This window comes from Typopeltis vanoorti, chromosome 3, assembly GCF_054136105.1.
Source record: "Typopeltis vanoorti isolate ZY-2024b chromosome 3, IOZ_Tvanoo_1.0, whole genome shotgun sequence".
Taxonomy (NCBI): Eukaryota; Metazoa; Arthropoda; class Arachnida; order Uropygi; family Thelyphonidae; genus Typopeltis; species Typopeltis vanoorti.
Window position 1 is genome coordinate 3,574,886 of NC_143551.1, and position 141,942 is coordinate 3,716,827.

General features: G+C 36.9%; 2 protein-coding genes across 2 annotated transcripts in view; one reads left to right on the forward strand and one right to left on the reverse strand.

The window, feature by feature from the left end:
- LOC150107868 (actin 403-like) overlaps nt 1–549 on the reverse strand; it is a 14,850-nt gene extending 14,301 nt beyond the window's left edge. The window contains exon 1 of the mRNA XM_090390526.1: nt 394–549. The gene's annotated coding sequence lies outside the window, so the exon portion shown is untranslated. The remainder of the gene's footprint in view (nt 1–393) is intronic.
- A 51,661-nt stretch (nt 550–52,210) lies between these two features.
- LOC150107869 (uncharacterized) lies at nt 52,211–121,655 on the forward strand. The gene is made up of 4 exons (XM_090415399.1): nt 52,211–52,425; nt 98,079–98,159; nt 99,766–99,811; nt 118,716–121,655. Exons 1-4 carry the CDS (start codon nt 52,388–52,390, stop codon nt 118,986–118,988), a joined length of 438 nt encoding a protein of 145 aa, XP_090271525.1. The 5' UTR covers nt 52,211–52,387; the 3' UTR covers nt 118,989–121,655.
- Nucleotides 121,656–141,942: the final 20,287 nt, after the last annotated feature.

Below are 141,942 nucleotides of genomic sequence, written 5' to 3' on the forward strand. Positions count from 1 at the left end.
TAAGAGAGGTCAGCAACACCATCGGAGACCAAAGCAGAAACACCCTCTTCATTTGTGCCAGGGAAAAAAAAAATTTCGCTTCGTACCGCGTTTTTTTTTTCTTTCTTTGTTTTTTCCCTCACTTTGTCAAGAATGCCGCTTTCGCTGTTATAACAGCGGAATGGCTTCGGCATTTCTCTGCTTTCCTTCCATCAACAACTCGAAATCCGTTTCAACGTTTCGGATGTTCTCGATTCGGCTTTCTCCTCCTGGGCTGCATCTCCTCCGGGGGAACAAACTCGGAAATAAGGAAGGGTTTTCGCCCCGCATCACTTTCCGAAGCGGCGACATTTCAAAGGAAACTCGCTTTACGAACTAAAAGGAATAAAAGTAAGAATAAGGAAATGCGTTTACCGTGCGGTCAGAAATATCCCGTTCTTGCACAAGCGGCTGCGTTGGCCCTGTCTGGAGTGGGGGATGCACCCTCCGAGAAGCGGTTTTCTAGCGAGAATCGGTGACGTCACAGATGCTTGCGCACGAGCTGCGAACACTTCGCTTCGTGCAAGGCCCAAGTCCACGCGCGCGATCTGTGTCCGACCATATACGGGCAGGTGCAGCACGTGCATTGTGACCGTCTAGAGAGCCGCTATTTCGAGCCGCGATTACGCTTCGAACCAAATATGAAAAGACCGCTTCGAGCAGCGGCAGGCCCAAGATAGCGTTTCAGCTCGACGCTAACCCCTCGCTTTTTTTTTAATTCTTTTCCGTTCCTCTCGCTCCCCTAAAGAAGGGGCCCGTGGCGTTTAATTTAGTTGGGCCGAACTATTTTTATTCGTTCCGATCTTCTTATGCCCCGGTATGGAAAGTGGCTAGCCAGCCGCCGAGATGGCCACGCATTCGTCGCCTCCTCGCGAAGAAAGTTCAAGAAACGGTGGAAATCCGAGCGTCCTCCGTTCGCTTCAATCGAGTGTGACCATTAATGTGGAAGTGGTTCTCGGCGGTATAAATAGCCCGCTCGCTCTTTCCACGTTCCTGCCAGCAAAGCGAATTTCTGAATTAATTTTGAAACGCCGACGGGCCTTATTCAGCGGCCCATTTTCATCAGGGAAACACAAAAGGGGCTTTCATTCGGAATTCTGTGTCTCGATCGCCTTTCGCACTCTTACAAACAAATCGACGTCTGCGCTGTTACAATCAGACTTTTTACATTTTAGCGTTGGTTTCGGTCGTGTTATTTCGGCTTGGGTTGGTTCCGTTTGTGCTCTTAAATCGTCGTCGAACCCAACCGGCTTAATTTGCGTGGAATTTCCGTAAAATTTTCAGCTTTTACTAAATCAACGTAGACTTTAAAACGAAGGACTGGCTTTTTAAAGGGACCGGTCCAGACAAAGTTTAAGGCTTTTCAAAATTTTAAAGAACTCAAATCACTTTTCTGGTTAAAAGTGGTTCATCGTGTTTGTCGAATTATAAATTTCCGGAATCCTGCGAAACGTGAACCGAATACATGAAAAGAGAAATCACGGACGACACCGGTGATCAGCATCCAAAATCAATAAAGGAAATGTCGTCTTCTTCCTTGCTTTATTTTCGTCTTTTCGGAACGTTTTGCAAGATTCACCACCAGTCTCACGGGATATTATTTGCGAATTGAGAACGAATGACGATTATTTATTTATAATGATGAGTTTATGGTGCGAGATATAATTGAGCGACAACGTAGTGACTCGATTGTGTAAGTAAACGTACAAAAACTCCCGGCGACAGCAAACGAGGGCCTCGTCTAGCATCACCTTGACATCGCGCCAAGAAACAGCACTAAAGATTCCTCGCAAACATTTTTCAATTTTAGCTCGAACAGCTGATTACACTTTGGTGAAAAAGAAAATAATTAGGAAACAATTTTCCTGCTTTTTGTTCAAAACCACTTCTAAAATTGTAAGGAAATTGGGAAAACACTAAAATGGAAACGGTGTGTTGAGGTCAGAGGTCAAACTTCACAAGAAATTCGGCTCTTGTTTATTCTTTCATTCGAGTGAAAGCGGACAAAGTTTGTGCCCGAATTCTCTTCACGACTGCACTGCTTGCGTGTAAAGGCTGTCGATGTCACTTCGATTGCCTCTGCATCCCATAATGCAAAGCGCACGTTGAGAAAAAGGGTCTTCCCGGCCAAAGGGAACCGTCACTGCCGACCAAACTCTCTCCGAAAGATCCCGTGTACAGTTAACTCTCGTATAACGCGGATGTTAGGTTCCATAGAAATGCCGCGTTATATAAATCGCGTTATGCGAGACTCAGATCACATAGAAAAAGTAGGGTTAGTTTCCGAAATCGTTTTTTTTTAAGATTATATAAACAATGACATATCCAACAAAAAATGTTTTTATTTAATTCAGGTAATTCGTGTAAGTTAAGAAAACAAATAAACTATGAAACAAATGAATTAGTGTGAACTTATAAAATTACAAATTGTTCGTAAACTTCATTGCACATAATAAAGTGCATATTTTAATCGTCATCACTGTCTTCAAAACGAACATTTCGTAGATGGGCTTTATTTACGAGTGGCCGGAAGTCGTCATCATTTGAAATCTCTTGGACGTCTTTAGTATAATTCTCATTGCATACTTCGGCTGGTTTAGTTATCAAGAAGTCAGTAATAAGACCTTGCTTACCACTATGCTGCAATATTTTTCATTAAGTTCATAATATGGCGCTAAACAAATATCCAATTGTCTCGTGAATTTTCCCGAGAGCTCCATCGAGGGATCACTATCCGTAAAATAACTTCCTAACTTTCTTGCCAAGTCCAGTCCTGCTGCTAATTTCTTTAAATTGAATTTTTTAACGGATTCATCACAATCAGAATCTTCTGCAGAACTTTCCCCGCCATTTGGTTCGACGTCATCTATTAATTGTACCAGTTTCTCCTCATTTAAATCTGTTTCTCCATCAATCAATTCACTAATTTCGTTTTCAACCATATCGCAAAAGCCCTTATGTGGCCATTACTATAAAAATGATTTTTTTACATAAGAAAAGCATTACATGTTGTAACTCACCACAGAATAAAGTGCTCAGCACACTTAGGATTTTTCATGCGCTTTCCTGTCAGAAAACGAAGACAACTTTCAACACTTTACACGGTAAACATGCGTTCATGCGTGCTAAAGGGTATTTCCCCTAACATAAATTCGCTACTTATAACCAAATGCGCGATACGGGCAGATGCAAATTTAAGGAAGATAAAATTTGATTTTTAAGTCGCGCGGGGAAAAACATACGAAAAGATAAAGGTTACTGCAATTTGTAGGCCGCGTTAGAGCGAAACTTGGTTGTATAAGTACCGCGTTCAACAAGGGTTTCTACAATTTGTAGACTAGACCGCGTTGTAGAAGGACCGCGTTATACGAGGGTTACCTGCACTTCATTTTTCTTATTTTATTTTCGAGGTGAACCACGTCGCGAAACTTGTGGATGACCTAACGGGGAGACGACTGGGTTCCCCCGTTCCCCAATTAAACACTAAATAGATTTCAGAACGCTACGGGGCTGCGACAAGCGGGACGGTGGTCTCACACCTAGCGATGATACTCATCTCCCGCTCCAGACGGGAGTCGAACCCGTTGGCTACGCTAACCGCTGCGGCCAGAACGGCCCCAAATAGGTTTCCGTGGACGAATGCACGAATAAATGAAGGTCGCATTTGCTGAAAATGTTTCTTCAAAAACAAAAACGCGAACGAATGCCGGAAAGGAACGCTTTCCGAGGTCAAAGACAGTTTTTGGACTCGAGAGCTTTTGTTTTCTTTGGGCACGTGCGAATTTGTCATTCAACTCCTACGCACGCGCCCTTGACCCACACTCCTACACGTCACCGGGAAAACCCCGCCAACGAACGGATGCATGCCAGAAACATCTCCGACTACTTGGCGGAGTTTCAGGTAAATACGGCTCTTTACATAATGTTACGTTCGCTCGCGGGTGGAAAAAAATGTTTCGGAGGGATCTTTGGACGAGCTCCACGACGGGCAGCCGACTTCGCGTTGCACGGCAACGGAACGAATGCGGGTGGAAAATATTTCGGAGTGAGAAAATCGGGGGCAACAAAGCGGGAGATTGGGCCGGGGGGGGGGGATGCGTAGGATAGGCCAAGGAGATTTACTTATCCCATCTCTTCGTTACTGTTTTTCTTCTTGTTTCGTCGTTCCTAGATGTCACCGACCCCTCGTAAACGCGTCGGAGGATTTCACCTCCGCGTTGCTTGAAAAAGAGCGCTGGCCACGTCCGAACACATAGAGACCCGAATGATGGAGCGAACGGCTATGACCCTTTGCGATCGAGGCAATATCGAACCGCATCCGCTGGGCTTGTGACGAGACGTGGGTCACCCAGGACACCGCAGCAAATGTTTTGATGGCAACAATCGAGTTTCGCGACGAGGTGCGATCGAATTCGTCAGTGCGCTCGCAGTCGAGCCGAAAGATTCCCTGGCCAGTCTGGGAATGAACTTTTTGTCGATGCTGTTTCCGTACCACGCAGTGTTTTCCCCAACATCGACTTCGCTGTACTTGCACGTGGACATGTCAGCTGATGAAAGTACATTCTGAAGTATGAATAATGCGAGGGAGGATGCAGAAAGAAGTTTTCCGGGATGCTTTAACTAGGATGTGAAGAGCTTTATCGGCGAATTGAAGGTGAGCGATGAGCTCCTCTCCGACCCTTGCTAACTTCTATTTAAAAGCGGAAGAAAAACTTCAGTTTAATCCAAACCTTCCTTACGGTTTCGCTATACCGATGGTATTTTTAAGTAAATCACGGCAACAGCTGGACGTCTTCAGTAACCTTCATCGCAGGATCAAATGGATCTTACCTGAAGGTCCTTATAAAAAAGAGAATTCTTTATCTGTTTTTAGCAATCCTTCCTTCTGAGGTGGGTTCATCCATCACACTTCTGCTCACCATCCTTCACTAGTAGGCATTCAATAGTAGCAAGTGTGCTACTATTGAATGCCTTCTTTCAAGAGCCCCTGTGATCTGTTCCTCGTCCGAACTACTTCAGAAAGAATTTCTGCAACCAAAGGAATCTTAACCGCAAAATAACAGAGAAAATTATCAACTGTTTTTTTTTTTTTTTTTTCATCCTCTGTTAGAAGAGTGACTCGCACAGAACCCATCTCACATATTAAGGGCATTTAAATGTACGAATATCTGGACTACACTCGAGCCTATTAATTCAATCATCTCAATAATGCCAAAGAGAAATTCCACTTCGACTGCTCCCTGGAGCGTATTCGGTCCCATCACCTGCCTACTCTAGACGAACAGGTCATCTGTTGATAAACATTTCAACTGAACATCAGTCCTACATCGAATCCTTTGAAATGACACCAAATTACGACATCCCCATATGTTCCCGCAAATATGAGCGTCTCTTTAGAGAAAGTCCTTCTGCCTCTTCCAAATTTTAACCTGAACGACGGACTCTCCGTTCCAACGCGGGGGAATTATTATCCGCACAGCACGTCTAATGCACATACCGACCACCGAATTATTTATGCAGATGTGCGTAAACGTCACTTACACGGCGCATATGCAAATTACTTGGCCACGTGCGTCACCACGTGTTCTAGGCAACTGTTTAAGAATGCTGCCGTCGGTAATCGTCAACAGTGTTGATCGCAATGGGAATAACAAACGATCTTTCGGAATTCAGTTCGATAAAAAGGGCTTTCTGTGGGTGCCCGTCTGACCGGAGTTCCGATTTTGAAAACAGCACAGCTGACCAGTTTCTTGACAGGTGAGATATCCTGGTGTTTAATCATTGGAAAAATAACCCACACTGTTCGTCTAAGAGGAGCAACTAAGAATCTGTAAGGAACGAGATCGCCTTGAAAACGGACAAACAGACTTCCCGTGTGCAGCAATTGACCGAAGAGTTAATGAAGCCTGTTCCCTCACCGAACGATGCACAGAAAATTGAAGAGCATCGCTATTAGATTCTAATCTCCACACCCCTTCGCCGTTGCTTAATTTTTAATTTCCACGTAATTAAACACAGAAGATAGTTCACGAGGCTTGAATTCAAACATCTGCAGTTTAATCATTCTTAATTAAGTAATGTTATCACTCTAATAACCGGGGTTTTCAAAATAATCTCTGCAAGAGTGGTCAAAAGGTAATAACCACATCAAGAGATAAGAGGACATTGAAGAATACCCGCTTCCGAAGTGTCTTCACAGGAGATGCAGTGAACGAAATGCGAATGTGTCTAAATCTATGATGTTGAGGCGACTTCACAAATTGGGTTTTAAATCACGCGTGCGTAAGACGAAGCTGCTTATGACTTCCAAGCAAAAGGCAGCTCGAGTGCGATGGTGTAAGCAAAGACTGTTGTGGGGTCAAGGGGACCGATTTTTAGCGATGAAAGTTAGTTTTGTGTGTCTCATGGTCATCAAAGGATACGTGTTTGGCTTCTCAAGCAAGAAGCATTTGACGAAGGATGCATGGAGGGTTCGGCGAAATTCGCAACCTCTCTCATGGTATGTGCTTATATGACCGCAGAGGGTCCTCGCAGGTTGTGTACGAAAGAGTCAATTCCAAAGTGTACCAAGAAATTCTTGAGCACTTTATGTTACCGGCATCGGAAGATTTCTGTGATGGTGATTTCTTTTTCAGAAAGATTCAGCTTCTTGTCACACTTCCAAGACCAGTACTAGATGGCTCACGAGATTTAAACCCCACTGAGAATTCGCGGGGAATTATGAAGAAACGTCTTCAAGAAGTTGCCCCAAGACACAAAAATAAACTCGTTTCTAGTCTGCAGACCAAATGGGCATGTTTTGATTAAAAAAAAAAAAAAAAACAGACTTGCACCGCTAGTAAATAATATTCCCAACCGCTTACGAATGATCACAAAAGATAAGGGGGATGCAGTACTAATCATCATGTTATTTTCCCTTTGACTGTAAGTTTTGTGCATTTATTTCTGCATTCTTGTAATATTTTGAACCACATTAAAATTATTCTAATTTTGTGAAGATTTTCAAATAACAGTTTTCTTATAATTTATATTATTTTTTTTGTGTTTACCTCGTTATATAATCTTTGGAGCCGCAGTAGCGCAATTGGAAGAATAGCGGAACTTCGATTGGAAAAGACCTGGGTTCGATTCTCGTCGTGTGACGAGGGGGAATCCTTACATGGGCTTTTTCAGCTGAAGGTGAGTTAGCCGATCTCATACGTTGGTAGCAGGGTTTTTTCTCCTGGAAACTCTGGTTTTTCATCCCACGTACAGACAAATCGGCCTTCAGACACACGCAATTTACAGATAAAAACTGCTGTCAGCGATAATGGACGATAGATGGCGTTGATGGTAGTAGTGTCGTAGTTGGAGAATTAAGTAATAATGGAGTGGACGAGATGTATTTTGCGAAGTAGAGTAGTGTGCCCTCCCACGATGAGTCCTTGGACTCCCTGGAGATGTCGCGTAATAATAATAATAATAAACTACAAAACACGAGGATGATGCTAATTCATATTCTATGCAATAAATTAGAATTTATTGCATAGAATATGAAATGTGTTGAATTGCAAATCATTCAACACATTTTCTTTGATTATTCTAATTTTTTGATTCGGAGGTGTGCATGTTAAAAAACATTATGGTGGCATGAAAGTCTGCACTGCATAATTCAGGTGGCCTCGTCCGAAGTTCCAATTCCAGATGATCGCAGAAGAGCTGTCTCATAGTTCCCATCTATAAAAAGGGAAATAAAACTGAATGCGAAAATTACAGAGGTATTTCCCTGCTGAGTGTTCCTGGCACGATTTATGCAAGTACACTCGAGAAAAATTATGGAAGGAAGACTGGAGAAGAACAACCTGGATTCAGGCCAAATGAGGTTCTCAAGATCAGATTTTACTTTATGACAAAATGTTTAGAAATCGTGAGAATTCTCGTGGAAATGTGATTTCTCACTCCGTGAATTCTAAGCCTGTGCTTTATTATTATTATTATTATTATTATTAGTAGTAGTAGTAGTAGTAGTAGTATTTTGGTTGCCAGAGTGAAACAAAAGACTCCAACTTAGTTCAATAAGAGATTGCAACACAGCAAAAACGAAGGTGAACCATCAGATAGATGTAATTACACCAGAATACATTAGTAATTGTACTTTCGAATCGCTTGATGCATGGAAACGACATACAGTACAAAATTGAGAGAGGTCTCTCAATCTTGCATATTAACATCAGAAGCATCCGAAAACATTGGTTATTGTTACAGGCTTATCTGAGGAATTACACTAATATTATTGATATATTAATTCTTACAGAAGTATCCATAACTAATGACGAAGCGACTGCTTTCCAAATTCCAGGCTTCCAACAACATAGATCATGCCGCCAAACAAAAAGAGGGGGGGGGTGGAATATTAATATTTATCAAACAAAAATTAATAGCAAAAGAAACGGCCTATCAGTTTGAGCATGCTGAAACGCTTTGCCTCGAAATCACTAATAAGACAGCATCCCATAATACTAAATGCTATTTACAGGCCACCAAACCTAAACATGATAAAATTGTTGCACGAACTCAGTTGCTGGCTTTCAAGCCAAGAAATATGCTCAACTGAATACCTAATGATAATTGGCGACATAAACATAAATATTGCAAACGAAAACCAGAACAACACTGTACAATACCTAGACACATTATCCATGCATAATCTAATACCAACAATAACATCATGTACTAGAGAAGAAATATTCGGAAATACTATCACTGCTTCCTGTCTAAATCATATAAACGTCCAAGCACCACTAAACAGTTACACTGCATCAGTCATAAAGTGCAAAGTAGCAGACCATTACTTCACCGCTCTAAACCTGCACACCAAGACAATACCCATGCTATGTCCCACAGAAGAAAAACGACAGAAAACAATAATAGACGAAGAAATAGTCAACCACGAAATAAGAAAAACAGACTGGGAACACCTGGCATCAGATTCAGCAGATATCTTATACAACAACATTAAACCCACACTGGAGGAAATATATAAGAAAGCTACAAAGAAAGTCAGAATTCGTTCAAAAACTACACAAAATCCTTGGATAACACAAAACTTAATCCTAGAAATACACAGAAAGGACGCTTTATGAAAAGAATTAAAGCGATATCCAAATAACACAGCTTTAAAAACTGAATATAAGATAACAAGGAATCGCCTTACAACACAAATCAGAAATGCAAAAAGAAGCTACTACAGAGACAAACCCTCTGCACAAAACAACATGAAACAAACCTGGCATCTTATCAATGAGATGCTAGATTGTGTTCCCAACACCACTGCCTCCGAAACCATAAAACACAGCTTCATGAAAGACGCAAAACCTATCCTGCAACTAGAAATGACTTTAACCAATATTTTGCAGACTCGATCCAAGAACTGCACAGAAATATTCCCCCAATCACAAAACGTGACCCTCCACTTGGACCACAATCAAAGCAGACATTATGGTTCCCAACCATAAAAGAAGTAGAACCTCTCTCTGCAACACATCAAATCAAACCAAACAAAAGCCCAGGAATTGATGGTATCAGACCTAAAGATATAAAGCAACATGCAACTAGTTTAAGTCCTATCCTACTAAAATTAATAAACAAAATGTTTAAAACAGGACAGATACCAATTATGCTAAAGACTGCCATCATCACACCCATATACAAACATGGAAAAAGAAATTTCATCAGCAATTACAGACCCATAGCAACATTGCCAATTATCAATCAAATTATGGAGCGGATCATACTTCGAGAAAGTCAGAAACTCATCGAGGGAGGCCACATACTACACCCACCAGCTATCATACTTATTCTTGAATTCATTCACACTGCGTGCACTCACAACATCCAATCGCAATCCATTCCAATCACCCATCACTTTCTGGGAGAAAAATCTAGCCCTCACACCCTTCTTGGCGGCCTTCATTCTCATCTTCGAAGGATGCCCACTCGTTCTTTCCACACCCTCCATAAAATGCAAAATTCCATCAATTCAAATCCACTATGACCTTTTCAGAAGTTTGTAAGTCTCAATCATATCACCCCTATTTCTCCTGTTTGTTAGTGTCTGCAATCTAAAAATTCTCAATCTGTCGTCATAATCAGTATTCCACAATCCTGATATCATTTTTAACACTCACTATTGTACTCTGTCCAATATATCAGAATCACAATGGAAACCAAGAGACCAGACCTGCGCCCAATAGTCCAAGTAAGGACTTATCAAGGCCTTGTAAAGAGGCAAAATAACATCCTTATCTTTACATGAACGTTCGTTTCAGCATTGCAATTATCTTTTCAGTTGTATTTTCAATCTTTGCCAATGGCCCCTAAACTTCAACTTCCTAGCCTCATCAGTTTCTTCTAGCCTAATCCCACCAATATAATACAACATTGGATATCTAATCATGCCGAAGTGAATGACTTTACATTTACTGACATTGAATTGACACCCATTTTCCCATGCCCACACTTCCAGCGTATTCAAATCATTCTGCAAGTACTGCATGTCAGCAGCATTCCTGATTACCCTACCTATCTTTGCATCACCAGCAAATATCTGTATGTCGCCTGCCAGATCCTTCCCAATATCCTTAATGTACAGATTGAATAACAGTGGACCAAGCACTGATCCTTGTGGTACACCACTGTTTTTTTTTTTTTTTTAAATCTTTGTACTGATTATGGGCAGTACTACCCTTACATCACGTCCAGACTTGATATAGGCTTAAGCCTTTACAAGTGTTTCGCCCTATGCCTGTTCGAGTTATCATTGTAGTCATTCTCTGGTGGCAACGCCATATTCACCAGTGTGCCCTGTAGGGCCGTCAAGGAAAGAACTTTTATATCCTTCTGTGTAAGCCCAAGCTGTTTTAAGTCCTTATAACTATCTGCACTCCATACGCCATGTAAAGAGATGGTGGCGCTGGTAAACCTCGGAGTTACCCCATGTTCCTCCCGTATCTTACTAACTAGATCTTGGTTATTCTTGTAATAGTTTACTTTATTATTATGACTATAGCCTAGAAGGCGCCCTGTTCCCACCACCTGGACATCAACTACCCAAACGTCACCACCTCTTTTAATCACTAAGTCTGACTTATGCAAAATCGCGGAGGTCCTATAATGTGGTTCCATCGCAATCTCCCAACCTTTGTTCTTAAAGCGGTTGTTCACAATGGAGACCATGGCGTCATGCCTCCGGACGCGGACCCCATGGTGCGGAGCAACACTGGGCTATATGAGACAATGTCTCACTGTACTGGCAGCCAGCCCTACTCAATCGAGCTGTGCGGGCAGGGCATTGATTGCCGTCCTGATAAGTCAATATACTCGAACCCAGGGAGGAGTCTGGTGCCATCCCATACCAGATCATGCTGGGGAGGCACCAGTTATGACCCTTTTAAAGGATCACCATCTACAGAACAGTACAACAGAGATGCCCATCACTTGTGTCCTGTGGGTGCTGACTCGATTAAGGTACCTTGATAATGGGACCCGCCTAAAGCCTTCCTGTATTAATGGGCTATAGAAAGCCTCTCTGCAGATGGGAGAACAAGATAGTTCTAACTGCGCGATTCTTGACACGTAGGAGTGGGATCAGCCATCTAATTGATGGAACCCCAAGCCCACCATCCTTCACCCTCCCATGGAAATATGCAGTAGGAGTGTCAGGCGGCAGTCGGAGCTATGAGTTCAAGGCTGAACGCATAGCCCTGTCCATTCGGGACAACTGAGATATGTGTCCTACCAATATGTCCTACCAATGTCGTCATATAGTTCTATTGCATTTACGTCTTTATTCGCCGTCCATCAAGAGAATCTCTAAATCGTCACAATTTTTTCGTAAGTCTTCGTTATTAATGTGTAGTAATCTATACAAGAAATTGAAATTATCATAATATGTTTTTAGTTGTTCAAAACGTTCTATTAACGAACACATTGCAACGTCTATAAGTGTATAAAACACATTCACTCTAAATTTATCTTCTGGCGATCGTGGAGTTTCGTCATGATGCTCGTAGTCAAATTGTCGCGTCTTCTTTCGTCGTCGAACTTCTGCACCAGTTTTAAATTCCTGTTCTCGATCCACCTCTTCACTCAGTTCTTTTGCCTTTTTTAAACTTCTTTAAAATGTGTATCTGATCGATACTCTTGTAAGAATATTTTTAAGTTTTCGATAGATTCTGAAGCAAGTGTAATGTTCATATTTTTGTCTTGAAGCATTTTACTCACAGGGTTTATTCTGTTAAGTAAATCATGCCAAGTTATAAGAGAGCAAATAATTTGTAGTCCTTTATTTTAGCACTTAATGTGTGTGCTTCATGCTGAGTTTCTTTATTAAAATTTTCATTATTTAAAATTTCAAAAAGTGCATCGTAAATTTCTCCTAACTGATATCGTAGAGGGCGGATTGCATTAATTTTACTTTCCAATCGCGTTTCTGAGCTGTTTCAATGTTAATTTTTTTACGAACTTTAAAAGGATTGCCCAACGTTTGTAAGAGAATGAAAAGAAATTTTATATTTCTTGAATAATTGCAAAGAAACTAATTGTATCTGCATTCACTTTGGCTGCATCGTTAATGATTAAATTTAGAGTATGAGCAGCACACGCACGTAAAAAGCTCGAGGATTTTTGTTCAAAAGCAAATTTTGGAGTCCATATTTTTTCCCTTTCATATTTGTCCCATTGTCATCATACCCTTGACCTCGCATGTCTTCAATGGGAATGTTCCATTTTTCCAGTTGTTCCATTATTGTTGCACATAAACCATGTCCTGTAGAATCTGATATATCCACAAAACCTAAAAAGTTTTCCCTGATCTTGACAATTCCATTGTCACAGGAAACAAAGTGAATAATAATGGTCATTTGTTCTGTTTTACTTGCATACGGTGTGCAGTCTAAAATTATGGAATAATATTTAGATTTTCGAATTGATAATAAAATTGTATCCCTGATTGCGTTACTTAAAGTTTCCAATATTTCATTTTGACTGTCTTTACTCAAATAGTGTATTCCATTGTTTTCCTTATAGGGCCCTTTCAACATGAGTTTCCATAACGGGATCAAACATAACAAACAGTTTGACTAATTTTAAAAAAATTGCCGTTATTCCTTTTATATAATTTATCAGATGATCCGCGAAAAGCTAAATTTTGGCTACCAAGGAATTTTGTAATTTCAATCAAGCGTTCTAAAACACTCGTCCAATGTTTCTTTTCCATTTCATACATGCTTTGAGTCTGGAAATCAATAGTAGTTTTGTTTGTTTTTTAATTTTTATCAAGTTCCTTCCATTTTAAGAAATTTTTCATGTGAGTTAAACTAGTCCCATGTCTATGGAAAGTTGTACTTACATTTCTCCGATCGTTATAACCTTCTACAAGACTACTTGATTCAGTAGGTCCGAAAAGTTTGCAACAAAAGCAAAAAACAGAATTTAAAGTTTCTGAATAAATGAGCCATGTTCTTGGCACGAGCTCCCCGTTTTCCATTTTTCTAATATAATACGTGGCGCCAAATTTACGACCATATGTATCTCTGGGATATATTATTTTTTTATTTTGAACAGGCCCCATTTCAATTAAAACAACTCGTAATTTTTCATTAATATTTCCCCATTCACCTGGATCTTCTAAATTTACAGAGACTAACAATGCGTTAGTTTCGTGGTCACCTTCAACTAAATCTTCTCCTAACTGTTTTTCACTTAAATCATGTTCAATTATCTTGTTCAATAGTTCCAATAGTACTTTCGTGAAAACTGGATGATGTGCACGGTTTTTCAACTCTGATTTCTGATCTATTGAGTTGGTTACAATCTGCATCAGAATATTTTTTAATATTTTAACAAATTTATTAAGAGCCGCAGTTTGTTTCTTAATATCTGCTTCTTTCGCAGCTGACGCTTACGATTTTGTGCACCGAATAATTTTTTTAAATTTTCGATTCCATTTCTATTTTATACCCACAAGAAATTATTACACAACACGACACAGAGACGAAATAATAGTCGGTACTGCGCTGCTGTCAGTAGCCTACTGAGATGCGTACCATATGACTGGTTAACTAGCAACAAATGTTTTGTACGAAAATTCGTTTCTGAGTATAAAAACCGTTCACCGTTTCATTTTAGATAGATTGCAGTAGACACAACATTCTGCAGGCAAGCATTTAGCCTGTGCTCGCTGCAAAATTGTAAACAGCCGGCTGATCAAAGAGGCAGCAATATACTTTTTTTTTTTTAATTTTTATTCGGTGTATCCGGCCTTATTTATTTTAATATGATCATTCTAAGAATATTTTGTTTTTATGATAAAAATTTTGTTTCTTAAAAATGAACTTATGAACCGTACCTCGGCGGCGGCGCCCCCTTCGTAGCGGCGCTCGCATGCTCCGTATGCTCTGCATTCGCGCTTCTGCCGGCCCTGTGTTTATTAGTAAATTAATTTTTAGAATTTCTTCGTCGAATATAACCCGAAGAGTAAAATTAATTTCTGGATCGCGTGCAAGGAGGGCCTTTGCTACGTTTTGTGATTCGAGGAGAACTTTCCGTTTGAAATTTACTCGAAATCATTTCACGATGTTAGAAAACAATTTTCGTTGCAAAAATCCACTCGTGAGACGAAAATTCCTCGAATGAGCATCAAAACGTGTCACAGCTCGTCGAAACGATTTCGTCCATTTTTGTTTGCCGCTTAGTCACGTTTCTTCAATAAACTTCGGGTGTTGTTTAATCTGAGGGTGCTATTTTTATGGACTACTCATGGGGGACAGAGCACCGTTTTCTTTCGTGCCGCCTTGTACAGTTACGGGAAGGAGTTCACAAACCGCGAAAGTAGCTCGATGCTTCGGTAATTGGACGTCGTTTGTTCCACGTAAGCAACACTAGATGCCGCTCTGCGGCTAGCGTAGGCCGTCCCGAAAACCTCCTTTTACAGTTCCATCAGACAGAATCGTGACTCACGTGACTCTCGAAAGGATGCCGAGAACGACACGCATAGCGGGGATTGCGAAGAGGTACCAGCCTTTCTCGGCAACGTCTGCAAATATCGGCGCAGCGCGTGAAAGAAGAAAACAAACAGTCCTCGTTCTAACTGCGAAACGGTTTTCTTGTTTGTCTTCCGCCCGCCGTCTTATTTATATAAACGTCATTTGCTAACCGGAAGCGAGGTGAGAAGAAAGTTTTTTTCTATTTTTCCGTGTTTGCATTTCCTTCGATTCCCCTGGTGTCGGACCGCTGGTCGTGGTGGCCTCGCAAGCCAATAATAATCCTACCGTCTCGTGCTCTGCAATTGGAAAAAGGTCTTCCCTGCTTGTTGCGAGGAGCCTTCGCTTTTCCAGCGGAGTGTCATCCCCGTGGGGACATTTTTTTTCCTGCGCGAAAGTCAGATTTTCATCCCGCTGAGCTGAACCAACCCAGCAAGAAGAATCCCGTGGGTTTTTGTTAATCGGCAGGGCAACGATTGCCAGCATCTCCACCCAGCAGACTCTGAAGAAGCCGTCAGATTGAATTCTGTCACATTCGCCACTTTTTCTTTTTTTCCCGGAAGATCGTTGTGAATCCATTTTGAACACAACATAATAAGCCATTCTGTTCGGTGCGTATCCGACATATTGGATTCTCTCTCTGAGTAAGGCTAAAGAAGTTTTGTAATAAATCAGTTTTGCTTTTTTGGGGATGATAGAACGCTGTCTGCATCTTTTCAGGAAAGTAAGATGGTTAAGCAATTTCGCCTTTAACTTTTTCTAAACAACGTACCTTGTGTTTTTTTTATCAAAACGAACAGTCTATAAGAAACAGAAGAAGATACGTTGTTTAGAAAAAGTTAAAGGCGAAATTGCTTAACCATCTTACTTTCCTGAAAAGATGCAGACAGCGTTCTATCATCCCCAAGTTCTCAACCGTTAAAGAGCAAATAAAATAAAAAACTCCAAAACGGATTTATGACAACACTTCTTTAGCCTTACTCAGAGAGAGAATCCAATATGTCGGATACACACTGATCAAAATTGACCTTCAATGCCTCTTTGATGATATTTGTAATAAGCTGTTATTATCTTCCACTGGAATTAATAATTCCCCCCCCCCACACACACACACCCTGCTACATGGAAAACGATTCATTACAGAAACCATGTGAAGGGAACGAGGAGGTCGCCGACACTTCCATCTCCACCGCTTTCGATCATCGAAGTTAAAATAAGTAAATAAAAATAAAACGGAATTTTTAAGACAAAACTTCAGACCTTCACACAAAATCTCCTTTTATTTATTTCTTTTTTGATTGCGACACGGGGAGACGTGGTGGGCTCTGAAATTACGCCTTGTTGCGATGCGTGATTTGCAGTTTGGGCCACGAAGAGGAAGGCGATCGAGAAACCGACCTTTGAAAAAGAAAACGAAAGGAAACAAATTAGATTTAATCCAGTGGCGGCGGTGAAATTTTTAAGTGGGGTGCTGCATATACAAAATAAAAAATAAAAAAATTCTTTTTTTCCTAATCAGTAACGAATTTATTAATAAATAAATTTACATATTAAAAAATTGCTTTATTAAAAATATTTCACCCTCACCACGAACACGCACCGATAATAAAAATTTCGTATCTCACAGAAATAACGCGCGCATGCATACAATTTATCTGTAAGCCCAAACGAGCAGTGTCGGAATCACTAGTAACGTGCAATGACAAGTGCAAACGAATATCGGCGAGTCGACCTGCAATTGGCGCGACCATTCTCACACTGCGTTAGATCGCAGTGCATTTGTTTCGTGTAACGATAATTGAAAAAATATAATTCTTTTCATATTTTCAGCAGTGACCCTCGTCATAATTCAGCCTTCTATCTATAATAAATATGTTATTTTAACAAAATAAAATAAGATTTACAAAAAATAGTTCACCACGAACACGCACCGATAATAAAAGTTTCGTATCTCACAGAAATAACGCGCTCAAGCATACGATACACTTCCCAATCGAGCGGTGTCGGAATCACTTGCAATCACGTGCAATCACAAACGCAAACGAATATCGGCGAATCTAGCTGCAATTGGCCGAACGTGATAATTCCGACACTGCGTTAGATCGCAGTGCACTTGTTTCGTAATCTAAAGCGTTAATCGAACAATTCCAATCATTAACTATTCAATCACTGTAGAAACATAAGCTGTAACCTTTAACATGTTGTACTGCATTTATATAATGTTGAAAGCATTGTTATTATTTATAAACACAAACAAAATTTAATTTTTTTTGTTTTTTCCTTGGGAGTGCTGCAATGTCGCAGTGCTTATGTACGAGCCGCCACCGATTTAATCCTAACAGAACACGCACAAGACCGAAAATCAGAGTTTCTTGATAGAGAATTGCGATCGCAAATACAAAAACCGTTTTCTTTCGGCACATCCTACCGTGTTAGCGAACTGACCTTCGCCGTGTAAAAGTGGGAGGGGGTAGCTGGCGCACGCGACACTGGAGATCGTCTCGAGTTATTCTCGACAGTTGGGGAAGTGTGAGGTCGACCTCACAACCGCTTCGATACTCTACCGCCCATTTCAACTGCAAATCAAACGACTTCTGCGGAATCTGCTTGTTCTTCTCTCGCTTCCTTCTTAGATGCTCAGTCTTTTTTTTTTTTTTTACTTGAAAAGCATTGGAAACCCAACCCCACATGATCCACAGAATTCGCAGCTCGAATAAATACTAAGCAAATTTTAGTTTCTTAAACGTAGACTGGCCGAGCACCAGTCTGGTACTGCACGATGAGATCCTCGAGCGCCAAGTCAAAAAAAATAAAATATTCCAATCCGTTTCATCCCCCAAGGGGAACTTCTGACTTTTATGGAAACGAGCGCACTCGAGAAATGACGCTCAGTCATTCCTGGACGCGAAGAGAACATCGCAGCCCATTTCTCCCATCTCTTCTTCCTGAATGTCACGTGTATTTATTTCAAAACTTGTCAAGATTTTTAAAGAAAGTTTGATCTGAAGCGAGGCTTTCAGAATGCCTAATTTTTCTTTTTACTTTATATTAAGGTATAAATCCGCTTGGAATGTTATTTATCGCCAGGGGGTGCTTACTTGAGGCAGTCCCTCGAAAAATAAAAAAAAGAGAGAAGCCTCGTGATAGTCATATAGATTATAACATTCTTTTGACAAGAGGTCGTATCTTCGTTTAATCCTTTACGAAGGTGAAAGCAACGTTTGGCGTGTCAGGCATCTTCACGAATACCCTGCTGGTCTCTGCAGACTTCCTGCCAGTTGCCTTAGAGTAGTCCTGTTAATACAAAGCGCACTTCCCTTCCGACGTGCATTTGCCATCCGTCGATTTCGTTACTCTTCTGCATTTTGGCACTTTTTTCCCCTCAACAATTTACGAGTTCCGTGACGCGTGGCCACTGCATCACGTGCCTGCTAATTGTTGTTCTTCCGTCCTGTCGATCCGTCTCTGGCAGATTAAACTCGACTGCGTTACGAGGGCATGCGAGCGAAATAGACAATAGACGTCATAGAAACCAAAACAGACGAAATAGAAACATCGTGTTCACGATGCGCACAATAGAACGCGATAAATAAATAAATAAAATAAAAAGAGACGGGATGTTGGTCGATCGGTAAAGCCTCTGCTACTAATGGCTCATGCAAAAAGTTAAGCAAGTTTGAGCGCGGTTAGTAGTTGGAACTACAAAAGTTGGAAAAACATCATTCGTTCGAGGCTGTTGGCACACTCCCCCTCGATGAGTCATCCATGGGGGTGTCGCATAATAATAATATTGAGTTTTGATCGGACCAACAAGAACAAATCACTGAGATCAAGAGCCGACATGCTTCACTTTCTGCGAAGTAAATTTTTTCGAATTAAATGGATATCGAATCCACCATTATTTCTTAGCCGAATAAGAAACTCGAAGATAGAAAATCTATCTAAGAGATTCGTGCCGAATATAGAAAACTATAAAAGTTCGGCGAGTTCAAGTAATTTATTAGTTCACCTTTTGGCGACTCGTACACTAAAGAAATAAGCTTCGTATTACTGCGACCTCAGTATTTACATCTAGGTCTCACTGACGAGACCTCTCAAAAAGGTCGAAACCGGTCTAGGTAGCAACCTCCTCCCATAATGTATAACAGCATGCATCTCCCAGGAGATGTGTTTGGCATTACGGGAAAATACTAAGGACAGTGATGGGAGCTTACTCCACCTTTACCACGGGTTTTCCCAGCAGCGTGAGTGTGATATTTTTGTCAACCTTCAGAATGAAGGAAATAGGGATATGACAAGAAACGGCAAGGTTGTACATGAAAATTGTGAGAGTGTGAATGTAGAAAGTGTGAATGATAGTATAAATGGTTTCTCAGAGAACAAAAAAGATGAGATAGATGCATTGAGTGAGATCGCGTTGTTGAATAGTGCGATAGAAAGAGCAAAACAGCAGCTAGAGTGCATGAACAAAAGTAGACTGAATGAACCAACCAATAATAAAAGGTATGACAGGAAAAATAGACGTATGAATGTGAACATGAACAAAATGAAGGATAGAGTGCTGTATGGAGACTCGTTAGTACGAGGTGTGTTAGTAGAGGATTTGACAAAATCGTACCAACCTGGTGCGACCATAAAGGACGTAACTGCGTCTATTAGAGAGCAAAAGGAAAGGGTGAAAGAAATGATTGTTGTGGCAGGTACGAATGATTTGAAAGGAGATAAAATGGAAATGATAGAAGACCTGAATGAATTGTTTGAGGTAGCAAAAGAAAAGAGTGAGAGAGTTAGAATGATTAGTCTTTTGCCACGGTATGACAGTGAAATGTTTAAAAGGAGGGCTATAATTGCAAATGACTTTATGCGTGGGTTATGTATGACGAGTGGTGTGGAATTTGTGGATGTGTGGAGTGAGTTTGATGGGCGAAAGGATCTATGTAAGATGGATGGCTTGCATTTGAATGGTTACGGTGTAAGAAGACTTGAGAAAGTGTTGCTGAATGTAGTGGATGTGCAAATTCAGGAAAACTAGATTTGTTAGGGGGGGGGTAGAGATACAGTCCTTATGGAGGCAGTTGAATGTAAGAATGAATATAATATGCCAGAGCAAATAAGGACAACAAATCTGAGTGGGATAGTTAATATAAGGCATCAAGGTAGGGTTGGGACTAATGGGGGTCTTAAATTCATGTACACTAACACTAGGAGTATTAGGAACAAGAAGGAAGAGTTTTTGGCCATGGTTGGCACTTCCAGACCACAAGTTATAGGTATTAATGAAACATGGCTGACTGTAGATGATATAACTAGTGGGATTGAATGTGATGGGTATAGTGTGTTCAGGAATGACAGAGAGAATAAAATGGGGGGAAGAGTATTGTTGATGATAGCTGATGAGCTCCAGCCAAGGAGAATAGAAGTTGAATTGCAGGATAGAGAAAAGAGCACATTTGAGGCCATTTGGTGTGAGATTGTGGCTAGCAGAACTAAATATACAATTGGGTGCTGCTATAGACCAGGTGATGGAAAAGATGGTGGTGACAGTATGCACAAGCAAATAGAAGAAATGGGTGGAAGGAGGGTGATTATTATGGGAGATTTCAACTATGGTCGCATTGATTGAAGTGAGGAGAGGACACACGGGAGAAAGGAACTGGATTTTATGCGGTTATTAAGGAATAACTATCTGCGACAGCATGTAATGGAAAATACTAGGGGTCAGAGAGTGCTTGACCTAGTAATTACATCTGAGGATTTGGCTGTAACAAATATGACCACATTGCCACCAATCGGTGAGAGTGATTATAGGGTCTTAACTTGGGAGGTGGCTAAAGGTGTAGAATTTTCAATTAAGACAGGGTACATGTGGAATTATCGGGCGGGAAAGTATGACAAGCTTAGGAGTTTGATTGGTTCAGTGCCATGGCATGTACAACTGCAAGGACTAGAAGTTGATAGTGCATGGGAGGTAGTTAAGAAGTGCTTGCATGAAGCAATGGCTGACTGTATACCTAGATTCCGAATAATAAATCAAGTAGGGGTTAAATGGATGAATAACACCATTAAGCTTGAGTTGCAAAAAAAGAAACAACTATGGAGGGAATTTAAGGAGAAAGGGGACCGGCAGGCACATGAACGGTATAAAGCACAGGCCAGAAGGGTAACGAGTGTGGTAAGAAAAGCAAAAAAGGATTACGAAAGAACATTGGCCATGCAGGCTAAAGAGAATCCTAAACAGTTTTTTAGATATGTAGCAAGTAAAAGGAAAAATGTACATGGCAGATTGATTTTAAAGAATGCCAATGGTAGGGAGGTAACTGAATCAGTTGAGATAGTTGAGTTACTGAGTGAGCACTTTGCAAAAGTATATCATCCAGGTGGTGACATTGCAGAAACGAATAAACCAGTAGATTATACGGGAATTGTGGTTAATGAAGTGGAGGTGAGTAGTCTATTGCATAACCTCAATGTCAATACATCTGTGGGATTGGATGGTATACCAGCTCGTGTTGTACGAGAAGCAGCTAAAGAATTGTCAGTACCCTTGACCATTTTGTTTAATTTGAGTCTCGGGTCTGGGTTATTCCCGAGGGGGTGGAAAGAGGGGAAAATAGTTTCACTGCATAAAGGTGGTTCCAAGACTGCTGTTGTAAATTACCGACCGATTAGCATATCAGGAATCATTGTCAAGGTCTTAGAGAAATTAGTCAAGAAAAGAATACAGGATTGGATTGATGAAAATGGGATATTGTATGGGGGATAACATGGTTTTGTGAAAGGTAGATCATGCCTCAGTAACTTGCTCACGTTTTATAACACAGTGACGGCTGAACTGGATAGGGGTAATGGGTTTACAGTGATACTACTGGACCTTGCCAAGGCCTTTGATAGGATACCACATGGAACCCTAATCAGTAAACTGGAGCAGATGGGTATTGATATAGGGTTGGTGAGATGGATAAGAGGGTGGTTGAAGGAGAGATATCAAAGAGTGGTTTATTCAGGAGTGGAGTCTAAAAGACGTCTTGTGACTAGTGGAGTGCCACAGGGCTCTGTTCTTGGACCACTGCTTTTCAATTTGTTCATCAATGATATTGGAAAGGATCTGAGAGGAAGTGTTCACTTGTTTGCTGATGATGCAAAGTTGGGTAGAGCAATTATGAGTGCACAGGATGTCAAAATTTTACAGGATGATTTGGATAGTTTGGAGGACTGGGCTAGGAAAAACGGATGTCAATTTAATGTGGCAAAGTGTAAGGTTATGCACTTTGGGGTGAAAAGAATAGCAGCAGTATATCGCATTGGTGGAATCATACTCCAGGAGATTGATGAGGCCAGGGATTTGGGAGTGTTGGTGGATAGGGAGTTGAAGTTTAGGGGGCACATTGCAAAAGTAACTAAAACAGCTCACCAAATCACTTGGCTTCTGAAAAATACTTTACCATGCAGAGACGAACAAGTTGTTGTTCCTCTGTATCGAGCCTTGATAAGACCCCATCTGGACTTCTGTGCCCAGCTATGGGCACCAGGGTTTCTTCGTGATGGGGAGGAAGTGGAGAGGGTCCAGAGACGAGTGACCAAGATGATAGCAGGTCTGTGGAATGAACCTTATGAGAATAGGTTGCAGATTTGTGGGTTGCAGAAATTGGACGATAGGCGAAGGAGGGGTGATATGATTGAGACATTCAAATTACTGAAGGGTTTTTATAAGATTGATCCAGAAGATATTTTTGAAAATATGACTGGTGGTGGGAGGACTAGGGGTCCATGCATGGAAGCTGGGCAAGAGCGTGGTTGACAAGGGTGTTAGAGCTAGGTTCTTTACTTGGAGAGTGGTAAATGAGTGGAATAAGCTTCCAGAGTCTGTTGTGGGTGCTACGACCGTGAATGAGTTCAAGGCAAGGTATGATAGATACTGTGTGAATGTTGAATAGTTGTTCTTGACATGATGTTAGGGCCTCCCTCGATGAGTCTGTCGACTCCTTGGAGTTTCCCGGAACAATAATAATAATAATAATAATAATAATAATAATAATAATAATAATAATAAAAATAATGTACCAGCAGGTCCGACCATATCGGGGTTGCAGTGGGTGCAATGCACCCGGGCCTCACGATCGAGTGGGCACAGTCGGCACACATTTGCGGAAACTTTTTTTTTCTTCATTTTTTCTTCTAATTTTGCTTATAACTAAAGGGATTTCATCGACAAGATTTTAGGGCTCCCGGTAATAGTAATATCTCTGTGTTTCTCCATTATATTAGGGTTTTTGCTTAACCCTTTTCATGCGTGTACATAAAAATGAACAAGCATGATTCCGTTTTTTCCCTGAAATATGCTAAAATGCCTGATTCATCATTAGTTTCTTTCTAATCTGTTACACATTTATATCATTTGGCTCGTTATCGAAACCGTCGAAAACATATTTATTATATTCTTCATGTATGATTAGTCTAGAGCAGGGGTTGGCAACCCTTGGCATGCGTGCCAAACGTGGAACGCCAACGACTTTTTTCCGGCACGCAACCCAGGGCTCATCTTAAAAAATAATTAAATAAAAAAATACATTTCAAACATCTCCGCTGACTTGTATATTTTAAATTAATAGAATACAATTTTATTAAGTACAGCGATACCAAATAAAAATGCAATAATTAATTAAACTCATATTATTATGAAATTAAACTTATTATTATGAAACCAACTGTTTCATAATAATAAGTAATAAGAAAATTCGAAACAAACATCCTATTTCCAAGCCATCGATATATCTCCGCGATATACTGATGGACGAGTCTTGTCCGTTTCAGTTGTTGCATTGAATAATGCAACAACTGAGTCAGGCATCCAGACTGAGTCAGGCATCCAGACGTGGCGTGACTCCTTGACCATCATTTGATATATCTTTTCGTGTTTCGTAAAGAACGTTTTCTAAAGTGTATTTCTATTTGGATTTTATTAAATCGTAAGTCATTAAAATACGGATTGGGAGTATTTATTGTCAATTATTATGTTTAACTTATTAGATATAAAAGCAAATTTCCTTTACATTGATTTTCGGAAACTAAAGTTTTCCGTTTTTTTCGTAAAATCCCCGCATATATTGCTATTTCCTGCGTAGAAAGCAGTTTTTTCCTTGCGTGCATCCCACCCAAATAGCACCATCTGCTTATTTCAAGCAAAAATTAGCAGTAATTTACAAGACTTGAGATACTTAATGAAGAATCCTTCACGAGTGACTAATGAACAGACAGCCATGGTACTAGGCCAGTAAAGATACGTGCATATGATCGGTGCGGTGTTAACTAGAGATCGCGCGAGTCAAAGATAAAAGTCAGCGGACAATTTTTGAATTGAAATGCGAATTCTCTTCAACCAAATTCAATGTCTGAAAGTGCCATAACAATATTCACTCTATATTTCCTAGCTTTAACACGTTTACGAATTTTAACACTTTCCGTTTATATTTATTGCCGCCTTGCATTTGAGCTGGGGGGGGGGGGACAGCCTCCCACACATCTAGTTTTTAGTGTTTGCCAGTGCAGCATAGGGCTAAATAGCATAGTTTTTGGGGAAGGGACATCCGATTCATTAGTTAGTGCCATTTTTATCCCAGCTGTCTCTAATTGTACTATTTGTTGAGAAATATATTACACAAAGTAGAAATGTTTGTACCTTATTCAGTGATGCAACAAAACGACCTGCTTTTACTTGCGTCTGCAGACATATTGACTAGTATGGAGGGCGCGTGGTTTGCCACGGGAAGCGAGTCACTATTGCCATGAGGTGAACGTGATTAAACTTTTTTTTCTGTGCAAGGTTACGCGAAACTTTTCAATTTTTTTTCGCAAAGTAAAATCAGAGGTGCGAGTTACACGCGAGGACCAGTTATATTCCAGTAAATACGGTTATTTTTAAGGCTATGTGAAATGTATTATCGATATTCAGGATTATGAAGTGTTGTCTGCACGTGATTAGATCTCAACTACGTTAATTCCTACTCAGTTAATAGTGCTAGATAAGGGTGAAACTGATGTACTGAAGTAAACAAACGAAAAAAATGAACACATTCCTTGAGTGTTTCTAAAATTTTGTAATATTGTAAAAAGTATGTACATATTTAACTTTTTGTTAATTCATGGGATAAAAATATTTAATATTATTTACTTATTCGACAGGCAAAGCTTAATCCATAATGTCCGTGCCAAGAAAGTCTCCCTCTGGGTGTCAAAAAAGGAAATCAGCTGAAAAGAAAAAAGAAGAAAAACAAAATCTCAAAAAGTCACAAGTAGATTTGTTTTCATGGCTACAAAATAAATCTGACAACGAAATTGCTACGACTTCAGCAGTTGCGATTCAAACTCCAAACTAGCTACACAACTTTTCAACGAAAATGTAGAAACTGTGGGATTCGTCGAAAAAGACGCGTCTGATTATAAAAACGTTTTGGATACAGCAAATAACGAAGAAAACAATAATAACGATGGTGATCAAGCGAATATAAATGATCCAGGTTTGTGGCCAAATATGATAACTGATAAATTTAGATTATTCTGTGTTAAAACCGGACCTAAACAACATCATCAAGACGCATTCGTTAAGAATGTTGAAGGAAGATCATTTTCTACATCGTACTATTTAAAAAAAAATGCCAAATGGTGAAACTCAGCTTCGCAGCTCGTTAGTTTACTCAAAAGCTCGAGACTCAGTATTTTGCTTTTGTTGTGTATTATTTTCCAAAAGAAGAGGAAAAGATCAATCAACACGATTTATATATGGTTTTAGTAAATGGAGAAAACTGTCATCTGTAATTCGATATCATGAGCTTTCTGTTAGTCACTTCATTCTAAAATTACTATTCCAAAGAACTGTAGATGCAATTCTATTTTTAGCAAGTAATAATCTGTCACTTCGAGGATCCCATGAAACAATAGGAACGCCGAATCGAAATTTTTTAAGTTTAATAGAATTATTAAGTAAATATGATCCTGTGCTAGTGGATCATGTAAACAGAATTAAAAATACGAAAAAAAGAATTGTGCATCATTTGGCGCATAGATTTCGAGAGGAAATTATTGCTGCATTAGGTAATGAAGTCCTTAATAAAATTAAAGACGATATAAAAGCATTCATAAAAAAAAAAAAATCAGCTAACGCCTTTTTATTCCCGTATACGGGAGTAGGCGAGGCCATTTAGCCCTATCTAACTTTTGGAGACTGAGTAGGCAGTTCAATCTCCACTGGTACCCAATCAGAGACAGATGGCCCAAGGCTATCACTAATTAAGCGGTACGCAGTGAAGAGAGACGGCTCAAATGTGCCGCCATCTCGTGGTCCCTAACCCTAACACAATATATTTTAATGTCTGAAATAATGTGGGTTCTACGGTCGATTTTCTTGAGTTTACAGGACGAAAAACCCGAGTTTCCGGGAGGAAAAACCTGCTTGCCCGTACCAGAGATCGACTAACTCGGGAACCGGTCGAAAAAAGGCTTAGAAAAATTTCCTCTAGTCGCCGACTAGACTCGAAACCAAGTCTTCCTTCGTGCGGCCAAGCGCGGTGATGTGCAAAGTGGTGAACAAGCATGATTCCGTTCATATATTTCATAATCATATATTACAATATCCAAATGGTCTGTACTCCTGATATTACTCACAAGGAACAAACTTCAATAATTATTAGATATGTAAATTTTGTAGACAAAAAAATTAATTATAAATGAGTCATTTATAGGATTTATTGAAGTAACTGATGTGACTGGTGAAGGACTAGCAAATTCGCTTTTAAAAAGAATAGGTGAGCTTGATTTAGATATTATGAATTGTAGAGGGCAAGCATAGGATAACGGTAGCAATATGAAGGGAACATATAAAGGCGTACAATCTAGAATAATTAGTTTAAACCCGCATGCAATTTATGTAACTTGCTTATCAGATTCTTTTATTTTGATAATTTGTGATGCTGCTTCCAGAAGTATATATTGTAAAAGATTTTTCGGAATATTGCAACGTTTATACTGCGTATTTTCTGCATCTACAAAAAGGTGGGAAATTATACAAAAGCATTTAAATATTACGCTTAAACCATTATGTGATACTCGATGGGAAGCCAAAATAGACGCAGTCAAAGCAGTGTATACACAGTTTGAACAAACTTATAATGCCTTAGAAGAATTTATTGGTGCAATTAACGATAACACAGCAGTATCCGAAGCTAAAAGTCTACTAGATTCATTACAAGAAATGCCATTCATTTTAAGCTTATCGGCGTGGTTTACAATATTGTCAAAAATTAATAGTATCAATCCAGTTGATACTATTAATTTTTGACAATATTGTAAACTGCTTTTAATTTAGTGAATAAAATTAAAAATGAAATCCAAAATTTAACACATTTTTAGACGACGCAAAAATGATAGCACGAAACTTGAATATTTCCGAAGACTTCCTGAAAAAGAATTCAAAAAAGAAAAAGATTATTTTCCGAACTAGCAGAAGATGAAGTTTTACTAAACCCGATAGAGGAATTTAGATGTCACTTTTTCAACGATTGTTTGATTTTTGTGATTGATATTGTACAAAGAGATGAGAGATTAAAAATATACCCAATGTTATTTCTTATTCTAAATTAATCACTGATATAAAAACATTAGAAAAAAAAAAATGAACTAGAAAACCGCTCAAGGGATTTTGTAAAATATTATAGTGAAGATGTAAATAAAGACTTAATCCAGGAAATTGGTTTGTTACGAGAATTGATCTTGGACCAAAAAAATGTAAATAACGCGCAGGACATATTGCAATATATATTAAATAATAGTTATAGTGAACTATTTCCAAATGTACTAACTGTATTGAAAATTTTCTTTACGTTACCAGTTACTATTGCAAGTGCAGAGCGTTCTTTTAGCAAATTAAAATTGATAAAGAATTATCTTCGGTCAATTATGTGCGAAGAACGCTTAAATGCACTTGCTATATTAAGCATCGAAACGGAAATTGCAAAAAAATTGCAATTTTTCGGCAATGATTAATGACATAGCAAAAAAAGAAAAAAAATCGCATATTTAAATAAATACATATTAAGCAATATACGTGTTAGTAAAACTAGGCCCCTAAATAGTAAACCTATTTAGTTTTTTATGTGCTTAAATTAATTTTTTTATTACTTTAAACAATAATTTATTGTAAATAGTTTTTGTGCGCTAGTTGGTGAGCCAGGTTACTTTTGTTTGTGTTAAATATTTATTTATTTTAATTATTTATTACAGGTAACCGTCGTATAACGCGGATGTTGGGTTCCATAGAAATGCCGCGTTATATAAATCGCGATATGCGAGTCTCAGATCACATAGAAAAAGTAGGGTTAGGTTACGAAATGTTTTTTTTTTTTTAAATTATATAAACAACAATGACATCCAACAAAAACAATATTTTTATTTAATTCAGGTAATTCATGTAAGTTAAGAAAACATAAACTATGAGACAAATACGTAGTATAAAATTATAAAAATTACAAATTGTACATAAATTTCATTGCACATAATGAATAAACGTTTTAGACACAATAAAATAAAGCGCATATTTTATTCGTCATCATTTTCTTCAGAAATATTTCGTAGATGTTCTTTAAGTGGCCGGAGATCGTCATCATTTGAAATCTCTTGGACATCATTTGTATAATTCTCATTGCATACTTCGGCTGGTTTAGTTATCAAGAAGTCAGTAATAAGACCTTGCTTACCACTATGCTGCAATATTTTTCATTAAGTTCATAATATGGCGCTAAACAAATATCCAATTGTCTCGTGAATTTTCCCGAGAGCTCCATCGAGGGATCACTATCCGTAAAATAACTTCCTAACTTTCTTGCCAAGTCCAGTCCTGCTGCTAATTTCTTTAAATTGAATTTTTTTACGGATTCATCACAATCAGAATCTTCTGCAGAACTTTCCCTGCCATTTGGTTCGACCTCATCTATTAATTGTACCAGTTCATCTTCATTTAAATCTGTTTCTCCATCAATCAATTCACTAATTTCGTTTTCAACCCTATCGCAAAAGCCCCTCCACCACAGATGTGTGCGACGTTTATTATACGACGTAGCTCGGCATCCACTGGAGGTACGAAATTTTGTTCCAGAACAGCTTCAGGCCACATTTTTTTCCAACAAGCATTCAGCGTAGAGGGTTGTGATTCCTTAATGGACAGAGGAATAATTTTCACACAGTATTCCTATTGAAAACTCTTTCCGCGCTTGAGGCAGTGTCATTTGGATTAGATTGCATTTTTTTTCAAAATTAATTGGAATGCTCGCCGAATACAATATGACTTAAATGTTGATATTCTTCCTCGGTCGAATGGATGAATAAGTGAAGTCGTATTAGGCGGCAAAAAAGTTATTTTAATATTCGGAGGTCTTCAATTTGTTGGGTGGCCTGGTGCGATATCTAAAATTAGTTGAATTTTGAAGTCCATATTCTTTTTCTTTGTGTAACTTTCTACATCGAGTACAAAACACTTGAAAAACCAATTTTCAAACATGCCAGCTGTAACCCATGCCTTTTTGTTGGCCCGCCAATAAACAGGTAGGATGGACTTGACGAGCCCTTTCATCGCACGAGGATTTGCGAATAGGTTGATAAACATTGGTTTTGTCATGTAATCACCCGATGCATTACTACAAAACAGTAGAGTAATTCTAACTTTGGAAACTTTGAATCCAGGAGCTGATCTTTCCTTTTTCGAAATATAGATGCGCTTTAGCATTTTTTCCCAATATAACCCGGATTCATCCGCATTGAACACCTGGTCTGCACTGTAACCACCTTCTTCAATGATTTCTAAAAGTTCTGCTGGGTATTTCCGGGCAGCTTCAACGTCTGCTGATGCTGATTCTCCCTGGATTTTAAGATTATACAAAGAAAACCGCTTTTTAAAGTTTTCGGAACAACCCTTACTGGTACAAAATCCATGCTGAGAGATTTCTTCTGAAGAATCTTGATCAAGTTCTTTTAAATGTTTATAAACTTTGAGAGCTTTTTGTTTAATAGATTTCCATCCATTGGAATTTTCTTTCGAGTTGCAATCTTCTATCGAAATCATTAGAGATTTCTCCATTTTTCCATTAGAATATCGCGTGCACGAGCAACGCGCTTTGCACTTATCGTTGACCCAGCAATGAACACTTTCTCGGATTTTCTGTTCATTTTGTTTGATTGTTCGAATTGTTGATTCATTTAAATTCAAATTCCCTGCAAAAACTCCTGGTTTTTCTCCATTTTTCAACCAATCCAAGATTTTGAATATTTTTCGTCGAGAGAAATTAATTTTGTTTTCAATGTTGGTTTTCCCTTTCGTTGCAGTTTGTGGCCATTACTAGAAAAATAATTTTTTACCAAAAAAGCAAGCATTTCATATTGTATGTAACTCACCAGATAATAAACTGCTCAGCTTGAAAATAACACACTTATGATTTTTAATTCGCTTTCCTTGCAGAAAATGAAGACAATTTTCAACAATAAACACTTTATATAGCAAACCCTAGATAACGAACCTATGGCACTTGTGCCAGAGGTAGCACGTCTGAGAATTTTGCTGGCATGCCAACAATTTACAGGTGATATCCTTTTATACTTATAAATTACTCAACTTTTTTTTAATTATTACAATACGTACAAGTTGAATTTTGTTTTACACAAGAGAGCGGCTATAAAGACGTGCAAATAAACTTTTACATAAAAAAAAAGCATTACATATGTATGTAACTCACCCGAAAATAAACTGCTCAGCTTGAGAATAACAGTTGTTATTCTCAGAATAACAAGTGTTGAGTTGAAATGCTAATTCTCTTCAACTGAATTCCATTACATCTGAAACTGTCATAACAACATTCAGTATTAGTTTCAAAACATGCATGACGGGGTGTCATTTATCGTTCCTACGGAACTTCTCATTACCGACTGGCTCAACCCACACAAAAGTTTGGACCCTTGTTTGAATTTTATAGCTGCTTGTTTGCGTTTGAGGTGACAGGCGAACTCACACACCCATTATATGGCATGCTTCAATTCGTGGTAGAATTTTATTTGAAGTTAGCCTTTGTGATCTGTCATAATGACATCGAAAATTTCAAATGCAATAAAACAAACACTTATTTCATGTAATCGAAAAATTGGACAATAGTTTTTAGTTAGATACCGTGTTTTGGTACAACATATGATTTTGCTTGAGTCTATACAGCATAGTTTCTGTGAGAGGGGACATGTGATTTATTAGTTAGCGCCGTTTTTATTCCAGCTGTCTCTAATTGAGAATTACACAGTGTAAAAGCCTCTGTACACTACCTTATTCAGGGATGCAATAAAACTAAATTCCATACTTATAACTACTTGTTCGATACGGGCAGACACAAATTTAATGAAGATAAATATTTGGTTTTTATGTCCCGCTGTGAAAAATATATGGAAAAAAAAATAAAGGGTTACTACAATTTGTAGACCGCGTTTTATCGAAACCGCGTTGTATAAGTATCGCGTTATACGGGGTTTACCTGTACTTTTGTTTTGTGTTCAGTAAACGTTATGTTAACCTGTTATATTTCGAATGTGTTTTTTTTTTTTTTTTTTTTTTTTTCCCCTGTGTCAAAATCATTTGCAGGTAAGAGGTTTTACAATACGTTTATTTCGAATCCTTTAATTTTTACCTTTGAAAAATATTTTAGGGCCCAAAAGGTTTCTTGCACCTGGGTTCCTTTCTACAGAAGGCCGGCCCTGTGTACCAGGTGGTAGTCGCCGAGTTGGACTCGCCGAACTTTTATAGTTTTCTATATTCGGCATGAATCTCTTAGATAGATTTTCTACCTTTGAGTTTCTTATTCGGTTTCTTATTTGAAATTAGATCAGAAATAAATATTGTACGTCAAGTATCGTACAATATTTCGCCTTTTGTTATGATTCAAGCATTCTTGCTGTCGGGAATGTCAAAAGAGCTGATCCCTCACGCAAAAAGAAACTCTTTTGCGTGAGGGATCTGAATAAATAGGTTTCGAATTTCTACTTTTTTAGAATACCAAGAGGACATCAAATTTATAGAAAAAAAAAAAAAGGGAAGGTATGCTCCTGTTTGGAAGTGGGAAGGAGAGCAGTGATTCAACAGCGTGCAATTCTTCGTCCGGGCAGGAGTACATTTCCAGGTTTAGGAACTTCGGTGTCGCTATGGAAGGAATTCGTTAAATGCATTCGGCTTCAGTTGGCCTAATGATGATCGAGTGATTTTCTTTTCATTTGCAGGGGAAGTAAAGCGAAGTAAATGACGATTGTAATTCTTTATTTCGATTTTGTTTTCGTTTTACATTCTGTGAAACTGTAAACATGAAATTTTCCTTAACTAACTATAGTTTATTCTGACATCGCCAATGTTATAATAATGAAATAAATTATAATGTAATATATATAAAATATTATATGATATAATATAATAAAATAATGATATAAATTATAAATTATATATTATGTTATAATAATGATAAAAATTATACTTTGTACTTCCAGATGGCAGCACCATACACAAACATTTCAGAGGAAGTGGTAATATTCTTTTCGAGAACTATCAGTCACGAACGAATCACTATTCGTGGATTTACTAGTCTTTCTGATAAAGTTCAATGGAAGACTATCATTTAGAAGGACGATCATACTCACTATTGACTTTTCATAATGTCTATTTCATTTAGATCCATCCACGGAACTAGCACTACCGGTTCATAATTCGCGAGCCTTTCTTAAAAGGGACCGGAAGAGAGAAGCTTCCATTGTTGTTGTTGTTAAACGAAAAACATTTGAGGTGTCAAAATAATAATAATAATAATAATAATAATAATAATAATAATAATAATAATAATAATAATTTACTATAACTGCAAAAGCTCGATCCTAGTTGAAATAATAATAATAATAATAATAATAATAATAATAATAATAATAATAATAATAATAATAATAATAATAATAATAATAATCCTGATTCTATCAAATTCCTTTGCAATCTCTCGCAATGCGAGCAACTATTTTAAACTTCTTGACTTCCTTTCTTTCCTGTTGATTCTACTTTGCGAACAGTGGAATGGTGTTCTTGGTTATTTTGATGCTCACAACAGGAACCTGCTTTCTTTTTCCTACTGCGCTGATCAAGAAGATAAAAATGCTGTCATCAATGATCTTACACAAATTTTTCACATGCCTAAAAGAACCAGATAGCCGTAACCAATCTCCGAACTCTCTAGCGAATCTTCTAAGCATACTGTGGATGGCGTCTGTCCTCTAGACAATTCAAACACAAACGTGGTTTGATTTGCCTACAGAATTATATTTTCTAGCCTTCTGAACACGCCCTGAACATCACCAAAATAATTGTTATTTCTCTGGAAACATTTGCTTCCCATGCACAAATCACCACAAACCCAACACACACCCAGCTTTGCTACCCTAAATTCCGATTTTCAAGCCATTCATCAATCGTGGTTTACATAACTTGGTCAATTCAACAACAACCATAACAACAACAAAAAAAACTGTCTTATTTCTCACCAAAAAAAAGAACTCTATTCCTTTGAAACTTGTCCTTTGACAGCATCCAAGTTTCCAGATGATATTCTTTTCTGGAATTACATTGACATAAAATCGCTCTTGCATACACATATGACAATTAATGCCTCTTCAGCTTCCAAAAAATTATATCTCTTTCGCTCAAGGCGTTATTTCACCAAAACAACCTTTAATAACCAGTAACACTCTTCCCCCTTACCTCCCCAAAGGGAGTGAGCAGAGCGTTAGCCCTAACTATTGAAAATCAGGCATCCAGTTTCCATCCTTCAAGTATACTGACAGTCAGCCTAAACTATGAATAAATCACCGTTTTTCAGGAAAGAGAGAGAGAGGGAGGGAGGGTATGGCAGATAACTGTCTTCATCTCCTGGCACTAAATCATGACACTCGTTAGGATTTCGGATCACGAGGTTGCGCATAAAGCGAGGCGGGGAAGAAATTCCGTTTCCAGGAAAGGATATTTGCCCTTGCGGAACTCGAGTTGGTTCCACCAAAGCGCAACTAACTCGGGAACAGGTCGAAGAAAGGATTAAAAAATGTACTAGTTGGCGAATAGAATCGAACTTGGAATGTGATTTCTTCAACCAGCCTAGCGACATGGATGCAAGCGTCTTTTCCACAGGACTAGACAGTCACCCGAATGGGTTAAAACCACCAGTTTTTGACCTTATCCTCTCGCTCTTTCATTCCACTCACTTTCATACAGGCATTCAGTTTCTGCTGCTTGCATCTTCTGCAAATACTTCCATCACAACTGTACTTCTGAATTGGCATCAACAATTTCTCTACCCACCATTGAAACGAATGCAGCCGCTATTCAACGTTCCTTCACACCCCACGAATGCAATGTGAACAAGTCCCTTTTAGCTTGAACACGGTATTAACGTACTATAGGCTTACCAACTTCTCGTGTTTGGGATTGAAAAATTAAAAAAAAAAAAAAGAACCAAGTTAGCACCAAGACAGTGAAAACGAAGTCTCAATTCAAGATGAAGTCACCCAATATGTACCATTTTTGAATGCGCTTTTCCCCGTTAATAAATATAATAATTATGCATTATACATAAAGTAACTGTATATCGTCTTGTAGCACTCATTATGCTACAGCGTCAGGAAAGAAATGTGGGTTCAACCCTAGAGAAATGGTCTAGTCCCTTTTAGAGACTGTCAGGTTTTTAGCACATGTAAATCTTTTTCTTGCTTCCAGAAGACAATCATTTTTTTAACTCACAGTTCAGAAAGCTCAACTGCAGAACACGCGTGATATATATAAATGATAACAGCTAGGATTAGGAACACGAGACACAGGAGATATGTGGTACGCAATATTTGGGAAATCAATCCTCCAGCATAATGACTAATTCGCATGTCCATTCCAAGTGCTCGTGCGAATGATCTTGTGTCTTAATAGGTTAAGAAACTTCTTCATTAACAAGGAAGTTATTCGATGCAGATTGTAACACTGACTGAACGTGAAGTGAAACCATTTGCAAAGACTGCGGCTGCAATTTTCTTTTGCTGCTTCGAATTTTTCTTTCCAGTCGAGGTTAATATGCATCACCTTATTGTTTTCATTATTATTATTGCATTCTGCGTTTCAAGTGAAGCGCTCATAATTTCGAACCAGATCCCCTTAATCGGTCCTCCTACAATCAGAATCACGCACGCTTCTTCCTGACAAATGCATTGATCACGAGAGTGGAGTTGCCTGAACAAGAAAAGATGCGTTTGCCTTGTGTTTCTTGTTACGACACCTGCAGACGTTGATTCCCCACGAGATGTCTTACGAAAATCAAGCAAATCATTGGCAGTGTGGTGGTATCAAAGGACGCTGTAAAGACTGAAAGTGATTGCTGAATGAAGGGATGCATCAGTGGTGGCAGATTTTCACTCTCCCAGTATCCCTAGCCATCTACACTATCAGGAGAACTGGCTAGGGATACTGGGAGAGTGAAAATTATCAGACACACATTATCTGGCGAACGTATGGACAATTTGTGAAAGACTGTTGCTGACGACACGTATTTATGCATATCTTCCAGTGCGATCTGCGGATCTGGAGAAGGAGTACCAGTCTCTTGTGAACGTTGAGGTCCCGAAGAAGACGATCAGTGTTGAGGTATTTGTACGGTAGATGATCAAGCTCCATAGACATATAATGGTAAGGTCAAGGTGGTTATTTGAATTTGTTGAGAAGAGAGACGAGAAATGAGTGTGTAACTGAATGGAACAAGAAATTTAGAGCGAGAGCAGATCAAAAAGAGGGGATTCCACAGTCACCATTTTCTAATGTAATATGTCATATTTAACGAGTGGCTGAGGAGTCAGTTGAAGCCCTGTTGACGAAAATTGGCTGAGTTTAGCTGCCTGTAACTAGTAGCGCACATCGTTTATGATTACATCTGTGTAGTGTGTTCTAATTAGGTAATTTGGGTAACCATAAAATCCATTGCAATAAAGTTTGGTTGATCACACTCGTACACGATTACATATATAAAGGGAAGTGGAGGAGGTATCAATGACATTTTTCCGTGGATGTACATTATAAAAGTTGAAAACGATCACCTTCCATTCAAATAGATCTGTACTGGTACATTTTCATGAATATGAAATGCAATCTACACATATAGTAGACACTTCATAAACATGACTTTCATGTCATTGAACTTAATATCTGAGGGAAAAATTGAAGATTCTCAGAGTTTTTAACGAAACGCTGGACGCAAAGCTTGTATGTGTTTGAGAAGGGATTCGTGTAAGTAAACTCGTTTTCCAAAGTGAAAAATTCCTAACGAAAGATATTAATTTAAAATAATATATAGTTAACATGCCAAATTGCGGTTCCCAAACAGTATTTTCTTAACAGCAAAGTGATAAAAATGTTGTCGAGTTTTGCACTACCCCACCGACGCTTGGCATTGCACTCGCTGGGGTTAGGCTTGACTGTTGCTGGGATGGGAAGCAACAACCAATAGAATGGAACGACTTCTTCAAAACTCTCATCAAATCGTTCCTGCAAAGATCTCGATTTGTGGATTGAGGTATCTCGTGCTAATAAAGGGCCTTCAGTGAATTGTTGCTGTAAACACGGAGTTGTCTGGTGATGGTGGTTTTCCCCTTTCAGTCATTTCCGACCGTAGGTGACTTTGTACGCATTATCCACGAAGTGTTCTTGGTGAGATTTTTACAGGATAGTTTGCCATTGCTTCCCTCCCTACCCCCAAAAATTTTATCCGGGATCAGGATCCTGATCGGGACGACATATGGCTGGGACGTATTCATGATTGCAATCTATGTGTTCAGGGGATCGGTTTGCTGTTCTGGGGAACGAAAAATCCGAATTTCACAGTGAAAAACCTCCTACCTCCGTATGAGACCGGTTAACTCACCTTTCGTCGAAAGAGACCAGATAAAGGTACCTCACATCACCGACGGGAATTGAACCCAGGTCTTTCCGACCAAATGAACTACGGAGGCTCTACAGAATTATCTAGAATGTCATTTTAGGCCGCACTTTAAAACTCCCTGTGACTGGAACTAGGCGGCTTAGCCGGAATGATGAAAACATCCCCAGAGGCATTTTGGATCTTGGCAACGAGTGTTTCAAAGGACAGACAATTTTTTCGCGTCACTGGCTTCAGTGCTTGACGAACCAGCTCTATGATTTTATGTGGCCTACCAGGTTGCGATTGAGCTGCTGTTGATCCTATAAGTTTCCACTTAACAATAGCAGCACTTGTAGTTGATCAGGTCAGCTGCAGCCAGGCAGAAATTTCCCGAAATGAGTTTGCAAAGCTGGCATCCTTTGAAAGTGTCACGGGGAAAGTCACTGAGCTCTACAGTATGTAGAGCTCAGTCTACTGCTTCATTTATGATTACATGTCTACGAGGACTACACTATTAACTGTTCTGGCAAGATGCACTAATAGCACCAGCGCCAGCCCTAGCAAATTTTTGAGTGTGGGCAAAATTTTTTTTCAGCCCTTCGGTCGAAATTGTATATGTATATATAAAAATTATATATATATATATATATATATATGTTACGGGCAAAGTGTGAAAATCAGGCATTCTATAGAATGCGTGGCGTTTTTAGGCAAAGTATGAAATGTCTGTTTTCATTTTATTTTTTTACATACTTTCCCCAGGCATTGTATAGAATACCTAGGCATTATATAGAATGACAAATGCTGTTTCGGCAAAGTATGAAAAAGGCTTTTATTGAAAAGAATTACAAAATTACAGATAAAGGCTTTTATTGAAAAGATGCATTTTATTGAAAAAAGGTAACAATTACAGATTTTGAACAATTACAAATTACAAAAATCAGAAAAAGACCAGTGCTGAACTACTTGTGGCTACAAGGTAGACTGGAATGACATTTTGAATCGCACTTAACTGCCTTTTTCATACAAAAGCACTTCAATTTTTGCAAGTACACCTCACGAACCCTTGGCCGCTACCCGTGGACTGAGCGGAAGCGGCTGACCGGACAGCTATGGTCAGGCACGTCTCCAACTCTCAGTAAGTCCTTGGGACATAAAGTGAATTGTGATCTGACAAAGAGTTGGTTTGAAATTCCTTCAGCAGTTCCAAGTCGGTCACACTCATAACACCCGCCAGCAGATTGCACGAGTCTCCCAGTCCCTTGTCGACGTTTGGGATAGGAACTCGCACAGAGGCCCCCAAAGCTGCAGGAGGAATTTTTTTGTCGGAATCCATTTTCATTTTTTCAGCCTGTATTTCCATATTCAATTCAGATCGAATTTTACCTTCGACAGCATTCTCGATATTGAAGCAAAGAGTACACAAAATATTAACATCATCACCTTCTATTTTCTCACTTGCATCGTCTTTACTCTCATGTCCACAGGTGGCATGAACGTTTCGGTGACAGTTTTTGCAAGTATGGGCACCACTGGTTACCTTCAAACAAACGCAGCAGGTAGCAGAACCGGAAGCCCCTCTTCAATAAGCATGTATTCATCACCACTTTCCTTTCTACCATCTTGGACTACAGTCTCGTCTGTGTTTTGTGCAATAGACTCTTTCTCTTGGATAGGGTGATCTGTTTCTTCTTGTATTTTTTGGATGTTTTCCGTCATTTTTTCCAGTTGCTCCTCAGTCTGTATGTCTTGTAAAACATCTTGGGGTAAGGAAGACGTTGTGAGATCCACTTTAGCTTTGCAGCAAAGAGAGCTTCATATGGTGTTCTCTTAATCCCAGAATGAAATGCTCTATTCTTCATAAGTTGCAAGAAACATAGTTCCTCACTCCATCGGTCAGTTTTTTCATCTTGCATCCATGTACACAGCATATTTTCAATGTCCTGATTAACTCTTTCGACACTTCCTTGGCTTTGTGAGTGGCGAGACTTGCCATGGACAATCTTCAAAGTCGGCCAGTACTCATTTAGGCTTCTCACCACATTATTAGCAAATTCTCTACCATTGTCGGATTGTAGAATCGATGGTGCTCCAAGCAACGTAAATATGTCCACGATGTTATCTGCTACCTCTTCCGCTGTCTTTGATGTCAGAGCCTTGAGAATCACAAACTTAATGAGATGATATTGGTATACCATTATAAACTTGTATTCCCTGTCAGGATGTAACTGAAAATCGATGACATCGACCTGAAAACGGGAATTGAACTCGGAAAAAATCATAGGCTTCACTACAACACCCTTTTAAACACTTTTTTGTTTTTTCTGACACGGCTCACAAAGGTGAATGTACAATTCAATATCATGACGAGTAATGTTCTTGTACTTTAGAGATTCAGCAGTCAAAAGTCACGTGGTATCTTCTTAGAAGCCAGCTTAGCATTTTTCACATCGTTCACTAACTTTTGGTAGGTAGTATCGGTTAAAAAAACGCAGTTTTTAGCAGCATTGGCTCGAACTTTAGATAGTTCTTCGTAGACTCGTAGTTCCATGTTAATATGACATTATTCCTGCCCAGAAAATGTAGCTTGCTCGGCCATTATTTGTGCAGTTCTGACTCTGTTTGAGGCGAGCGTAGATAGTCACGTGACTCACCTTTTGACATTCATACTTGGGAGGTCGTATATGTTTTGACATGTACATGCTAATTGCTACCATGAATATTCTTTTAGGTTGAAGGTCATGAGTAGCTGCGCGTGCGTATGTTACGAGTGTATTACGAGTATGTATTAGTGAAATAGAGATAAAAAATATTTTATACTGTGCCGATTTGCCTCTTGGCATTCTATAGAATGCCTAGGAAATGCGTGAAATTCGTTTCATACTTTGACGTCCCTCTTTCGGCATGCTATAGAATGCTTAGGTATTCTATCCAATGCCTAATTTAACACTTTGACGGTAACATATTACAAATTTATAAATATTACATAAATCACATTAAACATGACAAAACAAATAAAAAAAAATCTAAATTAAGAACTGATAATTTTTTAATTATTTAAAAAGAAAACCCTTTCTAGCCTTAATTTCGGCAAAAGACTTTACTAGTTCTAGATCAAATGTATCGGCTATGTCACTTTCAAAAGATAAAGTGGCTAAGCCATTTAATCTTTCTTGGGACATTGTGGACCTCAAATAATTTTTACTGTCTTAATTTAGAAAAACGGCGCTCTGCACTTGCAACTGTAGTTCATCACTATCATCATCATCAAATTCCTGCCATGTACCCTCAAGGGATGTACAGGATATGACAGTACTACATGAAAAAATTACATCATTACTAACTTCCTATCTACAATTTTCCTACAAATCAGTCTGTTACTTGTCAAGACTCCAACATTATCAGATCTTATATTTCTATCGTCTAAGGCACTTTGTACCGTATCAATCCACCTATATCTTGGTCTTCCTCTGGGTCGTTTTCCTGCCAACCTGGCAGAGAACCTTGTTTTACTAATCTTTCCACTCCCATTCTATTTAAGTGACCATACCACTTGAGATTAGCTCTGCTAATGCATTCCTGGATGCTGACAGTGTCAAGTTCTTTCCTAATATCCTCATTTTTAATATGATATTGCCATTGATGCCATCTGTTCACGCCGCTAATCTTTCTCAGGACTCTCATATCTGCGGTCTCCAGTCTTTGGTCAAGTGTTTTACTTCTGACCCAGCTCTCAGATCCATAAGTTAAAACTGGTTTGAACACTGTCTTGTATACAGCTAATTTAGTGTTCTGACTAATTTCTCTCTTATTCCATGTGAATTTATTCAATTGACTTCCCACCATACCAGCTTTGCTGATTCTGTTGTCTATTTCTATATTTAATTTACCATCTTCAGTAAAAATCGTGCCTAAGTAGCTGAAATGTTTTACTTGTTCCACAGGTTCTCCATTCACAACACAGCTGACATTTTCAATTATTCTGCCTATTTTCATTGTCTTTGTCTTTTTATTGCTGACCTTCATACCATATCTATTACAACAGCTATTCAATTTAGTCAGAGAATCTTGCAGACTTGTAGCGAATTTATTTAGATGTATAACATCATCCGCATTAAGCAAAGGGCTGACATTAACATCTCCAATTTTGATATCAGGTTTAATGCCACTTTCCTTCATAATGTGATCCATATAGATAATGAATAACAGAGGGGATAATGGACATCCTTGTCTCACACCAGATTTAACATTAAACCATCTTCCTGTACTTCCTTCAATTCTAACTTCTGACTTACAACTCAAATAAAGACTAAGTATTGCTTGATATATTGCCCCATTGACACGATATAACTGCAGCGTATTGAATAGCTTCTCTCTTGGCACCTTGTCATCGACAAAACTTAAAAAACAGATCTTTGTTATATTGCCATGCTTTCTCGACTATTTGTCGTAAAGTGAAGATCTGATCCTGACAGCCTCTATTTGGCCTGAATCCAGCCTGTTCTTCACCAAAGCTTTTTTTCCACAATTCTTCTCAACTGTTTCTCAAGTATACGTGCATAGATCTTGCCAGGAACACTCAGTAGGGAAATACCTCTGTAATTCTCACATTCAGTTTTATTTCCCTTTTTATATATGGGTACTATGAGAGCTCTACTCCAATCATCGGGAATTCGTCCCTCTGTCCAGGCTTTCTGAACTATGCAGTGCAGCCACTGTAAGACTTTCATCCCACCATACTTCAGCATTTCTGGTCGAATATCATCTACTCCTGCTGCCTTTCCACATTTCAAGCCTTTGATGGCTTTTTCTACTTTAAGTATGGATATGTATTCCTGACTGCATGCCTGGTCAGTGTTTTTTATCACTCTGCGGTCATCACTGCTTGTTTCATTTAGCAGTTTTTTCAAAGTAATTACTCCATACTTCAAGGATATCTTTTTCTCCTATTTTCATGTCACCTTTATCATCTCTAACTCCTTTTACAGCACTCTTTCTTCCATTCCTAAGTTTCTTCAACAACCTCCAGAATATTTTGCCACCTTCTTGATATTTATTTTCTATATTCTTGCCAAAGTCCTCCGATGACTTTTGTTTTACACACTCTTTACCTTTCTTACATTTGTCTCTGTATTCTCTAAGAGTAAAAGCTGACTTATTTGCCAGGAAATTTTGATATGCTTTCTTCTTTTCCTTCACTGCCTCTTTAACTTCTGTGTCCACCAGGGAATTCTGATTTTTTTATCCTTGCACACAACCTCACCACATGCCTCTCTGGCAGAATCAATCAATGTTTTCTTCAGAGTTTGCCACTGAATCTCCAAGGTTTGATTCCTGTTCTCAAACTCTCTCATTTTCTTTTCAATAATCTTTCTGTATTTTAGTCTACAGTTCACATCTGAGAGCTGCTCAACTTTTATTTGCTTTAAAACTTTCTTACATGTTATTCTTTTCAATATGAAATTCAATTTTATCCTGCTGAGTACTAAAAAGTGATCACTTCCGATTTCAAATCTTCTATACAAAATGGTGTCCTGGACTAGGAAGAAAACATCACTATCAACAATAACATAGTGAATGAGACTTTTCTTATTCCTTGCCTCTTCTCTCCATGTGAATTTGTTCACATTTTTATGTTGGAACATGGTGTTAGTAATAACCAGTCCATGTCCTGACAGAAATCCAACAGATATTTGCCATTATTATTAGCTTTTCCTTTTTCTCCAAATTTTCCCAAAACATTTTTGTATGTCTGTCAATCTCTTCCTACTCTGCTATTTAGATCCCCAACAAGGACCAACTTTTCCTTTTTCATTGTGTCAGTAGCTTTCTCTAGAGCCTCAAAAAAATTCCTCCACTTCTAGCTTAGTAGAACCTTCTGTGGGACCATAGGCAGAAATAAGTCTCATTGTCCAGTTTGCCATTCTGATATTTGCCCACATCACTCTACTTGAGACCACCTGCCATTCAAGAAGATTAGCCTCGTATTTAGTATTGAATACTATGGCTACTCCTTCTTTTCCTTGATTGTCATTGCCTGAATATAACATTTTGTATTTATTGCTCAAAAAGGTCTTGCCAGTTTTTGTCTTTTTTATTTCAGTTATCCCTATTATGTCAATCTGGTACTTATCTAATTCCTCAGCTAGCTCCATTTCTTTGCCATTCAGACTTCTTGTGTTGATAGTTCCGATCTTCAACTCTGGTGATGTTGAGTTGGGTTGTGTTTTCAGATTGGTTCCAGTAGGTGACTTTTCGCTGTTCGCCCTGGTTCTCTGGCGAAAACAACGGGGCCTTGTTTAACCGGGTGAGGCCTCAGCCGGCATGAAATTTTGTCATGTTGTACCATCATTTTATGTTTTGGTTTAAGCCAATAAGGATACCATTTGGTCAGCTAAATCCCAAATTGCCAGCCCATCCTCATTCATTCAGTATCTAGGTAGATACCCAACAGGGTGCACCACGAGAAGGTGAGGATTGGGCATTAGGTCAGAAGCCCTGGTCGGTTCTCCGCATTCCTTTAAAGGCTATGTGGAGGTCTCCTCTCAGTTATACAGCTTTGACCCTTAAGCACCCTAACCTCAAGCAACTTAAGCAACTGTAGTTGGGATTGCTAAAAGAATTCGTAGTGATGGGTACACATTAGGAAAGAGACCTATGCAGTTATTTGCAAAAATATAATTTAATACTTCTTTGGGAGAATAATTATTTGATATCCTCCGAGATAATATTTTTAGTTCATCTAATAAATCTATTGCAGAAATATCTTTTTGATCACCATCAGACAGAACAATTTCTAAGTCGAAACAAGCTTTTTTACTCCATCATTATCAAATTTTAAGTTACCAATGTTAAAAAGAAACCCAAAAATTGATTCATATTTATTTAGCTGTTCAAATCTCTTATTAATTGATGTTATTGCTGAATCAAAAATTACATTAAAAAATTAATTTGAAAATGTCCCTCAAAATTAGTAATAGATTCGCGACGACATTCATAATCGAATTGGGGTTTTACACGTCGAGTTCGTGTGCTGTCGTTAGTTGGGAAATCAGCATTTAATCCAATATTTAGAGCAAAGTTATTGGCTTGGTGTTTAACTTTAAAAAAATTATTTTGGCTTCTGTATGTCTCAAGAATTTTCTTTGTGACATCTAATGATTTCAAGGCTTTCATAATATTGCAAGAGATATTTTGCAATTGTTTGCTAGTTGCATTGACTTCACTTAGAATGTCATGCCAAACATAAACTTGAAAGAATTATTATTTTTTTTTTGCTAACGAACTATCTTCCAATTTTGTTTTAATGCCTTGCCCAATTAAGCTGTCATCTTCTGTGATGAAAATTAAAACTTCATGCATTTCTTTTACTTGATTTCGTATTGCTTTCACAGCATCAGCGCGACTTTCCCATCTCGTCGTGCATAAAGGTTTTAAAGTAAAATTTTGGACGTGGTTTAGAACTTCCCATCGATGACTCGATGCGAAGTTCTAAATCACAATGAAGAAAATAAATTATTTTCTATGAAGAAAATAAATTATAGATTGACTGAATAATGTCAAAAAATAAAACCGTATTTACACTGCAGCTTGTTGCATCGCTCAATACTAAGTTCAAGGAATGCGTACAACACGGAACAAAAAATGCTCTGGGATTTTTGTTCCTTAAAACTGCTTGTATCCCTGCATTCTTCCCCTTCATATTTGACCATTTGTCATATCCCTGACCACGGATATTTTGAATATTTATGTTTTTTATTCTAATGATTTTAAAATTACTTCAGCCATACCACTTCCTGTTGTATTATTAATTTTAATAAAATCTAGAAATCTTTCCTCTATTAGAATAATATCTTTGGTTTCTTCATTTTTTTTCTTTCATAGAAACATATCTTACAATTAAGGACATTTGCTCCTGCCGCGAAATATCAGTGGCGCAATCAACAATTATTGAAAAATACTTAGCATTCATTATTTTAGATACAATTTTTTTAAAAAATTTCATTACTCAATATATTAATTATTTCTTTTTGTATACATTTCCCTAAATAATAAACGTGAATTTCATTGTTTTTTATGCGTTCTACATGTTTTTAGAAGTATCTGAATTTCCTCTGAATGCTATGTTTTCTTTTGCAAGAAATTTAATAACCGATATTATGCGTTTTAAAACATGTATCTAGTGTTCTTGTTCTTCTTTGAGTAATTTTAGCTGATATTGATCAATTGTAGTTTCATTTTTTAAATATTTTTCCAAATCAATCCATTTTTCAAAATTATTAAAATGTTCGCGGCGCTGAAGAACTTGGGACGTATATTTCCAATCCAAGATCTTTTAATGATTTCTCAGTTACTCAAAATCTATTATAATGCGGTACATGAAAACTTATTATGTTCATCGCTTAGAAAAAAAAAAGTATCTTTTGATTCAGCAGGTGGACCTCGTTTTACTAATATATCAATTATTGAATTGGACAAGTTTGGCCATAAATCTGGATCGTCAAAAAGCTCGTAATTTAGTGCTGAAGTATTTGTATTTGAAGTCGAAGCTATTGGATGTTCCTCAAGAGCCTGATTTTCATCTAAACACAAATTCGAATTTTCAGACTCATTGTCTGAAAATTCGAATTTGTGTAGAGTTCCCCACTCAGTGAGGAACTCTACAGGAACGTCGCTTTCACTGACTCTTGTTTCTGATAATTTTAAAAATTTCCGCGATTGATTTTCTTGTTGAGCTTGAATAACTTCTCGTTCTGCTCGTCTTTTTCTGTATTGATGACCAGAAAGGATTTTCTTTTTCTTTTTTTTTTTTTCTCTCTGGTCTGCCATTTTTGTCTGTTTCTGAAATAATAAAAATGAAAGTTTATTTGTCATAAAGTATGGATCCAAAACAACGTAAAAATTTTAGAATTGAATCGTCATTTGCCAAGTCTCGCCCCTTTATACAATCATCTTTTATCTGATTTTACTGCATTAAGAAAACCAATAAATTATCTAGTAAAATTAAAAATTACCTTGTTTAATATTAGCGTAAAACTCCGTATAGTAAGTAGTCAATGAGCACAATTTCAAATATATATGCAAGAGTTCGTTAAAAAAATAATAATAAATAAGTTAAAACAAACCACGGCTATAGCTACAAAGAAAATGAAATTAATAATTTATTTAAAAAATCATTACTAAGATAAATCACATATTTAACTACAAGCTTACCTTCATAAATACGAGGTAACAAAATTCATTCATCAAGCTAATAATATCATCATCATCATCATGAATCATGGGCTCACTGCCCGCTGATGTCTGATGCTTGTTTCACTATCTTCTTCCACTTTTCTTTGTCCAGTGCACAGTGTCGCAGTTTTTGTACACCCATTCCACACCAGTCTTTTATATCGTCTATCCATTCTCTGTATGGTCTACCTCTTCTGTTTAAACCATCCAAAATACCAAACATAAATGTCTTTATCTTCCGGTCCTCACTCATTCTACAGATGTGTTCAAATAATTGCAGCTTCCGTTTTATAATCTCCTGCATTAGATTCTCTTTCGGTTGTATCTTCCGATAGAGCTCTTCATTGGTGATTTTCTGTATCCATCCTATTCTTAGAATCTTCCTGTAACAAGTTCTTTCAAATGACAAAATTCTTTTTCTTGATTCCTTATTTATTACCCACGTTTCAGATCCGTACAGTACACCGCTGAAGATGCATGTTTCCAGTACTCTGAGTTTTGTTTGCAGACTGATCACTTTACTTTTCCAGATGTTATCCATGGCCTTCAGATTTGTTCTTCCCTTTGCAATCCTGATCTTTATTTCTTTTTTACAGTCCAAGTCATATGCCAGTTTACTTCCCAAATATGTGAATTGTTTTACATTTTCTATATCAGTTCCATCCACTTGTATCTTTTGTTTCATGTTCTTCTCACCAAATACCATTGTCTTTGTTTTTTCCAAGTTCATAACAAGTCCAAATCTCTTCCCTTCCCTTCCTCATTTAACAGTTTCAGTGTGTTTTGTAGTTCTCTGTCGTCGTCTTCAATAATAACAATGTCATCTGCAAATCTCAGATTGTTAATTCTCATTCCGTGTACAGATATTCCTTTGGCATCTTCTTTCATTTTATCCATTGCTCTTTCTAAATGTGCGATGAAAATGCTTGGTGATATTGGGTCTCCCTGTCTAGTACCTCTGCTTGTTTTAAACCATTTCCCCCAAATCATCACCTATTCTAACTGCTCCAACTGCATTCTGGTAAACATCTTTTAATATAGCTATTAGTTTTTTTTTTTTATCAAGCTAATAATATAATACACACTAATACAGGGATAGCGAACTAGCATATAAGAAAATTTTGTGGATATGTGAACGATTTATAATTATATATAATAACATCTTATACGACTATAATATAGTTTAAAAAAATTGTATTTTTTTCAAAAAGTTTCATATTTATATTATTTATTAATATATCAAATTTTTTATATTAAAATATTAAATTACTAAATAAAAATTTCCTATTATTTTGTTTCTTAAATAAAATATATTCTATTTATAAGAGGATCAAATTTTCTCAATGAAATTTGATCTAAATGTTTTTGTCCCGGGGATTATCAAAATAAAAATAATTATTTGGAGCTTATATAATTAGAATAAAATATAATTATCTTTATAAATATGTATATATAAATTTAATATTTTTTAAAATATATGATATATCCAATTTAATTATTTATTTTTAATTTTTATTTTTTTCTGCCTCCAGTATAATAAACTCTTTGTGACTTTTCGCTTTTTTACTTTTCCGCCTGCGGCAATCGCCCATTCCGTCCCTGCCTCGGGTCGGGCCTGGATAGCACTTGTGGTCCTTTATGCCATTGCTGGATTTGCAGCGAAATTTTTGGATTAATGAATATTATTGAACATTTGGTTCGACATTGTGGGCTATTGACTACCAGTGAGTCTCCCCCCCCCCCCCTCCTGTTTTTTTTTATAAAAACGGGAGAAGAACTATTTGTTCGGAACAGTTTTTTGAGATTTTTCTGCGATATTTGTTCTAGTCTACAATTAGGTGGTAAACGGCAACAAACTTAAAATGTAACGCAGCCTTTAGCTCGACCATTTTGGCTTCTGGCAGTGGTTTAAAAAAATTACCTGTTCAGTATGGTTTGGAGACGTTTGTGTTTTGCAGGGTCATGCTCACTATAGTTTTGATCTCAGGGATGCCGGCTTCTCGGTGAAGCCGGCATCCCTGGATTGTCTGTAGTATGCTGACGTTTGAATCCGCTGTGTGACTCCACGTGGGTAAACCATACATCAAGACTGGCCTAATCAGTATCTCGTACAGCAGCAGTTTAAGTTCTGTGCTTAGACGATTCAGTAACGGGTATGGCTGCCTCACTGCCCTGTTTGCTTTGGAGCAGATGTGATCGATATGAGTTGTAAAGCAAAGCTCTTTATCTAGCTTTTCTCCTAAGTATTTGGCTACTGGTTGCCATGGAAATAGATGCCAAACAGGACAACTTCGCCCTCCGGGGATTCATCATCTTGTGAATAGCACTGCACTGATCTTGTCTGCATTAACACCAATTCGCCATTTGTTGAACTATTGTTCTGGTACCGAGGCTGGTTTTGCACTTTTTCGGTTGCCAATCTAGGTTGCAAGGAGCAGACCATTATTGCAGTATCATCTGCATATTGGGACATGTGGTAATGGAAACTGTGCTTGGGACATCTGCTACATACATAACAACGAGAAGAAATGATAGTAGGAAGAGTCGGGGACGCCGGCAGTGATGTTGAATTCTGTGAGATTACAGGACAGTGTGCATCCTTCTATATACCTATATGAGCCATAGTTGTTATGTATATACAGTCATATCCACTACTACTAAGAGGGTACTTGGATATTTTTAATCAGATAATGTAGATACTATCACAGGTGGGAGGTATATGTGAACATACAGAAATATTTTCTACATCGTTTTAAGTTAAACTGAAAATATGCATTCTGTATTATTAGAAAGAACTATTACTAATCAAATTCAATACCTACTTTGGTCATACAGTTTTTAACCAGAAAATCCACGTTGGTTGTTTAGGATATCAGTATTATATCGAGTTTCTGTTAAAGCAAAAGGTGATATTATCATTTTTGGCAAAGATTGAACTGACTTCTTCAAGCTTGGTGCTGGTCGCAAATTTTGATAATAAACTGACAACTTCCGAGAGTTAAATCATTTCGTGACGAAGGAGTACGATCTCCCAGTAGTTAGAGTACTTCGTCGTGATGTTCAGACCCAATGGTTTCTTATTTTCTAAACAGCTTATAATACTTTCTCTCATTACTGGTTAGACAGCTGTCAGACTGTAGACAAAAACCGGCTTTGTATCTTATTACGACGGCTTGTGTTTGTTCCTTTTGTAGACTTAGAGAAACCACAATAAAGAGTTCTTGGACTAGACCTTAGTTTTGCATTCCACACATAATGAAGAATGAATAACAGATATTCCTAAAGGATTGTACTATTTTCTAAGACCAAGATATCACAATCAAATCAAGTAGATCAAGTAAACAGCTGTACTGCAGACATATTACTATTATTATTACGTGACACCTCCAAGGACTCATCATGGTAGGGAGCTCTGCGCTACTCCACTACTCAATTTTCCAGCTACAGACAACGACACTACTACCATCATCAACACAACGCAATCTACCGCCCACCATCGCAACCACCACTGTAAATTGCAAGTGTTCTCACTGCTGATTTGCATGCATGAAAAAACCAGTTTACAGGGAAAAAAAAATCCTGCTACCTCCATATGAGATCAGTTAACTCACCTTCAATTAATAAAGCTCATATATAAAGATTGCTTTCATCACGACAAGAATGAAACTCAAGCCTTTCCCATTCAAAAGGCACAATGTCCCGCTGTTTTTCAATTGCGGTACAAAGGCGCTTAAATTTAGAAACTATAAGGAAAACAAAATAAAGGAGGCTTTTGTTCAGATGTAAAAGACAGTGAATGACACTCACACACAAAGGTAGGTAAGCTGTTCTCAGATAACAGTTTTTTCGACTTGCAGAGCAGACAGACTTGTCGGAGAACAACATAAACATAATCACATTATCAGCTTTTGCAAAAAATATATTCCGTTACGGCCAGTTGTAGAGGGAGAGATTCTCAGACCGCAAACTTAGCGAAATATCTGTCAAACATGATATCACCACGCATAGGAACAATAGAATCTAGAATCATTTCTAAAGAATAGTTTGTATTTCATTGAAATGATAAAATATATAAATATAGAACCTTCAGATATCTTTCGGCAAGTTTCGATATAGCCAGTCTTTTCATTAACGTACCCAGAAATGACACACTGGATCTACTTATAAATCTTTTCCCACCAAACACTGTGGGACTATTCAAACACTGCATGGAAAGCACTTGTTTCATATTTCAAGAGAAATATTGGGAACAAAAAGAATGACTTGTCATGAGTTCCTCCTTTCTCCAGCCTTAGCCAACCTGTTTATGGAAAATTTCGAAACTAATGCATAAACCTACCAGAAAAAACAAAAAAATTTGCTACGTGATGTCGATAATATTTTCGTCACTTGGTCGGGAACGGTGAATGAGGTGATTGCTTTCAAAGATTATTTGAACAACTTGCATCCAATATAAAATTCACTATTGTACTAGACAGTACAAAAACTTACCTTTCCTTGATATCCTTGTTGAAGTAAACGAAGAGTTAAAAAGGTTATCCTTTTCTGTATACAGAAATCCTACCACAACGGGAAGATTTTTAAATGCCACTTCACACCACCCACCATCCATTGCAAAAGATGGGCATAATTAAAACTTTTCGAGACAGGGCATACAATATATCAAGCATACCAACTGAAAGGAACTAACTGCACTACCCGAAACAGAACCGCACACTTAATGGTTTTAAACCCAAGACGATCAGAAAAATTCTTAATACATTTCCTGCAACTCCCTTACTTAAACTAGATTTCAAGAATGCAGTCGCACTGCCTTACATAAAAAAATGTCCGTGACATTTTTGATGTAAGGCAGTGCGATGTTGTACTTGGGTTGCTCCGCCAGTACAACATAAAAGTGGCTTTTTTTACCTTTACAAAAAATGTCAAGATTCATACATCCACCAAAACCTCCACATCACCCCATAAAAAAACCAAGTGCTATGAGATTCATTGCTCTTGTGGCATTTGTTATGTAATAGAAATCAAGGCTTAATTTTACATCAAGTATGGTCTGCTTTCATCAAAAATTTACCTGCCACAGACTTATTATTATTACAGATTTATTATTACATGACACCTCCAGGGAGTCCAAAGACTCATCGAGGGAGGGCATCTACTCTACAACTCTTCGTCTCATTACTCCACCAACCTTCATTATCTAACACCAACGCCATCTACCGCCGACTACCACCACTGGTACTTTCACAGACAATCATAACATCCATGCCCACGGCGGGATTCGAACCCGCAGCCTTTTGGCGGGAGAGCGGATACGCAAACCACTCGGCCAACCAGGCTGACTTAGGGTATAGCACGCGTGATTCCACAGAACGGGATAGCAACAACTAACAATGTTCCAACAAGAATACAGTAACGAATGTATCATTTGTATTCTGGTTTATCAATTATATAGCAGTTGTGAAATTATCCAAAACATCTAATATGTGTTAATGAGCTTTTATTGTGTAAAACTTTTATGTACCATTACTGCTGATGATGTAAGTCTTACGAAGCACGAAAGTTGTCGGGTTTTAATTGTATTTTTAATAAATTGCTTATATTACAACTTATAATACCGAAAACTGCCTAGAGAAAATTTGGTCATCATTAAAATAGTTGTGAATCATGACTTTTCCAACATGTATAATTCAAATATTTCGTAACATTGCAATGTTTGAAGAAAATCAGTTTCCAATAATAATGACATTTAGCTAATTACTTCCATTTTTTTTTTTTTTTTCAGTCTGGTCAGTCATACATTCAGCTGATTATAATACGATAAACTGTAACATGTAATTTCACTGTCTTATTATATGTTTTGTTTTCTTTTTTAAAGGATCAGACTTCCTCCACGTTCGAAGAGTGCTAATGATTTAAAATACTGTATGTGGTCTGCAACCAGTAGGTGGGGCTTACATATGAGGAGAATGAATAATTCTATTTTGTGTGCGGTGATTTCCTTTGCTTTTTCGAATGTAGTTTTACAAAATTAAACCAAGTATATGTTGGATCACAAGTGACAAACTTCTACGAGACTAGGACGACTAAAAATGGTTGTATTTTAAGTGAATCCAAATTGGTATGTTTGTGGACTGTAAGATGACTTTGACACAGTTGAGGTGAGGTTTGGTATAGATTTGGGAAATTGTGGTTTTCAACAAAAAAATAAATAAATAAAAATAAAAAAATAAAATAAATAATAATAATATAGTAGTTTCGGTTCATGTTGTGTTAATCAGATTTACTTTTATTTACCAAAATTATAAGCAATTGGCGATAAGAAATGGGTACCCTACGGAAGTTATGTGTGGAAAATTTTTTTTCTTATGTATATTCATTGGCGTAACAATCACTACAACTGCGTGCCTACTAATGTGCTGTTTATTTATTGTTATTATTATATTATTTGAGGATAGCACTGGTTGTAAAATTTTCAAGAACTCACCAGCCCTAAGATTATGTCATGCTTTTATTTGAATTGTAAAACTCCCAACATCTCGATTATTTGAAATAATCTCATATCAGATTATAGGGTTGTATGTTGATCTTATTTACAGTATAAAATTTTTCAGATGGTAATTCGTACATAGCGTACCTTTTAAAAGATCACCATTGATAGCATTGGTAAATGTATGCTTTAAAAGTGAGCATCATCCCACTTTTAGCTATTCTGCTTACATGTTATTGTAATAGGTAGCAGCCACCATCTATTACAATAATATGTAATGTGTGTAAAGCAGCCAGCCCATACTCCAATATTGGCTAGTTGCTTTAATATTTAAGAAGATGAAGTACTGGCATTTCACCTTGGTGAAATAAAAGTAATCAAGTTTAAAATGTTTTGCACTCATTTGTCATTGTCAGTTCACTCTAGAGGCTGACCATATGACTTGCTATGGCATGCTCATATGATAGAACATATTAGCATTCTCTTGTTTTGTATTACACACCATAATTAACCTAACCATAGGATTATAGATCTACCAAGAAGATTATATTATTGTGTAAAACCACTATGAATTGAGCACAGTATCAAAAAAGAATTTAGTTAAAATCCATTATGATCTTTTCTGTTTATATGTACTTTTTTTTTGCTTAAAATTCATTTATAAACTACTTTGATAAACTGCCCCTTATTTCTTATTTATTTATTTTTATTTATTTATTGTGTGTGTGTGTGTGTTTTATGTCTTATTACAGGTTCACCAGGGCATACTTCACAAGGCCTCCCTGCCTCCCATAAACTTTTTCACACACTCAGTGGATTTCATGTTGAAGAGGATTAGATGCGATCTGAGAAAGGAAGCAAGCCTGTTTACTAAAAATGAATGCCACCTTATTTTGTTTGTGTTTCAGGATTGAAGCAGTTTTATCTCTGACATTCATAATGTATAAGAAATGTTTCTATTTCTGTATAATCTTCAGAATGTTCTGAAGATTATACAAAATACTGCAGATTACATAGAAAAGAGACGTTCCGTAGAACTTCTCTTTTCTGTTGCAGTCTACTACAGCTGTTTACAGTTAATTTCCATGTAAGTTTGTTGTTCTTCACTTTGTTTCTTACAGTTGTGATTATACGTTTTTGCTCTTGATATGGCACACGAGTTTTCTTTTTGTATGCAGTATCTGTTGCCCATTATTTTCATCCAGGAGAGTAGTTTTTCAGTTACAGTATAATTCTGGGGGTGATTGTTTTTGAGATGCTGTTGCCATTAGACATAGAAGATTGCTGTTGTAGTTGTGGAGGATGATTCAGTTAATTAGTAGCTCTTCTCCCTCTCACACACTTGCTGTTGCCATCTTATGGTGTATTCTTTCCAATTGTGCCATATTATCTGGCTACTCTTATATGAAAATATGACTTCTGCATTACTTTGAACCTTAGTATCACCTCTAGATCTGGCTTCCACTGATGAGACCTCAGTAAAGGTTGAAACCAGTCTGGGTAGTGACCCTTCCCCATAATGCATAGCATTATGCATGTCCGCAAGGATATGTGCTTTGCATTATGGGATAACAAGGCAAGTGATATGAAGTCATTAGCTTCTATATACGAGTTACCCCAGTCCTGAAAATACTTCGGGTGCAAACTTTGTTTGCTTACACTTGGATAAAGGATTAAACCAAGTATATTAATTTCTTGGTATTTTTAATTTATTGTGGCATATTATCTGTTTATATTCCTTCATTATTATATTCAGTGGGTGCTTAACTCGCTCACATCATTCGTCTACTTTCTCTCAAGCTCATAAACATACAAGCAGCTGCTAGTAAAACATCCATTGCGACTCCAAACATGATGAACCAACTACTCATTTACCTCTTTCATTTTTTCTACCTTTATGCTGTAGAACAGTCTTCCACACACAGTTTTTCCTAATCATTGGCACTTCCATTTATTCCAAAAATATATGAACAAGGTCCTTCTTTCCTCTTGTCCACTAGCCCACATATGTAATACTAATGTGCTATAGCTTTACTGACCTCTCTGCAATCTTTTTTTTTTTTTTTTTTTAGTCTTGATGCTAGTCATTTGGAATGCTGAAAATTTATTTGGGAATTCAAAAAAGAGCAAAAATAGACAAAAAAAAAAAAAAAAAAGACGAAGAAAAAATTACAGCCCTAATAGATGAAAGGATGCACATAGTTTGTAAAGAGTAGGTCTTGTCTTAGTAACTTATTCACATTTTATAATAAATTGATAGCAGAATTGGGTAAAGATAATGGCTACACCATAATATAGTTAGTCCACAGATTAGACACCCTTCGACACTTCTGCGCATGTCACAAAAAGGAGAATCCATTCCGATAATAGGGTAATCAATCCGTGTTGCAGGATGAGTTGTTTATTATTACACGTCTGAAAATCAACTTCTGTTTTTATGATCATTGTAGTTAACTATGTTGCTTGTATAACAGTTGGAAAAATTTACCTATAAAGCATGTGATTTCACGTGTTGGTGACCAATTCATACGTCCTTCATTTCTTTCTTCCCCTTCAGCATGAATCGACTCTTCTTGACAAGTTTCCAAGTGGAGATCTCAAAAGTGTGGGCATACTATACTGCTCGACTTCCAAGGCATTTGATAAAATACCACATGGAATACTATTACAAAAGCTGGAACAAATGGGAATGAATATTAGGCTAGTAGCATGGATAGGGGTTGCTGACAGATGGACACTAGAGAGTACATAGTGGAGTGGAATCTAGGAGAATGATGGTGACTAGTGGATTATCTCAGGGTTCAGTACTAGGGCCACTACTACTCTTTAATTTGTATATCAAAGACAGAGAGAAAGATTCAAGAGAGGATTTTCAGTTGTTTGCTGATAATGCAAAGCTGGGGAGAGTAATAGCTGATAAAGGTGATGTAGATATCCTGCAGGATGATTTAAATAAATCTGCATTGTGGGCAAAGGATAATGTTTATCAATTTAATATTACAAAATATAAGGTGCTGCACTTCAGGGTGAAAAGGTTGCATATGGTGTATCATATTGATGGTATTGGATTGCAGGAAATTGATGAGGCTAGGGACTTGGAGATAATGGTGGATAAAGAGTTAAAGTGCAGAGGGCATATTGCAAAAGTAGGTAAAATAGCTGAAAGGGTTACTTGGATGTTGAACAACATGCTAACAAGTAAAGATAAGGAAGTTATTATTCCCTTTTATAAGGCTATGATTCAGTCACTTTCAACTACTGTGCAAAGATTTAGTCACCTGGGTTTCTTGGAGACTAGGAGGTGGTAGAGAGGATTCAGAGATGAGTGACCAAGATGGTGATAGGTCTGTGGAATACTCCCTACAAGGATGGGTTGAAGGTTTGTGGGTTGCAAAGTTTAGTTGATAGGCTGAAAGAGGAGACATGATAGAAAATTTAAGATATTAAAGGGGTTTCATAGAATTGATGCAAGTGAAAATTTTCAATAAATGACAATAGTCAGGGAACTAAGGGCTATCTGTGGAAGTTTGGTAAGAGTGTGGTTAGTAGGGGTGTGCAGACCAGATTTTCTGCATGGAGAGTGGTTAGTGGAATGGAACGGATTGCCAGAATTGGTTGCAAGTTCCCTGATGGCGAATGGAATTCAAGGAGAAGTACGATTCGATTTTTGTGTGTAATGGTTAATTTGGGTCTCCCGTAATGTCTCCAGACTCGATGGAGATGCCGTTAAAAAAAAAATAATAATAAAATAAAATAATAATAATAATAATAATGTTTGTGACAGGGGTAAAAGATGAAAATGGAATATTAGCCACAATAACCATTATAATTAAAGTTTAGCTAAATTGGCCAGTGAATATACTATCAAAGATGATGTAAAATGTGCACTTACAAAAATGGAAAAGAATCTGGACTTTATGGAATACTGTTAGGGATGTGGAAACTTAAGGGAATCTCTTGCATATAAAACTAGTAGGATTTACTGAGTATTTAATAACAGGAAGAACCTCTAAAAATTGGAATACTAGAAAAAACATTCTTTTTTTGATGAAAGGTGATGAAACTGACATAAAAAATTATAGACCTATAACTCTTCTCCCAGTACTTGATAAGTTTTTTTACAAAAATTGTAGATGGCAGAATAAGCACTATATTAAATTTCCATCGGTACAAAAGTACAGGCAGGATATGTGCTTTGGTTTCAGAGCATCCTTAACTTTAGATCATTTATAAGCCTTAACTCAAGTAATTGAAAAAACAAAAGAATATAATATACCAATTTCATTAGCTTTCATAGATTATGCAAAAACCTTCGATTCAGTAGACTTACGTGAAATGCTAGAAGTTTTAAAACATATAGGAATAGATGATATTAATCATCTATTCCTATGTTAGTATTATACTATACTATAACTTACTATAACTCATATATATCAGATTCAGCAGTACTAAATTTAAATGGAAAAGAAAGAGAAAGAAATAAAAAGAAAAATCATACAGGGAGACTATCACCAAAATTATTTGCTAAAGCTCTTGAATATGCTATGAAAAAACTGAACTGGGAGAAAAGAGAAATGAATATTTAAAAAACTTTCACGACTTGCACACGTAACAAAACATCCAATTCCTGACATATACTCTCAGGTGTGTACAGGGTCTTATGATAGTTGTACATGAAAAGTACATCATTATTAACTTCCTATCAACAATTTTTCATCAGATTAGCCTGTTATATCACCATTCCAGACTTATATTAGACACTAATGTGGGAACAGAGGTGGATGAACTGGAGGTTCTTAGGATATTGCAGAATCTCAATGTAAATACAGCTGTGGGATTAGATGGGATATCAGCTAGAGTTTTGCAAGAATGTGCAAGAGAAGTGCCAATCCCTTTGATTAAGCTGTTTAATTTAAGTCTCATCTCTGGTAGAGTTCCAAGGAAGTGGAAAGAGGACAAAATTGTTCCTTTGCATAAGGGAGATTCTAAGACTACAAATTATAGGTCAATCAGTACCTCAGGCATTGTGGTAAAAGTACTACAAAAATTGGTGAAAAAAAGAAAATTCAAGAATGAATAGATAAAAATATGATACTATATGAAGGTCATGTTCACAAAGTCAACATGGCTTTGTGAAGGATCGGTCATGCCTTTTAGTAATTTACTCATTTTTTATAATAGAGCAACAGCTGAGTTGGATAAAGAAAATGGCTACACAATAATTTTGCTGGATTTTGCAAAGGCATTTGACAGAATACCACATGAAACACTGTTATGCAAATTAAAACAAATGGAGATGGATATGACACTGGTTAAATGGATGAGAGGGTGGCTGCTGAATAGATATCAAAAAGTAGTATGGAGGGGCAGAATCAAGGCAAAAATAGGTGACTAGTGGTGTGCATCAAGGTTCGGTGCTGTTTAATTTTTACATAAATGATATAGGAAATAACCTGCAAGGGAATATTCAGTTGTTTGCTGAGTAGAGTAATAGTTAATCAAGGCGATGTGGAGAGCTTACAGCATGATTTAAATAGGCTTTCAGTATTGGCAAAAGTTAATGGGTGTCAGTTTAGTGTCAAAAAATAGAGTTATCCATTTTTGGATAAATTGACTACAATCTGTATACCACATTGATGGCACTGTACCTCAGGAAATAGATGAAGCTAGAGATTTAGGGTGGTGGTAGACAGAGTTAGAGGACACATATTGCTAAGGTTGGCTAAGGTAGCCAAGAATACTTGACTAGTGAAGAACACTTTAACAAGTAGAGATAAGGAAGTTGTAATTGCTCTTTATAAGGCCTTGATGTGCCAACATCTGGATTACTGTGCTCAAGTCTGGCCTCCTGGGTTTCTTGGGGAATGAGGAAGTGGCAAAGAGGAATCAGAGGTGAATGACTAAGATGGTTAGTGGGTTGTGGAATGTTCCCTATGAGGATAGATTGAAGGTGTGTGGATTGCAGAAGTTGGTTGATAGGAGACAAAGAGGAGATATGATAGAAACATTTAAGTTCTTTAAAAAATTTTATAGGATAGATGCAGGGGAAATGTTTCAGCACTTGGTTAGAGGGACCAGAACAAGGGATCATCCCTGAAAGTTAAATAAAGGTGTGGTTAGTAGGGATGTGAGGACTAGATTTTTTGCTTGGGTTGCCAGAGTCAGTTGTGAGTGCTTTGTCTGTTAATGGGTTCAAGGAGAGGTATGATAGATTGGGTCTCCCATGATGAGTCTTCAGACTCCATGGTTGTGCCCATATTATAATAATATATTTGTCTTCTAAGGCTTTTTACTGTATCAATCCACCTGTATCTTAGTCTTCCTAGGGGGGATTTTTCCTGTCATCCTGACAAAAAATGCTTGTTTAGCTAATCTTTCTTCTCCTCTTCTGTTGTCCATACCACCTGAGATTAGATTCATTCCTGAATGCTAACAATGTCAAGTTCTTTTCTAATAGCCTCATTTTTAATATGATGCTACCATTGATGCCATCTGTTCACTCTACTAATCTTTCTCAGAACTCTCATATCAGAGGTCTCCAGTCTTTGATCAAGTATTTTATTTGTATCCCACTTCTCAGATCCATAAATTAAAATTGGTTTGAGCATTGTCTTATAGCTTAGTATTTTGAATAATCTCTCTCTCTTATTCCATATAAATTTATTCAGCTGACTTCTTACCATACCAGCTTTGCTACTTCTGCTGTCTGTTTCTAAATTTAAATTGCCATCTTCACTAAAAAAAAATTGTGCCTAAACAGCTGAAGTGTTTTACTTGTTCTGTAGGTCCTCCAGTCAGGATGCAGTTGATATTTTTAATGTTTCTGCCTATTTTCATTTTTTCTTTTTATTGCTGATTGTCATACCAAATTTATTACAGCAGTTATTCAATTTGGTCAGAGAATCCTGCAGACTTGTCCTGGTTTTATTTAGGAGTATAATATTTTTATTATTATTATTACGGGCGGCTTTAGGGAGTCCTTAGACTCATCAAGGGAGGCCCTAAACATCATGTCCACACAACTATACAACATTCTCACAGTATCTATCATACCTTGCCTTGAACTCACTCACCGTTCATAGCACCCACAACAGACTCTGGCAACTTATTTCACTCATTTACCACTCTAAAAGTAAAGAACCCAGCTCTAACACTATTGCTAACCACACTCTTGCCCACCTTCCATAGGTGTCTTCTAGTTCTCCCACCACCAGTCCTGATCTCAAAAATATCCTCTGAATTAATCCTATAGAAACCCTTTAGCAATTTGAATGTCTCAATCATATCTCCCCTTTTCCGCCTATCAACTAATTTCTGCAACCCACAAATCTTCAACCTGTTCTCATAAGATTCATTTCATAGACCTGCTATCATCTTGGTCACTCGCCTCTGGATCCTCTCCACCTCCTCCCCAAATCTGCATAAAGTAAAGAGCTGAGACTAACATAACCAATCTTCTTGATATCAGTTTTAATTCCACTTTCCTTCATACTGTGATCTATATAAATGATGAATAACAGTGGAGATAAGGTACACCCTTGTTGCTCACCTAACTTAACATTCAATCATCTTCCTGTACTTCAATTCTAACTGCTGATTGACCACTCAAACAGAGACTATGTATTGCTTGATATAATGTGCCATTTAGATGATATAACTGGAGCATTTTGAACAACTTTGTTCTTGGCATCTTGTCATGTTCCTTCTCCAGATCTATGAAACTTATATATAGATGCTTGTTATATTCCCACGATTTCTCCACTATTTGTTTTAAAGTGAAAATCTGGTCTGAACCCAGTCTGTTCTGCTCCAAGCTTCTTCACCATTCTTCACCATGCGTAAATCTTGCCAGTAGAGAAATGCTTCTGTAACTCTTACATTCAGTTTTATTTCCTAAAGCCATCTGCAGTCTTTAGTATTTCTGCTTGAATATCATCTGTACCAGCTGCCTTTCCACATTTCAGGTTTGTCTTCCCATGACTTTTGTTTAGCTAATTTTACACAGTGATTTTCTTTCTTTTATTTTCTCTGTATTTCCTAAGAGCACAGGGTGACTTACTTGCTGAGAACTTTTGATATGCTTTCTTCTTTTTTTTTTGACTTCCTCTTTTAACTTGATGAGTCAACAATAGAGTTATGATTCTTCTATCCTTGCATATTACATGCCTTTCTACCTAAATCAATCAGTTTTCTTTAGGGTTTGTCACTCTATCTGCAAGGTTTGGTTTTTAGTTTCTGTCTTTCTTGAATAATGTTTGTGTATTTGAGTCTACAGTTCACATCTGATGGATTTTCAACTTTGGTTCATTACAAAATTTTCTTATACATCCTTCTTTTCAATATGAAGTTTAGCTTTATCCTGCTCAACACTAATGGTGATCACTTTCTATTTCAAATCCTTTGTATACTCTTGGATTCTGAACAAGTGGAAAAATATCGGTTGACAATAACATAGTCAACATCTTCTCTCAAAGGGAATTTGTGCACATTTTAATGTTGGAACATAGTGTTAGTAATAACTAGTCCTTGTCCTGAGGGGTGCTTAAGGGTCAAAGCTGTATAACTGAGAAGAGACCTCAACATAGCCTTTAAAGGAATGCAGAGAACTGACCAGGGCTTCTGACCTAATGTCCAGTCCTCACCTTCTTGTGGTGCACCCTGTTTGGTATCTACCTAGATACTGAATGAATGAGGATGGGCTAGCAATTTGGGATTTAGCTGACCAAATGGTATCCTTATTGGCTTAAACCAAAACATAAAATGATGGTACAACATGACAGAATTTCATGCCGGCTGGGCTGTCGCCCGATTATTCAAGGCCTCTGTTGTTTTCACCGGGGAACCAGGGCAAACAGCAAAAAGTCAGCTACTGGAACAAATCCTGAAACACACCCCAACTCAGCTTCATCAGAGTTCAAGATCAGTACTATCAACATAAGAAGCCTGAATGGCAAAGAAATGGAACTAGCTAAGGAATCAGAGATAAGTATCAGAGTGACATAATTGGGGTGAATGAAAAAAAAAAAAAGACAAAACCTGGTGAGATCTTTCTTAGCAATAAATACAAAATGTTATATTCAGGCGGTGACAATAAAGGAAAAGAAGCCATAGTATATTCAACAGTAAAGATGAGGCTAATTTTGAATGGCAGGCAATATCAAGTAGAGTGATGTGGGCACATATCAGAATGGGGAACTGGACAATGAGATTTATTTGTACCTATGATCCCACAGAAGGTTAGACTAAGGTAGAAGTGGAGGAATTTTTTGAGGCTTTAAAGAAAGCAGCTGACACAATGAAAATGGAAAAGTTGGTTCCCTTGTTGGGAATCTAAATAGCAGAGTGCGTAATGACTGTCATACACACAGAAATATTTTGGGAAAATTTGAAGAAAAGAGCAAAGCTAATAATAATGGCAAATACCTGTTGGATTTCTCTGCAGCACATGGACTGGTTATTACTAACACAATGTTCCAACATAAATATGTGTGCAAATTCATATGAAGAGAAGAGGCAAGGAAAAAGAAAAGTCTCATTGATTATGCTATTGTTGATAGTGATGTTTTCTCACTGGTGCAGGACCCTAGAGTGTACAGAAGATTTGAAATCGAAAGTGATCACTTCAGTTTCAGTGAAAAGAAGAAAGCTTATCAAAAGTTTTGTTAAGCTTTATATGGCAAATAAATCAGCTTGTGCTCTTAGAGAATACAGAGACAAATGCTAGAAAGCTAAACGTTGTGTAGAACTAGCGAAACAAAAGTCATGGGAAGACTGGTTAAAAACATATAAAATAAATATCAAGAAAGTGGCAAGATATTCTGAAGGTTAGTGAAAAAGCTTAGAAATAGAGGAAAGTGCTGTAAAAGGAATTAGAGATGTTAAAGATGACATGAAACTGGAGAGAAAGAGATCATTGATGTATGGAGTAATTACTTCGAAAAATTGTTAAATGAAACAATCAGTGACAGCACAATGGTAAAAAACACTCAACAGCCATGCAATCAAGAATACATATCCATACTTGAAGTAGAAAAAGCCATCAAAAGCCTGAAATATGGAAAGGCAGCTGGAGTAGATGGTATTAGAACAGAAATGCTCAAGTATGGAGGTATAAAAGTCTTACAGTTGCCACACTGCATAGTTCAGAATGCCTAGACAGAGGGACAAATTCCAGATGACTGGAGTAGAACTCTCATAGTACCCATATAAAAAAAAGGGAAATAAAACCAAATAAGAATTACAGAGGTATTTTTCCCTACTGAGTGTTCCTGGTAAGATTTATGCAAGTATACTTGAGAAATGGTTGAGAAGGATTGTGGAAGGGAAGCTTGGTGAAGATTGCATTCATGCCAAATAGAGGCTGTCAGGATCAGATTTTCACTTTATGACAAATAGTTGAGAAGTCATGGGAATATAACAAAGATCTGTATTTAAGTTTTGTAGATCTGGAAAAGGCATGTATGGTATCAATGGAGCATTATATCAAGCAGTACTTAGTCTTCATTTGAATTGTAAATCAGTGGTTAGAATTGAAGAAAGTACAGCAAGATGGTTTAATGTTAAATCTGTTGTCAGACAAGGATGTACATTATCCTCTCTATTATTCATTATCTATATGGATCACATTATGAAAGAAAGTGGTATCAAATCATCAACAATCAAATATTAAATTAAAAAAGCCGGCCTGGTTGGCCAAGCGGTTAGCGTATCCGCTCTCCAACCAAATGGCTGCGGGTTCGAATCCCGCCGTGGGTATGTATGTTTGTGATTGTCTGTGGAAGTGTTAGTGGTGATGGTAGGTGGTAGATGGCGTTAGTGTAATTGCGGTTAGTTGTAGTTGGTGGATTGAGTGGTGGAGACAGAGAGTAGTAGAGTAGGTGCCCTCCCTCGATGAGTGTTTGGACTCCCTGGAGGTATCACGTAATGATAATAGTAATAAAAAAAAATGATATCAAAATTGGAGATGTTAATGTCAGCTCTTTACTTTATGTGAATGATGATATACTTCTAAATAAATCTGGTACAAGTCTTCAAGATTCCCGGACTAAATTGAATAACTGTTGTAATAGATATGGTATGAAGGTCAGCAGTTGCAAGGCAAAGACAATGAAAATAGGCAGAAACATTGAAAAGATCAACCTATAGAACAAGTAAAACATTTCCACTACTGGGGCACAATTTTTAGTGAAGATGTTATATTAAATATGGAAATAGAAAATAGAATCAATATTGCTGGTATTGTAGGAAGTCAACTGAATAAATATATATGGAATAAGAGAAAAATTAGTCAAAACACTAAATTAGCTGTACACAATACAGTGTTGAAACCAATTTTAACTTATGGATCTGAGAGCTGGATTAGAAATAAAACACTTGACCAAAGACTAGAGACTGCAGATATGTGAGTCGTGAGAAAGATTAGGGATATGAACAAATGACATCAATGGCAGTATCATTGATGTCATCAATGTCAGCAGTATCATATTAAAAACAAGGATATTAGGAAACAACTTGACATTGTTAGCATCCAGGAATGTATTAGCATAGCTAATCTCAGGTGGTATGATCACTTATACAGAATGGGAGAGGAATGATTAGCAAAACAAGTGTTCTCTGCCAGGTGGGCAGGAAAAAGACCTGGAAGAAGAGCAGGATATAGGTGGATTGATGCAGTAAAAAGTGTTTTAGAAGACAGAAATATAAGATCTGATAATGTTGGCGTCTTGACAGGTAACAGATTGATTTGGAGGAAAATTGTAGATAGGAAGTTAGTAACGATGCAAGTTTTTCATGTAGTACTATCATATCCTGTACACCCTTTGAGAGTACGTGTCAGGAATTTAATGGTGATGTCTTGAGCAGAAATCTAGCAGGTACTTACCATTATTATTAGCTTTGCTCTTTTTTCCATATTTTCCCAAAAGGATGACTTCCGATAGCGATAGTCTGAAAATTCCACATTGCCTTTGGGATTATGAATTATTAAGGTATCCAAAAAGGATAGCTGGTTATTGGATTCACATTCAATAGTGATATCAACTTGATACGAGGAATTTATTTTCTCTAAGAACTGAAGTAATTCTAACTCAGAGTTGGCCCAGCGTGTGCATATATATATATATATATATCATCATCATCAAATTCCTGCCATGTACCCTCAAGGGGTGTACAGGATATGACAGTACTACATGAAAAAATTACATCATTACTAACTTCCTATCTACAATTTTCCTCCAAATCAGTCTGTTACTTGTCAAGACTCCAACATTATCAGATCTTATATTTCTATCGTCTAAGGCACTTTGTACCGTATCAATCCACCTATATCTTGGTCTCCCTCTGGGTCGTTTTCCTGCCAACCTGGCAGAGAACACTTGTTTTGCTAATCTTTCCTCTCCCATTCTATTTAAGTGACCATACCATCTGAGATTAGCTCTGCTAACGCATTCCTGGATGCTGACAATGTCAAGTTCTTTCCTAATATCCTCATTTTTAATATGATATTGCCATTGATGCCATCTGTTCATGCCTCTAATCTTTCTCAGAACTCTCATATCTGCGGTCTCTAGTCTTTGATCAAGTGTTTTACTTCTGACCCAGCTCTCAGATCCATAAGTTAAAATTGGTTTGAACACAGTCTTGTATACAGCTAATTTAGTGTTCCGACTAATTTCTTTCTTATTCCATATGAATTTATTCAATTGACTTCCCACGATACCAGCTTTGCTGATTCTGTTGTCTATTTCTATATTTAGTTTACCATCTTCAGTAAAAATTGTGCCTAAGTAGCTGAAATGTTTTACTTGTTCCACAGGTTCTCCATTCACAAAACAGTTGACATTTTCAATGATTCTGCCTATTTTCATTGTCTTTGTCTTTTTATTGCTGACCTTCATACCATATCTATTACAACAGCTATTCAATTTAGTCAGAGAATCTTGCAGACTTGTAGCAGATTTATTTAGAAGTATAACATCATCCGCATAAAGCAAAGAGCTGACATTAACATCTCCTATTTTGATATCAGGTTTAATACCACTTTTTTTCATAATGTGATCGATATAGATAATGAATAACAGAGGGGATAATGTACATCCTTGTCTCACACCAGATTTAACATTAAACCATCTTCCTGTACTTCTTTCAATTCTAACTGCTGACTCACAACTCAAATAAAGACTAAGTATTGCTTGATATAATGCCCCATTGACACCATATAACTGCAGCGTATTGAATAGCTTCTCTCTTGGCACCTTGTCATATGCCTTTTCCAAATCGACAAAACTTAAATACAGATCTTTATTATATTCCCATGCTTTCTCGACTATTTGTCGTAAAGTGAAGATCTGATCCTGACAGCCTCTATTTGGCCTGAATCCAACTTGTTCTTCACCAAGCTTTTCTTCCACAATTCTTCTCAACCGTTTCTCAAGTATACTTGCATAGATCTTGCCAGGAACACTCAGTAGGGAAATACCTCTGTAATTCTCACATTCAGTTTTATTTCCCTTTTTATATATGCGTACTATGAGAGCTCTATTCCAAACATCGGGAATTCGTCCCTCTGTCCAGGCTTTCTGAACTATGCAGTGCAGCCACTGTAAGACTCTTATACCACCATACTTCAGCATTTCTGGTCGAATATCATCTACTCCTGCTGCCTTTCCACATTTCAAGCCTTTGATGGCTTTTTCTACTTCAAGTATGGATATGTATTCCTGACTGCATGCCTGGTCAGTGTTTTTTATCACTGTGCTGTCATCACTGCTTGTTTCATTTAGCAGTTTTTCAAAGTAATTACTCCATACTTCAAGGATATCTTTTTCTCCTGTTTTCATTTCACCTTTATCATCTCTAATTCCTTTTACAGCACTCTTTCCTCCATTCCTAAGCTTCTTCAACAACCTCCAGAATATTTTGCCACCTTCTTGATATTTATTTTCTATATTCTTGCCAAAGTCCTCCCATGACTTTTGTTTAGCTAGTTTTACACACTGTTTAGCTTTCTTACATTTGTCTCTGTATTCTGTAAGAGTAAAAGCTGACTTATTTGCCAGGAACTTTTGATATGCTTTCTTCTTTTCCTTCACTGCCTCTTTAACTTCCTGTGTCCACCAGGGAGTTCTGATTTTTTTATCCTTGCACACAACCTCACCACATGCCTCTCTGGCAGAATCAATCAATGTTTCCTTCAGAGTTTGCCAATGAATCTCCAAGGTTTGATTCCTATTCTCAAACTCTTTCATTTTCTTTTCAATAATATTTCTGTATTTTAGTCTACAGTTCACATCTGAGAGCTGCTCAACTTTTATTTGCTTCAAAACTTTCTTACATGTTATTCTTTTCAATATGAAATTCAATTTTATCCTGCTCAAGACGAAATAGTGATCACTTCCAATTTCAAATCCTCTGTACACTCTGGTGTCCTGCACCAGGGAGAAAACATCACTATCAACAATAACATAGTCAATGAGACTTTTCTTATTCCTAGCCTCTTCTCTCCATGTGAATTTGTGCACATTTTTATGTTGGAACATGGTGTTAGTAATAACCAGTCCATGTCCTGAGCAGAAATCCAACAGATATTTGCCATTATTATTAGCTTTGCTCTTTTCTCCAAATTTTCCCAAAATATTTTTGTATGTCTCACAATCATTTCCTACTCTACTATTTAGATCCCCAACAAGGACCAACTTTTCCTTTTTCATTGTGTCAGTTGCTTTTTCTAAAGCCTCAAAAAATTCCTTCACTTCTACCTTAGTAGAACCTTCTGTGGGACCATAGGCACAAATAAGTCTCATTGTCCAGTTCCCCATTCTCATATTTGCCCACATTACTCTACTTGAGACTGACTGCCATTCAAGAAGATTAGCCTCGTATTTTGTGTTGAATACTATGGCTACTCCTTCTTTTCCTTGATTGTCATTGCCTGAATATAACATTTTGTATTTATTGCTCAGAAAGATCTCACCAGTTTTGGTCTTTTTTGTTTCAGTCACCCCTATTATGTCGATCTGGTACTTATCTAATTCCTCAGCTAGCTCCATTTCTTTGCCATTCAGGCTTCTTACATTGATAGTACCGATCTTTAACTCTGGTGATGTTGAGTTGGGGTTTGTTTTCAGATTTGTTCCAGTAGCTGACTTTTCGCTGTTCGCCCTGGTTCCCTGGCGAAAACAACGGGGGCCTTGTTTAACCGGGCGACGCCCCAGCCGGCATGAAATTTTGTCATGTTGTACCATCATTTTTTATTTTGGTTTAACCAATAAGAATACAATTTGGTCGGCTAAATCACAAATTGCCAGCCCATCCTCGTTCGTTCAGTATCAAAGTAGATACCCAACAGGGTGCACCACGAGAAGGTGAGGATTGGACATTAGGTCAGAAGCCCTGGTCGGTTCTCTGCATTCCTTTAAAGGCTATGTGGAGGTCTCCTCTCAGTTATACAGCTTTGACCCTTAAGCACTCCCATATATATATATATATGCACTTTATCCAAGTGTAAGCAAATAAAGTTACTTCACAACTGGGCTACTTGTATATAGAGTCTAATGACTTCACATCAAGTGCCTTAGTATCCAATAATGCAAAGCCCATATCCTTGCAGACATATATAATGCTATGCATTTTGGGAAGGGCCACTACTCAGACTGTTTCGACCTTCATTGAGATCTCATCACTGGAAGCCGAATTCAGTCATGATACCAAGGTTGAAGTAATGCAGAAGTCATATTTCTATATACATCATCATCAAATTCCTGCCATGTACTCTCAGTGGTGTACAGGATATGATAATACTACATGAAAAATTTACATCATTACTAACTTCTTATCTACCATTTTCCTCCAAATCTGCCTGTTACTTGTCAAGACTCCAACATTATCAGATCTTATATTTCTATCGTTTAAGGCATATTGTACCGTATCAATCCACCTATATCTTGGTCTTCCTCTGGGTAGTTTTCCTGCCAACCTGGCAGAGAACATTTGTTTTGCTAATCTTTCCTCGCCCATTCTGTTTAAGTGACCATACCACCTGAGATTAGCTCTGCTAACATATTCCTGGATTCTCACAATATCAAGTTCTTTCCTAATATCCTCATTTTTAATATGATATTGCCATATTTCAATCCCGTGTTGAGGTTTGGCTCCACACGGGATTGAAACTGACCACAGCATCTTTTGGTCCATGACTCGCCTCTTGCATAGATCCCGTTATAGGTTTGAACGTTTGTTCAAGGAAAGCGTGGAGGCCTTGCTCCATCGTCCCAACCTAAATCGTAATGACTATATATCTATATCAAAAATCTGGGAAAGTCCAATCATGTCTCTACTTCAAAATATTCCGTTTCATACTTAGTAATATAACGTCACGCGCGTGTTCTATTTTTAATGATCTATTGTTAGTATTCTAGCTTGTATTTTTTTTTTTTAAATTGTTCTTGTCATACCACTGAGGGTGGTCTGCTATTTCCAGACCAAAATATTTGGTTAATTAAATATCTTTCTTGTGTTTACGTGTGTATATCATTCAGTCTTATGTCACAAGTATCCTTAAAATAGCAAATTCTTATCCTTCACGGGGAAAACTACCAAAATAACCGGTAAATTAGGAAAACTTTCAGTTATATAAGGTAGGTTACGAGCAAAGATCAATTTCTTAAAAAAATGCCATGACAACAAGATTATTCCCAATTTTGCTAAGATTAAGAAACGATAAAATCTCCTGGAGCTCATAATATTTACCGGAACACTAGTTTATCTCTAATCCATAACCAACTTAAAGCTGCTAAACGTGACCTTGCTATTCACAGTCATCATATTTCTGATCTGCACACCTATATTTCCACAAATTTGGATCCACATCTTTCTCACATAGTTCTAAATGTGGCTAAACTTTCTACTCAACGTGCTTATAATTAACTAAGTCAACATCTAAACCGTAAATATGAAGCTCTTTCATCTAGACAATCCAAGCACTTCATAACTCCAGATAATTGGATTGTCAATATATCCGGACGTCCTTTAACTGAAAGCGAAACCCTCATCCTGTCAAAAGGACATGATTTTTCTATTGTTCCTAATAAGATATCATATCTAGATTTCCTAGTTAACATTGAACGGAATCTCGATCATCTTACTAGTGATAAAGCTAATGCTCTTCGCTAGAAGTCGCTTCTTCTCTGCTTAAGGCCAAACTTCCTCCTTCCAACATATCTCCTTCTGAAATGAAATCTTTACAGTCCCTGAGAAAAAATAATCACCTCATTATCACCAAAGCTGACAAGGGAAAAGCAACAGTAGTTATGGACTTAGCAAATTACAGAAGAAAACTTTCTCTTTTGCTTCGAGATCGCTCCACTTATCAAGAAATTTATTATAATCCAACCAACAGACAACTAAAGAAATTAAATTCTCTCTTAGATGAAGTCATCAGTTTAGATAAAGACACAATTGAAAGACTTAAGACTCATTTTGCAAGACCTCCTAGATTTTATGCTCTTCCTAAAATACACAAGATTGACTTTCCTCTTCATCCAACAGTAGATTGTATTGATTCTCTACTTACCGTATAGCTAAATTATTGAAATCTTACATTGGCAACTCTAATTCTTTTTTTAAAAAAACTCCTCAGATTTCATAGAAAAATTAAAAAATGTCTCATTACAACCTACAGATTTTATGATTAGTTTTGATATAGAATCTTTATATAGCAATGTACCTCTCAAGGAAACTTTAAAATTACTTGCTGACATCTTTCTTGAAGACATCATAAAACTATTCGATTTCGTAATACATTCCGGATATTTCGTATGTCAAAATAAATTTTACAGCCAAGTAGAAGGAACGGCAACGGGAAGTCCTCTTTCTCCTTATTTCTAATTATTTAGAACATTTAGAAAAAGTGCTCTTCTCATCTGTTTTCCCCTCAACCATCCTTTTGGGTAAGATATATAGATGACATCTTTACTATTTGGCCACAGCAAAAACTCTTTACCTTCTTTTTTAAACAGTATCAATTCCTTGCATCATCGTATAAAGTTTACTATGGAAATAGAAGTAAACAACCAGTTATCTTTTTTAGATGTTCTCCTCATCCGGTCACCTTCAAATACTCTTACAACTACAGTATACAGGAAACCATTGTTCACAGGTCTATTCTTAAAGAATCAGCCCATCATCCATGTCAAAAAACATGAATTATAAAATGCCTCATCAGAAGAGCCAAAACTAATCGTTCTACTTTTGATTATCTACAGAAAGAACTTTCTACTATCCAACAACACATGAAACTCAATGGCTTTTCTAAAAAAAGTACTCAACATCTTCTCAAATCTTATAATCCTCCACAAAACAAAGTTTCAGTACATCGAGTGCCTATTCCTTATATCTTCGGTATTTCAGAACCTATCGCAAGAATTTTAAAGAAATAGGATTTAACAGCTATGTATTCTCATATTAACAAATTGTCTTCTCATTTTCCTTCTCCTAAAGACAAACGTTCAACTTTATCTCTTCCTGGAGTTTATCAAATTCCTTACAACTGTGATCTCTCCTATTTTGAACACACTGGACGTTCTCTTGAAAAAAGAATCCAAGAACATCAATCCTCCATTCTTCACAACAAACCTGAAAAATCTGGTTTGGCTCAACACGGGATTGAAACTGACCACAGCATCTTTTGGTCCAGGACTCGCCTCTTGCATAGATCCCGTTATAGGTTTGAACGTTTGTTCAAGGAAAGTGTGGAGGCCTTGCTCCATCGTCCCAACCTAAATTGTAATGACTGTATATCTATATCAAAAATTTGGGAAAGTCTAATCAAGATTACTCATTAATTTAATTTTTTTTTTTTTTTCAATCATGTCTCTACTTCAAAATATTCCATTTCATACTTAGTGATATAACATCACACGGCGTGTTCCATTTTTAACGATCTATTGTTAGTATTCTAGCTTGTATTTTTTTAAAACTGTTCTTGTAATACCACTGAGGATGGTCTGCTATACCCAGACCGAAATATTTGGTTAATTAAATATCTTTCTTGTGTTTCCATGCATATATCATTCAATATGAAATTCAATTTTATCCTGCTCAAGACTAAATAGTGATCACTTCCAATTTCAAATCCTCTGTACACTCTGGCGTACTGCACCAGGAAGAAAGCATCACTATCAACAATTACATAGTCAATGAGACTTTTCTTATTCCTTGCTTGTGAATTTGTGCACATTTTTATGTTGGAACATGGTGTTAGTAATAACCAGTCCATGTCTTGAGCAGAAATCCAACAGGTATTTGCCATTATTATTAGCTTTGCTCTTTTCTCCAAATTTTCCCAAAATATTTTAGTGTCTGACAATCATTTCCTACTTTGCTATTTAGATCCCCAACAAGGACCAACTTTTCCTTTTTCATTGTGTCAGTTGCTTTCTCTATAGACTCAAAAAAATTCCCCAGAAAAAATAAAAAAAAATGGGTTTCAAACAAATAGCTTCTACCTTAGTAGTACCTTCTGTGGGACCATAGGCAGAAATAAGTCTCATTGTCCAGTTTGCCATTCTGATATTTGCCCACATTACTCTACTTGAGACCGCCTGCCATTCAAGAAGATTAGCCTCGTATTTAGTATTGAATACTATGGCTACTTCTTCTTTTCCTTGATTGTCATTGCCTGATTATAACATTTTGTATTTATTGCTCAAAAAGATCTTGCCAGTTTTTTTCTTTTTTGTTTCAGTTATCCCTATTATGTCAATCTGGTACCTATCTAATTCCTCAGCTAGCTCCATTTCTTTGCCATTCAGTCTTCTTGTTGATAGTTCCGATCTTTAACTCTGGTGATGTTGAGTTGGGTTGTGTTTTCAGATTGGTTCCAGTAGCTGACTTTTCGCTGTTCGCCCTGGTTCCCTGGCAAAAACAACGGGGCCTTGTTTAACTGGGTAAGGCCTCAGCCAGCATGAAATTTTGTCATGTCGTACCATCATTTTTTATTTTGGTTTAAGCCAATAAGAATACAATTTGGTAGACTAAATTCCAAATTGCCAGCCCATCCTCATTCGTTCAGTATCCAGTAGATACTTAACAGGGTGCACCACGAGAAGGTGAGGATTGGACATTAGGTCAGAATTCCTGGTCGGTTCTCCGCATTCCCTTAAAGGCTATGTGGAGGTCTCCTCTCAGTTATACAGCTTTGACCCTTAAGCACCCCTATTTCTCTATACAAGTACTCAAAAGGTAAACTTTGTTTATCTTTTGTAAATGTGCAAACTTTGTTTACACTTCGAGAAAGGATTAAACTAAGAATTTAACTTCTTGGCATCTTTAATTTATAGTATAACCAAGTGGAAAAACTTTCAAAATGTAACCATATACGAGGATAATAAAATACTGTCAAAGAATTGTTTGTGTGTTTTTTCCTTTAATCTGTCCTCATTTTCTGCATTTCACAAATCCATTGAACCTTCTCTGAACTCTGATAACTTCATCCCTTTGAAATGGGAGTAATGAGGAGGACTTGACATTTATTTATTTATTAAACTTCATACTGAGAGTGCAGTATTACACTTACAAATCTTACTAGGCTGAAGCCTTTACAAGAGGTCACCCGATTCCTGCATGAGGAATCGGGTGCTACCATAAGCTGATGGCAGCTCCAAGCCACCAGTGTGCCCTTCAGAGCACACAGAGACAGAATTTTAAAGTTTCCATATGACAGTCCTAATAAAGAGAGGTCTTTATAACTAGCAGAGCACCAAACCCTGCAGAAAGAAATAACAGCACTCGTGAAGTGAAGAGTTGCCCAAACTCCTCTTGTGTTAGTCTTACAAGGTCTTAGTTCTGCTTGTAGTATTGCACCTTGTTAAGATGGCTAGAGGTGAGTGGGTGCCCAGTCTCCCAACCTTTATTTTTTAAACAGTTATTTAATATGGAGACCACTGCATCATGCCTCCGTACACTGATTCCATGTGTTCTAAAACAACACTTAGAGATGTGAGATTTCACTGTAGCGGCAGCCAGCCCTACAGTTAATCTCATCTCTACCCCAGCGAGTTGTACAGGCCCTCATGGGCAGGGCATTAATTCTAGTCCTAATAATGCCTACATACTCATTCTGGTAGTAATCTGGTATCATCCCTAATTCACTGATGTTGAGAGGGGACACCTTGTAAGATTCACAAAGAGAACCGCATTGACAGAGCCATAAAGTAGAGATTCCCATCTCTAATGCTCTGCTGATGCTGTCACTATCTGGGAGCCCTGGCACTGGATCCAACTCCTAGTGCATCTGTTAATCATCTTGAATAATAGAACTATGGAAACTCCCTGCAGATGGGTGAGGAGGAAGCTTCAAGCTTTGCTAACCAGATGAAACACAGTCATGGAATTAACCAGTGGAGAAATGGAATACTGAGCTCCTTTATCCTTCACTCTAGCATGAAAATATGCCACTGGGGTGTCAGGAGGTAGGGAGGTAGGCAGAGCCAAGATTTCACCACAGAGTGAGCTGCCTCATCTATTCAGGATAGTACCGAAACATGTGTTCTTCTGAGCACCAAACTGTGGTAATATCTTGGAAGTAAATAGTTAGAATAAAGCTCCTCTGCTGTGGCTTAAGAGGAGCTTTCCTCAAAAGAGTAAGCCCAGCAACCAAGTCTGAAGAGACAGAAAACCTTCCTTTAAGAGTGAAGTGAAGATACCCAAGTATTTCCATTCTTCCAGGATTGTCAAAGAATGTAATGACCTATCGTGCAGGGAAAACTCAATGTTTTCAACCTTAAGCTTCTTGTTATGGCCTGAAAGAACAAGGACTAAAGAGCAGGACTCTGATAACTTCATCCCTTTGAAATGGGAGTAATGAGGAGGATCTTGACATGTAGAAGCAAAGAGGTTATGTTCCATTCTATGCATACCAGCCACTGAATTAGAAACCTTTAGAGTAGAGTGCACCAGTGGCCACACCCTGGGACTGTGCCTCGACTGGCATCCAAAACTAAGTGAGGGTAACAGCATTTTATGCTGTAATGAAGGAGAGTGTCTCCTCCTTTTGCACTTGAAGACTGGAATGGCAGAGTTAACAGATGACCAAATTTAATTTGACAATGATAACGAAGGCATGACAGCGAACTGTGTGACATAGTCCCAGGCACACTCTGAGACAAAACAGGGATGTGGCCAGTCGCCGTGGAAGTGACAGGAACCTCACCATGTAACCTTCCATAGTAAACCATGAAACAGAGAACCATGATGGATTTAAGCAATAGAGACAAGGTTGGACCTTCTGCAACTTTTGTCTCTTGGAAACATTACAGGGAAGAAGAGAAAGAAACTAGGGAATGTAAGACAGATACTATGAAAATAGCATATGAAGAAGATACCTGAAACCCTCCAGGGAGGGTATCTCCTGATTCTTCATGTCTGAAACCCAAGAACCTTCTCTTAAGGCTTGCAACTTGGAATGTAAGGACCTTATATGAAGCTGGGAAGTTAGATAACCTTATATAAGAACTTGAAGCAATGAAAATTGACATTGCTGGTATCAGTGAAATCAAATGGACTAATAGTGGAAAAATAAACAGAGGGAGTCATTCAATTATATACTCATGTGGAGACAGTCATAGGAATGGAGTAGCATTTGTACTAAAAAATAAGATTGAGCAATCTTATTTTTTTGTACAAATGCTACTAATCTTATTTTTTAGTAGCATTTGTATTAAAAAAAAATAAGATTGCCCAATCCTTACTTGAATTTTGGCCGATAAGTGATAGAGTAATTGCATTAAAAATTGCAGCTCAACCTTTTAATAATTTTATTGTCCAAAATATGCACCTACTTTTGATTACCCAGATGAAGATGTAGAATGTTTCTATGAAAGCATTCAAAATGTACGTGACAACACTAAATCAGATGACATAACAATTATTATGGGAGATCTAAATGCTAAAGTAGGCTCAGAAAAGATCTCTTTCTCCATTGGAAACCAGGGCCTGGGACACAGAAATCCAAGAGGAGAAAGATTAATACAGTTATGTGAAGAAAACCATCTGGTAATAACAAATACTTTATTTAACCAGCCTCCTGGAAGACTTTACACACAGAAAAGTCCCGGAGACGGCTGTAGGAACCAGATTGACTATATAATGATTTAAAAAGAGATGAAGTTTAGGGGGTGCATTGCAAAAGTGGCTAAATCAGCTCATCAAATCACTTGGTTGCTGAAGAATACTTTGATGAGCAGAGATAAGCAAGTTATTGTTTCCCTGTACCGAGCCTTGATAAGACCTCATATCGACTGCTGTGCCCAGATTTGGTCACCTAGGTTTCTTCTTGATGGGGAGGAGAGGATCCAGAGGCGAGTGACCAAGATGATAGCAGGTCTGTGGAATGAAACTTATGAGAATAGGTTGAAGATTTGTGGGGTGCAGAAATTAGTTGATAGGCAGAAAACAGGAGATATGATTGAGACATTCAAATTGCTGAAGGGTTTCTATCGGATTAATTCAGAGGATATTTTTGGGTTCAAGACTGGTGGTGGGAGGACTAGGGGACATCTATGGAAGCTGGGCAAGAGTGTGGTTAGTAAGGGTGTTAGAGCCGGGTTCTTTACTTTTAGAGTGGTAAATGAGTGGAATAAGCTGCCAGAGTCTGTTGTGGATGCTATGACAGTGAATGAGTTCAAGGCAAGGTATGATAGATGCTGTGAGAATGTCGTTGTGTGGACATGATGTTTAGGGACTCCTTAGAGTCACCCGTAGTAATAATAATGCTGGCCTGGTTGGCTGAGTGGTTAGCGTATCTGCTCCCCAGCCAAAAGGCTGCAGGTTCGAATCCTGCCGTGGACTTGGATGTTTGTGATTGTCTGTGAAAATACTAGGTACTAGTAGGTGGTAAATGACCTTGGAGTAGTTGTGGTTCATTGTGGGTGGTGGAGATAGAGTTGTAGAGTAGATGACCTCCCTCGATGAGTCTTTAGACTCCCTGGAGGTGTCAAGTAATAATAATAAAGATTCCAGAATACCATCTTACAAGCCAAGCATCCCCAGGGGCTGATATTGGATCAGACCACAACCCTGTGGTAATTAAAGAAAACAATGAAACCTATACATATAGAAAAATATGATCTTGGCTCCCTTAAAAATCAAGAAATACAAGATAAATTTTTAAAGGAACTGGCACAATCCACTGCTGTTAACATTCCTGATTCTACCAAGTATCCTTACCCTAAAGATGTGATTGAGGGTAGATGGCAGAAATTTAAAGAGAGCATAGAAAAGACAGTAAAACAAACAGTTCCCAAATTTGAGAAGATGAGTAAACCCTGGATGAATGACAAGATACTGAAAATGATGGAGGAAAGAAAGAAACACAAAAATTGTCCTGAATACAAGAACTTAAACAAGGAGATCAGGAAAGAATATAGGATTTCAAAAGAATATGGCTCAACAACAAATGCAAGGAAATTGAACTTTTGGACAAAAAGCACAAAATCAGAGAACTTCATGAAAAAGTTAGGGAACTAACCAGCAAATCTTGCAAAAAGGTAGTCTCTCATTGCATTGAAGATACCAGTGAAAACATCTTAATGGAGAATGACAAAATAAGGGATAGATGAGTAGAGTATTCAAAGGAACTTTACAATCATGATAAAATAGATAAGGCATTGCAAGAAGATTTGGTCACTTCCCATTGGTTACTTCCCATTCTTACCTGGGAAGTAACAAATGCCATTAAGAAATTGAAACCAGGAAAAGCTCTAGGAATGAATGGAATTATGGCAGAATATCTAAAGGCTTTAAATGATAAGGCTATAAGATCTCTGACTGACATATGTAACAAATTATATGAAACTGGACACCTGCCAAAAGATTTTAAGCACTCAACATTCCTACCAATACCTAAAAAAAATCGATGACAATCAAATGTGAAGAATACAGAGCAATCAGTCAGATAGCAAAAGTTATGTTATATTATCATCCTGGAAAGAAATAAACATAAAATCAAATTGGAAATTGATGAAACACAATCTGGTTTCAGGAAAATAAAGGAACTAGAGAAGGACTCTTCAACATTAGAACTATTATAGAATGATATCTGGAGAAGCAGAAAGAAGTCTACTTATGTTTTATTGACTACACAAAGGCCTTTGACAATATACAACATGAACAACTAATTGAATGCATCAGAAAATTAGTAGTAGATGGTAAAGATATCAGATTACTGATAAATCTATATTGGGAGCAAACTCTCAAAAAAAATATCAGGAGAAATCTCAGAGGAATTTCCAGTAAAGAAGGGTGTCACACAAGGCTGTGTTCTTTCTCCTATATTGTTTAACCTCTATACTGAAAATATCTTCAAGCAATTAGAAGAATTTAAAGGAGGCAGAAATATAAACAACTTAAGATGTGCAGACGATACAGTACTGCTAGCCAAAAATAAAAAAGATCTTCAAAACCTACTAGAAGAAATGCTAAAACTAAGTGAAAAATATGGACTTAATTTCAACTCCAAAAAAACCCAAAGTATGCTGCTAACAAGAGAAAAAGGGAAAATACCCGATATAAATATTAAGATTAGAGGAAATACCTTAGATCAAGTAGAGAGTTATATATATTTGGGTCAACTAATTACAGAGAATGGAAATGTGATAAGGAAATATTAAGAAGAATAGAAATAGCTAGATCAACCTTCATTAGCATGAAAAACATTCTGACCTCAAGGGAAATTCAAACAAAAATAAGAATTAGGCTGTCCAAATGCTACGTATGGTCAGCACTGCTATATGGAGCAGAAAGCTGTACAATATTAAAATATTGTGAAAATAAACTAAAAGCCTTTGAGATGTGGGTCCTCAGAAGAATTCTTAGTCCCATAGACTGCCAAAAAAACTAATTTAGAAATATTAGAAATGATCGGAGAAGATAGGACTGTTGAAAACCATTAAGAAAAGAAAAAAACACCTACCTTGGTCACATACTAAGGCATGAAGGCATGAATCCCTACAAAAAAACATTTCTAGAAGGAATGATACAAAGAGGAAGACAAAGAACAGATTGGATGCGAAATATTAAGGACTGGACCTTTTTGTCCTATGAAGAATGTAAAAGAGAAGCACAAAAACTGTACATGGTGGAAGCTCATGGTAGTCAACCTCCTGGAAGGATGTAAATGTCACTTGTGCAGCATATATGTAAATACTTGGTTATGTGCTTCACCACGTGTTCTGGGCAACTATTTAGAATGCTGCTGGTCAGTAATCATCAGTAGTGTTGATCACAATAAAAAAAAAACATAGAACTTTCAGAGTTCGATAAAGGGCTTATTGTGGGTGCCCGTCTGGCTGGAGCCACGATTTTGAAAACAGCAGAGCTGATTGAAAAAAAAAAATTTTCATTGATTAAACAAGTTTCTCCTAGGTGTTTATTTAGTGGAAAATTAACCCACATTGCTTGTCTGAGAGGTATAACTATGGTACTAAGACAGTCTGCCAGAAAAGAGATCTCTGTTTTCTGAGAAGGCTTGTACAGACAACTTCCTGGAAAGTTAGTCGATGGTGTTAGGAACACTGTTACTGGACACTAGAAGACTGGAAAAAATTCATGTGATCTGACGAGGCACGGAACACCTGGGGACAGAGTTAAGTTTTAACTCTGTCCCCAGTAGATTATGATCAAAAGCAAAATCCTCACTAGGATAGGTTTTTGTACTCTTTATGGAACTTCAAAATCAGCGATTAATTAACAAGTAATCAGTTTGGTTTCTGACTATGTTTGTATTATTGGGAGGGGAGAGTTTGGGTGTGAGAAAAGTTGTGGAATTGGTGGTAATATACAGGAAGTGACTGGGGAAGATATTGAAGAGTCACATCAGAGAAGTGATGTTCATAGGACTTGTAGAATCAGTAATACTTCTTATGTTTATTTACTAATGCTAGAAGTATTTGAAATAAGGGGAACGAAATTGTTGCTTTGCTTGAGTTTATTTTCCCCAAAATTATTGGTGTAAGCGAGACATGGTTAGATGACGACATCCTGACAGGAATAGAGATGAACAGGTATGATATTTTTTGTGAAGACAGATTGGCAAAGGGAAGAAAGGGAGGAGTATTGTTGGTGGTAACAGATGAGTTGTGCTCGTCTAAGGTGGATTTGCAAAATGTGAATAGTGGCCACAGTTTTGAGCCGGTGAGGTAGAGGTAAACAGGATGAAATATTTAGTTGGGTGTTGCTATAGACCTGGTAATATGGAGGGTAATGAGAAGGAAATGTATAGGCAAATTGGCCTAGCTGGCAAGAAATGATATTATAGGCGACTTTAATTATGATAATATAGACTGGAATCAAGAGACTGCATCTGGGGGTAAAGAAGATTAATTTTTACAGTTTTTGTAAGACTTACCTTAGGCAGTATGTAACGGACAGTACACGAAGATCAAGAGTATTGGATTTCATCATCTCATCTCATCGGATGATGTTATTATAAATGAGGTGTCAAATCTTCCACCAGTTGGTGAGAGTGACCATGAGGTGATCACTTGCAGGGTGACCAGTCATTCGACGATGTCTGTTAGAAAGGGAATATATGTGGAATTATAAGACTGGTAATTGTGAAAATCTCAAGAAACAGCTTGTGGTAATAAATTGGAAAGAGGAACTGGATGAAAAGGATATCAGTGCTGCTTGGGCCTTATTCAAGTACTGTTTGATGGAGGCAATATCAGTATGTATTCCAAAGGTTAAGAGGGTAAATAGAGCAGGTGTGAAATGGATGAATCAAGAGATAGATATGCAATCTGGAAGAAGAAGAAGGTATTATGGAAGAAACACATCATCATCATCATCATCCTTATACCCTCTTTTACCTTGCGGTGTCGAGGGTCCATTGATCATCGGACCTCACTCCGTTTACAGGATAAGGTGGTCAGCCTTATGCCTCGGTGTATCCTATGGCCTGTAGTGTTGAGTTCTCAAGGCCAATTTGCCTGCTTTGCGGGATGAAAAACCCTGGAATAAACTGGGGAAAAAACCCTGCTGTCCACGCCCAAGACTGGCTAAGTTGGCTATGGCTGAGGAAGATCCTTCAGCTCCTCACGTCAATGACGGGAATCGAACCTAGGACACTCCTTCCCCAGGCATATGGTTGCGAAGCGCATAGCCACTAGGCTAACCGCACGGACCTGGAAGAAACACAAGATGAGTAATTATAACAACCAGTTGCTTGAGAAGTATGAAGAACAGGCAAGGAAGGTGACTCGCTTGATAAGGGTAGCAAAAGTGCAGTATGAGCAGCAGTTAGCTAAAGTAGCCAAATTTGTGGTTAAGGTATTAGAGAAGTTTGTTAGGACCAAGATTCAGAATTGGGTTGACAACAGAAAAATACTCTTTGACAGCCAGCATGGATTTACTAAAGGAAGATTGTGCTTCAGCAATTTGCTTACTTTTTATGATAAAGTGACAAATCCATTGGATAAGGGTGTTGCATATACACTGGTATATTTAGATTTTGCAAAGGCATTTGATAAATTGCCACATGACAAGTGGGTAATTAAATTGGAACAGATGGAGCTGAACAGTAGATTAGTTTGCTGGATTGGAGATTGGCTGTCTGGCAGGTATCAGTGAGTTGTCTGTGGAGGAGCAATATCCCAGAAGAGGAAAGTTACTAGTGGTGTACCACCAAGGGTCTGTTTTGGGTCCATTGCTGTAATTTGTATGTAAATGATATTTGGAGAGGTCTGAATGATGATATGCAGATGGTGCAAAGTTGGGAAGAGCTATCAGGAGTGTATTCAAGTATCACTTGAATACACTGGCTGAATGGGTAAATGATTGGAGATCTCAATTCAATGTTGCAAAATGTAAGGTTTTGAAATTTGGGAAGCAGAGATGGGATGTAGAGGACACAATTGGTGGAAATATCTTGGAAGTGGTAGAGGAGATGAGAGATCTGGGAGTGATTGTAGACAAGAACCTAAAATTTTGGGGACATGTTACTAAAATTGTGAAGACAACACAGCGGATAATGGGAATAATGCAGAGGGCACTGACTTGTAGAAGTAAGGATGTTATTGTTCCCTTGTATAACGCTTTGATAAGGCCACATATGAATTACTGTGTGTAGATTTGGTCATCTGGTGTTCAAAAAGATGAAGATGCATTGGGAAAGGTTCAGTGATGATTGACTAAGGTGGTTGCTTGTCTCTGGAATGTTGAGTATGAAGACAGATTGGTAAAATGCAATTTGCAGAAATTGGTGGATAGGATGAGAGGGGGATATGATTGAGACATATAAGCTGTTAAGAGGTTATTACCAGATTAATGTAGAGGAGGTTTTGCACAGAATGAATGAAGATAGGAGGAGAACAAGAGGTCATTCCTGGAAGCTATATAAGGAGAGTATGAGCAAGGGAGTGAGGAGCAGGTTTTTTGCATGGAGAGTGGTGAGAGATTGAAATCCATTGGCTGAGTGTGTGGTGAGCACAGAGACAGTGAATATATTTAAGGTGCAGTATGATAAACTGTGTATATAACAGTGGACCTCCCACGACGAGTCTTTGACTGCATGGAGGTTTTTATAATAATAGTAATAATAATAATTATCCTGTGGTGATTGCCAAGTACTGGTAGCTTAAACCATGTGTTTGTCTCCTTCTTTTAAGGTTACACGGTGATCAGCATTCATATTTATGAATTTAGGGACACAGCACACACACGTGTTGAAAAGATTATTTTACTGATTAATAATAAAATAATAACTTGATGTTTTGACCCCTGTATTGAGGTCATCATCAAAAGGATACATGTGTATAAGAACCAAGCTACATGCTGTTGCACTCTATACAGGTAAATTACATCTACGTTGTTAACTAATCTTTTTTCTTAGCCTGCCCTCTAGTGATAAAAAGAAATAATAAATAAATTACCAATAAAAAACTACAATAAACTCTGCTAAAGTCCTCACGTACTGTACTAGGATACTTCTGGAATTATACAGTTCATATTGTTATATTACAATTATCTTCTGGATTTGTACAATACAGGTTGCTATTGAATGTTCAGGAAAAAAAAAAACACTTCTCCAAGTCTTCTTGTATTGAGATTTTTCTTTGTGGTTGTTATGAAGGTTGCAGATGGGGGGGTCCTCCACATTCTTGGAATGGTTAGACCATCATTTTTATTCAGATTTGGATCATGTTTGAGCATTTCACATGCTTCCTTGAATTTCCACTCGAACATCACAACATATGTTTGTGATTATTACTTCCTCTTCTTGGCAGAATTTAATAAGACGGTCTCTCTCATTCCAGTCCATGTTCACCATCTATATCTCCACTTCTACCTTTCCCAACTTTAGCATTGTAATCATCCATGACAATGTTAATATCATGTTTCTTTGCATTTTTCATTAGTTCTTTTAATCATCATCAGATTCGTGACATTTCTCCTCAAGGGGGGTGTACAGGATATGATAGTACTACATGAAAATTTACATCATTACTAACTTCCTACCTACAAGTTTCTGCCAAATCAATCTGTTACCTGTCAAAGCTACAACATTGCCAGATCTTATATTTATATATCTATCTTCTAAGGCACTTTGTACAGTATCAATCCACCTATATCTTGGTCTTCTTCTGGGTCGTTTTCCTGCCAACCTGGCAGAGAACACTTGTTTTGCTAATCTTTCCTCACCCATTCTATTTAAGTGACTATATCACCTCAGCTAATTTCAGGTGGTATGGTCCATATTAAATGATGGTACAACATGATAGTTCTTTTAATTGATCATAAAATTCCTTGATCTCGGTATAATTTTTGTCAGTAGTAGGGGCGTAGGTGGATCTCTACTTTGCAATGAACAACATGGGTTTACTAAGGGAAGGTCATGTTTTAGCAACTTTCTCACATTCTATAACAATGTTACCATTGAACTAGACAAAGGGAATGGATACACCATTATACTTTTGGATTTTGCTAAGGCTTTTGACAGAATACAGCATGCTAGACTGTTGCATAAATTGGACAAAACGGGTTTGGGTTATAGAATATTTTCATGAATAAGAGGATGGCTGACAGGTATCAAAAAGTGGGATATGGGAGAAGTGAGTCTGCAAGATTTAAGGTAACAAGTGGTATACCACAATGATCAGTGCTTGGTCCATTGTTATTCATTCTGTACGTTAATGATATTGGGAAGGATTTGACAAGTGACATACAGCTATTTGCAGGCGTAGGTTTCTGTGGTTTAGCAGTTCAAAAGAAAGATTCTGGTATTGCTACCCATTTTTATTAAGATAAATAAAAATAAACAAACCCGACGAGTTTCATATGTTCTTTGACTTACATCTTCAGGGATTAAAGGTAACTAAAAGTTTAAACACAAGAAATGAAAAATTACTCAAAATAGTCCATTCTATGATGTTATGGCCATCTAACTGTTCATTAAATTAAAAAATCCGAATGCAGAATCTGTGCATGCTAAGTTGGAACATTGCTGGATGTTGTCACGTTCTGTTGTTCACATTCATGCTGTCTGAGGTCTGACTTAGGTATATTTTTTTATCAATGCTGACCAAACTTGGTGTAGAATTAGGCCCTGGTTTTTGTTGCATTGCATTGGAATTCTAAGCATATTTGCAGCTTCTTTAAATTTCCTTGTGAAATTTAAAGAAGTTTTTTTCAATATAAGACATGTTCATTTTATGCCAGAGTACATTATGGCCGGTGGAAGTTGTCTGGGATGCTAGGCCTGATTTGTGTTCTATCCTTTTTTGCACGTCTTTTTGGTGTTCGTTCATACGAATTTCCCCTGATCTTCCCGTCTGGCGTACGTAGAAGATGCAACAGTAACAATGAATTTTATATACACCTGGTTTTTTTAAAGGGTGATGTGAAGGTTTTGGGGGATGTAGAAATCTTGATATTTTTTCTAGCAGAAGAAAAGCAACTTTAATGTTATTTTTGCTTAGTAATTTGGTCAATTTATCTGTAACATTCTTGATGTATGGTAGTGTGCTTGCGTTCTTGAAATCTTGCTTGTAGGAGGTGTGTTGAGGATTTTCTTGATTAAATTGGGTTCAAAACCTTTTTTTTTTTTTTTTGAGGATCTGTGTTAATGTAATTCTTCATTTCTCTTTTTTTTTTCTGTGTTGGAAATATTGTAAGCTCTATCCCACAAGTTTTTTATTAAACTTATTTTTTATAGCTATTTGCTGATGATGCAAAGATAGGTAGGATAATCAGAAATGCTGCTGATATACAGTACTTGCAGAATGATTTGAATAGGCTGCGATTGTGGGCATGGGAAAATGGCTGTCAGTTCAATGTCAGTAAATGTAAAGTCTTTCACTTCTGTATGATTACGTATCCAGTGTTGTATTAAATTGGTGAGAATAGGCTAGAAGAAACTGATGAGGTTAGGGATCTTGGAGTGTTAATAGATAGGAAGTTGAAGTTCAGGGGCCATGTAGCAAAGATTGCAAATGCAACTCAAAAGATAATTGTAATCCCTGAAATGAGCATTCACATGTAAAGATAAGGATGTTATTTTGCCTCTTTACAAGGCTTGATAAGACCTCACTTGGACTATTGTGCACAGGTCTGGTCTCTTGGTTTCTGTTGTGATTCTGATATATTGGAGAGAGTACAAAGGAGATTGTTAAAAATGATATCAGAATTGTGGAATACTGATTATGAAGATTGAGAATTTGTAGACTGCAGACACTAGCAGACAGAAAGAGGGGAGATATGATTGAGACTTACAAACTTCTGAAAGGGTCATACAGGATTTCAATTGATGGACTTTTTTAATTTACTGAGGATGGGTAAAGGAAAAGAGGGCATCCTTGGAAGCTGAGAATGAAGTCCACTAAGAAGGGGACGAGGGCTAGATTTTTCTCTCATTGGGTGGTGCGTGATTGGAATGGATTGCCATTGGATGTTGTGAGTGCAAACAGTGTGAATGAATTAAAAAATAAGTATGATAGCTGGTGGGTATAGTATGTGGCCTCCCTCGATGAGTTTCTGACTTTCTGGAGGTCTCTCTTAATAATAATAATAATACATTCTATACAATATATACACAGAAACACATGGTAAAAGTATTATTTATTAAATATATTGCCATATATTTTAGTCTGAAATTAACAGACTCATCAGTGGCTTAAAAACCAGTTGTACAAGGTAAAATGCAAACAATTGATTTATTCAAAATAGAATGAGCCACATTGATGTTCATTCGCCAATAGCATTATGCTTTCACTGAAGAAAAGGTTAGTCATAACAGTTTAAAATAAATTGCATATATATATATATATATATATATATATATATATATATAAACTTATATCATACTCAACAGATCATCAGATAGATGTAATATCTATCCAACTAGATATTACATCTATCTGATGTAATATCTTAAGACCTTATGTCTTTATAAAATATGATTCTTGCTCTTAATAGTAAAAACTTTAATGGTGTATTATTCGAATCAAACTTTCCCATATTTTTGATAAGGATAGGCAGCCGTTCCGATTCAAGTTAGGACGGCGAAGCATGACCTCTGTGCTCTCCTTAAATAGGCATTCAGATTGTACTGACATCAATGTGGGAGTGTTTCAGGCCAAAGAATGTTGTGGTCTGTTCTGTGTTGAGCTAATCCAGACTTATCGGATTTTTTGTGGGAAATATATGATTGATGTTTTTGTATTCTTTTTTTCTATTGAACATCCAGTTTGTGTGATGTAGAAAAGATGGCAGTCACATGGTACTTGGTATATACCTGAAAGAGACATAGGAGAGGGTTTATCTTTAGAAGAGGGAAAATATGTTGAGAGTTTATTAATAGGAATAAAAGTTGCTACTAAATCTGTTTCTTCGGAATTCTTAAAATCGGTTCTGAAAAGCCAGAGATGTAAGGATTGATTCCTTGTTGTTTGGGTTAGATTTGGAGGAGTCAAACAAATGTTGTGTAATCCTTTCAGAGAAGCCATTTAATCTCATATATTACTTGACAGTTGAGCATTCTTCCTATAAATGATGAGGAGTTGAACAATTAATCTTAGCTCGTCGAATTAAACACTTTACGATTCTTGTCTTTGAGAAGGATGATGTGCAGATTGTTGAAGAATGCAACATCCAGTGAAAGTAGATTTTCTATAAGCTGATGTAGTTAAATTACCTGATGGTGAGCGGATGAGAAGAATGTCTAAAAACAATAATTTGTCTCTTTCAATTTCCATAGCGAATTTGATAGGAGAATGTAAAGTATTTATAGTAGCTAAAAATGTTCGTAAGGTATCTATATTGTGAGGCCGCACTGCAAAAATGTTGTCTATATATCTAACCCAAAATGAAGGTTGAAGGTGTATAGATGAAAAAGGATATCTTCTAAATGCTATAAATAAAAGTTGGCTAAAGCAGGGAAAAGCGGACTTCCCATGGCAGTTCCTTCTACTTTGTTGTAGAATTTGTTTTGACAAACGGAGTATCCAGAATGCATCACAAATTCGAACAGTTTTATTATATCTTGTGGGAATATTTCAGGAAGTAGTTGTAAAGTGTCTTTGAGAGGTATGTTTTTAAATAGGGATTCTACATCAAAGCTCGGTAGGTTGCATGGAGACATTTTTTTTATTTGTCTAAGAAATCCGAAGTTTTTTAGAAAAGAGCGAGACTTGCCTATATGTGATTTCAGTAAGTTTGCTAAATATTTGGCTATGGGATATGTAGTTGAATCAATGCATTTTACAATTGGATGAAATTAAATTGCTTCTCCGCAAGGACTACACAATATCTTTTAATTCCTACAAACCTAATCTAAACAACAAGGAATCGATACATCGAGTTCCAATCCCATACAATTCGGGCATTTCAAAACTGATTTCAAGAATTCTGAAGAAATATGATTTAGTAGCTACTTATATTTTTATTAATGAACTCAATGTATTTCCCCTCTTCTAAAGATATATGCTCTCCTGTATATCCTCCAGGTTTTTACCAAGTTCCATGTGGCCGCCATCTTTTCTACTTCTGATAAACTGGACTCTCAATAAAAAAAAAAAAAGAATAAAAGAACAACAATCATATATTTTCCACAAAAAATTCGATAAGTCTGGATTAGCTCAACATGGAATAGAGACAGACCACAACATTCTTTGTTCTGAAACGCCCCTTCTATATTGATGTCGGTACAAATTCGAATGCCTATTTAAGGGGAGTGCTGAGGCCATGCGTCACTGCCCTAACTTGAATCGGAACATCTGCCTATCGTTATCAAAAATATGGAAAAGTTTGAATCGAATAACACATCATTAAAGTTTTTACTATTAAGACTAAGATTGATATTTTACAAAGACATAAGGTCTTAAGAAAAACTAACTAGGTACATTTATCTGATGATCTGTTGAGTGTGATATTATAATTTGTGTGTGTGTGTGTGTGTGTGTGTGAGAGAGAGAAATTTATTTTACACTGTTATGATTAACCTTTTCTTCAGTGAAAGCATAACACTATTGGCAATTTAGCATCACATGGCTTGTTCTATTTCAAATAAATCATTTGTTTGCATTCTACCTTGTAATAACTGTTTTTTAAGCCACTGATGATCTGTTAACTTCAGACTGAAATATGTTGCAGTACACTAAACTCTTGATTTAACAGACTATTAGGGGCTAAGGGTTGTCCATAAAATGGAAAGTCTGTTAAATCGCAAATCTCAGGAATAGCATTGAAAATAACACTTTCATTGGTGTATTAATATATTTTAATGAGAACATTATTTTTTATGTAAATACCATTTTACTGAGAATTGGGCTTGAAAAAAAGCATAAAGTTTAAGTTGCTTTCCACTTTTATACTGTTTTGGAAGTTTATTTTGCACTTGGTTAGACTATAATAAATTTAGTTTAATCCTTTATCCAAGTGTGAGCAAACAAAGTTTGCACCTGAAAATATCTTCAGGACTGAAGCAAGGTGGTGCAACTGTTGGCAACTCGGAGCAAAGGTAGACCAAGCTCTCATCACTCCTTGTCTCTCAGTATCTCCCGCCATGCAAAGCACATGTCTGCAAGGACATGTATAATGCTATGCATTGAGGGAAGGGTCACTACCCAGATCGGTTTCGACTTTTATTGAGGTCTCATCAGTGGGAAGCAGACCCAGAGGTGGTGACACTAAGGCAGAAGCAAAGGAGAGGTCATATTTACCTATATGAGTTGCCAACCGGTGTACCATCTTATTATTAAATTACTCTGGATTTAGAGAAAGATGTTGGAAGTTTATTTTGCACTTGGTTAGACTATAATAAATTCAGTTTAATCCTTTATCCAAGTGTGAGCAAACAAAGTTTGCACCTGAAAATATCTTCAGGACTGAAGCCAAGGAGTGATGAGAGCTTGGTCCACCTTTGCTACGAGTTGCCAACAGTTGCACCACCTTGCTTCAGTCCTGAAGATATCTTCAGGCGCAAACTTTGTTTACTCACATTTCAATAAAAGATTAAACTAAATTTATTATTTTATACTGTAAATTAATAATTAACGATCTAAATTGCCAAAAATGTTTGTAATAAGCAATCACCTCTGGATCTGAAGATGCGCATATGAACAAGATGATGCCGTCCGTGTGTTCTCTAACCACCAATAGTTTTGGACCAGCTGGAACCACCTTTTCTTCTTCTTCCTCGTTGTCAACATCCTGATCGCCCCGTAGAACATCTTCAACAATCTCTTCCTGGCTGAGAATTTGGTAGTCTGGGTTGCCATTGTCGATGTCCAGCCATTGTTCAATGTCATTCTCACTGACATTATCACCAGCTCACATCAAAGTTTCACGGAAATCAGAGGTTTCAAAACCTCTTAAATTGTATTCACTCCTATTCAGTAAGCTGGTCCAGCCATTAGCCAATGTTTTAGTCTTTATGTCCTTCCAAGCAGCAGCAAAGATGGTGGACTTGATGTTGTGTGCACAAATTTTGAAGTGTCCTAGCTCCTCTTGTATCTTCTTTGGGATCGTTTTCGTTCTCCAACCATAACCTCTTCAAGAAACTTCTTATACAACCTCTTGCAGGCAACAATGACTCCCTGGTCTATAGGCTGTATTATAGAAGTGGTGTTTGGAGGAAGGAAGATATGTTTTATTCTTCCATTCCTACTAACTAACTTCTCAATATTAAGATGGGGATGGGTTTATGTATTATCAAGAAGTCCGTTAAATCTGAATCCCATTGAATCAGGATCTGTTAAATCGAGATTTTACTGTATATTTAATAAATAATAATTTTACCTTGTGTTTTCATCTATATATTTTATAGAACATCTGTAAAAGCAGAGTATTTCAGCTGACCAGTTAGATTATACATCTCTATTTTGCTGAGATGCTTTAAATGGGCATGCTGAAACTACCTGTTGTGGCTCTACCATCTGTGTCCAATGTGGTAGTGAAGATCATGATAACAAATCTTGCTGTGCAAAAAAATTATAAATGTGTCAACTGTCAGGAAGATCATTCAGCTTACTCTCATGCATGTCAGAAGTGGAAAGATGAATTAAAAAATACGAAAAATAAAAACAGAACAAAATATATCATATCAGGATGCAAAAAGTAAGTTACTGTTACACCTGCTCTGAGATCCTCTATGTTGAGAAGGTAACAATTAAAAAAATGTCAACAGTAACTCAAACTCCTATGTTTATTCCATCGTGTGATAATTTCACCATAGCTGAACTTCATAATCGGGAATGCTTCTCTGTTGAGTGCATCAGTCACGTGACCAATAGTCACACTCCAGAGACAACTCCGAAAATGGTTCCATTCGATGAGAACCCACTTGTAAAAAAAATTATGGCCAATATATCACTTAAAGGTAAATCACCAGACACCCCCACAGAAAAAAATGGATACCTCAGTATCCACTGAAAGTAAATTAAACTTGCCAACTGACCCTAACACATCAAATGTATTGAATATTATACCAGAGGAAGAGATGGATGCTGGCTGTCCATACTTCACAAAAACAATTGAAAAACCTGAGAAGGATAAGCCCTCAACCTCCTGAAAACCAGACAAATCTATGAAGCCAAAACAATAGAACTGCTGTGGATTTTGTTGCAGAAACACAAACCTTTCTTTCTTTCTACAGGAAACATACCTAAGGCCCAATGATGACAATGATGAATTTCACTTTTGTATGCAAGGACAGAACTAGAAGTGGTCCTGCTCTGGCAGCAGAAGTGATTGCCTATCTGTAGGAGTTTTTATTACAGTATGTTCAATTTACCACTGACAGGAAGTTAGAGGCAGTGAAGGAAAGAAAGCATATCAAAAGTTCTTGGCAAATAAGTCAGCTTGTGCTCTTAGAGAATACAGAGACAAATGTAAGAAAGCTAAACACTGTGTAAAACTAGCTAAACAAAAGTCATGGGAAGACTTTGGTAAGAACAGAAAATAAATATCAAGATGGTGACAAGATATTCTGGAGGTTGTTGAAGCTCAGAAATGGAGGTAAGAGTGCTGTCAAAGGAGTTAGAGATGATAAAGGTGACATGAAAATAGGAGAAATAGATATCCTTGAATTATGGAGTAATTACTTCGAAAAATTACTAAATAAAACCATCAGGATCTCACAGTGGTAAAAAACACTCAACAGGGATGCAATCAGGAATACGTATTCATTCTTGAAAGTAGAAAAGCATCAAAGGCATGAAATGTGGAAAGGCAGCAGGGGGTAGATGATATTCAACCAGAAATGCATAAGTATGGCAGTATAAAAGTCTTACAGTGGCTGCACTGTATAGTTCAGAAGGCCTGGACAGAGGGTCGAATTCCAGATGATTGGAGTAGAGCTCTCATAGTACTCGTATATAAAAAGAGAAATAAAACTGAATGTGAGAATTAGAGGTATTTCTCAACAGAGTGTTCCTGGTAAAATTTATGCAAGTATATTGAGAAATGGTTGAAAAGGATTGTGGAAGAAAAGCTTGGTGAAGAACAAGCTGGATTCAGGCTAAATAGAGGCTGCCTGGATCACATTTTCACTTTTTGACAAATAGTTGAGAAATCATGGGAATATAACAAAGATCTATTCAAAACACTACAGTTAAGCTATTCAAAACACTACAGTTATATGGTGTCAATGGGGCATTATATCAAGCAATACTTATTCTTTATTTCAGTTTTAAGTCAGCAGTTAGAATTGAAGGAAGTACAGGAAGATGGTTTAATGTTAAATCTGGTTTCGGACAAGGATGTATGTTATCCCCCTCTGTTATTCATTATCTATATGAATCAACTTATGAAGGAAAGTGGTATTAAACCTGATATCAAAATATCGCCAGCATATAGCTCTTTGCTATATGCTGGCGATGTTATACTTCGTCTAATAAATCCACTAGAAGTCTGCAAGATTCCCTGACTAAATTGAATAACTGTTGTAGTAGATGTGGAATGAAAATCAAAGACAATGAAAATAGGCAAGGCATTGAAAATGTCAACTGCATTGTCAATGGAGAGCCTATAGAGCAAGTAAAACATTTCAGCTACGTAGGCACGATTTTTAGTGAAGATGGTAAATTAAATATGGTAATGGACAACAGAATCAACAAGGCTGGTATGATAGGAAGTCATTCGAATAAATTTATATGGAATAAGAGAGAAATTAGTTAAAACACTAAATTAGCTGTATACAAGATAGTGTTGAAACCAATTTTAACTTGTGTATCTTAGAGCTGGCTTAGAAATAAAACACTTGACCAAAGAATAGAGACCACAGATATGAGAGTCCTGAGAAAGATTAGGGCCATGAACAGATGGAATCAATGGCAATATCATGTTAAAAACGAGGATATTAGGGAAGAATTTGACATTGTTAGATTATTGTTAGATAATTTGACATTGAGGAATGATTAGCAAAATAAGTGTTCTCTGCTAAGTGGTAAGGAAAAAGATCTGGAATAAGAGCAGGATATAGGTGGATTGATACAGTAAAAAGTGCCTTAGAAGATAGAAATATAAGATCCGATAATGCTGTAGTCTTGACAGGTAACAGACTGATTTGGAGGAAAATTATAGATAAGAAGTTAGTAATGATGTAAATTTTTCATGTAGTACTATCATATCCTTTACACCCCTTGAGGGTACATGGCAGGAATTTGATGATAATGATGATCATCTGTCATACACAATGTGGCTTTAATAGACATTATTCAACTGTAGACCATTTGGTCCATTTAGAAATTTATGTAAGAGATGCATTTCTGAAGGCAAGAACATCTGGTTTCAGTTTTCTTTGACAAGGAAAAAGCTTATGACACGGTCTGGAGATAGCATATTAAAAGCTGTCTACTGCAGATCGAAGAATTTTACAATCAATTAAAAGAACTAATGAAAAATAGAAAGAAACATGATATTAACATCATCTATATTTGCTTATCACACAGCCTTGAGATATGGCATATTAAAAGACATCTATTGCAGATCGAAGATTTTTACGATCAGTTAAAAGAACTAATGAAAAATATAAAGAAACGCGATATTAACATCATCATGGGTAATTTCAATACTAAAATTGGGAAAGGTCGAAGTGGAAATATATTTGGTGAACATGGACTGGGAACAAGAAATGAGAGAGGATATTGTGTATTCAAATCTGCCAAGAAGAGGAACTAATAATCACAATTAAGCTATCCTTGAATGCTATATTATACTTGGCAATCACCAGAGGATAATAATTCAAATATAGTCAGAAACGAAATTGATTACTTTCTAATTAATCAACAATTTTGAAGTTCCATAAAGAGTACAAAAACTCACCTAGTGTGAATATTACTTCTGATCATGATGTACTGGTGACATAAGACTTAGACTGAAAGCTATACTTAAGAAACATCAAAAAAGATTTGATCTAGAAGAAAAGTTAAAAAAACTCTTAGAGATAAGAAAAAAACTGAGTCCAGATCTGAATCAAGATAACACTTATCAGGAATGAGACATCATGATGGTTGATAAATCATGGACAAATTAAAATCTATCTTCATAGAGAAATGTGTCAATACTTTGAGTCCTGATAGAGCAGTAAAAAAAGAAAGATTGAATAACTGATGAAATTCTTTCTCTCGTGGATCAGTGCAGATCATATAAAAATCATAGTCCAATTAAAATATAGAGATTCAGAAAATGATTAAAAACAAGATCAAAGAAGCAAAAGAAATCTGGATGAATGAAAAATGTAAAGAAATAGAATTTCTACAGGAAATGCGTGACAGTTTTAATACACAAAAAGCTGAAAGAGACCTCAGTGATATTTAAGAAAAAACTACTATGCATCCTTTGAAACAAAATGGAGAAATAATATCTGAAAATCATGATAAAATACAAGAATGGATAAAATATGTAGAAGAATTCTTTACTGATAACTGACAAAACCAGAAAATACTTATGAAACAGATGGAAGATCCATGCATTCTAAGATCAAAGGAAGAATATGCGCTGAACTCAGCTAAAAATGGTAAAGCCTTACGCCCTTATAAAATAACAGCAGAAATAGTAAATTTATTAGAAGGCAATAACATTAATATATTAGTAAATCTATTTAATAAGATCTACAATACAAGCATATTCCCTCAAGCCTGATTACATTTGACCTACATCCTGCTAATGACTATAGAATGATCACTCCAATGAGGCATGTTCTCAAAATGTTTCTGAAAATAATTCAAAAAAGAATATACAGAAAATGTGAAGATACCATGAGTGATACCCAATTTGGCTCTCGAAGCAGTTTGGGAATGAGAGAGGCTCTTTTTGTAGGCGTAGGTTCCTGTGGTTTAGCAGTTCATAAGAAAGATTCCGGCAATTGGACCACATGTTTATTAAGATAAATAACAATAAAAAAAACCGACAAGTTTCGTAAGTCATTTGACTTACATGTGAACGTGAACAGCAGAATGTGACAGCATCCAGCATTGTTCAAACTTAGCATTGCACTGAATCTGCATTCAGATATTTAATTTTAATGAACAGTTAGACGGTCACAACTGCATAGAATGAACTATTTTGAGTAATTTCTCATTTCTTGTGTTTAAACTTTTAGTTACCTTTGACTCCTGAAGATGTAAGTCAAACGACTTATGAAACTTGTCAGTTTTTTTTTTTATTGTTATTTATCTTAATAAGCATGTAGTCCAATTACCGGAATCTTTCTTTTTTGAGAACAAAAGAGGCTCTTTTGTTCTCAAATCTTATTCCGAAAATGTTACAACCAAAACAAGGAAATATTCATTTGGTTCATAGACTTCAGTAAAGCATTTGACAAAGTCCAACATACTAAAATGATTGGATTATTAAAAAGAATTGGATTAGATGGTAAAAACCATCAGAATCATCGAAAACTTATATTAGAACAAAAAGGCATCTGTTCATCATTAACATCATTAATGTCTTTTTTTGGAAGCATATGCCAACAAAAACTTTCCTAGCTAAATCTGAAGCATCTCAACCAGGATACAAGGTATCTAAAGTTGTCTTGCACTTTTATTAGGAGGCAATGCAGAAGGCGACTTTAAACTTAAGTTTATGTTAGTTTATCGTGCACAGAATCCAAGATCTAACATATTGAAAAAATCAGCACAATTGGAAAAGAACTTAGATTTAATGAACTGGATAATGAAGACGTGAGAAACTTGCTCAATTCCCATTTGGAACAGTTAAGCGAGAATGATTTCCTTTAACTTGAAGAACAGCATGCTTATGAAGAAGAAGAGGAGTGCGAACAAGAAGAGAATGTTACAACTAAGAAGCTAACTGCAAAACAACTTGAGCTAATTTTCAATCACATTTAGTATGCTAATGAAATTTTGTGTGATGCTGATCCTGATATGGAACAAAGCTTCGAAATCCCCTGAATTCTTGATAAAGTGATCTTCAGCTATCGCATATTGCATGACAAGATGAAAAAGTTGAGCACGATTCAAACATCTGTACGTAATTTTTTTTTGTAAAAAAGTAGCTCAATCAAATGTTTAGACATTAAATAAAAATTTAAGCAATTGATTTTTATTAACTTTGATGATTTTATCCTCTGATATAGCTTATACTGTAATTTTTTTTTTTTTTTTGAAATTTACATTGATGGATGAATTATAATTATTCCTCTTGTTTATTGTATTCGTTTAACGCACATTAATTGATGGATTAATTAATTGCGTTAAGCAAGGTTTCCCTGCATTGCTGTAACCTTTACTATGGTGCAATATGGCCTTTATTGTTCTTGTACTAATAAATCATAAACCAACCAACTTTGCTAACAATGTCAGTATCCTCAGTTTAATATGATTCTACCATTGATGCCATGTTCATTCTCATATCCAGCTATTTTTCTAATTATTGATTAGTTACACATTCATGTTTACCACTGAATGCAATAGTATTAAAAATCTTGACTTTTGTGATAGAAAAATTGAAGTCTGCTAGTGGCACACTTGAATTTTTCACTACTGCACATACCATTAGCAACAGTTGAGTAATATATAATTCTTCTCATAGCTATGAATATTTCAGTTGCTTTAAGCACATACAACACTTCATATCATTTTAAAAATAAATTAAAGATACCAAGAAATTATATTTTTGGTTTCATCCTTTATCCAAGTATAAGCAAACAAAGTTTGCACGTGAAATAACTTCACAGCTGGGCTACTTGTATATAGAAAGAGGCTAATGACTTCACATTAATTGCCTTAGCATCCCATAATGCAAAGTACATATCCTTACAGACAAATATAATGCTATGCACTATGGGAAGGGCCATTATCCAGAACAGTTTCAACCTTTAATAAAGGGAGCAGAAGGGACACCATAGTTGAAGTAATGCAGAAGTCATATTTCCATATACAAGTAGTCAAAAGATGTCACACCTTATTAAAATACCCTGGATTAGAGATGTTGAAAGTTTTTTTTTTTTTTTTTCACTTGGTTATTCTATAAATTAAAGATGCCAAGAAATTATATTCTTGGTTTTATGTGTAAGCAAACAAAGTTTGTCAAGTAACCTCACAACTGGGCTACTTGTATAAAGAGGCTAATGAATTCATATCAATTGCCTTAGTATATATATCATAATGCAAAGCACATATCCTTATGTACAAGTATAATGTTAGGCTTTATACTTGTCTGTAAGGATGTGCTTTGCATTATGGAATTGGCAGAGCAGTAGGCTGCTCTCTACAGCCTACTGCTCTGCCAATTGAGTTACTGATGGAACCTTAGTATATAAATTTAAACTTTTAGAACTTTTTCCACAGTATAAAACCACAAAGATGTCAAATGGAAATTATGTAAAATTACATAGGCAAAGTGGATACTAGATTCAACATTATTTCAAAGCTGAAGGTTGTAGAAACTATGAGTTTCATAAGTTGACCTGAGAGCATACGAGAATACAATCCTCCACATCCTTAGGTTACCTTAGCTTGCACTATTTAAAAGTCATGAGCACTGTTCAAGCATCCATATATTTGCCTTTTGATCAAGGTTTAGTGCATTTGTTCAAGGTTTCAATAGCCTGACAGCTGTTTTGAACTTGGTTCTCTTCAGAGACCAGGCGGAAACCTTAAGAGAGCAAAGCTCTTGTTCAGTACTAAGGAAATCAGAATGTCAGAGAAATGTACTTTTTGTGAGTGAACTCTTGGTCGGTGCATAAAAGTCATGATTAGAGGAAGTGCCGTAAGGCTTCATTTCAGCGATGTAAAATTACATAGGCAAAGTGGATACTGGATCCAACAACAACAAATAGCATTTTCTCGATCTATCTTCATATTTCACATTTCAAAAACTATTTACCACTTTAGTCAGTTTTCTGTGGATCCTTTCTAATATATCCTCATCGCCATGAAAACCAGGTGACCAAATCTATGCATAATAATCCATATGAGGCCTGATGAAGGCCTTTTATAATGGAACAATAATCTCTTTATTTCTTCATGTTAACATCCTCTACATCATTGCCATAATCTGATGCAATGACTTCACAACTTGTTCATTGTGACCCCTGAACTTCAAGTTCTTGTCCATCACTCATCAGAAATCTCCTGACCTCTATCAGAAGTTCTTTTAATTGGTTAATTTTATTGATTTAAAAGTTCCTTTTTATTAATTTTATATAGAATTTCATAGAAATCAGAAACAACTAATTTTTGATTGCCCACAAATATATTTTTGAGAAGTTTTTTTCTGTATTTTGTATTTCAATTATTATTAACATTTTATTAATGTAATTATACTTAACATTATTTTCACAGTTTGTTATGCTGTCTTTATTTTATTTAGCCGAAAGAGACCTAGAACCTGTGAAGAAGAAGGCTGTGAATTCATGCCCATTTCAAAAAGAATTAATGATCTCCACATTAGGTAAATAAATTAAACTATAATTTTGTAATATCATTCTTAATCACTTATTACTACAGGAAAACCTTGCTTAACGCGAATCCGATATGCATGATTGAGTAAAATGATACTATTTCCCGCTTTAAGTGAGTGATCAATCACTTAATGCAAATTTTTTACGTTATGCGAAATTTCATTGGTTTTAATAACTCAGCTGATAACATTGTTGAAGAAATCAGCAAAATTGGAAAAGAACTTGGATTTAACGAACTGGATAATAAAGATGTGATAAACTTGCTTGATTTTCATTCAGAACAGTTAAGCGAGAAGGAACAAAAAGAGAATGTTACAACTGAGAAGCTAATGGCAAAAGCACTTGAACTAGCTTTCAATCACATTGCGTATGCTAAGGAAATTTTGTTTGATGCTAATCCTGATATGGCAGAAGCTTCGAAGTCTGCTGAAATCTTAATAAAGCTATCGCAAATTGCATGACAAGATGAAAACGTTGAGCACTATTCAAATATCTTTACTTAATTTTTTTGTAAAAAAGTAACTCAATAAAATTAAGCAATTGATTTGTATTAACTTTGATTTTATCCTCTAATATAGCTTATAACTTTTTTTTTTTTTTTTTTGAAATTTGTGCTAACTGATGGATGAATTATAATTATTCCTGTTGTTTATTGTATTCACTTAACATGATTTTGGTTTGCGTGTATTAATTGATGGATTAATTAATCATGTTAAGCGAGATTTTCCTGTATACCTTCTGTAAATAATATACATGCAAGCAGAAGTTTTTTTTATTTTTTAAATATTCACCAGAGAAGACTGCAAAAGTTTTTCTAGACAATTTTATAATGGTTCCATTTTGTATATTTTATATCTTAATAAACTTATGTGCAACTATGCATTATACTTAATGTATAGTTGCTCACTTGCTATGTAGTTTATAATAAATTTAGTTTAATCCTTTATCCAAGTGTGTGCAAACAAAGTTTGTGCCTGAAAGTATCTTCAGGACTGGGGTAAAGTGGTACAACACTGGGCGACTCCTTGCAAAGGTGGAGCAAGCTACCAACACTCCTATCTCAGTATCTCCCATAATGCAAAACACATCTCCTTGCAGATATGTATAATGTTATGCATTAAATCCAGAGTAATTTAATAAAAAGGTGGCACACTGTTTGGCAGCTACTATAGGAGGAGATGACCTTGCCTTGGTATCTCCACTTGGGCCTGGCTCCCACTGAAGAGACCTCAATAAAGGTCGAAACTAGTCTGGGTAGTGGCCCTTCCCTTAATGCATAACATTATACATATCTGCAAGGAGTTGTGTTTTGCATTATGGGAGATAATGAGATAGGAGTGTTGGTATCTTGCTCCACCTTTGCAAGGAGTCGCCCGGTGTTGTATCACTTTACCCCAGTCCTGAAGATACTTTCAGGCGCAAACGTTGCTTGCGCCTGAAAGTATCTTCAGTTTGCGCCCGTTGTTTGCACACACTTGAATAAAGGATTAAACTAAATTTATTATGATCTGACCAAGTGAAAAAGAAACTTTCAACATTGCTATGTAGTTATCATTTTCAGAGATTTTTTTTTTCCCCTCCCATATGTAATTCTAGATCCAACTATGTGTCAGAAACAGCTCTTCCAGGAACTCAGAATGATGTAAGTATATTTCATTAAATATTTCTTTTTTTTAATATTTCATTGAAAAGATCACTTGGCCATGTTTTTCACTTTTTGAATTGTTATTTCATACACTATCAAAAAGACAAATATTCCCAAAATATTTGTCATAAAATATCTTTGGAATACAAGTGAGTAACAACTTTGAAAGAATGTGCAAAGAAGTAGAAATTACTTATATAACAGTATTAAGTGTTGTTTTTGAGATTTGATAGCTTAAAAATATGAATTATGTGGTTTATTATTTTTTAAAACAATAGGAGATTATTTCTTATTTGTTTTGTCATGTTGAATATGAAGCACTCCCGAGACATTCCTTTGCACATCATGCCTGCATGTGTGTGCACACACACACACACACACAGCTTTCTTAGACGGTATTCATTTTCACACTCAGGATGAAAGTGAGAGAGCGGCTTAAAACTTCTGCTATTAAGTCAGGTGACATTCACCTCACTTAAGTTTGTTACAGCCTTGAAAGCAAGCAGCACATATGTTTATTTAATTTAGATGCCTGTTGGACATAATTTGAGTAACATTATTTCATTCATTAAATCAGCATATACATCTTAATGTATGTGTAATTCATCCATTTTCACTTACTCTCCTTCAGCAAAGTTTTGAACCTGATGTTTTTGAATATTGCCCATCATGAATGCAAGGTTGATTTAAAAATAGAGACATTAGTAGAAGACATTATATACTAACAATACAACAATTATTCTTGTTCTCTCTTTTGTGTGGTTACCGTCCTGTATTGCAAAGGCTATGAAGCATTTCTACAAAAATTTTACAAATAAACAATTTTACCTAAGTGACTTCTGTCATTTATTATTATGATGATGAATGCAAGGTCTTCTCCACTTGGTAGGATTCTCATCATCATTAATTTCCTGATATGTAGCCCCAAAGAATGTATAGTATTATATGATATTACTATATGATTAAGTTGATTTTGCTAATTTCCTATTAATAATTTTCCTCCAAATTTAGTCCATAACTAAATTGTATTTCTGTCTTCTAGGGTAGTTCTGACTGCATCAATCCACCTAGATCTTAGTCTTCCTCTGAACCTTTTCCTGCCATCTTGGCTGGCATCAAATACCTGTTTTCTTAATCTTTCGTTTCCTATTTTCTTTAAGTGATCATATAATTTTATGATTATTTATATGGGTACTCCATGGAGTTAAAAGACTCATTGTGGCAGACCCACACTATCCATTAACACAATACCAATCATACATCTCCTCAATTCATTATTAAAAAATTATGGAAACGACTACCATGTTATAGTAAAACTTCAGCTTAATAGTAACCAAAATAATCACTTGCCATTTCAACCTTCATATCAAGGTCAACATCTGCAGTATACAAAGAAACAAGCTACGTACAATCTACATGGTATGCTAAAGTCACGGTAATTTCATCAACCATTAACACTACTAGCCTGACCTCTGGTGGGGGAAAATGCTGAAATGTATATGCCAATCATAGAGATATAACCAATCAGGATATCTCTTCCCTGGCATGTCACTCTAGTAGCAGTGAATCACAGACAAGGAGCAACCAACCACATGGAATCAGTGGCCATGTGATCAACCAGTCTAGCAACATCCTAAATAAGAGAAATTTCACTATTTAATAAAGGCATAAACTTCACAGTAACACCTAGAACTGTTAATAAACTGGATGTTATATGCCACATTGAAAAAGGTCTTTAAATTTCTTCCAAATAATATAGCTAATAAAATTCATTTAGAAACCAGTAATTATTATTATTACATGACACCTCCAGGGAGTTCAAAGACTCATTGAGAGAGGGCACATGCTATACAGCTCTCTGCTTCCACTAACTATAAGTAACTCCATCTACTCCAATGCCATCTACCACCCACTGGTATTTTCGCAGACAATCAAAAACATCCATCACCATGCCGGGATTTGAACCTGCAGCCTTGTGGCTGGGGAGAGCAGATACGCTAACCACTCATCCAACCTGGCTGGGTGTTTTGAATAATACAAAAGCTATATGTAGCAATCTCGCCAAAACAGAACTAGCAGCTGACAAGGTTTTAAAGCTAATAAGGATATACTTATAACAAAGTCTGATGATGGGAATGCTATGGTCATCCTAAATAGATCTGCTGACATTCATCAAATGAATCAGTTAGTCTCTGATGACAGCACTTATCAACTTACCAATTAACAGGATTAAGATGAAAACTTAAATTACTTAAATCTGTCACTTCTTGGTCATTTGACACTGTTACCACATTACACCTGCTCTCTCAAAATATGAGGTTCCCAAAGTACACAAACATAACATTTTGCTTCAGCTGATAGTTGAAAGTATAGATATCCCTAATTATTACCTAGCCAAGAAATTAGGTCAACACTCAAGGAGTTGGGTAGTATCTATCCTTCACTGTCTACCACAAGCCTACATGTTAACTGTAATCACCACTACCCTTAACGAAAACTTGGAGTCACTGACACCCTCAAAAACAGAGCTATAACAATTTGCTCTAATAAACAAGAATTACAAATTATTTGCAATACATTTATAAACAATGGCTAAAGCAAAAATACCATGAATAAATTTTCTTTATAAAACTTCTTCAAAAATGCAAATAATATAGATTACATTATAACTATAGCTATCCCATACATTAAAGGGTTATCAGATAAAATATAATTCTATACGATTACAAATCTTAATGCTTTTAAACCACCTATAAAATTAAACATATTCAACTCCTCCAAGGATCCTCGCCCCCCCCCCCTCCTTTGCCCACCCTGGGATATACCATATCCATTGCATCTATAATTTACCTTATATTAGTTAAACTGGACACACAATTACTATCTGTTAAAAAAAATAAATAAATAAATAATAATAATAATAAAAAAAAACAAGCGACACATTACAATTAACAATTTTGGCAAAGCAGGCCTCTCAATCACTCTCCTAACACCCTACACCAAATTGGTTGGAAAGGTACCTGTTCCTTACATGATACAAAAACTTGGTATGAATGCAAATTTAAAGAAGCCTGTGAAATTCTATCCTAATCTGAATGATAAACTTCTCAAGAATTTGGATGGCACACATTCAGTCCACTTAAGTTCTTCAAGTTCTCCAACAACTTCAGGTCTCTAAGCAGTAATTTCAGCCCTTATTGGCCATCATTTATACTGTTTTGTTCTAATTTATGTGGGAATATGTTGCTCTCTGACTTAATATATATTTTTATGTAGTAAGGTTTTTTTTCAACAGAGGTCAGCCCATTAGTCTTAATGATTGACCAAATTACTGTGACTTTAGCATATCATGTAGATTGTAATGTAGCCTGTTTCTTTGTATTTATGTGTACTCCAGATGATGACTTTGATATGAATATCGAAATATCGAGTGATGATTTTGGTTTATATTAAACTGAAGTTTTACTATAACATCGCGATTGTTTCTATAAATTTTTAACAATGAATGCTGATCACAGTTTAATTGTGAAGGAAAGGATACATCTCCTTAAACTTATTCACTGTTGCGAGGTGCTCACAACCACCTCTGGAAATACATTCCACTCATTCACCACTCTCCAAGTAAAGAACCTAATCCACCCCCCTTACTAACCACACTCTTCGACAACTTCCAAGTGTGACCCTTGTTTCCCTCCTACTCCACCTGTATTGAAAAATTTCTTTTGTGTCAACCTTACAGAATCCCTTTAGTAAATTATAAGTTTCTATCACTCTGTAACCTACACATCCTCAGTCTATCCTCATAGGGAACATTCCACAGGTCCGTCACCAGCTTGGTCATTCTGCTCCTCTTCCTCCTCCCACCTCTTGATTTCCAAGAAATGCAGGTGACCAAATCTGTGTACAATAGTCAACATGTGGCTGAATCACAGCCTTATAAACAGAGATACTTTACTGTCTTTACTTGTCAATGAGTTCTTCAGCATCCAAGTAATCCTTGGAGCTATTTTGCCAACTCTTGCAATTTGTCCTCTGAATTTTAAATCTCTATCCACCATCATATTCCAGATCCCTAACCTCATCAATTTCCAGTAAACTAGTACCACTAGTATGATACAAAGTATGTAATCTTTTCATGCCAAAATGCATTACCTTACATTTTACAGCATTGAATTGACAACCATTGTCCTTTGTCCACACTGCCAGTTTATTTAAATCATCCTGTAAGATATCTACATCACTTTTATCAACTATTGCCCTCCCTAGTTTTGCATCATCGGCAAACAACTGAATATCCCCCTTCAAATCTTCTGCTGTATCGTTAATATAATAAATTTAGTTTAATCCTTTATCCAAGTGTGAGCAAACAAAGTTTGCACCTGAAAATATCTTCAGGACTGGGGTAAGGTAGTGCAACTCATAGCAAAGGTGCAGCAAGATACTATCACTCCTATCTCAGTATCTCCCATAATGCAAAACACATCTCCTTGTGGATATGTATGATATTATGCATTAAAGGAAGGGCCACTACGCAGACTAGTTTCAACCTTTATTGAGGACTCTTCAGTGGGAGCCAGGCCCAGAGGTGGAGATACCAAGCAGAAGCAATAGCGAGGTCATCTTTACCTATAGGAGTTGCCAAAGGGTGTGCCACCTTTTCATTAAATTACTCTGGGTTTAGAGAAAGATGTTCAAAGTTTATTTTTCACTTGGTTAGATTATAATAAATTTAGTTTAATCCTTTATCCAAGTGAGCAAACAAAGTGACTCCCACTGAAGAGACATCAATAAAGGTCGAAACGAGCCTGGGTAGTAGCCCTTCCCTTAATGCATAACATTATACATATCCGCAAGGAGATGTGTTTTGCATTATGGGAGATACTGAGATAGGAGTGATTGTAACTTGCTCCACCTTTGCTACGAGTTGCCCAGTGTTGTACTACCTTACCCCAGTCCTGAAGATATTTTCAGGCGCAAACTTTGTTTGCTCACACTTGGATAAAGGATTAAACTAAATTTATTATAGTCTAACCAAGTGAAAAATAAACTTTCAACATCTTTCTCTAAATCCAGAGTAATTTAATAAAAAGGTGGCACACCATTTGGCAACTCCTATAGGTAAAGATGACTTCACTATTGCTTCTGCTTGGTATCTCCACCTCTGGGTCTGGCTCCCACTGAAGAGACCGCAATAAAGGTCGAAACTAATCTGGGTAGTGGCCCTTCCCTTAATGCATAACATTATACATATCTGCAAGGAGATGTGTTTTATATCATCATCATCACCAAATTCCAACAGATATTTGCCATTATTATTAGCTTTGCTCTTTTCTCTAAATTTTCCCAAAATATTTTTGTATGTCTCACAATCATTTCCTACTCTGCTATTTAGATCCCCAATAAGATCCCCTTTGGTCGGAAAGACCTGGGTTTGATTCCTATCTGTGATGTGAGGAACCTTTATCTAGTCTCTTTTGACTAAAGGTGGGTTAGCTGGTCTTGTATGAATGTAGGTTTTTTTTTTTTCACCTGGAAACTTGGCTTTTTCATCCATCAAAACAGGCAAACCAGCCCTGTGAACACATGCATCTACAGACATAGGACACACCGGGAGGATTAGGGCCAACTACCTTATCCTTGAGACAGTTGCGAAGTCCACAGTTAAAAAGCCTTAAAAGGCTCCTAAAAAGCTTAAGACAAGACTTGGGACCATCTTTATGTAATGGAACTATCTCGCCCCTTTCCACTTTCTTGGAACCTTGCCAGAGTTGAGACTTAGATTCAACAACTTCACCAGAGGCACTGCCAGTTCGCTTGTGCATTATTATAGCACACGAGCTGACATGCTGTCTGAGCCGACTTCTGTATTCATGTTGATATTTTTCAATATATTGAGTATCTCCAGTTCATCTACCTCAGTGCTCACATCAGTAACTGCAGTCACCACCTGGATGATATACCCTTGCAAAGTGATCACTTGTAACTGAACTATTTCTTTTGCTTCCGTCACTATCCTATCATCAGCACTTAATAAAGCTATTTTTCCATAATCATTCTTTCTCTTATTTGCTATACAACAAAAAAACTCTCTTGAATTTACTTTGGCTTGCTTAGCTAATTTTCTCTCAAAATCTGATTTAGTCTTCTTTACCATACTAGTTACCCTTCTTGCTTGTTCTTTTGTATTGCTCATAGGCATAGTGATTTATGTTCCTCTGCAATGCTTTTTACCCAGCTCCTGCTTTATATTGCTAGTCATCCACTTAATCCCTACTCGGTTTATCTTCCTGATCCTGGGTATGCACTCTGATGCTGCTTTGCTCGAACAATCCTTGACTGCTTCCCATGCATTAATGACATTCATTCCATGTAATTTCTTGTGCACAGTTGTCTGCTAAGTTTGTCATAATCTTAATACAACCGTATACGGTTGTATTAAGCTTCTGAAGATTTGGGAAACGGTCATCACCAGAGGTCCCACCTTACATTCCAGGCCACCTACAACTGCCCTTAGAGGGCGCTCCACCTAGATAGGACTCTAATGTCACCCACGTGGTTGGGCTTAGTATTGTAAGTTTTTGTGTGCATGTTACATTAATTGTCTTTGTAATCCCCGTAGATGTCCTAGTGACTAGGACGAAATATAGGAAGTATTAAATTCTATTTTAATTCTTTTTGAGTGTTGTAAAAAATCCATTAAACCTCCAACATAATGTCCTCACAGCACTTAAGCCTCTACACAAGACTACAGTTAAATTGTGTCATTGGAGCATTATATCAAGCAATACTTTACCTTTACTTCAGTTGTAAGTCAGCAGTTAGAATTGAAGGAAGTACAGGAAGGTGGTTTAATGTTGAATCTGGTGTGAGACAAGGATGTACATTATCCCCTCTGTTATTCATTATCTATATGGATCACATGAAAGAAAGTGGCATTAAACCGGATATCAAAATTGATGTTAATCTCAGTCCTTTTGCTTTATGCGGATGATGTTATACTCCTAAATAAATCTGCTACAAGTCTTCAAGATTCCCTGACTAAATTGAATAACTGTTGTAACAGATATGGTATGAAGGTCAGTAATAAAAAGACAAAGACAATGAAAATAGGCAGACGTATTGAAAATATCAACTGCATTGTGAATGGAGAACCTATAGAACAAGTGAAACATTTCCAGTGCTTAGGCACGATTTTTTAGTGAAGGTAGTAAATTAAATATAGAAATAGATAACAGAATCAACAAAGCTGGTATGGTAAGAAGACAACTAAATAAATTTATATGGAATAAGAGAGAAATTAGCTATATACAAGACAGTGTTCAAACTAATTTTAACTTATTGAGCTGGTTCAGAAGTAAAAGTAAAACACTTGATTAAAAACTGCAGATAAGAGAGTCCCGAGAAAGATTAGGGGCACAAACAGATGGCATCAATGGCAATATCATATTAAAAAGAGGATATTAGGAAAGAACTTGACACTGTCAGCATCCAGGAATGAGTTAGCACAGCTAATCTCAAGTGGTATGGTTACTTAAACAGAATTGGTGAGGAAAGATTGGCAAAACAACTGTTCTCTGCCAGGTTGGCAGAAAATAAACCCAGAGGAAGACTGTGTTTCAATATAGGTGAATTGATACAGTAAAAAGTGCCTTAGAAGATAGAAATATAAGATCTGATAACATTGGAGTCTTGACAGGTAACAGACTGATTTGGAAGAAAATTATAGATGGGAAGTTAGTAATGATGTAAATTTTTCATGAAGTACAGTCATATCCTGTACATCCCTTGAGGATATACATCAGGAATTTGATTGATGACGATGCACAATTTAACGCAATTTATTATTTAAATTAAGGGGATATTAAATCCCACATAGTTTTAAAACCGAATAAGAAACTCAAAGATTGAAATCAGAGAGTTTCTTGCTGAATATAGTAAACTATAAAGTATCGGCGACACTAGCGTTAGCCAATGCAAGTGATCCTAGTACGTAGTACAATACCAGGGCAACTCGTTGCAAAGGTGGGGGAAGTTCAGATCGCTATTCTTAGGTATTTTACATAATTTAATTTAAGTAATGTTTTCATTGCCGAAATGAAGCTTATTAGCTCTTTATACTTAAGTAACTTAATGGTTGCACCTGTTTGGAAAACTCATTTGCATAGTACATAAGTTCTTTTTGCTATACACTTTGGTATTAGGTCTAGCTACTCACTGATGAAGCCTCAAAAAAGGCTGAAACCGGTCTGGGTAGTGACCTCCCTCCATAATGTAATAACAGCATACATTTCCTAGGAAATGTGTTTTTACATTATGGAAAATACCTAAGAATAGCGATCTGAACTTCCCCCACCTTTGCAACGAGTTGCCCTGGTATTGTACTACGTACTTGGATCACTTGCATTGGCTAACGCTAGTGTCGCCGATACTTTATAGTTTACTATATTCGGCAAGAAACTCTCTGATTTCAATCTTTGAGTTTCTTATTCGGTTTTAAAACTATGTGGGATTTAATATCCCCTTAATTTAAGTAATGTTTTCATTGCCGAAATGAAGCTTATTAGCTCTTTATACTTAAGCAATTTATTATTTATTTATTTACTTTGATGTATGAAAAATCATCCTTGCATTCATATGTTTAAAACAAAATAGTAGTAGTTACTTATAGCTGAACTGGCATAAGTTGCACTTTTACATTTCAGTAGAAAGGCAAGATGATGTAAATCCTGGAAATTTGCAAACAACATGATGTTCCCTTAAGGGCAGGATAAAAGCTAAAAGCATAATTAGTGATGAAAAGTAATCATTATTATTATGATACTGGTATCTCCATGGAGTCAGAAACTCACTGCAGACACATTATTCACACAATAGTCATTTACACAATAGTATAAATGACTCTTGTGCCTGTCTCAGTGAATGAGTTTCATCCATTGTTAACTATATTTACACAATTTCCAGGAGTTTAGTCTCTTTTGTCTTCCTACCATGTGTTGAAGAAATTCTTCAATGTCAGTCCTGTAAAACCTTCAATAATTTATATGCGTCTATCGTGTCTTCTCTTTTTCACCTGTCAGCTGGTTTTTGAAGTCCACAGACCTTCAATCTATTCTTGTAGAATGTATTCCATAGATTTGCCACAGTCTTTGTCACTTTGCTCTGGATCCTCTCAATCAGTTCATCCCCCACAGAATCCAGTTGACCAGATCTTTGTGCAGTAGTCCAGATGCTGCCTTATTAAAGGAAAGAATAACCTCTCTATCCCTGCTTATCAGGTTCAACAATCAAGCTGATGTGCTGTTTTGGTGACCTTTGCAGTTTGCCTTTTACACTTCAACTCCCCATATGTGCAGTTATCACCAAGTTGCTGGTCTGATCAATTTCCTGCAGTTCATTTTCATCAATACAGCTCATGATCTGTTCTTTACAAAGTGCATCAACTTACACTTGCTATGCTAAACTGGCATCAATTTACTTTTGCCCATACTACAAGTCTAAAGTCATTCTGTAGGATCTCTATATCAACTTCATTGACTTTCACTCTTCCCAGTTTTGCATCATCAGCAAACAACTGAATATGTGTGCAAAGGCTTCTGTGGTTCAGTAGTTTGAGAGATAGATTCCGGTATTGAGACCACATGCTTATTAAATACGAACAGGATACGTGAAAACCCGACAAGTTTTGTATGTCATATGACTTACATTATCAGGGGCATTGGTGTATAAAAAAAAGTTAAACACAACTAACAAAGATTAAATTCATACTCCATTAGATGTTTCTAACTATAACATTGAAAAATTTGAAACTTTCGTTACTGAATGTTTGTTGGAACATTGTTATTTGTTGTCACGATCTGTGCTTCACGTGTGTTATTTCCAAGATCCAAGGAAGTTAGATTTTTTATGAATGCTAACCACACTTGGTGTAATATCAAACCTTGGTTTTTGTTGCACTGTTAGGAATTCTAAGCATTTTTGCTGCTTCCTTGTATTTCCTTGTGAAACAGTTTCTATCAATATATGACATGATTGTTTTTTCCCAAAGTACTTTATGGCCAGTGGAAGTTGTGTGGAAAGCTAGGCCTGATTTATGTTCTCTTCTTTCTTCTGTGTCTTTTTTATGTTCTGCCATATTGATTTCTCCTGACCTTTCCATCTAACCTACGTAACAAATGCCACAAGAACAATAGATTTGATAGACCCCTGGTTTTTTTATGGGATGGTGCGAAGGTTTTGGTAGATGTAGGAAACTTGATTTTTTTTCTAAAGGGAGAAAAGTTACTTTTAAGTTGTACTTGCAGAGCAGTGTCACTAATCTGTCTGTGACATTTTTGATATATGGTAGTGAGATTGCGTTCTTGAAATCTTGTTTTTCTACGTTGGTTGTGGGAGCTGTGTTCAGGAATTTCTTCATTGTTTTTGGTTCAAATCCATTAAGTGTGAGGTTCTGTGTTAAGTAGTGTAATTCCTCATTTTGCTTTTCTCCGTGATGGATATCTTATGTGCTCTGTCTCTCAAGGCTTTTATTATACCTATTTTTTGTGAGGGGTGGTGGTGTGAGGCTGCATTAAGAAATCTTCCTGTAGTTGTCGATTTTCTGTAAATGGAATGGGCTCCCTCTCCCTAGCTTTAGCCAACCTCTTCATGGAAAACTTTGAAACTAATGCTCTTAAAAACTATCAAAAAAAACTTAAGAGATGGCTACAGTATGTGGATGACATTTTTCTCATTTGGCCAGGAACGACAGATGAATTAATTATTTTTAAAGAATATCTTAACAGAATACACCCAAATATAAAATTTACTTTGGAAATAGAAGAACATAAAAAATTACCTTTCCTGGATATCCTCATAGAAAAAAAAAACGAATAAGAAAAAAGTTTAACCTTTTCTGTTAAATAGAAACAGAGGCTGTCAGGATCAGATTTTCACTTTACGACAAATAGTTGAGAAATCATGGGAATATAACAAAGATCTGTATTTAAGTTTTGTCAATTTTCAATAGCTTTGCTCTTGGCACCTTGTCATATGCCTTTTCCAAATTGACAAAACAGTTGTATGGTGTCAATGGGGCATTATGTCAAGCAATATGTACTTACAACTTTATTTGAGTTGTAAGTACATATTGAGTTAGAATTGAGTTAAAAGTCAGCAGTTAGAATTGAAGGAAGTGCAGGAAGATGGTTTAATGATAAATCTGGTGTGTGTGTGTGTCAGACAAGGATGTACATTGTACCCTCTGTTATTTATTATCTATATGGATCACATTATGAAGGAAAGTGGTATTAAACCTGATATCAAAATTGGAAATCTTAATTTCAGCTCTTTACTTTATGTGGATGATGTTATACTTCTAAATAAATCTGGTCCAAGAGTCTGCAAGATTACCTGAGTAAATTGAATAACTGTTGTAATAGATATGGTATGAAGTTCAGCAATAAAAAGACAAAGACAACAAAAATAGGCAGAAGAATTGAAAAGATCAACCTATAGAACAAGTAACATCTCAGCTACTTAGGCACAATTTTTAGTGAAGATGGTAAATTAAATATGGAAATAGACAATAGAATCAACATTGCTGATATTGTAGAAAGTCAACTGAATAAATTTATATGGAATAAGAGGGAAATTAGTCAAAACACTGAATTAGCTGTATACAAGACAGTGTTCAAAACCAATTTTAATTTATGGATCTGAGAGCTGTTGGAAGTTTATTTTACACTTGGTTAGACTATAATAAATTAAGTTTAATCCTTTATCCAAGTTTAAGCAAACTTTGTTTGCTTAAACTTGGATAAAAAAACTTGGATTGTGCCTGAAAATATCCATCCTGAAGATATTTTCAGCTGCAAACTTTGTTTGCTTACACTTGGATAAAGGATTAAACTAAATTCATTATGATCTGAGAGCTGGTTCAGAAGTAAAACACTTGACCAAAGACTAGAGACTGCAGATATGAGAGTCCTGAGAAAGATTAGGGGCACGAACAGATGGCATCAATGGCAATATCATATTAAAAACGAGGATATTAGGAAAGAACTTGACATTGTTAGCATCCAGGAATTTGTTAGCAGAGGTAATATCAGATGGTATGATCTCTTAAACAGAATGGGAGAGGAAAGATTAGCAAAACAAATGGTCTCTGCCAGTTTGGCAGGAAAAAGATGCAGAAGAAGAAGACTAAGATATAGGTGGATTATTGATACAGTAAAAATGCCTTAAGAAGACAGAAATATATAAGCTCTGATAATGTTGGAGTCTTGACAGGTAACAGATTGATTTGGAGGAAAATTGTAAGTGGTGATGTAAGTTTTTCATGTAGTACTATCATATCCTGTACATACCTTGAGGGTATATGTCAGGAATTTGATGATACTGATGAGAAAGGACAAGATAATCCTAAATGAAAATTCTGAAAGAAGAGCTGATTGAATAAGATATCCAGGTGATTCTAGCAGGGTTCAAATAGAGTATTTATGAATAAACTGAAAATTAAGTGTGAAAATAAGCTATCTTCTATCAGTAGATCCTGATCTGTACTTTCACATCTGGTTGGAGAAATATAGGCTCTTACCAATCATTACTGTAGTTAAATTTAGGCATGGAGATTGTAATCTTGGTGTTTGATTCTGATCTTAGGAGGATTGAAGAATACTTTTGACATTGTGATCAATCTTAGTTTTCTTAAGTGCAGCCTAAAATTTCATTTTTGTACTGAAGAAGCAGTTAGGTTAATTGTGCCATCTCTAATTCCCTCCAGTTTTCAATTGCTGCTACATGCATTTTTTGCAGATATTTTCTTGATCATGGCTCATCAGAAATATAATTTGTTTACTCTTTCATATCTGCTAGGACTTCCAGTAGATATTCATCACTCTTATAGTTCATTCTCTGACTCGCAGAAGAATTTTTCTGTGATCATTCTATGTTTTGCTGTTCTTTAGAACAGCCTCCCTTATGTATTTCCTAAAGAGAATTATCATCAGGTCTTCAGATCCAGTATTAGCATGTCTAGTCTTTCTCCTGCACTTTCTGCCAGTATATGGTATGCTAGTACAATGGATTTCATTTTCATTAGTTAAACAGCTGCTCTGGTCAAATGAATGTGAATGAATTCAAAAATAAGTACGATAGCTCGTGCATATAATATGTGGCCTCCCTCAATGAGTCCCTGGCTCCTTGTAGGTTTCTCTTAATAATAATAATAATTAGATTAATAACTCAATTTATATTGGGCAGTTTCTTTTCATTATACCAAAGCAATTAGGACATACTTCTCTTTAAGGATTTTCAACTTGGTTAACTGAGGGTGACATTTTGTCCATTTATTCTTAATCAGAAATGACTGCTTAAATCCTATTAATAAAATTATATCCATTTCAGTTGAGGAACATATGGGTATTTATACATTTATGTGACTATACATTTATATATGCTATCCTATGTTAATAAAAGTTTGTCAACAGGAAAATATACCTGAGGAATGGATGGAAAGTACTCTTGTCCCCATCTACCAAGAGTAAAGGAGATGCCCAAAACTGTAAAAATTACAGAGGAATAAAGTTGATGTCCCACACAATGAAGATCCAAGAGAGGGTTCTTGATGGAAGACTGAGGAAGGCGATGGAGATTGCAAAGGAGCAATTTGGCTTCATGCCTGGTTGATCGCGACAGATGCTATCTTTGGGTTACAACAGATGATGGAAAAGTTTCGAGAGAAGCAACGGGAGCTACATCTGGTTTTTATTGATCTGGAGAAAGCTTATGAGTGCTAAGGCAAGAAGTCTGGGGGTGTTTGAGGGAGAAGGAGGTACCGGAGAAATATGTCAGGTTGGTGCAGGAGATGCACAGAAATGTGAAGACAAGAGTTCGAACCTGCCTGGGGGAGACAAAGTTTTCCAGTGACAGTTGGCTTGCATCAAGGGTTAGCATTAAGTCCGTTCCTGTTTAATATTGTGATGGAGATGGTGACAGAGGAGGTGAGAGAAGATGCACCTTGGACTATGTTGTATGCAGATGACATCATGCTGTGTGCAGAATCAAGAGAAGAAGTGGCAGCTAAACTGGAAAGTTGGAGAAAGTACTGGAAGAGAAAGAGGTATGAGACTGAGCAGAGGTAAGACAGAGTATATGTGTTGCAAAGTGGATGGCAGCCAGGAGACGAGACAGATCTAGAGCTGGAAGGAAATGTCATCAGGAAGGTCAGTGACTTTAGATACTTAAGCTCAACAATGAAAGAGGATGGTGAGGCTGAGAAGGAAGTGGGATGCAGGATACAAGCAGGATGGAGGAACTGGAGAGAGATGGCTGGAGTACTATGCGATAAGAGGGTACCGATCAATCTTAAAGGCAAACTCTACAGGACAGTAGTGAGACCAGCTATGACGTATGCTATGGAAACTGTGGCCCTGAGGAAAAATAACATCAGCAGGATGGAGATAGCAGAGATGAGAATGCTTAGGTGGATGTGCAGTGTGACCAGTAAGGATAGTCCAAGAAATGATTATGTAAGGGGAATGGTGAAAGTTATGAACTTAGGAGCAAAGATACAGGAGGCAAGGTTGAGATGGTTTGGTCATGTGATGAGGAAGAGCATGTGGGAAGAACAGTCATGCAGATAGATGTGCTGGGGAAGAGGAAGCACAGGCGGCCAAAGAAGAGATGGAGGAGGAGGACTTGAGGATGAAGAACTTGGATGTGGCTACAGCCCAAGATAGGAGGTTGTAGAGGAGATTCACCACAAACAGTGACCCTACTTAAGTGGGAAAAGCAGAAGAAGATATGCACCTACTTTTATCATCATCATCATATTCCTGCCATGTACCCTCAAGGGGTGTACAGGATATGATAGTACCACATGAAAAAATTACATCATTACTAACTTCCTATCTACAATTTTCCTCCAAATCAGTCTGTTACTTGTCAAGACTCCAACATTATCAGATCTTATATTTCTATCGTCTAAGGCACTTTGTACCGTATCAATCCACCTATATCTTGGTCTTCCTCTGGGTCATTTTCCTGCCAACCTGGCAGAGAACACTTGTTTTGCTAATCTTTCCTCTCCCATTCTATTTAAGTGACCATACCACCTGAGATTAGCTCTGCTAACGCATTCCTAGATGCTGACAATGTCAAGTTCTTTCCTAATATCCTCGTTTTTAATATGATATTGCCATTGATGCCATCTGTTCACGCCGCTAATCTTTCTCAGGACTCTCATATCTGCGGTCTCTAGTCTTTGGTCAAGTGTTTTACTTCTGACCCGGCTCTCAGATCCATAAGTTAAAACTGGTTTGAACACTGTCTTGTATACAGCTAATTTAATGTTCTGACTAATTTCTCTCTTATTCCATATGAATTTATTTAATTCACTTCCCACCATACCAGCTTTGCTGATTCTGTTGTCTATTTCTATATTTAATTTACCATCTTCACTAAAAATCGTGCCTAAGTAGCTGAAATGTTTTACTTGTTCCACAGGTTCTCCATTCACAACACAGCTGACATTTTCAATGATTCTGCCTATTTTCATTGTCTTTGTTTTTTTATTGCTGACCTTCATACCATATCTATTACAACAGTTATTCAATTTAGTCAGAGAATCTTGCAGACTTGTAGCAGATTTATTTAGAATTATAACATCATCTGCATAAAGCAAAGAGCTGACATTAACATCATCAATTTTGATATCATGTTTAATACCACTTTTCTTCATAATGTGATCCATATAGATAATGAATAACAGAGGGGATAATGTACATCCTTGTCTCACACCAGATTTAACATTAAACCACCTTCCTGTACTTCCTTCAATTCTTACTGCTGACTTACAACTGAAGTAAAGGTAAAGTATTGCTTGATATAATCCTCCACTGACACAATATAACTGTAGTGTTTTGAATAGCTTTTCTCTTGGCACCTTGTCATATGCCTTTTCCAGATCGACAAAACTTAAATACAGATCTTTGTTATATTCCCATGCTTTCTCAACTATTTGTCGTAAAATGAAGATCTGATCCTGACAGCCTCTATTTGGCCTGAATCCAGCTTGTTCTTCACCAAGCTTTTCCACAATTCTTCTCAACCGTATCTCAAGTATACTTGCATAGATCTTGCCCAGAACACTCAGTAGGGAAATACCTCTGTAATTCTCACACGCAGTTTTATTTCTCTTTTTATATATGGGTACTATGAGAGCTCTACTCCAGTCATCGGGAATTCGTCCCTCTGTCCAGGCTTTCTGAACTACGCAGTGCAGCCACTGTAAGACTCTTATACCACCATACTTCAGTATTTCTGGTCGAATATCATCTACTCCTGCTGCCTTTCCACATTTCAAGCCTTTGATGGCTTTTTCTACTTCTAGTATGGATATGTATTTCTGACTGCATGCCTGGTCAGTGTTATTTACCACTGTGCTGTCATCACTGCTTGTTTCATTTAGCAGTTTTTCAAAGTAATTACTCCATACTTCAAGAATATCTTTTTCTCCCATTTTCATGTCACCTTTATCATCTCTAATTCCTTTTACAGCACTCTTTCCTCCATTCTTAAGCTTCTTCAACAACCTCCAGAATATTTTGCCACCTTCTTGATATTTATTTTCTATATTCTTGCCAAAGTCCTCCCATGACTTTTGTTTAGCTAGTTTTACACAGTGTTTAGCATTCTTGCATTTGTCTCTATATTCTCTAAGAGCACAAGCTGACTTATTTGACAGGAACTTTTGGTATGCTTTCTTCTTTTTTTTCTTTCACTGCCTCTTTAACTTCCTGTGTCCACCAGGGAGTTCTGATTTTTTTATCCTTACAGATAACCTCACCACATACCTCTCTGGCAGAATCAATCAATGTTTTCTTCAGGGTTTGCCACTGAATCTCCAAGGTTTGATTCCTGTTCTCAAACTCTTCATTTTTTCTTCAATAATCTTTGTGTATTTTAGCCTACAGTTCACATCTGAGAGCTGCTCAACTTTTATTCGCTTTAAAACTTTCTTACATGTTATTCTTTTCAATATGAAATTCAATTTTATCCTGCTCAAGACTAAATAGTGATCACTTCCAATTTCAAATCCTCTGTACACTCTGGTGTCCTGCACCAGGGAGAAAACATCACTATCAACAATAACATAGTCAATGAGACTTTTCTTATTCCTAGCCTCTTCTCTCCATGTGATTTTGTGCACATTTTTATGTTGGAGCAGAAATCCAACAGATATTTGCCATTATTATTAGCTTTGCTCTTTTCTCCAAATTTTCCCAAAATATTTTTGTATGTCTGACAATCATTTCCTACTCTGCTATTTAGATCCCCAATAAGGACCAACTTTTCCTTTTTCTTTGTGTCAGTTGCTTTCTCTAAAGCATCAAAAAATTCCTCCACTTCTACCTTAGTAGAACCTTCTGTGGGACCATAGGCACAAATAAGTCTCGTTGTCCAGTTCCCCATTCTCATATTTGCCCACATTACTCTACTTGAGACTGCCTGCCATTCAAGAAGATTAGCCTCATATTTCGTGTTGAATACTATGGCTACTCCTTCTTTTCCTTGATTGTCATTGCCTGAATATAACATTTTGTATTTATTGCTCAGAAAGATCTCACCAATTTTTGTCTTTTTTGTTTCACTCACCCCCTATTATGTCGATCTGGTACTTATCTAATTCCTCAGCTAGCTCCATTTCTTTTCTATTCAGGCTTCTTATGTTGATAGTACCGATCTTTAACTCTGGTGATGTTGAGTTGGGGTGTTTTTTCAGATTTGTTCCAGTAGCTGACTTTTCGCTGTTCACCCTGGTTCCCTGGCGAAAACAACAGGGGCCTTGTTTAACCGGGCAACGCCCCAGCCGGCATGAAATTTTGTCATGTTGTACTATCATTTTTTATTTTGGTTTAACCAATAAGAATACAGTTTGGTCGGCTAAATCCCAAATTGCCAGCCCATCCTCGTCCGTTCAGTATCCAAGTAGATACCCAACAGGGTGCACCACGAGAAGGTGAGGATTGGACATTAGGTCAGAAGCCCTGGTCGGTTCTCTGCATTCCTTTAAAGGCTATGTGGAGGTCTCCTCTCAGTTATACAGCTTTGACCCTTAAGCACCCACTTTTATATATATATATATATTTTTTTTTTTTTAATTCCATATCATATCTCATTATCTCTTCCAACTCATCATTTGATGACACACTTGTACTTAAGGGTTTCTACCCTGCCATCAAGTGACAGTATTGCAGAAATCACTGGATGTAAACCAGAAAAGGTTGATGAGATATCATGTGAGTATTCTATAGAATACAGTAAATCCCAGGGATTCTGTTCCAGCAAGCCCTCATGTTTTGAAAGTATTGTAATGTGAATAATTGATCAATTTTGGATGGTTGGTTCTAGTATGTCGAAAGTTGAAATTTTTACCACATAGCTAAGTGATTTCCCTAGGTGAGATGTGAAATATAAATGTGATTTAAGTTGATTTAAAATATTGAAACCTGTGGTTAACTGTTTACACAGTACATAATTGAATACTGAATGCATAATTTCAATGAGCACAATAAACAACACTTTGAGGTAAAGAAGCATAATCACTAATTAAAGTTGAGTCAGCAGCTGAATCCCTCATCTACATGGCCAATACTAATGCTCTTATTGTATTAACCTAGCATGTTTTTGCCGACATAATCACAATCAGTGATTGATGGCGTCAGCCAAAATGTTCATTACGTAAGTTACTAATCACGTCATAAAGTGCATATTTTAATCACACACTGAAGTTTATTTTATTATGGAGTATATTGTAAAATGATTTGATCATATACTGAGCCAATCATAAAGCTGGATTTCACTGCTATATTATTCTATAAAATTTTTTATATTTTTATTTTGTTTTTTTTCCTCTTTATAGGTAACTTGTTTAAGTCCAGCACTGCTTGGCTTTTCGCCCTTAGGAAATCAATCTTCAATTGAAAATAATTCTTTAAATTGTTCAACTTCACATACCCAGTGTATGGTAAATGCTGGGTTGGCAGAACATAATTTGGAAGTTAGCTATTCTCCAGAGCTAGATGCATCACAGAATCCTTATTACTACCACATAAATGGTGTATTATTTGAAGCCCATCTGCAACGGCTGCAAAGGTTGACCAAATCTCAAGGACATTGCTTTGTACATACATGAATTGTGTGCTCTTTCTCTGTAGTAAAAACTTCCTTTGTTATTCAAGTGTTTTTGTTTTTAATTGAAAACTAATTTAAAATAGCAAAATGGATTAGGACTGTCAAAATTTTAGAGGAGGGATTAAACAAATGTTACCTGAAAGGAATGACAAAGTCCAGCTAAATCAAGTAAGAATCTCCTCCAGACCCTATTAAAATTATTTCATTTGGTATTTTCAGTAGTTTAAGTAATGTTACAATAGATTTCATTGTCATTAATGCTTCAGTTTTATATAATAAGAAAGTGACTAGGACAGTGTATTAGGAATGCTTATTTACTCTTTTGTTTTGTTAGACACTGAATATGCTGTAATAGTTATTCCCCATCTCTGTAAGTAATCATAGATTTTTATGACGCTGTGCCCCCCTACAAAGGATTGGAAGTATATAACACACATTAGTATTGACATGAATTAATCTTATACCATTCTTTCAAATGTTTTTTAAATAAAAAAAAAATTGGTGGTGGTTTATTAATTTAAGAATTTCATATTTTTCCACCCCTTTCTTCTTGCTAACTTGATGGTAGGTGAGATGACTCCACAATGTGTATATAATATTTTTTTTAGAACCATTATAATATTTGTTAAATAAATAAATAGTGTATTTGGATCTTGCTTTTTTAATGCTTTTCATATATTTAAAACTTTCTTTTATGAAATTATTAAAATTCATTGAATTTTCATAATGCATATTTATAAGAAAATTTCTCACAATGTAATTTTAATAAAAATTAACAGTCCTGTTAATGTTTCAAAGTTAGCAACAGTTTCCATTTCATAATTTAAAATATCTAATTTTCTTTACCACTAATACATTGAGTGGAAAATAAGGTGGGGAAATGGCAGATCTAAAGCATGTGCAAGTACAAATGTTTAATTACATTTTACAGACCAATTGCTCTTCCAGTTATGATCGCTAACAGATTAGTGTTGATTATTGTCAGACTGTTAAGTGGATGCTTTAAATGGCTGTTTGTCAAAATCAAATTAAAGAACTATTTAAATTTTCATAACTGACTAACTAGTCATTTAGATAACATAATATATGACTACAGCAATCACTAATACGATTTTAATTCAATGAATGGCACAATAGAACTTTTAATTGCTTGTAAAAAAAAAAAATTTCTTTTAAAGTACGCCTTCATAAAATGTGATGCTTAATTAAAATCAAACCATCTGTTCCATATCCCAGTATAAATTCCCAAATATGCATTCAGCATTTACAGTTAAGCATTTTGACACATATTGCTCTGAGGATATATGGTCTTGTGAGAATGAATTTTGAAGCTGTGAAAACCAATATGTACTTACACAATCTTAGGATCAAGCCCCATCTTAAACTTGTATATTATGCACTATTAACTAATGCTTAAAAGCTCCCTTCATTGTATTATGTTTATTTTTGTATGTCTTGGGAAATCTTTTTCCTTTTAAGGTTCTGTCCTAAGTTTGGAAGGAGAAGGTGCATAGTTATCTGCTGAGTTTGAAGAATGCCACTTCTGGTGGGAAAATGATTTATTTATAAGGATAATGTCTTTGTAGAGCAGATAACTACACATAATATAATTAGTATTATGCCTCCATTGTAGAGCCATTATGGGTAACTAAACTCTCACAGACAACATATCTGTTTAAATGCCAGGTTTAATACCATTCACCTTAATAAATAACCAAGGAGGCAGAGTACATGCCATATTGTTTTATATAAAGTTCTATTTACATCATACAGGTTTAGTGTTTTAAATGTTTTTCTCTTGTACCTTATCAGAGAGATCAACATCTTAAACAGAAATCCTTATATTTCCTTGATTCAGATATTTGTCTTACTAGTAAAATCAAGTCTTGGTAATCCTTGTTTGTCATAAGCTCAACCTGTTCTTCACCATTTTCCCATAATTGTTTCTGAGCCTTCTCATATATGCTTGTATAAATCTTTTCTGGAATGCCCAATAGGAAAATACCTGCATAATTCTCATATTCAGTTTTATTACCATTTTATAAATTGGTATGAGGAGGGCTCAGCTCCAGTTATCTGGGAGATTCGACCTTCTGAATTATGCAGTATAGCATTGTAAATGTTTACTACAATTTGCTGTCAGCAAATTTCTCAAATTATAATTATTTTAGTTATTTCAGCAAATTTTACCTAACATTATACACAGATTCCTGATAATTCAGTGCTTACTATTTATGAAACATGATCTTGTCTACACAGTCAGCAACTATTTGTATAGATAGTGATGTGCCTCAAAAACCCATTACTATACACTTCACACCAGTAGGCAGTGTAGTTTAGTTTATTGGAGTCATTCTCTCTGACTAGTGCTCATCAAAATAAGACTATGGAGAATTGAACTGCATGTTATTTACATTGAGCTTAACAGCATTCTGTCTCCAGTGCCAACTTTAAGTGTATTACATTTTCATTTGTTAATAAAATTACAAAATAAATTTTGTTGTAAACAGTTGCTCTTGAATTTACAATGTAAATAATTTTACATTATACACTAAAACATGTTGGAAAGGAATGTATTATGTAATGTCACATTTTTAACCATGTGTGTGTTCATGCATGCATGCACATATGTGGTTACATAGGAATAAATTTCATTACCCTCCTGTTACTGACTTTTTGGATTTACTGTTATGTGTTTTTGTATTACAATTTTCTCAATAACAGATCTCTTGATTTTGATAACTATCGCAAGATAGTTATTAATTGTATCTTAGTACTAATTATTTCTAGTGATAGTTCATATAATAAAGCAATAGCTATTTATTCTTTTCATTTTATAATAGAATAAATATCATTATTATTATTCAGGCCTCCGTGGAGTCAAAAGACTCATTGTGGGAGATCCTTCCTAAGAAACACAGTCTATCAAGACTCATCGAGGGGAGGCCCCCCCTAAGAAACTCAGTCTATCATACCACTCCTTAAACTCATTGACCGTTCTCGCTCTCACCACTCCATCAGGCAGTGCATTCCATGGTTCAACCACCCTCCATGCAAAGAAACCACTCCTCACCCTCTTGCTCAAAGATTCCTTTCGTAACTTCCAGGGATGGCCTCTTGTCATCATTCCTTCCCGCTGTGGACTGCAGAGTTTGGTGGATTCTATACACCAAACTCTGCAGTCCACATTCCCTCAGCCGATCCTCATAACTATCATTGTACAGTCCTGAAACCATCTTTATTATCCGCTTTTGTACCCTTTCCACAGTTAATTTATCCCTTTCAAATCCTGGGGACCAAATCTGAGAACAATAGTCCAAGTGTGGTCTGATCAGGTTCTTATACAATGGAATGATAACTGTTTTATCTCTGCAGGTCAGCGTCCTTCTCATTATTGCAGCAATCCGCTGTGTTATCTTCACCACCTTTGCAATATGTCCTCTAAATTTCAGGTTTCTATCAATCATCAACACCATATTCTCCTATAGAGCATGCAGTGTCCCATCGATGTTTCCCAAACCTCAAGACCTTACATTTTGTTGCATTAAACCGAAACCCCCATTCATTTGCCCATCTATCTAGCTTATTCAAATCCTCTTGCAGGCGTGCCACATCTGCACTATTACTAATAATCCTTTCCAGCTTTGCATCATCTGCAATCCACTGACAATGTCACTGATATAAAGGTTAAACAATATAGGTCCCAGTACTGAGCCCTGTGGGACCCCACTTGTAACCCTCTGCTTCCTTGAAACTGCCCCACCATACACAACTCTTTGATACCTATTGGACAGCCAATCCTGAATCCAGTTGACCAATCTGACATCCAGACTCATGTGCTGCAACTTAAATATCAGCTTATCATGTGGCACCCTGTCAAATGCCTTCGCTAAGTCTAAGAAAATGGCAGTATATGCCTTTCCCTCATCTAATGCTCTTGTAACTTTATCATAAAAGACTAGCATATTGCTAAAACAAGAGCACCCCTTCACAATATGAATTCCTTAAAATCTAAATTTTATGCATTTTAGATTTTAGTTGTACTTGAATAGCAGGTTGGAAAAAATTCACTGTAAGTAATATGCAGAATTATCTCTTAATAAAAATTAAAGAAATATTGTGTGTTATGAAAAGAATTCAGTAAAGAATCTGTTGTAAGGCTTATATGTTGGCTATTCATAATTATTTTCTAAGGAAATTATGATGTAGACTAATATATTAACTAAAATGAATGTAATTACTACTTCCAATATTTTGGAAGTAGTAATTAAATGTCAAATTAGTCAAATTTGCAATAATCAGGAAGCAAAATATGGTATGTACATGCAAGCACTACAATAAGTAATGAGGCTGAAGCATGTCAGCTGGGGATGCCATTTAGGCCTAAAGTTCTAAATAGCACTCTCTAGTAAACTAAATTGGGCATCCTTAGCAATTGGGCTGAAGTACAGAGAATGAGAGCTTCCTGGATTTGGGACAGTTTCATGTAACTAAATTTGTTGAGGTTAGGGTAGTTTCTTAAGGCAGAAGCAGATTCAAGAAAGTCTTTTGTATTTATATTTGCTGCAATAAAGTAGAGTGGCCTTTTTCTAGCATATCCTATGGCAGGTGTCCAAAGCATCGTCATCAAGTCCTGGGTGGTGGAAATGGTTAGTCCTTATGTTCAGCAATTCTGATGTTGACTGTCCTGCATCTTTGGCCTAGGATAGTTTGCAATTACAAGGGACCTGGCAGGTCTAGGGAATGTGGCTGGTAAGGATGCTAATTTTTTATATTGTCTGTAAATGGTTAGAATGTTGTATTTCTTGTGGGATTTTTGTTAGTTGTTCAGATGTCCCTTGGATATAGTTTTAGGGTTTTAAGATTTTTTGGAAACTGTGGGAATTGCAGGCATTAGCTAAGAAAGTTTGTGGTCAAGCTCCATGGAGAGGGCACTGTTATCTGAATTAATTTAGCTCTGTTATATAAAATTTTAATAATCACATACTGTTGGGAGGGTGACTGTGAATACATCTACTGCTAGGGATCCATTAAGCTGGCATGTAATTGAAGTGTCTAAGAAGAGAAGACTTATCTTCTTTTTCTAATGTAACTAGATCCTGGAATGTTGATTGTTTAGATGATGATTATTGTATAGGCACCTCTGTGGAGTCCGAAATCTCATCAGATTTAGAGATTGAGAGCTTTTTTTTTTTTTTTTTTTTTTTTTTTTTTTTTTTTTTTTTTTTTTTTCAGGCGCAAACTTTGTTTGCTCTCACTGGGATAAAGGATTAAACTAAATTTATTATATTCTAACCTAGTGAAAAATAAACTTTCAACAGATTGAGAGCATCCAGGCCATGTGGCCAAATGAAGAATGCATCATCAACAAAATGTAGCCATACAGTGGATCTGTATGGGGCAAGTTTAAAACTTTCTCTTCAAACATTTCCATGATGTACTTAGGTGGGGGGGGGGGAGATAAAGTGGAGAGCATGACTGTTTTCTCTCTATTTGTTTGCAAAATTTTCCTTGCCAAACAAAATGGACAGAGTTCATACCGAACTTATACAAGTCTGAATTGGGAGGAAATTCAGCTTGAACAAGGTCTTATTCAAGGTGAGACATTAGTGAACAGAGAGGAGACATCAAAACTGACCATAATGTCAGTGTGTTGGAGTGTGAGGTTTTCTATACTGGCTTTAAAGTGGGCCGAGTTTTTTTGTGTGTGTATGTGGGAGGGAGGGGAGAATTGCAGCTTATCGGGAAAGCATTTTAGCAGAATATTTGCTAATTTGTATGGGGGGGGAGTCAATCACATCTGTAATCAGGTGTAATGGCATATAATGTGCCACTATGGCACGTTATATGGTTTTAGTTTATAACTTTAATAGGCTAGGAGGTAACCTTTTTTTGAAAAGAATCTATGAAGTGATCTGATCTGTGTATTGGTGGGGTCATAGTCTATGGGAAGGTAGGTTGAGTGATCTTTAAGCAAAGAAGCAAATTTTGATGTGTATTCATGGTAGTTTAGAACTACTGTAGCTTTCCCTTTATGAGATTTAGTAATTACTATTTTATTATTATTATTCTTAATTTCCATTAGTGCTCATATTCTTTATAGAAGTTACTTTTTGGAGGTCTTCCTTATATCAGTACACTGGCAACCAGGGACGGCTCGTGCATAGACAACTGTGGAACTGCAGCACCCCCAATTTTTCTCAATATATATATATATATATATATATATTTTATTTATATTTGCTTGTAATATTTAATTTTATTATCAACAATCTTATACAATTCTCTTATTTTGTATAAAAAATAATAAAAAATCCATCTTGTAGCACTTAGGAGGGTGAAGGACACTAGCAGTACTGTGTTTACCACAGTGTCATATTGCTATGCGTGCAAGCATATGAACATCATAGTGAGATGCGAGCTATTAGCATAATGCGGCACTGTCCATAGTGCTTATCTTGTTTACTCAGTCTCTTTGAATATTTGGACATTACAATTGAAGACATAACATTTGTTATAGTTTTTATTTTAGAACATTATTGGGGTTATGATAATGGATTTTATTTTTAAGTAATTTTGAATTATACCAAACTTATAATTTTATTGATAATAAACAATATTGTTTCATGTTTAATTTTTTTAAAAATTTTTACCATGATTTTGATATTTTATCCAAGCACGTATATAGACTGTACTTACAGTGTGTGTGTGTGTGTGTGTGTATTTTGAAAGTTGCAGCACCTCCACAATTTCAAGCCACGAGCCGCCACTGCTGACAACATCCAGTCTGATACTCATCATAAAATATTATTACAAGAATCACTTATGTTTAATTTTAATATCTTCATTTGTAAAATTTTCAGCTAAGTTTCATAGCCATTGTCAATACAGTTATAGGAAACCACTAAAAAGAACAATTCAATTGAAAGCATATGATATGTGCAGTACTGGCTGCAGGAGAATAGCTCCATCTGCATTAATAGATATTCAAAATAAATTACAATATATTAATTTAATTAATAAATAATTTTTAAATAAACAAATTTAATTACAAATTAAGGAACACATGAATGGTGAGTAATTAAAATAAATTTTAATTATAAATTTAATTTTAAATTAAATTTTAAGATCATCCTAAGATCTTCAGCCTAAGAGCCAAGACTACCCAATTGCGAGAGATCAGACAGATCTAAATTTCTGTGGCATTGAAGTTTACAAGTTTGTCCTTGTCCTGCTGGGATATATCTAGTAGATCTGAGTTCAGGTCCATGGTCGAGTTTTCCCAAAGCACTACAACCTGCAGCTCTGTTCAGAAACATAACAGATTTCTTCTTGACCACACATACCACCAACATGCTATAGGTTTTGCAACTGCTTATACTTAGGAATATATATGTACAGCCTTTACATACCAGATGTCTTAACACTGAACATCTAGCTAACTTACAAGTATTACGAGTATAACTCATAAGTATTGCGCTGCATAAGGTTCTCTGTACGGAATATACACAACTAACACTAATTATCAATTTTTTTTTTTTTTTTTCCCACTATATAATTTAAGGAAATTACAACCTACTAGGATATACATTAAAATAAATTTTAATATATTTCAATATTTCGGCAATGTCACGTTGCCATTTTCAAGAACTTAAGTACAAGACACGTGCACGCAGGCACAATGAAACAGTGAGGAAGAAGTAGGAAGCTATTATTGCTCTAAAAGTCCTGATTGCGCCCTCTAGTGGGCAATGTTGGTATTCTTGGATGATTGGGCTGAATGTCTTCTGATGTAGGTTTCCCAAATTTGAGGAAGTCTCATGCAGCCAAATTTGTTGAGATTTGGATCGTTTCTTAGGGCTGAAGCTGATTCCATGATAAGCCTTTCATATCTGTATTTGCTAGGGTGTATTATCCTGGCTTTCTTCCACCGTATTCTATGGCAGGTATCCAGCGCATGGTCAGCAAGACCAGAGTGGCTGTATTGGTGAAAACGGATGTAGTCCTTGTGTTCTGAAATTCTGATATTTGCTGTCCTGCCTGTTTGGCCAAAGTAGGACAGCTTACAGCTGCAAGGGACCTGGTATACACCAATTAGGTCGGGGGGGGGGGGGGTCTTTAGTAGAGCGGATAAGGGATGCCAATTTTTTATATGGTCTGTAACAAGAAGTTATGTTTTTTTAAGATTTTTGTGATTTTTTCCGAGGTGCCTTTGATGTAGGGTATGGTGATGGATTTAGAGTAATCCTTGTTGTGGGAAGGGGGGGATTGTGGTTTCAATCACACCACCCCTCCTCACAACAATATGGAGTCATTAAGACACTACACAACAGGGCTAAACTTATCTGCTCGAATGACAATACCCTAACCACAGAACTAAACCACATTCTCAACACTTTCTCAGCCAATGGCTACCCGCCAAAAAAATATTGAAACCAGTAAACCACAACCCCCCGCAAGATCTCAGGCTGTCTAGAAATTTGGGTGTCGTCGGAAAGGATACTGGGAAATAGTACAGAACTGGGTTTTGTTGGCATTGAAATTTATGAGGTTATCCGAACCCCTTTGTAGGATGACTTGGAGATCGGAGTTGAGGATGGTGGTTGATGTTCTGTAAGATGAGGTGAGTTGTGTAGGGTAAGACTTGTCAAATGCAAGCGAGGAGTGTAGTGTGCTGTCATCTGCAAAACTGTGTATTGGGTTGGAGGTCAATTGCAGTAGGTCGGTGAAGTATAGTGTTTCCTTGTCATCCACCTCCCAAAGAGGTAGTCCAGTGTCTTTCAAGGAATAGCTAAAATGTTTAAATCAGTTAGCCTACAAGTGTCCTTTTGCTCTGTTAACAAGATTTCTGTATTGTCAGCTCTGCAAAAACTTCTACCTTCAGCTCACCCTGGCATCTATAAAATTTTGCAGTGGGTTATCAGAATATGGCCAAACTGATATATCGGCAGCAGTTCATTGCAATGAACACCTCGATTACATTAAATTCTGGGGGGGAGGGAACAGGAGTAGCAGAACATGCTATCTCCACAAAACAGTGAATCCTTTGGAGGAAGATTAAGATCCTTCACAAAAGTAATTATTTATCGAATGCTTATACAAAGAGAGTTGTGAAATCTTGTTTTGCCATCTAATTGTGATCAGAAAAGACAGTCCAAATCATCCCTTTCATTTGTAAAAAATTAAAGATGGAAGCATAAATTTATATGAAGTAAATTTATTAGAAGCAAAATTTTTGGCAAAGTATCAAAGGCATCTTCAGTACATTAACAATAGAACAAAATAAAATACAATAAAAAAAATCTATTTTAAAAGCACCACTACAGTAAATTCCTAATTAAAAAAAAAATTAAAATTAAATAAAAATACATTAATATAATAAGATAATCAGGTATTTACATATAATTTATACAATAATATTCCCCATAAAGAGGATAATTGAAGGTCCATCATGACTGCTCTACAAGGAGTCGACTTATGTAAAAATTAGTTTTTGTCTGAAGAACCCTATGTTTAGTTGAGATGGCATGTTCTGTTAATAATCTTGAACCTTAGCAGTCTGGTCTAGAAGAACATGCCATCTCGACTAAACATAGGGTTCTTCAGAAGAAAACTAAATTCTTACATTATAAAAAGTAGACGCCTCGTAGAGCAGTTATACAAGAGCTGGGGTCTTTCTGTGCCAACCGAACTTAAAACAGATCTGATGGCCTTTGGTTATCCTCTTTATGGGGAATATTATTGTATCAATCTTATGATCGAGTCTCTGCCAGAGAGGCAGGAACTCATTGAGGGAGCCCAAATATTACACACAAGCTATCATACTTATTCTTGAATTCATTCACACAGCTTGCATTCACAACATTCAATGGCAATCCATTCCAATCACGCATCACCCTATTAGAGAAAAATCTAGCCCTCATCCCTCTCTTAGTAGCATTCATTCTCAGCTTCCAAGCACATGCCCTCGTGACCTTTCCCCACCTTCGATAAAAGTGAAAATTCCATCAACTGAAATCCTCTATGAAGCTCTCAGAAGTTTGTAAGTCTCGATCAGGGTCGGCTCTCCCAAAGGAGCAGCACATGCATTTGTATGGGGAGGCAAGTTTTGGGGTGAGGCAAAATTGGCCTAAACTATATGAAAAATAAATCGTAAAGTCATTTATTCCTTCTCGGTTGAAATCGGACTTCAGGAAGTCGTTAAATTTTTTTACATAAAACTTCATTCTGTATATTTTTTAAAAATTGTATTATGTTGCATTTAATATCACACTCTCAGTGTTAATATTAGACGATGTGACTAATAGAACACCTATCTTGTATTTAGTTAAGGGTCTTGTATTTATCCAGTGAAGGGATTTCTTCTTTGAAACAGTTCAGAAATTGTATGTTTTTCTCAGCATCAACATTGTGGTGGGGAATCCTTAAAAAACATATTACAAATCTAACTCCCATAAAAAAAAGTTACAAATCTAACTCCCATAAAACTAAGCCTTTTTTTGACCGGTTTCCGAGTTAGTCGATCTCTGGCACGGGCAAGTGGGTATTTCATCCCATAAACTTGGGTTGTTCATCCCATGTAAACTCAAGAAAATCGACCTTAGAACCCATACTATTTCAGACATTAAAATGTGTTAAGGTTAGTCACCACGAGAGCAAGCACTTACTAGCCGCATTCTTTGCTACGTACCGATTAATTAGTGACAGCCTTGGGCCAGCTATCTCTGATTGGCTACCAGTGGAGACTGAACTGATCACTCAGTTTCCTAAAGTAAGATAGGGCTATAACGGCCTTGCCTACTTATACGGGAATAAAAAGGCATTAGCTGATTTTTTTTTAAATTATTACGGGCAACTTCAAGGAGTCCTTAGACTCATCGAGGGAAGCCCTAAATATCATGTCAAAAACTATTCAGTATTTGCACAGTATCTATCATACTTTGCTTTGAACTACTCTGGCAACCTCTCCACTCTCCAAACAAATAAAAAAACCTAGTTCTCACACTCTTGCTCAGTTTCCATGGATGGCCCCTAGTTCTTCTGCCACCAGACCTGTTCTGAAAAATTTCCTCTGAATTAATCTTGTGAAAAGAGAGTGATCATAAGGTCTTGACCTGGAAGGTGGCTAAATGAGTGCAATTTTCAATTAAGACAGGATATATGTGAAATTACCAGGCTGGTATGTATGATGAGCATAGGAGATTACTTGGTTCAGTGCCATGGCATGTAAAACTGCAAGGGTTGGATGTCAAAGTATGGGAAGTGGTCAAGGAGCATTTACAGGCGGTTATGGCTGATTGTATACCTAGGGTCTGAATAGTAAAACAAGTAGGGGTTAAATGGATGAATAACACCATTAAGCTTGAGCTGCAAAAAAAAAGAAACTATGGAGGGAATTTGAAGAAAGGGGTGACCTGCAGGCACACGAATGGTATAAAGTGCAGGCCAGAAGGGTAACGGTGTGGTAAAAAAAGCAAAGATTATGAAAGGAAACTAGCTATGCAAGCAAAAGAGAATCCCAAACAGTTCTTTCAATATGCTGCAAGCAAAAAAAGAACAGTACACGGCAAAACGATTTTAAGGAATGACGATGGTAAGGAGGTCACTGAATCGGTCAATATAGTGGAGTTACTGAGCGCACACTTTGCAAAAGTATATCATCCAGGTGGTGACATTGAAAAAATGAAGGAACCATTAGTTTATATGGGAATTGTGATGAATGAAGTGCAGGTGAATAGTCTATTACAGAACCTTAATGTGAATACATCTGTGGGACAGGATGGTATACTGGCACGGGTCTTGCGTGAAGCGGCTAAGGAATTATCAGTGCTTTTGACCATGTTGTTTAATCTGAGTCTCGGGTCTGGTTTAGTCCCAAAGGTGTGGAAAGAGGGGAAAATAGTTTCACTGCATACAGGAGGATCCAAGAGTATGGTTGCAAATTACCGACCGATCAGGAGTCATTGTCAAGGTCTTGGAGAAAGTAGTCAAGGGAAAAATACAGGAATGGATTGATGACAATGGGATACTATACAGGGGACAGCATGGCTTTGTGAAGGGTATATCATGCTTCAGGTGACGGCTGAACTGGATAAGAGTAATGGGTTTACAGTGATACTGCTGGATCTGGCAAAGGCGTTTGACAGGATACCACATGGAATTCTAATCCATAAACTACAACATATGGGAATGGATATATAGGGTTGGTGAGATGGATAGGTGGGTGGTTGATGGAGAGATATCAAAGAGTAGTTTATTCAGGAGTAGTGTCCAAAAGACAGCCTGTGACTAGTGGTGTGCCGCAGGGTTCTGTTCTTCGATCACTGCTGTTTAATCTGTTCATTAACGATATAGGGAAGGATCTAAGTGGAACAGTTCATTTGTTTGCTGATGATGCAAAGTTGGGTAGGGCGGTAGTGAATGCAGAAGATGTCAAAATCTTGCAGGATGACTTGGATAGATTGGAGTTCTGGGCTAAGGAGAATGGATGTCAATTTAACGTGACAAAATGTAAGGTTATGCATTTTGGGGTGAAAAGATTAGCAGCAGTATACCACATTGGTGGTAGCTAAATCAGCTCATCAACTCACTTGGTTGTTGAAAAATACCTTGACGAGCAGAGACAAGCAAGTTATTGTACCTCTGTACCAAGCCTTGATAAGACCTCATCTCGACTACTGTGCCCAGATTTGGTCACCTCGGTTCCTTCTTGACGGGGAGGAGGTGGAGTGGAGCCAGAGGCGAGTGACTAAGATGATAGCAGGTCTATGGAATGAACCATTATGAGAACAGGTTGAAGATTTGTAGGTTGCAGAAACTTGATAGGCGGAAAAGGGGAGATATGATTGAAACATTTAAATTGCTAAAGGGATTCTATAGGATTAATTCAGGATATTTTTGAAATCAGGACTGGTGATGGGAGAACTAGGGGCCACCTATGGAAGCTGGGCAAGAGTGTGGTTAGCAGTTGTGTTAGAGCTGGGTTCTTTACTTTTAGAGTGGTAAATGAGTGGAATAAGCTGCCGGAGTCTGTTGTAAGTGCTATGATGGTGAGCGAGTTCAAAGCAAGGTATGATAGATACTGTGAGAATATCGTATAGTTGTGTGGACATGATGTTTAGGGCCTCCCTCGATGAGTCTAAGGACTCCCTGGAGTCGCGCGAAATAATAATAATAATAATAATAATGATATAGAATTCGAAGAAAAAAAAGTAAAACATGAAAAGGCAGTTTACAGTTTTATTATGCATATAGAATGTGCTAAGCAGAATGATGTGCATTCCACGAAATTTTATTACTAATGCAGCTCCGAGAAGAAGCATTCGAAAAATGTTTAGCTTCCAAGAAGCAAAAGAAAATCAGTGACTTGTTTACAAAGAAATTAAAATGATAATGATGACTAATATTTAAGGAATTGACAGCGTATACTAGAAATATAAATTAAATAAACTTTAATATATACTTTCCGATATTTCGGCAAACAAACGTCACGTTGCCATCTTCTTGGGAACTTAATACAAAGACACGTGCACACAAGTACTACATAACAGCAAATGAGAACTGAAGCTAGGAAGCTAACGTTTTCCTAAAGTCCTGGTGGTTCCCCCTGGTGGGCTATATTGGTGGTTCTTGGCCTTTGGGCTGAAGTTCTGATAATTGTTTCCCAAATTTGGGACAGTCTCATGCATCCAAATTTGTTGAGGTTTGGCATGTTCCTAAGGGCTGAGGTCCATGAATAGTCTTTCATACTTGAACTTGCTGCGGTGTATGACTGTGGCTTTCTTCCATCTTATTCTGTGGCGAGTATCCAGAGCGTGGTCTGCAAGCCCAGAGTGGCTGTACTGGTGAAATCTGATGTAATCCTTGTGTTCTGAGATTCTGATATTTGCTGTCCTGCCTGTTTGGCCAAAGTAAGACAATTTACAACTGCATGGGACCTGGTACACACCAGGTAGGTCTAGGGGAAGTGGTTGGTCTTTAGTGGAGCGGATAAGGGATGCCAATTTTCTATGTGGTCTATAACAAGTGGTTAAGTTGTGTTTTCTTAAGATTTTGTTGATTTTTTCCGAGGTGCCTCGGATGTAGGGAATAGTGATGGATTTAGAGTAATCTTTTTTGTGAAGGGGAGGGGGTGGTGGGTTGTGGATAACTGGGTTAAGTATTCTCTGGATTTTTTTTGGGGGGGGGGGGGTAGCCATTGGCTGAGAAAGTGTCATGGATGTGATTTAGTTCAGTGGTTAGGGCTTGATCATTTGAACAGATTATTTTTGCCCTGTTGAATAGTGTCTTAATAACTCCATATTGTTGTGAGGGGGGAGTGATGAGATTGTTGGTGAATGTATCTGCCTGTATGGGTGGGTTTTCTATAAACTGAGAAAACCAAGGTTCCATCAGGTTGGCGGGTGACTAGTGTGTCTAGGAAGGGGAGGTTATTGTTTTCCTCTTTTTCCAGGGTGAACTTGATTCTAGGGTATTATGTTTAAGTGTGTTAGGAAGGAGAGGAGTGAATCCGGGCCATGTAGCCAAATAGCTAACACATCATCAACGTAGCGAAGCCATATGGTAGGTTTTTATGGGGCTGAGTTTAAGGCTTTCTCTTCAAAAGTCTCCATACAGAAGTTGGCCAAGGGTGGGGAAAGTGGTGAACCCATGGCTGTCCCCTCTGTTTGTAGAATTTTTCCTGCCAAACGAAATAGCCAGAGTTTATTGTAAACTGAAATAGGGCTGAGATATTGGGAGGAAATTTATCTTGGATTAGCTCTAGGATTTCTTCGATGGGTACATTCGTGAATAAGGAGGAGACATCAAAACTGACCATTATGTCATTGTGTTGCAGTGTAAGGTTTTCTATACTGGCTTTGAAGTGGGCTGAGTTTTTTGTGTGATGGTGTGTTGCCAGTATAGTGTGAGAGCGCTTTGGCTAAATGCTTGACTAGTTTGTAGGTGGGGGAATCAATGCCATCCACTATGGGACGTAATGGCACATTTTCTTTGTGTATTTTTGGGAGCCCATATATGCGGGGGGGGGGGGGGTCTAGAGTTATAGGGTTTTAGTCTGTTGGTAACCTCCACAGGCCAAGAAGTAACCTTCTTAAGGAGCCTATGGAGTTTTCTAATTTGTGAGTTGGTGGGATTGTAATTAATGGGGAGGTAAGTGGCTCGATCTAATAGCAAAGCCTTGATCTTACCTGTGTAGTCATTAAGGTTGAGTACCATAGTGGCATTCCCCTTATCCGCTTTGGTGATCACTATTTCTTTGTTTCTCTTCAATTCTTGTAGTGACTTGTATTCACTAATAGATATGTTGGATTTTGGAGGTTTTGCTTTTTTGAGAACACAGGCTACATCCAATCGAATATCGTTGGCGATGTGGCTTGGAAGTTGGTGAATTCCGCGTTCAATTGGGATCATTAATTCCTCGGCCGGTAATTTCTTAGGAGCAATGGCGAAGTTGTGACCACGTGATAGAGCGTTGAGTGCCTCAACAAGAATAAAGAAATTTAAAAAAAAACTTTTTTTTGTGTTGTGTACAAGAAAGTGATATTTTTTATTAAGTTATGTTATGTACTGAACTATGCAATTTTATTAAATCAGAATCCTCAAGAATACAGTACATATAAACTAAATGTTTTACTAAAATAAACTTGTATTATTTTTTAAGTTCTACATTACAGTTAAGTAGCTTTTTTTCTATCAGTTAATTCATTTATTTACAGAATTAAATTGATGTACCATTAGAATCTCATTATTATTGTCTTAAACACTAGTTATTGTCTCTTGGGGGAAAATTCGCTAATCCGAACGAGCACAGTTTTTATTAGTACGGATTAGCGAGATACCACTGTATTATATTTCCTAATTCTCACAAATATACAATGTAAACTCATTATTTACATAATTTTTAAAATTATTTTTTCATGTTACATAGTAATATTATATTAATGATTATGTCTTGCATACATATATAACAATTATATTATAAAATTATAGAAATTACTAAATTTAAAAATTCTAAAAAGTACATATATATAATAATAGTATATTTTTTTAAATTTACAAAACATGTTGTTCTAGTTTTTTTTTCTTTTTACAATCTTTTCTTTTAGCTCTGTAACTACAGCACTTCAATGTAATACACACACACACACATATATATATATGAAAAAGCTTTAATGACTGATACCGATAGAGATTGCTTCCAAAACTTCATTCAATACTTAGCAAACCTAAAGAGAAACATCTTCCAACTCAGTTTCCAGGAGTGTACAAGATTTTATGTGATTGCGGAAAGCCATACTATGGCCAGACTGCTAAATCCATCCTTCTACGTTTGGATGAACACCGTAGAGATATCTCCTATAACAGGACTAGAGCTAGCGCTCTCTCTAGCCACGTTCTCTTTTCAGCTAACTCAGACGAAGGCCGCCATCACATTGCGAACTGGACTCAAACTTCTAACGTCCACGAGTGCTATGATGAACTCGAGAGAAAGATTGTCGAATCTAGGGAAATTCTCTAGATTCCTCTCATATCAACAACAGCCTGAGTTTTAATTTCTCTGACACACACATTGCCTCTGTTCAGTACTGGCGCACTCGCGACAGCACGTAGTATACGTTTGTTTGGAACTCAAACTCGCATTTTGTTTTCAAACACGCTACTGTCTTTTTATACTTGTTCTGTTATTACAATTTTAAGTCTCTGTAATTTTTTATATACTTCTTTGATTGTGATACCTGAAGATGTTGATCAATTCAACGAAACTAGTAGTATCTTTTCAAATATATCTTTTCATCTTTTTATCTCTCGGTATCAGTCATTAAAGCTTTTTCATAATATTCCAACCGAGTAAAAATGAATTCTGAAAAAAAAAAAAAAAAATACATATATATAAATATATTGCTGAGTTGGAAGTACGCTGATGTTTGAGGGTCAAATGAATGATCTGAAAGGTCTGATCAAAGTGAAATTGCCGGTATATTCTGGTGTTGTTGCATCTTTCTGGACTAATTAGGATACTTTTTTTTTTTTCACTGTGGCAGCCTTTCTATGTCTTCTGAGCTTTTAATTAGTATCGGCTTTGAGGTGTGTGACTTCCTCAAGAATATCATGGCATCTCTGATCCACAAAAATTGGTAATTTTTTTTCTGTTTTTGCTTTTCTTGCTTGGTATAACAGATTCTGGTTGAATGGTGTTGATATTCGGATAGGACGATTGGTGTATTGTCTTGCAATATGTTCAAGTCCTTGGCAATTGTTTTTTTCTGTCTGCTGGCTTTTATGAGATTGTCTCTTGTGGACTTGCTTGTAAGGCGAACTATGATTGGTGCAGGTCGTTTTTTGCTCTTCCTAGGAATCTGATTTACGGTCTGAATGTCGTTAACCTGTAGAGGAATATCAATTGCAGTTTTAAAATTCCGTCGCTGAGGTTTTCTGTAGGTGCAGTTTCAGGAAGACTGTTTATGACAAGATCTTCTTTAGGTTGTTGCTGATTTGAACATTCGTATTGTAGTTTTAGAGAATCAAGTTCTTGACAGAGTGCAGATGTCTCTTTCATCAAATTGTGTTGCCTGTCAGTTAGTGCATTAATGCTGATTTTAATGTCTTTTACCGTTTGCAACAATTCTATCACTGCTAAATTATTATGTTTGACCAAATCTTCATATTCGCTAGATTTATTTGTTATTTGTACGTTCTGTTTGTCAAAGAGTTCTTGCACAAGATCTACTAAACTGGCTTTTATAGTCTCTAGACCATTTTCTATTAGTATATTTAAAGAGTTGAAATTATAGGACTCAACTGTATTTTCCTGTAACCGCGCGGTTAGCCTAGTGGCTTTGCGCTTCGCAACCATATGCTTGGGGAAGAAGTGTCCTAGGCTCGATTCCTGTTGTAAACGTGAGGAATTTGAGGATCTTCCTCAGGTATAGCCAAGTTAGCCGGTCTTGGGCGCGGTCAGTAGGGTTTTTTCCGCCAGTTTATCTGGCATTTTTCATCCCGCAAACAGGCAAACCGGCCCGTGAACATACGCCTCTACAGTCAAAAAAAAAAAAAAAAAAAAAAAATATCCCCCAGCGGCAGACCAGGCGACGGGTCGGTTGGGAGTAGTACTAACAAATAAGTAGCATCTAAAGTAACACGCGGACCCTGCATGGGAAGCGGGAATAACGCGTAGAAGAAGAAGAACTGTATTTTCTTGTCTGCTCCGTTCGTCGTTTGATTTTGCCTCCGGTATTATCTGCTGCGTCGTACGTGGCTGCCTCAGGTGCGTTTTTTTGTTCCTCCTGCATATTATGCACTTTCATTCTTTGCGTGTTGCATCGAATTTGCTTTGCAAGGTTTTTTCTGAAAAGCCAGCACATTTTAAGTGTAGAATCCTACTGCATTTCATACAGGTTATTTGATTTCCGTTGGACGATAAATCCTCCAGGCATTTGATACACTTCATAACTCACCTTTCTTCCTTTGAGCAACTGTGGTGTATTTAGTGTATCGCTCGTTGTTGATTGCGGTCCTCTCTGTTCACTTTTTGATACTTCAAAATTTGGTTTCTTTTTAGCCGATTTCGGTGGATTTTATATCACTGTCTTCAGCGTGACAAGTAGAGTTACTTGGGAACACTTTCAATTAAAAAAACAGGAGTTGGAACCACTTTAAAACTATAAAAAATGGGAGCAGCGATACACATTGCACCCGCTTGTATGCCTACACAGCGCCCTATGTCCTATAATAATAATAATAATAATAATAATATGATTTTGATTTTGATATGAAAAAAAAATTGGATATGAAATTTAAATTTTCCATCTGTTGTATATAAGTGCCTTAGACGATAGAAATATAAGATCTGATAATGTTGGAGTCTTGACAAGTAACAGACTGATTTGGAGGAAAATTGTAGATAGGAAGTTAGTAATGATGTAATTTTTTCATGTAGTACTGTCATATCCTGTACACCCCTTGAGGGTACATGGCAGGAATTTGATGATGATGATGATGATGATTGTTGTATATGGATGGCTTGAAGTGATATGGAAAATCGATACAGCAAATAAATTCTTTACTGAACACAGTTTGTATTTTCAGTCAGGACATAAAAATGGAATTTGGTTTAGATAAATGCGCAATTTTATCTATTAAATGAAGAAAAATTAATGACACTAGTAATTTTAATTTTGATCAAGAGAAATATATCAAAGCGATTTCAGCTAACAAACACTAATAATACATAGGAATATTAGAAATATTCTGAAAACAAAACTCAATGGATTAAACACATTTAGAGCAATGAACTCTTGGGCTATACCAGTGATCTGATACACAGCTAGCTTAATAGGCTGGACAAATTGAACTGCAAAACTTAAAATTAATAACTATGCACTACATCCATGAATCCATGTCGCCTGCTATACTTACCTAGAAGAATAGGTGGAGGGGATCTGCTGGAAGTGATCAGACTGTGGAAGAAGAAGAAATTAGTTCAAAAAATTACACTGAGAGTAGCTCTGAACAAATGCTTCAAGACATTAACAAGAGTGCCTTCTAAAAAAAATAGGAAACAAATCCAATTACAAAAAGGAACACCAAAATAACCGATACGTATACAGAAAAAATAAACCATTACATGCCAATTTCGTGCCTATGACTACAATATAGATATATAATAAAAGAAACAAAAAGATTTATTCTAGCTGCTCAAGATCAGACATTACAAATGAATGTGATCGAAGCAAAAATTATGAACAATAATGATAACAGCAAATGCAGATTGTGCAATCAGAAAGATGAGACTGTAAAACATCTAATCAGTGTCTGTAGCAAGATAGCTCAAAATGATTATAAATACTGCCTTGTTCAAATGGCCAAAATAATTCAATGGCACATATGCAAAAAATAGAGACAGCACTGGAAAACAAAATTCTCTGGAACACTTTAGAATACACACTCAGCAGCATTGAAGTTGAAAAAGCCATCAAAGGCTTGAAATGTGGAAAAGCAGCAGGAGTATATGATATTCGACCAGAAATGCTGAAGTATGGTACCATAAAAGTCTTACAGTGGCTGCACTGCATAGTTCAGAATGCCTGGGCAGAGGGACGAATTCCCGATGATCGGAGTAGAGCTCTCATAGAACCCATATATAAAAAGGGAAATAAAAACTGAATGTGAGAATTACAGAGGTAATTCCCTGATGAGTGTTCCTGGTAAGATTTATGCAAGTATTATTATTATTATGGGAAACTCCATGGAGTCCTTAGACTCATCGAGGGAGGCCCTAAACATCATGCCAAGAACAACTATTCAACATTCACACAGTATCTATCATACTTTGCCTTGAACTCGTTCACAGTCATGGCACCCACAATAGACTCTGGCAACTAGAGACTAGAGAGGACTGGAATATGACTCTACAAGAGAGGACTGGAATATGTGGATGCTTGGAGTGCGTTTGAGGACAGAGAGGAATTGTATGTGAGAGTCAGTGTGTCCCAGGTAGGATGGTAGCAGGGGTGGCCTCTTGTGGGAATGGGTACTTGGGAGAAGGGGGACGACATCAGCTAACACTGAGTCCAGTGGAGTCTCGAAAGGATAATACTGGGCATAGAAACAACGGCATTTATACTTTATACTAATGCCAGGAGTATCTGGAATAAAGGAGAGGAATTGGTGGCGCAGATAGCATCAGCCTGGCCAAAAATTATCGGGATCACTGAAACGTGGTTGACAGAAGAGGATATAATGACAGGAATAGAAGTCGCAGGGTTCAGCATTTTTTGGCAGGATAGGAAGGAAAAGTGTGGTGGTGGAGTACTGCTTATGATAAGTGACGACCTATGTCCTCTAAGAGTGGAGACTTTGGAAGGCAGTGGCAATAATGATTTTGAAAGCATATGGTGTGAGGTACAGGTGGTCAAGATAGGATATTCAGTGGGGTGTTGTTACAGACCCAGGAGCACAGAGGGTGGGGACCGGGAAATGTTTAGACAGTTGAGTTTGACCAGTGCAAGAAGAATGATTGTTATGGGAGATTTTAACTACAGTAGTATAAACTGGGGAGAGGAAGATGCATGTAGCAATAAGGGAATGAATTTCTAGAATTCTTGAGGGACAAATGTCTTAGGCAACATGTAATAGAGGGAACAAGATGTTCAAGAGTTTTGGATTTGGTTATAGCATCAGAAGAGTTGATAATAACTGAGATGACATCTCTCCCACCAGTTGGAGAGAGTGACCATATGGTTTTGACTTGGAAAATGAATAGACATGCAGGAGTATCAAAGAAAAGGGAACGTATGTGGAATTATAAGGTGGGTGATTATAATAGTCTTAGATATCAACTTGGAGCAGTTCCATGAAGGGCGAAATTGGAAGGTCAGGATATCATTGGTGCTTGGGAAATTGTAAAGGAATATTTGTTAGCAGCAATAGTAGCTGTATTCCATGAGTGAACAAGAGGGCACAATTTGGAGTAAAGTGGATGACAAACAATATTAAACAGGAATTGCAGGTGAAGAGAAGATGCATGAAGAGTATAAGACACAGGCTAGAAGAGTGACTAGTATGGTAAGGAAGACGAAACTGGAATATGAGAGGAGATTGACCGTAAGATCCAAAGAAAATCGTAGGGAATTTTTTAGATATGTGGCCAGTAGGAGGAGAAATGACTGTGGAAGAATGATATTGTGGGATAAAAATGGTTTAGAGGTACAGGAGGAGAGTGTGTTTCAAATACTGAGTACTCTGGATGTCAGTAAAGCTGTGAGACTGGATGGTATTTCACCACGAGTTTTGAGAGAATGTGCTAGGGAATGACAGTGCCTTTGACCTGGCTTTTCAATGAAAATCTGGATGCAGGAAAGGTGCCCATGGAATGGAAGGAAGGTAAGATAGTGCCATTGCATAAGGGTGGTAGCAGACTGGAAGTGTCTAATTATAGGCCAGTTTGTGTATCATCAGTAGTTAGTAAGATCTTGGAGAAAGTAGTGAAGGACTGTGTACAGCAGTGGGCAGATGATGGTAATGTTATCTGTTAGAGTCAACATGGATTTGTGAAGGGGCGCTCTTGTTTTAGCAATATGCTAGTCTGATAAAGTTACAAGAGCATTAGATGAGGGAAAGGCATATACTGCCATTTCTTTTAGACTTAGCGAAGGCATTTGACAGGGTGCCACATGATAGGCTGATATTCAAGTTGCAGAACATAGGTCTGGATGTCAGATTGGTCTACTGGATTCAGGTTTGGCTGTCCAATAGGTATCAGAGCGTTGTGTATGGTGGGGCAATTTCAGGGAAGCAGAGGGTTACAAGTGGGGTCTCACAGGGCTCAGTGCTGAGACCTGTGTTGTTTGGCCTTTATATCAATGGATGGCAGGGGGATATTCAGTTGTTTGCAGATGATGCAAAGCTGGGAAGGATTATTAGTAATACTGCAGATGCGGCAGCCCTGCAGTAGGATTTGAATAAGCTAGATAGATAGGCGGATGAGTGGCGGTGGCGGTTTGGTGCAGCGGAATGTGGGGTCTTGAGGTTTGGGAGACATCGATGGGACGCTGCATACTATATGGGAGGAGTTATGCTGGAGGAGGTAGGGGAGACAAGAGATCTGGGGCTTGATGATTGATAAAAACCTGAAATTTAGGGGACATATTGTAAAGATGGTGAAGGTCACACAGAGGATTGCTGCAATAATGAGAAGGATGCTGACCTGCAGAGATAAAATGGTTATCATTCCGTTGTATAAGACCCTGATCAGACCACGCTTAGGTTCTCAGATTTGGTCCCCAGGATTTGAAGGGGGATAAATTAACTGTGGAAAGGGTGCAAAGGCGGATAACAAAGATGGTTTCAGGACTGTACAATGATAGTTATGAGGATTGGCTGAGGGAATGTAGACTTTAGTGGATAGAAGAAGGAGAGGTGATATGACTGGGATTTTTAAACTGTTGAGAGATTGT

What these genes read in the sequence shown, in the direction of transcription:
- LOC150107869 (XM_090415399.1), top strand. Translation starts at nt 52,388, where the DNA reads ATGTTTGTGGACTGTAAGATGACTTTGACACAGTTGAG. An exon ending in ATTAATGATCTCCACATTAG is followed by an intron (nt 98,160 to 99,765) that starts GTAAATAAATTA and finishes ATGTAATTCTAG; the next exon opens with ATCCAACTATGTGTCAGAAA. An exon ending in TTCCAGGAACTCAGAATGAT is followed by an intron (nt 99,812 to 118,715) that starts GTAAGTATATTT and finishes TCCTCTTTATAG; the next exon opens with GTAACTTGTTTAAGTCCAGC.